Here is a 144179-nt window from a genome sequence, read left to right on the forward strand (position 1 = left end):
TTGGCACGTGATACATATGCCCATTTGCTTGTGTTGCTCATTTGCCTAACAATTTGCCTATTGCTTAATAATTTAAAATTTTGCTCATTTGATTATGTGATTTTGGTATCAGAGCAGAATTTTTGTTATCAGAGCAAAGCAGAATTTGCCTAAAAATTTTGAAAATTTGCTCTTTGATCATTTGAAAATATCTCATTTGCTCATTTGTTCATTTGATTATTTAATTTTGGTATCAAAGCATACCTAAGAATTTGAACATTTGATTATTTAATTTTGGTATTAGAACATGCCTAAGAGTTTGAAAATCTGCTCATTTGCTTAACATTTTGCTCAATTTGCTTTCTTTTGATTCTTTTATCAATTTGCTTTTGATTCTTTAATTTCTCCCCCTTTTTGACATCATCAACAAAAATTGTTTACTCCTCCTTTTCTGAATATATTTTCTCTATTTCTTTCTTTTGATGGAATTAATTTTACTAATGTTACTTTTGTTTACTCCCCCTTTTACTAATGTTACTTCTTTAGCTTCCTTCTTTATTGCTTGTTTCTTAGTTGCGAATTGTTTTACTCCTCCTGAATACAGCAAACATAAAAGATATACCAGATATCATGGATAGCATATTGCAATTCATAGTATTTTAAGCATGCACATAATTGAAAGTAACTCAATTTGAAGGTCATTCATTGAAAGTCAAAGAGTAGATATATATATAATCAAAAAGTGACTGATACCATATAGTTATTCCAATACAAATATCAAAATACAAAAGTCAATCAGTCAACATCATTACATGGCCCAAAAGATCGATCCTAGAAAGAGACAAAAGATAAGACTAACTACAAGGATCTAGTGGAGCTCATGACTGGATGGATCAGAGTCAGATGAATCGAAGATGGGGTGGGGAGATGAAGGATCATGACCAAGGGCTCGTCCTCTACCCTGTCTGCCTCTGCCACGAGTGGAGGTGCCGGCACGAGTGGGCGGACGAGATGATCCTGTAGGCTGAGAAGCAACAGACTGAACTATAAGAGAGAGTCTGATGGTATCTAGAAGGTTCAGAGCTCTCGAAACAGACTGTAGCAGTGCAGTGAACTGGGTAGATGCATGCTCGCTAGAGCCTCTGATCTCTCTCCTCAGGAAATCAAATCCACTCTCCAATACTCCTCTAAGTCTGGCTGCCTCCATAGATAGGTCTGAGACCTCAGTGATGCACTTCTGTGGCTGTGGATGTGCCAGAGCTAACACTTACCCCTACAAGTCAAGTACTCTCTCAGTCAGTCTCAATATATAACCCTCAAGCTGCTGAATGCGAACTGACTAATTTGAAATCATCTGGAAGACAGTGGAGATGTGAGGGATCAAAGTCTGATCAGATGCATCATGTGATGTGGATCCCTGTGCAAAAGCTGAAGTGCCCCACTATCGAGAAAGTAAGGAAGCCACACGCTGAGAGATCATCTCAATCTGGTCATCAGCCAATCTGATCTCTGAGGGAAGTACTCTGCTGTCTGACTGCTGGACTGGAGTGTGCCTCCTAGTAGACTCTGATGGGCCAGTCTCGGGATCTGAAACGAACTGAATGTCTGGAGATGCTGCCCTGATATCATAGAGAGGTGATGGAGGATTTTCTTCCTCAGCTCTGTCCTCAACTCTCTCTTCTACACCCTTAGTCCAACCACCATCAGTCCTAGAAAATTTCATGCGGTGCAAAGTATGTTGGTTGATGGTGTCAGAGTGAGAAAGCCTAGCTGCTGCCTCCCCCTCAAAACTAACTCCAAACCTCCTAAATACCAATGTGAGGGCCATACCGAAAGGCAGATGTGCCTTAGATCTATTCAGGGTTTTCCTCATGGCTTCTATCATTAATGCTGGGAGGTTTAGGGGGGTTTGGGTAATCACATGAATATGATGCAGATGTCTCGGCTTGAGAGGAGGTCATGTCTACCACTTCTAGAGAAGAAAAGCTTTGTTACCATTTGATGTAGTATCCTCATCTCAATGGAAAGGATCTTGGCCTCTAATTTGTTTAGACTTCCCGAGAAGGTTCCTCCTAAAATCATATTAATTCCTTCTTTCTTGATTGAGAGTTCCATGTTTGAGTATCCCTCACAGGGTAAATGAAGAATCTCTCCCAAAAGTATAGGATCTAAACAGATATCAATACCCTTAACAGTGGATGTTACTATTCCATTGCCATAGCTCAAGTTCAGATAAAATTTCTTAACCAAATCCACATAGGTAATTTCTTTAAGAGAGCAGTAAAATCTCCAACCTTAATCTTTGATCTTTGAACCAATGGAGAACTCCTCTTTTTCAAAAAATCTGAAATCTATATTTTTCTCAGGTTCTACCTTTCTAATAGATAAGAAAATTTTACTGGGGCTTAATGGAGACCGAGAAGAACTTGGAGTAGATGCCGAAATAGGAATGGAAGCAGATGAGGTCTGAGAAGCTTGTCTCTTCCTGCGCACGTCCTCTTCCAACTCACGGACCGACTTCCTTCTTTGTGGGAGCTTCATTTTTGGAGCCATTTCCACCACTAGAGCAAGCAAGGGTCTTGGGAGGTAAAATGTGAAGAGATAGAGGGATTTTAAGGGAAGAATAGGGATTTTTGGAAGAGTGAAACCCCGATTTGGAGGAGAAGGGTGGAAGCTAGGGCACGCTCCAACCGCTCCAATCAAGGGAGAAAAATGGGAAGAGCTCGGTTCCTAATGGACGATTTGAGGTGGAAGGGGTGATGGGAGAAGAATCTAGGGGGTAGGCCTTGGATTTGGAGAGGAAGAAGAAGAGGACCTAAGGTTTTGGAGGGAGGAAGAAGACGGTGAAATGAGTCGGCTCAAAGGAGTGGAATGTCAACAAAATAAGAAGAGCCCGTGGGATTTTGGCCAAAACTGCAAGTTTGCCATTGGGTCGACCCTAGGGGGTTGACTCATGGTTCACAAAATTCAAAAAAATTGATGAACAATTTTTGAAAAATTCGAAACTCTGGGAGAAGGATATTTGCTCAATGATCAATTATGAGAATGATAACTTTAAGCTTTTAAGCCCAAGAGAAATAATGAGAATTGACTTCAAAAAATTTTTGACATTGATCCCTTGGGATCAGAGAGATATTTAAGCAGATAGATCAAGGATTCCTAGTTCTCTCCTAATTTCACAGAATCTATCTTCACTTAGGGCTTTTGTAAAGATGTCGGCTAATTATTTTTCAGTATAAACATAGTCAAGAATTATGTCTTTGTTTTGAACATGTTCTCTTATAAAATGATGCCTGATTTCAATATGTTTAGACCTAGAATGCTGAAATAAATTAATGAGTCCTTAGAGTACCATAATCCTAGAGTTTGAGTACCATTCAAATATCTAAGGATTCTTTTAACAGCATTCAAGTGAGATTCTTTAGGATTAGATTGAAATCGAGCACAAAGACAAACACTAAACATAATATCAGGTCTACTTGCAGTTAAATATAGTAGAGAGTCAATCATACCTCTATAATATTTTAAGTCTACACTTTTACCTTCTTCATCCTTGTCAAGCTTACATGAAGGGCTCATGGGTGTGCCAATTGCTTTGGAGTTCTCCATTCCAAATCTTTTGAGTAATTCCCTTGTGTACTTGCTTTGGGTGATGGAGATTCCTTCCTTTGTTTGTTTGATTTGGAGTCCGAAGAAAAAAATAAGTTCTCCCATCATGCTCATCTCGAACTCCCCCTACATGAGCTTTGCAAAATCTTGACAAAGAGATTCATTAGTAGATCCAAAAATAATGTCATCAATATATATTTGTATAACTAATATATCATCTTGATTTCTTTTAATAAAAAGGGTTGTGTCTACATTGCCTCTTGAAAAATCATTATTAAGTAAAAATTTGCTTAGCCTTTCAGACCAAGCCCTGGGTGCTTGTTTCAAACCATATAGAGCTTTATTTAATTTAAAAATATGATTAGGAAAAGCATGATTTTCAAAGCCTGGGGGTTGTTCTACATAGACTTCTTCAACAATATATCCATTCAAAAAGGCACTTTTGACATCCATTTGAAATAATTTAAATTTTATAAAGCAAGCATATGCAAATAGAAGTCTAATTGCCTCTAATCTAGCAACAAGTACAAAAGTCTCATCAAAATCAATTCCTTCTTCTTGATTATAACCTTTAGCAACCAATCTTGCTTTATTTCTTATTACATTTTCATATTCATCTAATTTATTCCTAAAAACTCATTTTGTGTTAATTATTGAATAATTTTTAGGTCTTGAAACTAAAGTCCATACATTATTTCTTTCAAATTGATTAAGTTCCTCTTGCATTGCATTAATCCAGTTATAATCTTTTTCAGCTTCTTCAATGGTTTTAGGTTCAAGATGAGAGACAAAAGCACAATGATTGAATGCATCTTTAAGTGAAAAATGAGTTCTTACCCCATGCATAGGATCACCAATAATTAGCTCCTTAGGGTGATTGTGAACATACATCCATTCTTTGGGTAGGTCATTTGTACCATGAGGTAGTTCTTCACCTCCCTCATCTTGTTTGTCTTCATGTTCCTCATCATCTTGAATTGTTGAATCTTTCAGAGTGATCTCCTTCATTCCTTCTATAAGAGGATCTGCATCATCAACACCTTCATTCTTCCTTGAAGAAAGATCGTTAGTTTCATCAAAGACAACATGTATTGACTCCTCTACTACTAAGGTTCTTTTGTTGAAAACTCTAAAAGCTTTACTAGATGAGGAGTAACCAAGAAAGATTGCTTCATCAGATTTTGCATCAAATTTTTCAAATTTTTCTTTACCATTATTTAACACAAAACATCGGCAACCAAAAATATGAAAATATGCAATATTATGTTTTCTTTCTTTCCAAAGCTCATAGGGGGTTTTCTTTAAAATTTGTCTAATCAAAGCACGATTTAAAATGTAACATGCTGTGTGTTGGGTATAAATTATCCGCAGCCGAAATCGACAGCAGAACGGCTCCGCCCGGACTCCTACGGGAGCTGGGCTCCTCCTTCAAACAGCAAAACGGCTCCGTCCGGACTCCTACGGGAGCCGGGCTCCTCCTTCGACAGCAGAACGGCTCCGCCCGGACTCCTACGGGAGCCGGGCTCCTCCTTCGACAGTAGAACGGCTCCGTCCGGACTCCTACGGGAGCCGGGCTCCTCCATCAACAGCAGAACGGCTCCGCCCGGACTCCTACGGAAGCCGGGCTCCTCCATCAACAGCAGAACGGCTCTGCCCAGACTCCTACGGGAGCCGGGCTCTGCCATCGACAGCAGGGTGGCTACATCCGGATCCCTATGGGAGCCAAGCTCCATCCTCAGTCTCCGACCTCAGTATCAGCTGCTGGAGCCGGACTCCACCCACGACCTCGTCCGAAAGGGGGACCCCTCCCGGACTCCTACAAAGGCCGAACTCCGACTACTGTCGAGCCATGATCAACAGATCCGTGTCCTTTGGCAGATAACAATAACTGCCATGATCCTGTTCCACTTCCTGTAGCGGATTCCACGCGGCTCCACCTCCCCCTGCGACAGGTGCTGCACGATCCCACTACCTTCTGACAGGCTGTGTCAACAGCTATGATGCTGCTCCGCTCCCTGCGGCAGGTGCTGCACGATCCCACTACCTTCTGACAGGCTGTGTCAACAGCTATGATGCTGCTCCGCTCCCTGCGGCAGGTGCTGCACGATCCCACTACTCGCTGACAACTAGTAGTAACGGACGCCACTCCACTACCTGCAATAGGCCCTATGTGGCGGGCCATGATGATGGCCACGTGTCTGCTCCATTATCTTTCGCAATCAATTCCCCTGACCATGGGCGGCCCACTACCAGGCGGTTACAAACGTCGCCATCAGTCCGTCGCCTCCCCCGCCTATAAAAGGGGGACTCAGATACGTTATTCTCTAAGCCCTTTCGCCTTATCTCAAAACTCTGCTAAACTCTCCGTTCGAGCACTCCATTCTTGTTGAGGCAGAGAACTGACTTGAGCGTCGGAGGGTCTTGCCGGAGCAACCCCACCTCCGGTTTAGACTTCCCTTGCAGGTCCCGGCGGCGACCGCGGCTTCCTCAACTCCAGCTTCTCCGGTGCAGGTGGATTTTTGCACCAACAGGATTGGCGCTAGAAGAAGGGCTGCGTGTCTTCGCAGCACCCTTGTTCTTGAAGGAGCGCTCAACGGACCCGCTTCCGGCCATCTTTTCCGGCACCCAATTCTCTTTTCCTCATCCAATGCCCTCCCGTGAGGTTTCCGCACAACTACCTCCGGCTATGGTTGATGATAAAGGGTGGCCGGATGACTAGCCTTCGTCGGATTTCGTCAACGTCATCTCGGGAGAATTCCGGCCGGAGGCAACCAGCACATCAGCTACACCCCTCAAGCGACAAAAAGTTGAAGAGCCCATAGCCTTCACTGAAGAAGACGCCCAGGGAGTCCAATTCCCTCATAACGATGCGGTCGTAATTTCCTTGAACATAGCAAATTATGATGTCCGTCGCATTCTCATCGACAACGGAAGTTCGGCCGACATCTTATTCTACAGCGTCTATTCGAGAATGGCCACTCTTGGCGGTCATCTAAGGCTGATGTGCTCTCCCCTGATAGGGTTTACTGGTGACGCCGTTCCGACGAAAGGAATGATAGCTCTAACTGTGACCGCTGGTCAGCATCCAAAGCAGTCCAGAGCCCTGGTGAATTTCCTGGTGGTAAAGGCGCCGTCTGCCTACAATGCAATTCTCGGCCGACCCGGCCTCAATGCCCTTAGGGCCGTTGTTTCAACCTACCATTTGAAGTTGAAGTTCCCCACTGACAAGGGGATTGGAGAAGTTTGGGGAGACCAAGCGCTGGCCAGGCACTGCTACAATATTGCCCTGCAAAGAAGTGATCAAGCGGACCTCTGTCCAGTCGACGGGTTGGATGCGCGCGACGACCTCACTGAAGAGAGGGGCGGCCCGATCGAGGACCTAATACCAATTCCTTTAAATGATGGGAATGCGGAGCATGTGGTGTTAATTGGCTCCAACCTGGAGGAGGAGGTGCGGACGCATCTCGTGGATTTTCTCCGAAGGAATGCGGACGTTTTCGCATGGGTCCCGACGGATATGCCGGGGATTGAGATAGAAGTCATGGAACATCATCTGGCGGTCGACCCTAAACATCGGCCAACAAAAGAGAAAATCCGGAGTCATGCCCCGGAGAGGCAGAAGGCGATAGCCGAGGAAGTGGATAAACTTCTCAAGGCCGGATTCATCAAGGAGGTCAATTATCCAGAGTGGATCTCCAACGTCGTCTTGGTCAAGAAAGCAAACGGCAAGTGGAGGATGTGTATCGACTTCAAAAAGCTGAATAAAGCTTGCCCAAAGGACAGCTACCCCCTTCCCAGGATCGACCAACTGGTGGACGCTACCTCGGGCCATGAGCTTCTCACTTTCATGGATGCATTCTCCGGCTATAACCAGATTAGAATGGCATCGAAAGATGAAGAAAAGACTGCTTTTATCACTAATCGCGGCCTTTACTGCTACAGGGTTATGCCATTCGGCCTCAAGAACGCGGGTGCAACCTATCAACGACTGGTGAACAAAATCTTCAAGGAGCAGATCGGCCGAAATATGGAAGTTTATGTGGACGATATGCTCGTGAAAAGCAGGTCTTCCAGGAATCACGTCACCGACCTCGAAGAAACCTTTGATGCTCTTCGAAAGTATAGAATGAAGCTGAACCCAACCAAATGCGCCTTTGGGGTAACCTCGGGGAAGTTCCTGGGCTTCATGGTATCAGGGCGCGGGATCGAGGCCAATCCGGAGAAAATCCGTGCCATCCAAAATATGATTGCCCCAAGATCGATCAAAGAGGTTCAGTGCCTCACAGGAAGAGTTGCGGCTCTCAATCGCTTTGTCGCAAGGTCGGCCGAGCGATGTCTGCCCTTCTTTCAAACTCTCAAGCAGCCGAAAAACTTCTGTTGGACCCCTGAATGCCAACAGGCATTCGAAGAGTTGAAAAGCTATCTTGGCTCACCCCCGCTGCTGGCAAAGCCCGAGCCCAAGGAGGAATTATTTTTGTACCTGGCAGTCTCTCCCACAGCCCTTGCAGCCGTCCTTGTTAAGGAGGAAATGAAAGTCCAGCGATCGGTCTACTACATTAGTCGCGTGTTGAGGGACGCCGAGACCAGGTATACTAAATTAGAAAAACTGACCTACGCCTTGTTGATTGCAGCTCGGAGACTTCGACCTTACTTTCAAGGGCACACGGTGACGTTACTCACCGATCAACCGATCAAGGCGGTTTTACACCGAGCTGATATCTCTGGAAGAATGGCGAAATGGGCCATCGAGCTCACAGAATTCGACATCAACTACAAGCCTAGACCGGCGATAAAAGCCCAAGTGTTGGCGGATTTCATAGTAGAATGCACCATCCCCGAGGAGGCCGAACCTGAGCAAAACAAGATCGACGACCTGAGGACTCAACCGAACTCCCCCGACGAAGAAGCCAGTTCGTCCGATAACTTTTGGACCCTCCATGTGGACGAATCGTCCAACATGGCAGGCGCGGGTGCAGGCCTGATCTTGACCAGCCCGGAGGGAGTCATTGTGGAGTACGCTCTGCGTTTCGAATTTCCCGCAACGAACAATGGAGCGGAGTATGAAGCTCTGATCGCAGGGTTGAGGATCGCTAAGGAGCTTGGAATAGGTCAACTCCGGGTACACAGCGATTCCCAACTTGTGGTAGGGCAGGTCAGCGGGAGCTTTGAAGCACGGGAGGACAGTATGGCCAAATATCTCGAAAAGGTGAAGGAGTTCATCCCTGCCTTTGGCAGTTTCGACATCAGGCAAATTTCAAGGTCGGAGAACATCAGAGCCGATCTTCTCTCCAAACTGGCGACATCGGTTCCGGCCGAATTGCCAAAGGGCGTCCTCTTTGAAGTTTTAAAACAACCGAGTACGGAAGAACCGCGACTCGTAATGGAGATCGACCACGAGCCCAGCTGGGTCGACCCGCTAATAACTTATCTTAGAGATGGAATTCTCCCCCAGGATGCGAAAGAAGCCCGGAAACTCCGAAATCAAGCCTCCCGGTACATCCTTTATGAAGGCAAATTATACAAAAGATCATACTCCTTGCCTCTCTTGAGATGCCTCCGACCCTCAGAAGCTGACTGCGCTTTATGGGAAGTGCACGAGGGAGCTTGCGAAAGCCATTTAGGTGCCAGGTCTCTATCCCACAAGCTACTCCGCCAAGGGTATTACTGACCAACAATGCACCATGATTCAATTGAATATGTCAAAAAGTGTGATCGATGCCAGAGGTACGCCAACATCCAGAGACAACCTGCTACCGAGCTTACACCCTTGAGCGCCCCATGGCCTTTTGCGCAATGGGGAATGGATATTCTTGACCCCTTTCCCATGGCGTCTGGTCAAAGAAAATTTCTCCTTGCAGCGATCGACTACTTCACCAAATGGGTCGAGGCCGAGCCACTAGCCAAAATCACAGAAGCGAAAGTGCAGGATTTCGTCTGGAAATCGATCGTGTGCAGGTTCGGTTTGCCTAGAACCCTCATCACTGATAATGGACGGCAATTCGCGGGAGCCAGATTTGCTGAATTCTGTGAAGACCTAAACATCTCCCACAAATTCACATCAGTGGCCCATCCCCAGGCGAACGGCGAAGCCGAGGTAACAAACAGAACCCTTTTGCAGGGGATTAAGACCAGGCTCGAAAGAGCAAAAGGGACTTGGGTGGACGAACTTTATCATGTACTATGGGCTTATCGGACCACCCAGAGGTTGCCTACAGGAGAGACTCCCTTTGCTCTAGCCTTTGGTACGGAAGCCGTCATCCCGATCGAGCTTAAACTCCCGTCGGCACGAGTCGTGGCATTCGACGAACCCCAAAACGCGCAAAGTCTCAGAGCCAACCTCGACCTACTGGAAGAAAGGCGGGAGATTGCTCAGGTTCGAATGGCAGCCTACAGACAGAAAGTTGCCCGATATTACAACGCCCGAGTGAAGAACAAGGCATTCAAAGCAGGGGATCTGGTGCTCCGACGAGCTGCTGTCTCACAACCTCAGGACCGGGGGAAGCTTGCCCCAAACTGGAAGGGACCTTATGAGGTCAAGGAAGTAGTCCGACCTGGAACTTATTATCTCAGGGAACTCGGAGGAGCTGACCTCCCGCGACCGTGGAGCTCAGAAAACTTGCGGATGTACTACCAGTGATTTCGTCCTAATCGAAAAATGCGTGCCCATTTGTCTTAGGACAATTCAAGCAGGCGGTATCAAAAACGAGAGGGCAACCTTATAAAAGTCGAAGGCCCGATTCTTTTAGACCGGATGGGGGGAGAGGCCTTACAACTCCCATATGTGCCCCCACAGCCCTGTTAGGGACAGGAGGAGAACCTCGCCCTAACTTGAGCAAAGTCGAAGGCCCGGTTCTTTTAGACCGGATGGGGGGAGAGGCCTTACAACGCCCATATGTGCCCCCACAGCCCTGTTAGGGACAGGAGGAGAACCTCGCCCTAACTTGAGCAAAGTCGAAGGCCCGATTCTTTTAGACCGGATGGGGGGAGAGGCCTTACAACGCCCATATGTGCCCCCACAGCCCTGTTAGGGACAGGAGGAGAACCTCGCCCTAACTTGAGCAAAGTCGAAGGCCCGGTTCTTTTAGACCGGATGGGGGGAGAGGCCTTGCAACGCCCATATGTGCCCCCGCAGCCCTGTCAGGAACAGGAGGAGAACCTCATCCTGACATGAGCAAAGTGGAAGACCCGGACTCCTACGGGAGCCGGGTCCCTACGCCAAGAAAACTCCGCCCGGACTCCTACGGGAGCCGGGTCCCTACGTCAAGAAAACTTCGCCCGGACTCCTACGGGAGTCGGGTCCCTACGCCAAGAAAACTTCGCCCGGACTCCTACGGGAGCCGGGTCCCTACGCCAAGAAAACTTTGCCCGGACTCCTACGGGAGCCGGGTTCCGCCGCAAAGAAGACTTCGCCCGGACTCCTACGGGAGCCGGGTTCCGCCGCAAAGAAGACTTCACCCGGACTCCTACGGGAGCCGGGTTCCGCCGCAAAGAAAACTTCACCCGGACTCCTATGGGAGCCGGGTTCCGCCGCAAAGAAGACTTCGCCCGGACTCCTACGGGAGCCGGGTTCCGCCGCAAAGAAGACTTCGCCCGAACTCCTACGGGAGCCGGGTTCCGCCGCCGGGTTCCGCCGCAAAGAAGACTTCGCCCGGACTCCTACGGGAGCCGGGTTCCGCCGCAAAGAAGACTTCACCCGGACTCCTACGGGAGCCGGGTTCCGCCGCAAAGAAAACTTCGCCCGGACTCCTACGGGAGCCGGGTTCCGCCGCAAAGACGGCTCCGCCCGGACTCCTACGGGAGCCAGATTCCGCCGCTAAGAAGGCTTCGCCCGGACTACAACGGGAGCCGGGCCCCGCCATCGACAGCAACAAAGGCTTCGCCCGGACTCCTACGGGAGCCGGGCTCCACCGCCAACGACAGCTACAGGACAACTCCGCCCGGACTTCTACGGAAGCCAGACTTTACTTATGACTTTGATTACAGAAAAACTTTGCCCTGGCTCTTACGAGAATTGAGCTACTCCAACTCCCGGAGGGCTTCTCCGTTCGGACTATCAAGGGAGCCGAACTTAGCCCCGACTTCAGCGGAGAAGAATCCGAGCGAACCTGACAAGTGGGTATCCCCGAACGGCACAAAAGCCGAAAAGGAGCTCGGCAAATGACGACCCCACTGAAAAAGTCGTCGACGACCTTGGAACAACGTAACACAGACAAAGAGAACGAAAGAAAAACGAAGAAGTCCGGCAGACAACTATTTAACACAAGATGCAAACAAGGTACTGAAATCACTTTTTCATTTAATAGAAGTATACATTACAGGACCCGGTGGGTCAGAAAAAAAGAAGATACACGTCATCGCAAGTATCGCGGGCACGGTTCGGGCAGGACGAACCGGAGACCGCTCCGAGCTACGAACTCCGTCTCTATCCTTCTCAATCGCATTCTCCAGTGCGTATAACAGCTCTCGCCCATCTCGCCTCATTCTGTTCCCGAGGTCCCAACCTTGGCAGAAAAGGGGTGGGGTAGATCCCCGGAGGTGGAGGGGGCAACGACGGCCGCCACCCGAGACGCTCCGGTAAGGTCGGCATGCGTTACTTCCACCGCCCCCGCAACAAGTTCTACTGCCCCACCGTCAACGCCGACCGCCTCTGGTCTCTCGGCCCCGACGGCGTCAAGGATCCCGTCATGGCTTGTGACGTCTATTCTGCCCTCTTGACCGGTATCACCCCGCCTTGCTGCCCCGAGATTCGCGGGCAGAATAGCTTCTCCGACAGCCCCCGTTATTAAACCTCTGTTGTTGAAGAAATTCTTCCTTGGTCTCCCTTTAGAGCGACGGAGATTCTCACCGGCCGCCATTCTCCTTCTCTCCTTCCTCCAAACCCTAAGAATTCCCTCAAGGACAGCCTCCCAAGTAGATAACATGGTTTAAGGGAAGGGGACAGGGACTGGGGCGAGAGAAGCAGGACTCTCAGATGAAAGAACAACGCCAGAATGAAGCTACGAAGGGGCCGAGGGGTTTAAATAGCCGACGGATCCTGGCGCAGTTATGGCGGCGGGTATTCCTGGGCCAACTAAGGTATGCCGCGTGGCGCGCTTATCCCCTCCACCGCCATCGAGGGTTGACCGCTCACAAATTCCCGCAAAGCGACGCTTGGGATCGCGTTTCAGCAGGGGTTCCGAAAAGACTTTTCAAGTCACCTTCACCAAAAAATGGATTCTGACGTGCGCGCATTAAATAGGGGCGGCAGTGCGCAGGATTCGAAGGGACGATTCCGACTGCGCACATCTCTCTCTCTGCATACTTCCTTCGCTTGAAATCCAAACTCGGAAGTAGGGGGACTGGTGTTGGGTATAAATTACCCGCAGCCGAAATCGACAGCAGAACGGCTCCGCCCGGACTCCTACGGGAGCCGGGCTCCTCCTTCAAACAGCAAAACGGCTCCGTCCGGACTCCTACGGGAGCCGGGCTCCTCCTTCGACAGCAGAACGGCTCCGCCCGGACTCCTACGGGAGCCGGGCTCCTCCTTCGACAGCAGAACGGCTCCGTTCGGACTCCTACGGGAGCCGGGCTCCTCCATCAACAGCAGAACGGCTCCGCCCGGACTCCTACAGAAGCCGGGCTCCTCCATCAACAGTAGAACGGCTCTGCCCGGACTCCTACGGGAGTCGGGCTCTGCCATCGACAGCAGGGTGGCTACATCCGGATCCCTATGGAAGCCAAGCTCCGTCCTCAGTCTCCGACCTCAGTATCAGCTGCTGGAGCCGGACTCCACCCACGACCTCATCCGAAAGGGGGATCCCTCCCGGACTCCTACAAAGGCCGAACTCCGACTACTGTCGAGCCATGATCAACAGATCCGTGTCCTTTGGCAGATAACAATAACTGCCATGATCCTGTTCCACTTCCTGTAACGGATTCCATGCGGCTCCACCTCCCCCTGCGACAGGTGCTGCACGATCCCACTACCTTCTGACAGGCTGTGTCAACAGCTATGATGCTGCTCCGCTCCCTGCGGCAGGTGCTGCACGATCCCACTACCTTCTGACAGGCTGTGTCAACAGCTATGATGCTGCTCCGCTCCCTGCGGCATGTGCTGCACGATCCCACTACTCGCTGACAACTAGTAGTAACGGACGCCGCTCCACTACCTGCAACAGGCCCTATGTGGCGGGCCATGATGATGGCCACGTGTCTGCTCCATTATCTTTCGCAATCAATTCTCCTGACCATGGGCGGCCCACTACCAGGCGGTTACAAACGTCGCCATCAGTCCGTCGCCTCCCCCGCCTATAAAAGGGGGACTCAGATACGTTATTCTCTAAGCCCTTTCGCCTTATCTCAAAACTCTGCTAAACTCTCCGTTCGAGCACTCCATTCTTGTTGAGGCAGAGAACTGACTTGAGCGTCGGAGGGTCTTGCCGGAGCAACCCCACCTCCGGTTTAGACTTCCCTTGCAGGTCCCGGCGGCGACCGCGGCTTTCTCAACTCCAGCTTCTCCGGTGCAGGCGGATTTTTGCACCAACACTGTGTTAATAGCTTCCGCCCAAAAGTATCTTGGAAGGTTGCTTTTACATAGCATGGTACGGACCATTTCTTCTAGGATTCTATTTTTTTTTTCTACTACCTCATTTTGTTGGGGTGTCCTAGGTGCAGAGAAATTATGGCCTATTCCTTTTTCATCACAAAATTTTTCAAAGTCTTGATTTTCAAATTCAGTTTCATGATCACTTCGAATATTTTGAATTGAAAATCCTTTCTCATTAGTGACTTTTCGATAAAATTTAGTGAAAACTTGAAAAATTTCATCCTTGTGTGCCAAAAAAAAAATCCATGTAAAATGAGAGAAATCATCAATAATTACAAAACCATATCGTTTTCCTCCTAGACTAGTAGTTCTAGTAGGTCCAAATAAATCCATGTGCAATAGCTCTAAAGGTCTAGAGGTTGAAACAATATTTTTAGATTTAAATGAAACTCTTGTTTGTTTACCTAGTTGGCATGCATCACAAATTCTATCCTTTTCAAAATTCAATTTTGACAAACCAAGAACCAATTCTTTCTTAATTAATTTTGAAATTGAATGCATGCTAATATGTGCAAGCCTACGATGCCAAAGCCAACTAGTCTCATTAATCTTGGCATTCAAGGATACTAGGCATTGCATGTTTATCTTGGATAGATCATTCAAATCTACCATATAAACATTACCATGTCTATGTCCAACAAATTTAATGCCTTCATTAATAGGACTAGTTACAATGAAAACAGAAGATTCAAAAATAACTTTATATCCTTTATCACAGAATTGACTAATACTTAGTAAATTATGCTTTAAACCATCTACTAACAAAATATTTTCAATGTATTTGGAGGGAGTGATACCAATGTTACCTATACCGATGATCTTTCCTTTGCCATTATCTCCAAAGATGACCATCCCTCCATTCTTAGCATCAAGTGTGATGAATTGGGATTCATCACCAGTCATGTGTCTCGAGCATCTGCTATCAAGATATCATTTTCTGTTTCCTCCTTGGGATGCTAGACACACCTGCAGGTAAAAGTCAAATTTTTGTTTTAGGTACCCAAGCTTTCTTGGGTCCTTTTTGGTTAGTCATAATGGTTCTTTTTGGAACCCATATTTTCTTTACATTTGAGTTTACAGATTTGTTAGAGAAGCAAGTATATGACTTGTGTCCTACTCTACCACATTTGAAGCAAGTAATATTAGAAAACTTGTTACTTGAAGAGTTTACATAGATATTTTTCAGATACTTTTGTTTCTTCAAGGGTTTATAGCCAAGTCCAGCCTTATCATACACGGTCTTTTGATTTTCAAGAATCATATTAAGTTTATTAGAACTCAAGGTGAATTTTTCAACTATTGGTTTTAGCTTGGCGATTTCATTCTTTAAATTTTGATTTTCTTGAATCAGGGTAGACTTTTCAATTGAAATGCTCTTATTTTGTTTCAGTAAAGATTGATTTTTTGATTTTAGATCTTTGTTCTTTATCCCTAGTTTCTTTAGTTCATTAATTAAATCATAAAAAGCTTCATGCAGTTCTTCAAATGTAAAGTCACTAGGAGTTTCGAAATTTACCTCATTCTCATATGCCATAAGGCACAAGTTGGCTTGTTCAGTTGAGTCTTCCTCTTCGGAGCTTGAGTCATCACTCCCACTCTAAGTGGCCATCATGGCCTTCTTCTTGTACTTCTTGGGATCCTTCTTCAGTTGTGGGCATTCGGACTTGAAGTGTCCTGGTTTCTTGCATTCATAGCAGATAAGGGGTTGGTCTTTATCCTTTTCTTTGCTCTGTTCTCCTTTTGTGAATGGCCTCTTCCTCATTCCTTATTTTTTTTCTCAAAAACTTCTTGAACCTTCGGATAATGAGTGCCATCTCTTCATCCTACTCTTCATTTTTGGTGTCATCAGTTTCTTCATCTGGTGGAGCTGTGGATTTGAGGGCGATTGTTCTCTTCTTTTTGACTTCTTCCTCTTGATGTGTTTCATGCTCAGCTCATGTGTCATCAATGATCCAAGAAGCTCTTCCAAGGGTAGAATGTTCAAATCTTTGGCTTCTTGGATAGCGGTCACTTTGGCTTCCCAAGTTCTTGGTAAGGACCTGAGAATCTTTCTTACAAGCTCACTGTTAGAATAGGACTTATCAAGACTCTTTAAACCATTTATAATATCAGTAAAGCAAGTAAATATTTCAGTTATGGACTCATCATGCTCCATTTTAAATAATTCATATTTATGCACGAGCATGTTAATTTTGGACTCCTTTACTTGATTGGTTCCTTCGTGGGTTACTTCTAACCTATCCCATATTTCTTTAGCAGACAAGTAAGTTGAAATGTGATTAAATTCATTAGCATCAAGAGCACAATACAAGACATTCATAGCTTTATCATTTAGTTGTGCTATTTTTTTATCAACCTCATCCCACTCTTTTTCGGGTTTGGCTGATTCCACACCATCAATAATTTTAGTGGGTGTGTGAGGACCGTTTACTATGATACTCCACATATCATAGTCGAGTGCTTGAATGAAGATTTTCATCCGAGCTTTTCAATATGTATAGTTGGACCCATTGAAAAGTGGAGGTCGGTTAGTGGACTGCCCCTCTGCTAGAGAAGTGCCAACTTGAGTTGCCATAGATCTTTAGCTCTTTGATTGGTTAGATCAAAGTAGGGCTAGAGCACCGGGCTCTGATACCACTTATTGCCCAGCTATGCAACCCAAGAGGGGGGTGAATTGGGTTTCTAAAAATTTTAAACTTAACTTATGACTTACAACAAATATTTAACAATAGCTAAATAAATGAGGAGAGTATAGTTGATTCAAGGCTAATGGTTGAATGCAAGAATGCAAGAGAATAAAAAAATTCTAAAGAAGAGCAATTAGGCACAACACAAACAAAAAGATTTATAGTGGTTCGGTGCCAATCTTGCACCTACATCCACTCTCCAAGCTCCTACTTGGAAATTTCAATCCACTAACTTGTATTCAACCTGAATACAAACATCAAAAACTCCGACTCTAACTATCCCAAGCTAGTCCACTTGTTTTCCAGGTACAAGCCAACCCAATACACTCCGATTCAAGGTTCGGATCAACCTTCTCTTGTTTTGAAATCTTTCCAAAATAAAAACAACAACTCAAACAGAGTATAACAATCAATAGCACAGTAAATACAAAAGAAGCTCCTTTAATGAGCGAATGAGACTTTAAATACACTTTACTCAAGGAGAAGAAGGCTCTTTTTGATTTTCTCAAGATGGTTGGAGACTTGAATGTGCACTTGAGGAGTTGGTGAGCTTGAATTAAAGGCTTCTTGAATGCTTTGAGTGAGCTCTTGCTTAGGACTGAAAAGTTTGCTTGAAATCCTCTTTTCAAAAATCTCTCCTCTTGATTCTCCTTCATGATTCCTACCTTTTTGTCCCTTTTATAGCTTTAAGAAATGGTGGAGAACAATCTGGGCTGAAATAGAGCCGTTAGACCACATTAAATGAGCATTAAAAGTACTTAAAATGGGTTAAAAACTAACCGTTACGGAACATTTCCGTCACAGGGGTCGACTCATGCTCATGGGTCGACTCATGGGTCGACCTCTGTGGAAAAATAGCAGAAAACAAGGTTCTGTAATTTTTGACCTAAAAATAGTAGGGGTCGGCTCATATGGTCAACTCATGCGACTCACAGACTATGCCAAGACTGTGCCACCTAAAAAAATCTGCGTGCCAATCAGCTCATTGTGCCATGAGTCGACTCATGGGGTCGACTCAAATTTTCAAACATGGATATCTTTCAAAATACATGTCCAAAAATAATAAAATTTTCACCAATGAATCACAAATCTTTTGTTCTATCACTTGATACTTTCAAATCAGGGTTTGATAAAATTATGATTTTGCCCCTGAAAAGCAATAAGTCTTTTTTAAGCGAAAATCATTAGTACCCCTTCAAATACTTTGTAATCATCAAAATCAATCCAAGGAGCAACAAGATTTGTATTCTGTTTATTAATACACTGTTACTTCTACTTGCAGGGGTACTATCGATTCGAGACTCCTGAGGATGAGAAGGCTGACCGTCGGATTTTTGAAGAGGTAGCCACATGAAGATTTTGGGATGGACTGTACAACCTTTGACAGTCCGTCATAGAGCACTCTAGTTTCGAGTCACCTCAGACTGAAATTTTTACACAGATCACTGGATGTGGATGGACATATGAAGGCCCTCTGCAACCAGTAGAGTACTGAAGAGTATTCTAATAGGTGGCAGAGGATACGGTAGAATCAGTCTATCCAGTAGCATTCGATCAAGCACACCGGTGGCTCGATTAGCACACATGTTGTGGCTGATAGATTGAAAAAAATTTTATCCTTAAATTAATTTCATATTAAATTAATCATATATATTTTAATTAATTTAATTTTATTATTTATTTATTATAAATATGGCAGCTAGATCGTGCATCAGAACAGCTACAGATATGAGAGACCACACACCAGTCTAGAAAAATTGGTGATTACTTAAAATATTATTTATTAAATTTTTATATATACTGATATATATAGATTAATAAATTTCTAAACTGTATAGGTGGATTATACGAAGTATCTCATATCGCGACACAGCGAGGACCCATCTTCCCAGTCCCTTTTTGACCTCGAGGAATGGCTCAGAGCCACCAGAGAGGTGAGTAGGAGGTAGGTCATAGGATTCGACTATAGCTTCGACTCTCTACCAGCTCGAGGATCTTCATCGACATCCTTCCTCAGGACTCGATGATCCAGATATAGGCTGACGCACATGTGGAGGAGGTCGTATAGAGACTTTGAAGCCAGCGACCTCAGAGCTTCTAAGATGCCATCCACGATACGATTGTTGAGATTCTTCAAAATCTGCATATGCATGATCAGCTGGACTTGTTATCACAGGTATCACAGTAGATAAGTCTATTAATAATTTTTTTTTTTATTTTAAATTTTTATATTTAAAAGTTTTACATATTTAGGCTTAAGTTTGAAAAGAAGATATAAGAGATAAAAATTCAATTTAACCATCCAAACGATAGATCGGAGGTATCTATAGCTTCGTATCATTGAATAGAACATGTAGGAATAATCTGTTCAAGAATCAGAGTAGTATATCAAAATATACGTCTCCATATCGATATATATACTTTCATATCGAAACTTACTAATAATATTTTATTTTTCTTCGTTACAAGATGCTGGAACTTCCGGCTCTCATCCATCAGCTGCTGAAAATGATATATGGGAGTAGGAGGAGGATGAGGAAGATCATACATGATTTTTTTTAGATGTATGCAATTTTGATACTTGTAAAGCAGTATCTGTATGTAAAATTATATAATTTATATTTTTAATATAATATAATTAATTATATATTTATGATTATGTTACATAATTATTATCTTATTTATAATATATTTTAAAAAATATTATTGTTTGTTACTATGATTAAAGCATGTTTTAAAATATCTAATTATAATTTTTTTAAAAAAATTTAAAACTATTAGCGATGGCATTAGCGATGCAAACTGCCATCGCTAATAATTTTTTAAATTTTAATTAAAAAAATTAAAAAATTATTAACGATGACAGTAGTGATGAAATCGTCGTTGCTAATTATTTTTTAACAGTTTAATTAAAAAAATTAGAGTTATTAGCAATGAAATTTTATCGCTAATATCATCACTAAATATCTTTATTAGCAATGACGGATTTACCATCGCTAATAATGATAATTAATGATGAGATTATTTTCATCAGATTTTTAGTGACGGTAAACTAACTATTAGCGACGGTAATTAGCCGTCAATAATATTTTTTTTTGTAGTGATATACATCAATCATCAGATGATTCAATATGTACCTAACTCTAAGTAAATTGATACATAATTTGTAAAACATGGAACTCATCGACATACAATATATGATTAGATAATACATATTTAGTGAATTAATCATCTAATAATTCAATATACACTTTCAAAAGAATTGATATATAGTTTTCAGAATATCATATTTATTAATACATACTACATAATTAGATAATCATATTTATCAATTTTTTGATATATACTACAAGTTTTTTTGATATACACCTAGTAATGATCCAATACATATCTTCATATAAAAAATATATTTTAAAAATTATATATCAATTTATCTAAAAATATATATTGAATAATTATTGGATGTATAACAAAAAAAGCTTATCATATGTATCAAGAAATCAATAAATATCTATCACATGATCATGCAGCATAAACTGGTGAACATCATGTTTTATAAACTGTGTATCAATTCGCTTGAGAGTGTATAATAGATTGTTGAATAACTAATTTGATAAATATATATCATCCGATCATGTATCTTATACAGACGAATACTATATTCTACAAACTGTGTGGATTTATCTAGATATATGTTGGTTCGCTAGATAACTATTTTGCTTAGTATATATTATTTGGTCATATGGTAGCTATTGAAGAAAATTATATTTTAGAAAGAAAGAGAAAGACTATGTCATGTTTATTTTTTTTATTTATTTTACAATAGGATATATTATGGAGGAAACCTACCAACCGAAACCAACTCTCTTTTTGGGCATACCTAGAGCGACTCGACGAAATTGTGCCAGACCAGGGCCCGTGATCTAGACCCCACATCCATTTTAGACCGCCAACACAACTATTCATGTGGGTGAAGCCTATAATAGCATTCACGACTAACAATCTTGATTCGAAAATTGGTGGACGAATTTCCTCCCCAATGAATGGTCAGAATATAGTCCAATGGTCTAAAAAATCAGGCCTACCTACATATTCCAACTACTAATCGATAATTGAACTTCCTTATAAAAAAGATATAAAGGAGATCCTAAGATAAAAAAATATTTTTTAAAAAAAGAATTTTCAGAAAAAAATAATCTCTCTCATCATTTTTTTCTTCTCCTCTACTATTTTCGAACTCTAACTAACTTAAACATCAAAGAAATCCCCATCGAAATATCTCCAACGAATTCAAACTTTCTTTGAATATTTTCTCCGACATTTCAATCTTGAATGATATTCTATTCTAACTATATCAGCATCTGTTCGGAATCTTGCAGCAGCATTCTTAGTTAACAGAAGAAGTTTTTGGTTTCCCGACTTCTACTCTAAGACGAGCATAAGCAAAAACGTGGCAAAATAAACAGGAAGCACGTTCCATACGCCTATGTGATCTTTGTGATGAAGGTTGCGTCTCGTACTGAAAAATAGTCTGTCGCCTGATTAAAGGTGTATTTACAGAGGAAACCGGAGACTATGTCCTCATTAGAGCCCACCTTAGCTTCTGTCCGAAAAAAAGTAAAAAAAGGGAGTACAGGGACCCGCCATGGCATGGCGCGAAAAGCGTGGCCTGCATCCAGCCGCAGTCGCCCATCAGGCGGATCCCGTCACCCCCTGCCACCACGCGCCCCCGCCCTCTGCCATGCCTCACGTGGTGGGGCCGTCGCCTCAAGGTTATTAAATCAAGGTCCTTTCAGGTCGACCGATCTATCCAAGGAACCGACACGTAATCAAATGCACCTATGGTTAGTCCAATCAACGATGTGACCTGGCGCCTTCGCCTGCCACGTTGCTGTTGTCACGTGATCTTTCCCTCGCCCGTCTTAAATCCATTTCGCGCTCGGGAAGTCCGCCTTGGCGGCGACATCCAATTTAATGGACGTTCTAGATCTTTTAAATTTTGCTTTGTCCTGCGATCTTGTTGTCTACCTTTAACGCCAGTTTTTTTGAAGAGAGAAAAAAAAAAAAAGAAAAAGAAAAATAGGGGTCGGGACTCGGGATCCACGTTATAAAAGCCTAATTTCTGCGTCGCCCAACCCGGAAAACCCTGCACATTGGCTTGGTTTAGGCCTAACAAGAAAGCGATAGTGAGGGAGAGAGGGGGGAAAGGCGGTGGGATTTTTGGGGATGGATTTAAGCGTAGTGCCGTACGGTGAAATGGGAAGAAGTAAAGTGGATCGGGGAAGAGAGCCGAGGGCGGCGGATGGCGGTGGCGGTGGCGCGGAGAAGTATAGAGAGTGTATGAAGAACCACGCTGCGGCGATCGGCGGCCAGGTGTATGACGGGTGCGGGGAGTTCATGCCGGGAGGGAAGGAGGGGAGTCTAGAGGCGCTAAAGTGCGCCGCGTGTGGCTGCCACCGGAATTTCCACCGGCGTGCTGGCTTCTTCTGTGGTGACCGCTGCCGCCCGCTCCTCCTCAAGGCGGCTCCGTCGCCGTCCGGCTTCCCTGTCTTCCTCACGCCACCGCCGCACCCGATGCCGCTGCCCTTCCACGCGATCCGCCCTCCCCCGCCGCCGCCGCCGCCGCCAGCGGCCTATCAAGAAGATCGGAGCAGAGTCGGGTCGGAGACGCCGCCCCAGCGGGAGGAGCCGGCGGCGGCGGAGGGGCCGCGCGGAGCTGTTCGGAAGCGGTATCGGACCAAATTCACCCAAGAACAGAAGGAGAAGATGCAAGCGTTCGCGGAGAAGCTGGGTTGGCGGATCCAGAAGCACGACGTCGTTGCACTCGAGGAGTTCTGCGTCGAGGTTGGCGTAAAGCGTCACGTGCTCAAAGTGTGGATGCACAACAACAAGAACCACCTCTCCTCCTCTTCATCCTCCGCCGCCACCGCCGCCCCCGCCGCCACCGCCGCTCCCAAACCCGACGCCACGTCCGCCCCTCCCATCCGCGTCTAATCCCACTCTCACCCGACGATAATTATAATAATGTCGTATTTGTCAAACAATAATAACAACTCTTATTTCATATTCCTTCCATTTTCTCTTGTTTTTCTTCTTCCAAAAAAGGAGCCGGAGAGATTAGGGGGATTTATTTTATTATTAGGCGAGCATAAAGGCTGACAACCTCCGGGAGGAGCTGTATATTTTGTGCCATTCCGTCCGGATTTTCTTATAATATTAATCACCAGAATCCCTTCCTCCATTTCTTTTTATAATTTAAGTTAGTTCTCCCAAGTCCGGTGATTAATATTTGTGAGATTGTTATGATATTTATTTGTTTGTGACGTAGATGTTAAAATCAAAATTATTTCAAGTGATTTGGGGAATGTATTGGAGTTAGATAGCGACTAACATAGGGACCATGTTACCCTGTCCGTAGGTATCGGCGTTTTTTGTGCATTTGTTCATGCCTGTCGCCTGCTACCCGACCGGTTTACGGTACAAGATATCGCCGGATATTTGCACCAAGTTACTGTAGCTAGAGTAGGGTCTGACGGCGACGGGGAAGGGGCATGGACGGGGAAACGGGTTTCTTTGGTTGGCCGTCGGTTGTCGTGGTCTGGGTCTCACTTGTTTGACGGGGTTGATGGGTCGGTTTGGGCCCTTGGGCTCAGTCGTGCGGTCGTGGCAAGGTGGTAATCTTACACCATGAAGCGGTTGTGGAGCCTGACAAGGACGCAGGCTACGAGTATTGCACCAAATTTAGAATGAGGCGGTCATGTATTGCTTGGGTAAGAGGTCTCTTAAACGCAGTTTTTTCATTTATCTCACCCATTTTCGTTTACCAATATTGATTTTTGATAAAAAAAATTATCTATCGTTATTGTCCTTTAAATCTGATTGAGTAGGTTTTATTTTCATATTGTAAACCTGTTCTCCTTGGTTTTGTTTGGTTTGAGAGAGGAATTTTGGGTGTCCTCCGTATGATGATGGTGGGGGGAAGCAGAATATGCGATGCAGTGGAGGAAGCGATAGCCATGTGCACAACTACATACAGCATGATTTAGAATCGGAGGACTTGGCCCCATTATGCGATGCAGACATAGCCTGACAGTAGAAGTGGCAATAGCATGGATATTATTCAATAGTTCTATTTTTACATCTAAATTAATTCGGATATGAAAAAAATTCAAAAACCCAATTAATATCCACGTCTATATCTATTAAAAAAATAAATATGAATAGATAATTATATAATCCATATCCAAATATTCTAATCTACATGTAATCTAATATAATTTTATATAATATTAATTAATTTTTAAAAAAAATTATAATCATATAAACATGTCATTAACTTATAGTAATATTTTTTATTCTATAATCATAAAGTTAAATTATCTAAATTATATCCGTAATTATATTCATACTTTCACTATCCGAATAATAGCTATCTCCGTTTAAAATAAATATGTATATAAATTTTTGTATTCAAATAATATCTGTATCTATATTTACATTAGTCAGACAAAATAAATATGAATATAGATATATTTACACCAGATCCATATCCAATCTAATTTCAACCCTACCTGCCAATATCCAATCTAATTTCAACCCTACCTGCCAAATGATTAGATGCTAGAAGAAAATAGAATGGTAGAGATCTTTGGGTACCAGACTCTAATTGTTGTAACAGATGTGATACTGTCTGACAGAATTTTGTATCGATTACCAGATCCTTAGAACCATGGTCGTTGACACTCTTAACTCGTACCGCCAACGCACAGCATCTCAGATGTGACCAAGATGGATTGGGAACAAGTAGAGCAGTTGCATGGACGTGAGCTGCCTAACTAAACGACTCTCCATGATTAGAATACCATTGATGAGCCACCCAGGTTAGACAAGCTCGCATTTCTAACCAATCCATGGTCTGCAAGACTGCAACCACTAATCAAAAGATAGCTATGAGCTTCCGCCACCATGAAAAAAGACTCTTTAACATTTTTAACGCAGTAATCAGATGATAGTAAATACAAATTCCAAAGCATTTCTCAAATGGAAAGCTTCTGCCCTCAAACTTCCCCCATCTGATCAAAATACATACAAATGCTTGGTAAAGAGAAATGCAACAACCACGCTGATGCAGGAGACGCAGTCTGACGTGTTAAAACACCTTCATAGCAGGAACAAGGATATCACGAAAGTAACCTACAACAAATTCAAGGGAATAAAGGACTAGAGCAGCTTATAGCGCCGTTGGCCATGCTAATGGGTCAAATTTTCATCCAGACCTAACCCCCTCCTTGCACCCATGCATCTCATCCCTTCATGTTCCTGAATAAAAATCCTCAACTCCTATGAATCCATAAAACTGCTGCCATACCTGAGATGCCGGCAGCAAATTCTCCATAGGAGTACAATCAAAATCAAATAGAACCATTTTTGGGAAACAAAAGCATAGAGCGAGATACCAGCCGGAGCTTCATATGCAAAAAAAGACGTTAGATGTTATTCCAGAGCTCCACCGACTGATGCAATAAAATCTAGTAATCTCTGATGTGTTTATACAAAAAGAATAAAAAGTAAGTGCAAAAACCAACCGTCATAATTCAAAGCCCCATATCCATACCGTTATGGAAGTGAAAGGACTCAGAATATGAGTCTTCACGCACTGGTTCTGCACTGCACGAGCTTCGGAACTAGGCAAGGCAAATATTGACACATCCTTCAGTTGATCTGAAATAATGTCATTTTCTTTTTAGATGTATTAGATTAATGGATTGGACTGTACAATAAAATTCCTCGCTATACAGTTCTATTACCATATCCCATTCTTATTGGTCAAACTATGGGGCCTGAGCCCCTTTTTTTTTGTTTTTACCATCTATGATCTATACCTATAGTAAGTATCCACCTTTCTTCTGGCTCAAAAATCTCGCGTAAAAGAATAAAAGTTTCCCATGAGGACAAAAGGTCCGAACATGTGCAGAAGTCCCATCTTACCGTAGAATCTGCACTTACTTATACATCTGGCTTCACCTGTGTTGGCGTATTCTTTAAATCTCTAGCTGCATCATGGCGCTGTTGGCTTTGTCGTAACTAGCAATTCTGATTGATTCCATAGGCGTAAATGCCAACAGAATATGTTGACAAAATTCACTGGTTGATCGCACATAACTCCCACTTGCCCTCACCATCAACAAGTTTCAACTCCATGGAATGGAATGGTATGAGGGCAGGACGCTAATAGAAAAGTAGACAAAATAGTTAAAACAAACAAATGAGGTAAGGATGATTTAAGCTAAGCTAAAAAATGAATCTTTGCTTACTTGGGAAGATGTAATAACTGTTATACCCATTTCATTTGCAAGTCTGTATAGGTGTTCTTCAACGTCGACACTAGTGGCACTGTAACAAGTAAAAAGAGTATAAAAACCTGATTGGAAATTATGATTTAAACCACTCAACAAATACATCCACCTGGAACTTAATAGATTGCATACTTTGTGCACTCATCAAGGATGCCAAATTTTGGTTGGTGGAAAAACAACCGGGCCTGGAATTTATATAATTAGCTACAAATCAACTGCATGAACTCAAGTATTTGGAAAAGACAACTAAAATGATGATGATTCATCAATTATAAGAGTAAAAGTTGACGATTGGACTAACCATGCCCAGCCTCTGTTGTTCCCCTAGTGAAAGAACATCTTCCCAGTTTGAAGCAGCATCCCAACCTTCTCTTTCAAGAAGATAGACTAATCGAACGTTCTCAAGAATAGTCTTCAGGTGAGCATCCAGAAGACTAGTAGCATCAGGCTTGCCGCCTACACATCAAGGATATTGTAAATGTGAAGTATTCTAACATATATTAAATAAGACAAGAAAAGGAATTATTAATCTCTCTCATGTAACATATTCACTATACAGCACATGAATTTTTTTTTTTTTTTAAAAATACTGCAGGTATTTATCTTAAGAGGGGCCATTTATTGTTATGTATTTTTTCAAATGCAATATATATAACTCTAACATAGCCGCCAATGGGTTTATATTATTGACAAGTACAGTGGCGTAACATAAATAGGCAATTCATACATGTTAAACTAGACCAATAACATACATCTGTAAGAACATTTCTCCTCCCTAGCATTTGATCAATGTCATCTAGTGGTTTGAAGTTGCTAACCAGAGTACTCTTTCAGAAGCTTCTGGAAAATACATAAACAAATCCAAAAGTACTGTCATGTTGAGAGATGTATTTCTAATGTGTCTGTGAAATTCCTGACTGCAAAAACTTTGGAAATGGTTTGTGTATACTAGAATTTAAAAATAAAATAAAATAAAATGCATAACTTAGGCATATCTTTCACCAGCTCCTAATCCTTTCTGCAACAGTGTTCCACATTACAATATATTTAGTTCATTGGATCAAGTGTTGTTTAGAATAAGATATTGCAGAATTGTTGAACCAGCTGATGGATACAACGGGGTTAAAAGAAGACATGGGAATTTATGCTGCAGTCCATTAGCATGGTTTCATCAAAAAGGCTCTCTTATGTGCAAAGATCTAAAAGGAATTTAAGTACGATTGGCAATCTAAAGTCAGAGAATTTGGGGCCCATCTGTTAATGGTAAAGCTTTCCCATGAGAGTGATGTAGGATTTGAACTGAGAAACTACAGAACAATGTCTTTTTGAATGTAATACATAAATAATTTCAGTTTGAGAATCAAGCTTGAGAACTTCCTGCATCAGATGCACATGAGCTATGCCACATTTAAATCCTTGACACCCACATAGCAACAGCACGGCATTAGGCATGTGGCCACTTGAAATATTGACTGCACAAGTCCACAAAGATGGCACAGATACAAAAATATATTACAGGCACATTTATGCATGCAAAAGCATAGCTATATTCTAGGTTTGGTATACTAGATCCTACGTTGGCACATGTTTCAGGTCTGCACCCTGCCCATTACCAGAACTCACAAGTGGCCTGTAGGATTTCCTAATTCCCCTCTTTCCTCAGTAGTAATGCAGAATAAAAACAGCTGAATGACACATATTTTAATCACTCCCACATAACTTCGGCCATGTCAATCAAAAACTTAATCACTCCTTTATTATACTGTAAATCTTCAATTAAATCAACCACTTATCAAAATAGGCCTTTGCTGACTTACCTATTGTGAGCATCCTCATCTCTGCTTCCTCACGAGAGAGAGGGTATATGATTTGATCCCTCAGAGTCCCCAGACTTGTATATGGTCGCTGGGGAACATAGAACATGCCTTGGCAGCACTTGACAAGTTTTCCAGTTACAATCGGCCACAAACCTCGAAGGACTCTGAATACAGAACTCTTCCCACTCCCGTTGGGTCCTTCAACAGATCATAAAAAACAATAAGACCAAGATTGATCAAGTTCCTGATAGATAGATTCAAAATTAAACGATTATACCATTTACCAGTAACAAGCAGGCTTTTTCCTTGTAAAATATCACACGTTAGTTGCCTAGCCAATAGCTTCTGTGATGGGGTGATAATATCCACCTTAGAGAAAGAAATAATATCTTGAGCAGGTGAGTCATTTACTTCAGAGGAGATGGAAGCATCAGGTAGAGAAATCTCTGCACAGAGTGAGGATTATTCATTTTCCATCAGGAATCGCATAATAAAAAACCACAAAGAATCAAATTAACGGCACCACCATCCATGATTTTTTTTTTTTTTCCGTAAATAAATACAAAGGAAAATTGCACATCTCAACATCTGCAGAAGGTATTTTAATGATGAATTCAATAAAGCAAGTCATCAACACACTAAGCAATTAAAAAACTGAAATGAAAAATTGAAAGAAGAAGCAGAATAATATACGCATACGTTATATATGTACGGTTAGAATTCATGAAAAATTATGTACTAAAAGTAGGATTCCATTTGATTTTGCTATACAGTTGCTGATATCATCCCAAAGACACCACATGCAAAGAATCCTGTACCTACATTCAATACATTCAATGAAACAGTATGTCTAACAGAATAATACAATTCCTTGCAAAATTAAGCATGTAAAACTCAAATGTCGACACCCTCCTACTCATTTAGCACCTACATGGCTATGTTGGCAAGGGAAAACTGAAGAAGAAAAAGAACAACATGACATTAGAAAACTATCAACTGCAACTTGGAAGACATTCTTTATAAAAGAAAGTTTTGGAATAAGGGTGAGAAGGGGAAATACATACTGATATGATGATCAAAAAGAGACTTACCGCTCTGGGCAGCATCAAGAAGCTCCTCCAGCTCAAAGATCCGGTTTATACCACCAGAAAGTTCAAGGAATTTTTTATGCAACTCAAGTACGTCCCCAAATGCCAGAAAGCTTTGTGACACTACAGACGCTAGGAAGCGCAATGCATGTGCCAGCTCCCCTGAAAGAATTATATTACTTTAAATATCCAATGACCTATAATTAATGAATACATTGACATGACCATCATAATTTGTTCAACCTTGTGTAGAAGTCAAAGCACGGTCTCCTTTATGCTCCATAGCATATAACAAACTAAGTCCCCATGTCACATTGTGAGGAAGTTGTTTCGTGACAAAGTCATCTAAGACACCATACAGCCATTTTTTTCTCAATAGGGTCTTCGAGTGATGAAGCATGTCCCTAAATCTTGAATCAATCATCTGTTTAAGGTAGAAAACATGTTTAAAGGATCAAGAGTGGCAAAACTTTTCTGCATCAAATATATTCTATGACAGAATGTAGGAGAAGTACAATGTCAAAATACTTAAAATTAGGCAACTAAGTGAAGACTGGTTGTTCAATTTATCATATATCCTTGACAAGGCAAATCCAGAGAATATGGACTGGTAGTGATAGTCAAATGGCTCAAATACCAAAAACTGCACCTAATTTTGTTTCAACTCGTGGGATTAGGTAGATAAAATGCCTCTAAAATGTGTGGAAATACTTTCCACTTGGCTATACGCATACACATTAAACTGAGATTTTAGAAATGTTCTAACGTACAAGATATTCATTCAGGCTAATCTCAACATGACAGCAGAGGCCTCACGAAGATCAAATTGGACAAACAGATATAATTTTTTAATATCGAGCTCTTGAACAATTATAACTACTGTCACAAACACACAGATGTATATAAAGACAAAAAAGATCACAGTGCGAACCCAGGCCAACCCAGCAGAGCAGTCCTGGAAGGTTCTTTCTGCCAATTTGTTGAGCATACAGGAGCTTCCCTAAGAAAATTATACGCTTGGCATGCCTAATTAAATGGAGGTGTCTTATGTTATTGTAAGCTTGAAAAAATGATATTAGGTAAAACAAATAAATATGGTACGATAATTAGAAAAAATGCCACCACTGAAAACATTAGTATCTTGATATAAGTGGTCTGACATGGCATTTACAAGAAACTTACGGCTTTTTCCCGAGAACCACCACCAAAGAAAGCAATGGATTCAGCATGTGTACGGAGTCTTGAGTGCATAAACCTAGCAAAATGAATAAAGCACGGGAAGTAAACTATGAATATAAATAGGAACAAACATGGGCAGGGAACAAAACAGAAAAAACAACAACATGCATGGAGCAAGGAAGCAATGATGGTTACCTAAATGCTCCCTCAAGCTGTTGTTCCCTACTTGCCAGATCACCAAAATCCGGGGTGACACTTCTCAAGAAGCCCAAGCCTAGTAACATGTAAAGGTACAATATACCAACTCCTCTTTGCCCGGTTAAGAGTTTCATTCTCCAAGTGAACCTTCAGCGTTTAAGCAACATCATAGACATGTCAACATTTATACAAAGGCTTCACAATGACCTAATCTTAGAAGCCCGACAAAAGTTGCATAGCGCATGTAACCCCAGAAAGTACTCACCAAATAATGTCCACAGAAGGTTTTACCATTCCAGTGACCAATTTTGAGAGATCATGGGTTAACTTTTCCACATCATGTGTTATTCGCTGGTCTGCATCAATATTTTTACCTGGCATGTGGAACACCTGGAACACAGAATATTATATTATGCTTAGATTCAGAAAACACCGCTATTGCAGCATATCATAAAGATTAAGCAACAATAGCGGTCCAAAGAAAAAAAGGTTCAGCATAACTTATCATATAATATGATCAGTTCAATGGAATTTAATGTTGATAACTGATGCTTATATGACTTAACACTTAAAGTGCAAAGAAGACAGCACGAAGGCTTATGGGAAGGAAGAAAAGGTCTAGTTCCCATGCTCCTCTCTGGTCACTTAAAGTTCTCCTAGTTGGACTACAATCAAGGAAAACAAGAGAGGGAACTTGAAAGGAAAGAGTCACATATGAAGTTCAGGCATTTAGAGGAGTTCCTGGTGGTAGGACTCCTCATTTGTAGATAGGATAAGGCCAGTTGTTCAGGGTGGATTTTCTTTCCTTTCTTTTCTTTTACTTTGTATGATGAGAGTCCTCACCAAGCTCGGCTCCATTTTATGAAATGATATAAGCTGTACACCCTTTTGTAATTTTTAATCTATATCTATTTTCTGTTGAGAATCCTAAAAAATACTCCATTGTAAACAAGCATCCATCTAGTGACAACCTAACCGTCAAGTTTTCTCAAGTGACCGAACCAAGTTCTTCTTGTCCCACATATTTTGCTCTATGACAACTAGAAAAATCTTTCAAGTGACTGACCCTTCATAGATTTATGATAAGGGGCCAACCTTGTCCATGAAAGACACAAGTTCCTAAGTTTTTAAAAATATGCTGAACTAAAAAGTTTAGAAGGAACTAAAATCATAGATAGGTCCAAATTCAGCACTGAACTAAAAAGTTTAGCAGGCTATAATTTCAATTCCTGGTATATTTAAATCCTATGTTGTTTAAAGATTCTCTCGGCTAGCCTTCCTGCATAACATAATTAACACTTTAATCACTCCCCACCACCACCACAGAAAAGAAAAAAAAAATGTCTTGTGAAGTCATGCAATCCTTATTGAGAAAGGAAATCCTGCTTTAAGTTATCTAAGGCATCCTCTAAGTTACAACAAGACTGAAATAATATTTACTGTGTCTTAATTTCATGGAGAAAATATTACCTTGTAAAAAGCATTTCTTTTTAAATAATATTTCAGTATATGTTGAGTCAAACGAATTCGCCATCCAAGGGCAAGCTTGGCTGTGAGGTACCTGTAAACCACAAAAGCATATTTTACAAAGGGATAAATTATTATGTACTTGACACTTCCTTACTCAGAAAAGCTAGGTAAATTCAGATCAGAAGTGAAACAAGTTTTGATTCTAAAACATTGTTGACAAGAAAAAGAAGTCTGAAACCCAAAACTCATATATATCATCATTTGCTATAGTATTGGAAGTTTGGAACTAGCCCCAAAGAGTTGCACAACAGTAAACACTGAGAGCATTTTAGATGCACAAATGATATTTTACCATGTGAAAATGTACAGCAATCTAGAAACAGTATATAACAGCAAAGGTCACATGCGCAGGGAATATTCAAAAATCAAATGACTGGTGCATGAAACGTGCATGCTGGAAGCAATATGGACTCCATGCTTTATGGACATTTCATGGCCATTCCACTAGACTACAGAAACAAATAGACATGAACAATTATATATATAAAACCATGAACAGCCTGAAGCCAGTCTCTTATAAAAGCACTTGTTTGTTTAGCAATCTCTCAATCAATCAAACTGAATTTACTTAGTCATTCAGTAGGTCGCTACAGATAAATCATCAAATGCATTCAAGTGTTATCTATCATCAAATCTCTTGGTGTTGTGGTATACTGACAAATGGCATACGGAAACATACCTAAATTCATAACTGCCAACAAAATAGGGCCAGAATAGCACTATATTTCTTGCAAAATCATGTTCGTTCGTTCGTTCGTACGTACGTACATACATATATATATATATATATATATATATATATATATAATTTTTAAGAAGATTCTTGTACCTTTTCCTTTCTGAAATGCTATGATATTAGCAAGTAATTTTTAAGAAGCAATAGCAAGTCGTCTTTTTATTTTTAACAACAAATGAATTAAGGCTTTGAAACATAGGCATGTTTTACAGGCCATTGTTACTTTATTGACTGTGTGAGGCATCCAAGACTAGGAAAAGCCTGAAAGGCTTGGCCCAAAGTTTAAGGCTTTCCCCTGAAAGGCTAAGCACAAATTTTCTCGCATGCATGTATCTTGGTGGCGAGTGTTTATTCATAAGCATCATAATCATGCAAGGAAAAATATATAATTTGTCATAGAAATACAACCAATTTTTCCATAGAAGCAAAATTTCATCAGATGGGCTCATACGATTGGTCATTCACCGATTAATTTGGGATTTTCGAAAAATAGATGATGTTTAAATCCTACATGCAGGCAAAGTCAAATCTCAACAAAACAAAAAATGAGATACATACCTTAGTGACGGGGCAACAATAGAGGATGCAGCACTTTGAAGAATGCTTATACCAGTTAATCTAATAAAGGCTGCTTTGTCCTGCTCCAAGACATACTTCACACTAGTCCCTGTAAAAGTTAAAATATACAATCAAGGAGAAAGTTCACCAGTTGTTTTCTGTAACATTTATGATCAAATTTCACGCACCATTCAAAGAAGCAATGCGATCCGAAATCCATGTTCTAGACACAACAAGTAAAGCAACTGCAAACAACTGTGAACCCTGTCCATCAAGCAGAGTGGGAACCTGGAAATGAAACCATCGAAACAAAGAACACATAAATACCAAATTTATGCTAGCTCATATATCCCATGTACCTTCAAATATCAATGTTCAAAGTAATGGTGATTGAATTGCTTCAGCAGCATTTTTGACATTTGATTTAGTTTTCTCTGAATTATTATGATCAATCAACATAACAATTCTAGAAAACATGCATACCCGCAGACATGCAGGCAAAAAAGGTGGGGAAAAGACAAAATATACCCTTACCAGATTCTAAACCAAGCCAAACAAAAATGATTCAATTGGCACTTCTGGAAGATGATGCTTACCAGTATTTTAAACATTGCAGCTATTCTAAGCGGCAATGTTCTTCGGGCCCTTTGCAATTGTGGAACCACAGGCAACGGAACATTGTACTCTATTTCAGGAGATGATGTTATCACCTCTGTTGAATAAGAATGCCCCTTGGATTTTGGTGATGTATTATCCTGCCAAATGCAGGGCATGAACAAATCACCCTGCACATAATCCAGAAATTGGAAGAAAAATTCTAATATGTCAAAACCTTTCTGCTGGCAGTAAAAGATCTTTGAACAGCCAGCGCATCATTTTGACGATCAGATTCAGAACATTTTAGCAGAGCAGGACCAGCTTCATTAGAAAATGATGGACCATCCCTGCATCACTCAAGAAAATATAGATTCAGACTGTTCAAAATCTGTCATTAGATAGAACAAAAAGAAAATTCATTGGCTATGACCTCTTGTACTGAACATTCCACCCTCCTTCCCCATCCAAGGACAAAACTATGTCATGAAATGCAACTAATGCAGGGCGGTGAGATATAGTAATACATGACGTCCCCATTGCTCGAACCTTAGCACAGAAACGTTCCTCCATATCAGTTGTGACAGCACTTGTACACTCATCAAGAATGGCAAACTTAGGCTTATGGTAGAACAACCTGGCCATTCCCAGTCTCTGTTGCTCACCAAGGGATAGTTCATCACCCCAGTTAACTACCTTGTCAAAGGGATAACGTTCCAGCAAGTACTCAAGGTCCACCTGCCAATTGGACAATGGCTAAGATAACTTTTGCCTAACAATTTGTGACTTATGGAACCATTAGAATTATGCAGAAAAATTACAATTGAAAACAGATGGAGAAATTGAGAGGATGGGAAAGAGTTTGGATTGATTTTACATTTTTCAACAGCTCAACCATTCCATCAAGTGTAAGTGGTTCACTCTCCTGATCTGCCGTAAGAGGATAGATTAATTGGTCACGAAGTGTTCCAACAGCCGTATATGGTCGTTGTGGGACATAGAAGATCTCCTTATTGAGATCAGAACCAAACCCAGGCTTTACAATGTGACCAGATAGTAGCGGCCAGAGGCCTCCAAGAACCCGGAAAAGGGAGCTTTTCCCACTTCCATTTGGACCTGAATGAAAAATAGGAGAAATGGATAGGCTTTTGATAACCAAAAAGAGGCTGCATTTATTTGCATGTGTTGGTGGACATTTATACAAATAAATGTCACTTACAGCATAGATCTCAAGCATATTATAGAAAATAATCATTACAGAACAGGCACATGCAGTAATGAAGGGCTAGTTTAAGGTTCAAAGCCTGCAGTAAGTTGAACAAAACTGACCATGAAGACCCAGCAAGACAAGCAAATGGTGCCTGATAGTGGATACTTCAAATAGAAACAGTGATGACTAATTACCTATACGATTAGGTAACTTAGATGCTCCCAAGTTAAAAGTTGCAGACAGTTCAGCAAATTTAAGATGTTATTTACATGTAGTTGAATGTTTTGAGAGATCCAACCAATACATCAAGTTATCAACAATATCTGGTATTAGCTTTTAAATATGCATACCAATTATCCTGTATTTTAAAACAAAAAATTTAAGTTAGTAAGGGAAAGAGCGAATTGGTTTTACCAAGAAATAGGAGAATTTCAATCATGGTTAGCCAAACCATCCCAAACTGAGAAATACACCCCATACCAGGCAGGAACCAAGAGAAACCGGTCCTCAATTTCCAAAAAGGGGCAGAACTGAGCAAAACCAGGTGAAACGGATCAGTCCCACTAAATTTCAGGTAGTACTGACCAGTATTGGACTATCTGAGGTCCAACCAATTTAGGGTGATCTAAGGTCCAACCAGTTTTTTAATATAAATTCCCCCACCCCAATCCTCTCGGTTCAGGCCCATTAGGGTCGCTTACCAATCCAAATAGCCATTTCACCCAGTTCCGCACCGGTTTGGGTTGGTACATCCTGAACCAGATGGTTCAGGTTGGATTGGCAGACCTTTAGCGAGGCTGCATTGAAAAAAAGGGAAACCTGTCCCAGTGTCCATAAATACATATAGAGTAACATGCAGACATAATAATTACCAAATGCAATATGGCAACACCATAAAACTAATACACCTTTGGGAAAAAAGCAGCAAACTACTATCTTTCGTTGATGTGAACACTTCTTAAAACAGGGCTTTTGAATGTTAGTTTCATAAATGGAGCTGTACTCTAGGCAGAAAATTCAGTGTGCAAAACATGACAGCAACAAAGTAACATTCTTCATGCCTAATTATTAAAACATAAAGTTTCTTTGCAACCCTTCTAATCAGGAGATGATATTTCTCATTCCACCTATCTTATAGCTTCTCAACCAATATAGAATCACCTAGCATGCTATCCCAAATGTCATCCATTTTGAGTCTGTTTGGTTGTTCAGAAACCTTTGGGAAAGGAAAAGGAAAAAGAAAAAGAAAAGGTTTCCCGAGTAAAGTTTCAACTAGCCTCAACTAACTTCTATATTCTTTTTCCACACCATCCAAACAGCTGAAAAAATCAATTTTCTGAAAAACTTCAGTTTTACAAAGTGTTTCTCCATCAACCATATAGAACCTAAAAACTAAACCTCAAAAATTACCCACAAGAAATAATTAAAGATATTGGAATCTCATGTTACAAAATAGTGATAAATTTAAAATTAATTTCTAGACTCTGGTATAGAATCTGAGTAGCGAGAAAAGTCTGGAAAAAACACAGTAGGTATCCTGATTCATTATAATAATCTTCATGACATTGGCCAAGCCTGGACATTGTAATAGAAGAATATAATTTAGAAAAATACCTGTGATCAGAAGATTAGAACCTGATTCAACCTTAAGATTCAGATTGTCCACCAATACGTTTCCTTTTGGTGTAACAACCTGAAAAATTTGTTATTAACCAAACGACAAGAGATAAATATTATAAACATGATTGGAAAGTGGTTTGTAATGTTTCAGTAAATTTGAGCTACCTTGACATCTGAGAATTCAATATGACTTGCTTCACTAATATAATTCTCACTTGAGCTATTTCGAATTGATGATGTGCCCTGAATAGAAGATAGCTCTCTAGAGACAACCATCAGCTCGTGAATGCGGTCCGCATAACCACTGTCACAAGAAACTCAGTTGGAAAGATTCTCCATGAAATGGCACATGGGAGTTTTCAAAAGTTTCATGTCAAAATTTATGCTTTGACGAACCTCTAAACCAGAATTTGAAGGACATAGAGTAAACTGTTAACTACGACAAGCTACATCAACTCTTCAACAGAAAATATATGGACAGCATAAAAACTATGACATGTTTACAAATAATGATGTGTATGACAATACAAAAACCACATTATTAAAAGCAAGATGCATATTACCGAAGAAATGAAGATTACAAACTAAAATAAGCATAAACATAAATCAAAACTTGAAGATCACATTTTGGGTATTACAGAACTGACTAGTCACTACACTTGTCTCTAAATGTAAAGCATATATGTAATAAGCAGAGTTATAAAGTGAGCCCATTGAGATTGCTATCTTAATTCTTAGAGAACCTTCAGCCACCAACAAGATAAATGTTTCCTGGAAGGAAAAATTATTTGAAATGTTTTATTACTATATAGATAAGCAACATTCATGAAAAGTGGCATCATCCTGTCTCCAGAGTCCAGATTTAGATTAGTGGATTGAGCAATAACCTGAGACGATTCAACCGCCGAGAACTGATAGAGAGAGTCCCAAAGGATTGAAATAGTGAAATTATCACACTGGTATGATAACGAAGTTTGCTCAACATATCTGCTCTTCCCAATGTTGAGGCATCAGGTCGAAGATTGCCGGCGAAAAAGGGTTCAATAATCAGGACAACTCCTACTGTAGCACCAAGGTATTTTAAGAGAAAATCTTGAGTCATTCCAAACCACCAATTGTCATGAAGAACAAGATTCAAATGCTTAACAAGAGTCTTGAACTGTTGTCTAATATGGGATGCTTCTCTGTTCTCTCCCCCATAAAATGCAACACTTTCAGCATGGGTCCTCAACCGTGAGTGAAGCTGCCTATAATCCCCTTCCAATTGCTGCTCCTTGGACATCAGTTTCCCAAATGCAGGCGAGAAGTTTCTAATCATAGATCCTGCCCCTAATACATATGCCTGAGAATCAACAACTAATTAGTACTGTTAAGCTACTTAGTAGATAACACATAATTAATTATGGTCTTATGATATTTGAAGAGATGCATATAAGCTTTCAGCATATCTTAGAGGGATAGAACTACCTATGAGAAAGAAAATGAAGACCAACAAGTTACAAGAGACTTGTGAAGAAAGCCAATTTATTTGATATAAAGAAGATGTAGAAATTTTACCAGTATCCAGAGCACATATTTTGGACTTGCATAGGAACAGAGGCGCCACGTATATATTAGACCATCAGTAACTGATGTGAGATCATCCCATATAAGGTCACTCAGTTCTGAACAGAATTTTGGTATATCGCTGGCAATTCGTTGCTCTGGGTTGGTAACTCGGTCATCAACATGAGAGATTTTGTAGTATACCATATTCTGCATATCAGAAATGGATCATATGGGGAAATGTTTGGAAATACATAAAAAGACAGTTTGATGAAAGAACCACAGACAAATATGCATCTCAATCATTTATAAAAGATAAATAATTAAGGGATAATTATGCAAAAGACAAAAAGGGTCAGTTAGAAAGCAAACTCTGTATTATTATCATATTTATATGGACTTATCATGGATAGTGGTAGCACAGAAATGTTGTTTCTTCTGAACTTGTGAAGAAGTTGAATCTGAAAATGGAGCGAAAGGCATAACTCCTATCAGTTCATGGCTGAATGACTATGATCAACTTGTCATGAAGCATCAATATCTGCTTGGATTTTCATTAGGCATGATTACATTGAAGAAGTCTTATGTGATGCAGTTCTCATGTCTGCAGCCCATATCCTTCTGGGACATCCTTGGTTGTTTGATAGGAAGGTCAAGCATGACACATACCATAACATTTACTCCTTCCTAGACAATAGTAAGCAGCTGGTTATGCATTCTATGAAGCCTAAAGCACCACCAATGAATTTGAAGCAATCATAACTTTCATGAAGGATGAGCAAAGGTGCTGAAATATTAGGGCCGTATCCTGGTGGAAGTCAACTAAGCCAAAGCAATCAAGCTTGAGGGTGAGCCAACACAAAGTGGAAGTGATTGATGCAAACAAATTTCTAAAGTTTCCACTTGCTGGAACTTTATTTTTAGTCATTATTTTCCATTCTAGTTGGTTGATAAATTGTAGGATATCGTTCATAGGCACAACTTATACTACACTATCGTGAACAGTAACATGAGTTGATTTGGGGTGTTTTAGTCAGTATTCACTCTCATTTACTTGGTTAGGAAGCTTAATGGGAGTCAAGTTTGCCTATGTTTAGAAGGTTGTTAGGAGTTATTTATTTCTTTTCAAAATGGGGACCGGCGGTTGGCTGAGGTTCTTATAAAGCGCTATGTATGCTACTAGGAAAAACAAAGGTTGATTTATCTATGTAATGGTGGCCTGAAACCTTCTTCTTTCTCCCCTACATCTTCTATTCTTCTTTTCACTCCTATTTCCAACCTTGATAATTCTGTTTCCACTATCTTTTATGCTAACCTGCAGTTAAACAGCAGATATCTGATTGATAATCAGATCTGTAATCAGATTTGAAGCCATTTCATACCAACAATCAAAAACCAGGCTCCAATCTGTGTGTGGAATTCAGATCTGAATCTATCCCTTTGCTGTGAAATTACATATGATCTCCAATTCCAATTGGGCTTACATCACTCAGCAAATTCTCTCAAAATAAGCAAATATAACAACTAGTGGAACCAAGATGTATACCTCGGCATGGCTGAAAATACCATATATCTTCCATGAGACATTTATGGATGATGCAATTGAGATTTCTTTCTCAAAGTGGGTTTAATGATAAGATGATATATTTCAAGGTCTTATCACCCAGTAATCATGCCACACTTTTCAAATCCGAGCTTCTTTCTTACTGTTCTTGGCAATATCATGTCCTTTTCCCTTTCTGAATGCACTGAGGAATTTCTTGCTACTTCATTACTTCTTATCATATTAAATAACCCAAATATTTAGGCTGTTATTCAGCTTAAATTTTTTATTCATATATAAGTAGTAGCCAGCATGATTTTTAGGCTCATGTTCGATGATATACCACTATTTCTTTCATAATGCTGCTTATAGTCCTCTAGCATACACCATCTGCACATATTAATGTCCGAGGTCGCTTCTCCTGGACCTGGTCTAAGGATCGCATAACCATAACCACTAGCAACAACAAGCTTTATAGTTTATACTGTTTGAAAGGGTTCATCTTATTGTCCCTTCCACTCCTTGAACCCCCTTTTAATAACTTATCTTTTTTAAATATTTACAGAAACATTAAGAATATTTTAAATTTTAATTCATACGATTCCTGATGCTTCCAGAGGAAACCTTAATAATCAAATCATGTCCACCATACACTTTCCTTGAACTGGCTATCTTTGTCATTTCTTCTAGAATTGCTCTTCTACTGGCCATCAAACCTGCCCATGGACCATGGCATATAATTACCATGATAAAAGTAGCCTCTTACCCATTACTCCCAAGTTTATTTCCCCTGCATACTTAATATGTGCATATTTAAGATGGGAATTCATAAGTCTGTCAAAGGCAATGCATTACATGAAAATATAAGATATCAAAAGAAAGAAATCATGTGTTCTAAGAGCCAGATTAATCCACAAAACCATAGTCACCTCAAAATAATCAGCATGTATGAGCTCTGTTAGTATTTTCCTCAACCGTAAACTTAAGGCCCCTGTCAAGTACTTTGAAGTAGAAAACAAGGTAGACTGGAGAAAACATAAGAGAATATTTTCAGCAATCAGGCGCAAAAAGGTTGGTACACGCTGAAGAAAAGCAGCTCGAAACAAGAATCCTTGAACTTTTGCCAATCGATTGCTCAAGGCAGTTCTCAACACCTGCAATAAAGTTTGATTTTAACATTCTCCCACAGATCGGGCAATAAGTCAATATAGTAATAGCAATAGGAAAAAAATTTGATTCCATCTAGGAGCACACTGATGTACTGGATATATGCAAGCAAATTTGAGTAAAGGTGGATTGCACCAAACATCAAACAGCTGAAGCTGAACCAAATACATGTACTGTAACCACAATATTCCAAAATACGAATAATAACAGAAAAATCCTGCATGTGGATCTTCTTCTTCTTTTGAGAGCACAAGCATGTGGAGCAAGGTTCGCGGACTCGGTATCGAAATCCATGCCGGTTGCTGTCCGATACGATATGGTACCGTACCGTACTAGACCATACCAACAATAAAAAAAAAAATCACAAAAATCCCACCCAACATCCAAAAAAAACAAAGAAAGAAAACCAAGCCAAATCGGTACCATACTGAGCCAGACCAAACCGTCCGATATCGAGCGGTTCGGACCGATACTATACCGAACTGACCGATTCGGTTCGATTTAGGCCATTTTTCAAAAAATCGGTCTGAACCGAACTGGTTCCCCATCAGTACGGTATAGGGTGTACCGATCGGTTCGGACCGGTACGGAATACCATAATGCGGAGTTTACCAAATATCGATCTTTCTATACAACTAAGCCAGGATGAGAAAGAAGAACGCATATCTTAGTTTTAAAGATAACAAAAACCTAAAACATTAGGATTCTAGGGTTCATAAATGTGGGACCTCTTCTCCTATATGACTAGAGCTTGGTAGTTTTCTACAAAGTTCCAAAGATTTGCAGCTTCAATTTAGTGCAGATTTTGAATGAGGACATCAATCCTAAACTTGCAGGTGGATAGAAACTTAAGAATTCAAACAATGTCGCTGATATAATTAGGTGGCAGAAAATTATAACTAGTACAAGCATCATAGGAGCATAATGAATTGACAGATGTTGAAGCCATGGAAGAAATGAAGGTTGGATGTGATTAAGAGAATTTTTTTACTGGGAGATGCTAGCTTTTACCATCTTACAGAATAATGCCGGAATATACCTAAAACAAAGGCATTCTTACCAAGCCATAACACTTCACATCCAGCATAGATCTCAAAAGGGCATAATCAACGTTAGTGGCTGCCACTTATGGCCATTCTTTCCAAAGTCACTATAGAAGCTTCCAAGTTAGTGAAGGAGCACAACTGGTCCAAAAGTGAATGAGAATATACACCTGTCCATTGGGTTCACATTTGATAACAATGTGCATTCCCTTATATGACATAGTTCAACATCAATCAATCATCAATACAATGAGCAACTTGTGGAAGACAATAAACTCTTGCCAATGCCGCTTCTTTATTGAGTGGACAAGATGACAAGCAGGATGCATCAACAAGAATCTGACATTCTGCCATCTCTGATTCTTTACTACCCTGCAGACAAGTAGAGGCTGTAGATATCTAATGATTCTGGGTTTGTTCTGCACCATAGTTGAATGAGACCAATCAACTTGTCATTATCAGAGAAAGACAAATATATGGGCTTGAGGATGGATAAAAATTTGTAGTATTTCATCAGAATCATGGACTACTCATCTGGTCTTTTTGGTCCAGCATTATTTTGCCATTGCTATAGGCTATGCTATCTTCAACTTATCCACTCTATAATATGGGGATCTTAGATGACTTGCAGATTACATGTAGAAATTAGGAAATTTCTGCAGCAAATAACTCTGCAGTTTAACATGACGATTGCGATGTTAAATTTTAAGTGAGCCATCTTGCTAAGAAGAGTGCCTGTCAGCCTAGTTCAACAGTGAAACTCTGGGGCGCACCTTCACAGACTAGGTGTCTATCTGTTGCTTAGATTTTACTAAGCCTTGGACTTGTTAGTTCTTCACGTGACAGCAATTACACTTCCATTGAGATTTTTTATCTCTGATAAACATTTATTTACCATTAAGAAAGAGATAGAGCCAAGGAGCCTGAACAATCAGAGTTAAGGATATGTGGATCATATCCAGCAATTGGCTTCACAAAGACCAAAGACTACTAGATCATGAAAAAGTACAAACAAAAATATAGACACTAATAAAGCCATGGAAGAATGGAAAAGCACCAAGGAGGAAGAATATCGAAATTAATAAAGGTCCAACAAAGAACAAGTCAAATGCCACTTGATATCAACAGTGATCCAAAGTACTGCCATGTGATGGCTATCACTATTGTGACTAGCATGAAATAACTGTTATCATTGTAACTGGCATGTGATCATTGTAGTGATTAATCACATGCTACAAAATATATGTTCGACATAGCCTTCCAAGAATTAAATGGCATGACGTCTACAGTCCAAAAATGTGAAAACAAAAAAGCTCACCACCGTGGCTACTAATGCCATAAGATTGCGCATTCCCATTGGGCCCATCTGTGAGAGCAAGATTGCAGCTAGAACATGGAGAGATCTTAATCCCCTTTTATTTTGCCTTGATGTCCTAATTGACTTATCAACTGCACCATTCTGGCTCGAGCTCTCCTTATTCTTACCAGATGTACAGATGTTAGAAGAAGATTCTTGTCTGAGGGAGCTGCTATGCCATCGTGACTGCATATATGCAAGAGTTCCACCAGCCACTAGAACACCTGAGACTAATGCAACTGTTCTCCTGTTTGATAGCATAAAACTTTAGATGCCCAAATAACACTGAGGACATAGAGGACATGTGTTTCATTGTTCTTTGTGACAATAGACATTGAGTACTACCAAAAAAAATATACAATCTTATTATTTGAATTTTAAGTACATGATAATGATGCCATTTATAGCAAAACAGGTTTCATAATAAATAATGAAATGGAAAGGATAAAAGGCCTATAGAAGATTCAAATGCTAAAAGAAGATTCGAAGGTCAAAATTATAGGGACAAATTTTTAATACATGTAAAAAGGTCTGCTGATTCAACAAAAAAAAAATGTAAATAAATGTTATTGACACTCCAGACGTCAGCTATGTGCAGAGAGCGTGTCATGTAGCAAATAAAAAGGAAAAGGAATTGGATACAAGTTTATTCAAATTGTTTCTCACTGCTTCCTTTTAAGCTTGTTTAGAGGTTGTTACAGTTCTAACTCTCCAGCACAACACAGGCCAACAATCTTCGCTAACATTGTCATACCTTCTTCTGAGTATGCATTCCATTAATTTATAAATTTAACCAATGTGGTCCTCTTCGGTTATCAGTTCAAAGGCATGTAAATAAGACAGCTGTCACATTTTAACCATTTTTTTCTTATAAACATTTTGGTTTTTCTCATATGACCTTCTAGCGCTGAAGTATCGAATAGTTCAAAACACTAGAGTGTGCTATCACAAAGGACAAAATAATATAATCCCTGATGCAAAGTTAACAACATAGGTCACCATGGGCAGAGCCAAGTAGAAGATAGGGTCGGCTATGGCCCTCCTAATACTCTCTTCTACTAGTTTATAGGTTTGGCCCCTCAAAATCCACACTTGGCACATAATTTTAAGAAGTCTAATTGTTAATGCAATCAAATAAACAGAAAAAAGAAAAAAGGAAGTCGCATGCTCAAAAATTCCCCCTCCAATCCCAACAAGCCCAGCTCTTAAAATGACATGTCCTCTCTTGCTTCACATATCCAATAATCCATAATCTTAAACACAATGGAGATAAGTTCTAAAAAATTTTCTAATTGTGTGCGATTAGAACAATGTGTGTATAAAGCATGAAAAATAATAATTTATTCACCCACTTCAGGAAAAACCTCAGACTTCATATCACTAAGATAAATGGTCCACTCATTGATCCCAGTATGCAAGATACTAGTCGGTTGGGGTGCTCAAGAAAAGGAAAAAAAAAAGCATAGGGATATAAATTATTGTATTTTTTTCTCAAATAGTGTCCACATTTTCCCATGAAATACAAAATAAAGAAAATTTTCCATTCAGAATTGCTAACATAAGTGTCATAACAAAATCACCTTCCTCCTTCCTGACACAATAACAGACAATGTTTTTATTATTTATATGAATGTAATTATCTATATATTATTTATATGAATGTAATTATCTATATGAATTAACTAATACTCGTAATGCAGAACTGCTGAGCATGATAAAGGTCATTAGAAACTTAAACTTGGATTGCACATGTCAAGTGTCTGGTTAGGACTTAAATAGATGCCCTCATTCTGGTTTAAGACTACACCCACATAGCCCTGCTCGCCTATATCATGTAAATAATCAGGTCCCTATGCCTATTTTTGATCTTCAGTTTAGTCTTTGCTGACATTAGTCTCATTACGAGCTGACATAGCTCTATGCACTCCAATTTTGTGGAGCAACTTTATCTTGATAATATATATAAGGGGACTAATCAATGCTAGTATAGGTTTTATCTTGGTTTTATCTTGATTAACATCTCTTGCCAAGGATACTTTATAATTTATTGTTACTATAGTACACCTGATCTGAGAAGTGTACATAATTATCTAAATTCTAATGCTTTGACAGGTTATATAGTGATGCTGATAGATATTAACCTTCATCCCTTTGTTTATTAAATGTTGTGGAGAAAGTATTTCATCCATACATTACAAATCTTGTTCGCATGGCGAGCCAGTTTGTCAGTTAACCTCACTTTATTGCGGCTCTTTTGGCATCCTTTGATACTTCTATGGCATTTTCTCCAATGAACAAAGTACAAACCCAGTCCAAGCTCATGAATAATTCCACCAAAAGTTGGTTGGAAGACCCTGAACAATCCATAAGTCCGTCATATCTAAGCAATTTTCAGCCCCTAAGTTTTCATGCCAGCATACTTGCAACTCATTAGCACACTCTAAGCCAATGAAGACATTCTCCCCAGCTTTCAGCATTTGCATAAATGTCAATTTTATAAGTTATATGGAAACCATGGAAACCTAAAGATGTTTTATTCTTCTTATAGTTCTCAATGCAGTCAGTGTTAAAGAATCCAGAGAAATATTGCTAGTCAAGAGAAGCTTGAATAAAGTTCATAAATCTATTGTCTATTTTGAATAAACATCCTGTTTTAACATTATTGTATTCTCTTTTTCTTGGACAGTTATTGTAGTTCTTGTTTAAGACAATATATTTATGGAAGTCCATCACAGCATAATCTAAGTGCAGGCCTTGACAAAACAGTAAGGTTGCTCCATTATGACTTAGTTGTCATGGGCTTCAAAACATTAAAACAGCCTTTCAACACATAATGGTCAAGCTATGTACACCTGACCCTCCCCAGTTCCTGCAATGGCAGGAGCCTCATGCACTTGGATGCCTTTTTCATCACTGCATGATTTAGTCACTCTCTTCTTAACAAAAAGGAACATTTTAAGAAAAGTTATAAATTACAAGTACTTGTTGCTGCTGCTACTGTGGTTGTTTTCTTTCTTTCTTCCTTCCTTCCCTTCTTCCTTTCTTTTTTAATGTGTGTGTGAGGGTTGGGGGGTTAGCTTAAGTATAGTCATATTTACTGAGGTGAGAATGAGGCAATGAAGCATTCTTAAAGAGCCAAACTCAGGGTATTGCACAAATGCAAGTAGAATAGTCAATAGATCCACAAACCTCCTACAAGCCAAAAGGCTGCGCCCATGGTCAGTTAACAGCAATAATTGCAGAGACGGCATGTTTAAAAATAATTTCTCCAAATAATTTATCAATCAGTCAAAAAATTCACTTCCAGAGGACACAGGCTGAATGTAAGAAGGAAGAAACACTGCTGTGGCTGCCCAATGTTTGACCCTGTCTCAGCAGAAAGAGAAAAAGAAATCAATGTCAAGTTTTTCTATGTCAGTAAAGTGCACCTAAACAATGAAAAAAGTGTCATGAAGAGCATTAAATGATACGGTGATAAAACGGAAAATAACAAAAGCATCATTGCCAGTGTCCAGATTATAAGCCATCTTTTTGTATCAATCCTAAAGATAGCATAAAATGAATGAGACACTTTTACAATCAGTCATTACATACAACAAATTTGAAACAAAGATTCCTACATATGTAGGAGTGATTATGCTCATTAACTGGTTCATTTAGTTTGGCCAAGGAAGCACAATTTTCGAAAAAGGGGCATGAAAAATAGTGCATACTTTTGATAGTGATAATTTTTGTGCTGATTTTTTGTCGTCTCCCAAATGTTCCAGACTCAGGAGAGCTAAATTGAGATGGAAAAGAAAAGGAAATCTTGCTCAAAGTAAATAGGTGCTTCTTGCTTAAGGCTACATATATTTCCTAAGACACATGCTTCGTAGTTACATACTGCGTTTTGCTTATGTTTTTTAAGAAAAAAAAATGGCGAGAAAAAGTGTATAACCCTGATTCTGCATAGATCTGTGCCAGCCAAATTGATTTGATGTATCAATCTTCATACTTAGCGCATCTAGTCAGAAGCAGAAATTACTTAAGATGTACTACAATATTACTTATTGGTTTTCATTTAAAGCTTCATGCCATCACAGCTACAAGCTTAAATACTCCCATTTACCAAGTTATTCATGAGGGTTGGCAATTGCACAAGGCAATTCTTCCAAATAATTCATTATGGCCATTCCTAGCTCCGCAATGCAATCTCCAAGATGAATAATGTATATCATTTTTTTTTCAATGGACTATTTATGTTACTGAAAATCAACGTAAAGATTGGATATGATTGAGTTTTGAAATTTATTAAAAAAAATCAAAAAAGCTAATACAAGTGCCCTCTAGCCACTCTTTCTTCCTAATTCTTCTACAGATCCTAGCAATTTTAATGTAAAGCAGATACAAATTAAATAAAATTAACACAGAGAGCAAACACATGAGAGCTCTAGAAATATCTTAGACTGATCAATTTTTCTAAAGCAATACCAACTTGGCAGGGATACCAATACCTGGGCCAGCTTAAAAATTGAATATTGCTGCAAATAGATCTCTGATCCACCATAGCATGTGTCCCTGCATCATTTTTTGTCGTATTCATACAATTGTTTGTCATTTGCATTTTTTAGGTTATTCCACATCAGTTGTGTATCTCACTAGAAGAAACCTGCGCAGATGATTGAGAATCTGTAATGGTGACAAAAGAAAATCATGGAAATGCAGAAAAATATAAGAAGAAAAAAAGGCAAAAATGAAAGAGTTGCCAGGCAAACAAAGCATGAAGCACATATAACAAAATGAAATATTTGAGGTGTTATCAAACCAATGAAGGATGCCATAAAACTCTTAAGTTGAACCATTGCCACTTGAATAATCATAAACCACAGCTTCCAATGTCCATGACCGTGTCTGTCAAACTTACCCAAGACTAAAAGAATGCTAACCATATCGTATTGCAACCAGAAATTCAGTTATAATACCTGAACTTACTAGGAAGTCTTGACATCTAGAACTAGTTTTTATACCACAGTAACAAGACCATCTTTCAAGAATCGAACAGAATTATGGCCAATGAAATTAAACATAAGCATGAATAAGGTGGTAGTTAGGTTCCTGAGATAGATGCAAGATAATTGGCAACAAGAAGAGCTAGAAATAAGCAAAGTAGAGGTAGTTTGGTTCCTGAGATAGATGCAAGATAATTGGCAATAAGTAGAGATAGAAATATGCGAAGTAGAGGAAGTTTAGAGGACAGCTGTCATGAGACGCATAGGCATGTTTAAACCGTTGAGAGAGTGGAATCGTTGAACTTACGGATGACAACTTTTAGCAACAGTTCGGCACTAGACAGGACAAGATGGGCTGCATCAAATCTACTATTTTTTAAGTTGGATTACTCCCACAAAACGGTCATATTTCTTTTATAGGCAAACAAGAAGATGAAAGGGTCTCTCTCCTCCCTCTGCTCTTTAACTCTGAGATTCTGATCCGATCCTTTGCTTTATCAACAAACTAGGCAACAAGACGGGCTTGCACCACACGATAGTAATACTTTTTTTTTTTGATGGTGGGGAAGGCTGAGAACAGCCACCCAACATTTATTGAAAAAAAATAAGAAGCATGTACAAGCCAAATAAAAGAATGCAGAGGAGGATTACAGATGTTTTGAGTGAGAGGAGAACAGAGCAGAAGTCCTGTAACCAAGCACGGCAAAAGACGAAGAGTTCAGAAGACCTAAACACCATGAATAAAGGATAGAAAGTGCGCAGAGATAGTAGAGCCACTATCAGTTGTCAATAGCTGGTAACTGTCTGATCTTTCTCCAAATTTATCCGAACTCGCCAAGAGATGAAGACTTACAACTATTACGGTGTGTTGATGCTGTGAAAGACTTCTAGGTTGCCCACCATGAATAAAGGATTACTCTCACTACAAAACCAGGAAAACATCCCCATACTAGCTGATACCTCAAATCCCCATTCAATCCCAATCAACCCCTCTTCATCAAAAACTAACAACCTCGTTCTCTTCCAAAGAAATCAATAATGATTCACCTAATTGGAATCCAAAAACCAACTTTCTTTCAAGCGATAAACGATCCAAAATTCTGACAATCAAACCCCAAAACAGCAAAAAAGTAAAGGAAATCCACGCCACAGAAAGTGGCAACGAAAAAAAATCCAAGAAAAGAAATGTTAATCTTACTGAGACACCACAGTTGACGATCGACGCCTCCCAGAAAGGCTGCAAGAAGGCGAGGCCGATACGCTGGAAGACCTCCTTAGGGTTCCCAGAGGCCAGCCAAAGAGAAGAGAGAAGGGGGAAGAAGAATGAATGGGGAAGAGAGAAGGAAACAGGGCACCGGTCCGACTTGTGAGCTCGGACCATTTATATATATTTTTGGCAATGGGTATGGTACTCCGGCCGATGGATTTAGCTATCGTGAGACCGTGACGTCACGAAAGCTGATTCACGGTGTTTCGAGGGGGAGTTCTTTTGGTTGAACGCCACGTGGCGAAGTTATGGGGCACAGTGAACGAGTTGCAGCTTATCGGGAGGACCCACGGGGAGCACAAAACGGGTAAGCGGACGGTAGCCGCGCGCAAGCGGCACGAGACAGGAGTCGCATTTTTTTTAAGAGTATATCCGTTTGGAGAAATTATTGCCTGGACCCGCCCAAGTAGACCAGCGCAAATCTTGGTGCACGTGCACCGTGGATAACGCGCAATCGGGAATTCGTGATATACAAAGGTTAATGTGGTGTGTTATCTACCGTGGGATTTGACTGATCTATCTGGACCACGCCCAGACAATAATTTCTTATCCGTTTAGGTCTAGCCCGAGGGAATCGCGGTTCCGGTTTCCAGAATACCGATGCTCACCGCTTCTTTGGTCCCTGGGCCTTATTTTTTCCATGCAATTTTTAATGAGCGAGTTTTTTCTTCGTGCATCAGAGACTCACCGTAGAGATTCGGATTGATATTTTTTTTTTTTAAACAATAAACCGACGGACAGCGTTTAGTACAGTTTTTAAAATCCGACATTTGTCTTGGGTGGAAGGGAATAGTTAGACAACTTTAATCCATGCAAGGTATGATCTAAAGATGTACACCATAAAAAAAAAAAAAAAAACAACCATTCTTCCGTATAAAGGATACAATCTGAACCCATCATATTAGCACTAATGAATGTGATGTTCATTTGCTAGTTTTGCATGGCAAGGGCTATTTGTCTGTCTTGTTATATGTAGCAAAAAGTAACTCCCAGCAATGCTATATCTGATTTGTGAAAAAAAAAAGGTATTCTGATGTCAAAGAATATAAAAGATGTTTTAATGCTGAAGCTTAGGAGCATCCATATATTATATATATTTGGGTGGGAAAGTTTGGTTTTTTTGGGGTAAAGGAGAATGTTTGTTAGCATGAGTCCATGCTTAGCTATGTGTTGAAGTGATTCTTTATCAATTAAAGCCTGATTGGCCAGAACCGTGAGGACAGCTTGTGACAAGTATCGAGAAACTGAGAAACATACACTATGTTACAGCGAGTTACGTGGAAAATTTATATCCTCAATTCAAACTTGTACTTTATTCATATCAAGCACAAATATTATTACGGATCCCAATGAAGTACCTCACTTCCTCCGATTTATCTCGAGAGAAACACAGAGAGAGGGAGAGGGAGAGATACCCATGGCCTTTTGCGCTTTCATGGCACCCCTTTTAAGTGAGTGGTCCCCGAGAACCAGGTATATTTGCCCCAACAAAAAGTTTAACTCTTATATGAATATGTGCCACAATAAATTTTGATTTATTAATGTTGATAAGAGCTAGATTTTGGGCCTGTTTGATTGGAATATGTTACATTATAGAATAATGTAGTGATTTTTAAAAATTATTTATAAAAATAATAATAATTAAAAAATAATTTTTATTATATCTGATTGGTGAAAAAATTATTTTAAAAAATGATACTAAAAAAAAATTATTACGTTTAGTTAGAAGTAATTCTATATAAAAATATGATTAAATTTATAAATATGGCCATTAACATAAAATAATTCTAATATTAGGATCGTATTGCTTTCTCCAATTAATTTTTATATAATGACTATGCTTACATAGTCATTTGCATAATATTATCTTTTTTTTATAAAAATTATTTATTGAATGAATCTGAGAAGACATCAAAATAAATTCAATGATTACATACGTACTTTATTTTCTGAATTTTATCCTTCTTGATATTTTTATTATCATTAGAGCTGATCATGGGTCGGAACTTGGACCTAAATTTTATTCATTTTTAATTAGGCTTCAGGTTAGGCCAATATAAAATTTAATATTTTTTAGATGCAAACCCGACCCATGATCAGATCTGATTGTCATCATTGTCTCATTAAACATCTTATTTAAATATGCTGCATCTCTTTTATATATGCTATCTATTGACGGTATGTTTGTCAAGTATGAATTACTACCACTCAAAATTTTATTAAATATCAACCCCTATGATATTTATTTTATATTTTTTCTTTGAAAAATAATAGAGGGCCCGTTAATTCTTTTATCATCTCTTTTTTTTATTAATTTTTTATACCAAACATAATAATCTGATATGTGATTTATTTTTCCATACTAGATTAACTCTAAGCGAACATACCTATTTTTCTATCTTTTGCTTTTTCCCTTATGGATTAATTTTTGGATTAGCAATTGCTAACAAAAGGATGTCCTATTGCTTGACTAAGAATCTTGTAGGATTAAAAAAAAAAAAAAAAACATCAAGAAGTGGCATGGGGTTTATAGCACTTCATTATTGTTCATTTTTTGACATGCATTATGATATCATCAATCACAAGGTCCATGGGCATCTTTGAATTTGAATCTATGACTTATAGTTTAGGTAGATGGATTTATGTTCATGTATGAACGTCTTAATGCATTCATAACTCAAATTATGCACCCGATAAGTTAAATCTTTAAATTTTATTATAGTGCTTCTTAAAATTTATGTGTGATAATTTTCCAAATTTTTTTGCCATTCACTATAGAATGAATGTTCTTATTTTTCTCATAGAAATTGATTACAGCTAATGAAAAAGCCCAACTACATATGGCAAGTACTGTATTTTTGATAAAATTTGAAGGTTTTAACTGATATTCTGCAGCAATACCTGCTATGATGGTTCAATACATGGACCCTAATTTGATAATTTGGGTAAAAGTTGAGCACTATTATCTATATTATGTATTGAAGAGTTTTGCTACAGTACTTTTTTATAATATTTTATTATAAAAAATATTTAAAATATTATATATTATAATTTTTATTTATTTTATTTTTAAAAATAATATTTTTATATATTTTTCTCCTTCTTCCTTCTCCCCTAGCGGCTCCTTCGCCTCCCTCTGCTTATGGCTTCTCTATGCCCACTATCTCCCCAACCCCCCACCAACATCTGGGGGTCCTCCACCCTCTATCCATGCATGTTGCCCCCTCTCCCCCTTGACATCCGTAGCTCCTCCACCTTTGATGGCCCATGGAGAAGCTTTTTTGAAAAAAAAAATGAAGTTAAATTTAATTATAAAACTTACTGCTATCAATTTAATGTTGAAATAATCTTCATCTTTAAAATATTTAACGCACCAGCCATGCGCACTTCAATCAATTCAAATCCGAGTGGTCCATATTTAATCCGACGATCAAAAATACAGAAATAGTAAAAAGACTAAAATATCTTTTGGAGCACTGTAATAAAATAATAAAATATTATTTTTAAAAAATAATAAAATATATAAAAAGCTAATGTGTAATAACATCAGGATAATTTATAATAAAATATCATAAAAGAGTACCATAGTAAAATCCTATTATTTTTTCTTCTTTCTTCTGCATATGCCTGTGGCTTCACCGTGCCCAACCACCCCCCACCTCTCCGGCCTTCGATGCCATCTCGGCTCCTCCGCGCTCCACTCCCCAACCCCCCACACCTCCTTCGTGCCACGACCCAGCTCCTCGAGCCTCCTCTGCCCCTCTGTGCATGCCCCACCTCCCAGCTCATGCCTCCTCCACTCTTGGTTCTGCACCCCCGCTCCTCCGACGTTCGTTGCTACTTTGTGCCCCCTAACCCCCCCTCCCCCCACTCTCGATGGTCATAATTGCTCTTCGCCACCCCCCCCACATCCCACCCCTGGCGGCCATGTGCCCACCCCCAACCCTACGCGCCCCCCGCCCCCTAGTACCCCCGGTGTCTCCCATGGCCCGTGGCTTCTCCGCGCCACACCCCCCAACCCCTGCCCCTCTATGGCTTCTCTATGACGTTGTTGCTGCCGCCACCCCCCAACCCTTGGTGCCCGCAGCTCTTCCATGTTCACCCCCTTTCGATGGCCCACGAAGAAAAAGAGAAGATTTTTTGAAAAAAATAATTTAAATATGACATGAAATAATCTTAGTGTTTGAAATATTTATCGCATCAGTCATGTACATGGGTACTCTACCAAGCTGAAATATGAGTAATCCATATTTAATCCATCATTCAAAAAAAGATAAAAAGTAAAAATACTAAAATACCATTTGGAGTACTACAGCAAAATCCAAAATAATAATAATAATAATGAAATATTATTTTTTAAAAAATAAAAAAATATATAAAAAATTAATATGTAATATCATCAGTATTCTTTATAATAAAATATTATAAAGAAGTATCGTAGCAAAATTCATTGAAAGAGTATAGTTAATACCCCTTTAGCGAGACACCTCCCTCCCTCCCTCTTTCTCTCTCTCCCTCTCTTTCTCTCTCTCTCTCTCTATCTATCTATCTTTGCAGGTTTTATATTTTTCCTGCTCAGATTTACATGTAGTGTAATTCATAGTCTTTTGAGTCTGGTGGCGACTACTGGAATAGGGGACTTGAAGCCAAATATTGATGACATGGATTGAATCCTCCCTAGTGCATGCCCCTTTAAGCTTATTTTGGAGCATTCATACAAGTTTAGTTGGATGTGCTCACATTCCAGCTTTGCTATCTGCATGTTACGGATACTTGTGATGCTTTGGTTTGTAGGTATCGAGATTTTGTGAAATTTGTTACACTTTGGTCTGCGGCGAGGAGTTTTTAATGATAATGTGATCATGCTTATCTGATGGGATTTCAAGAAGATAAGTGATATAAATAGTTCATAACAATCTTCTCATTCTTCTGTTTTTCTGAGCAAAACATTGGACCGAGTCCGGTTAAACAATTGTGGATGTCATATTATTTTGGATGTTTATGTTTACACTTTACTGACGAGCCGGCCGAAGTGACAAAGTATTCTAGATTTTCCATATTATCTTACCATGTTTTCAGACACATATCCTTGTATTATGAAATCGTTGTGATTTACCTAAATGATCAATTACCAGATATTGGTATAATGCAAACATGATTTTTTTTTTTTTTTTTTTGAAAGGGAAGCAGCAGAGAACTACCACGTCCAATTTTTATTAGGAAGGATTACAAGAATATACAAGATGAAAGAGGGAATTAATGGAGAATAGGAAGAAAGAAATACAGCAAAGAGGTAGGTATCCAACTCTCCGTTATAGATTTATCTGCATTCTAATATTGATCTAGATAAAGCACCTGTTATAAGAAAACTCGTACAAACATGGATTAGTGCTGCTTCTTGTACTTTCTCCTTTAATTGTAACAGCAATGGAAATTTGAAGCTTAACATAAGACTTCAGCTCATTCTGTTGAAAATCCAAGCAAAACGCCTATATAGCTGTTGACTAGGTATACAACCAGAGATTATACTTGCTACGCTGATGGTGGATGTTCCAATCCTTTTATACAAAAATAAGCTGTAATCCATTAACACTGGCCTAAAAGAGCCAGCGATCGGCAACCTCCACCTGATCCCTTGCCCAAGATGACTTCCTGAAAGGTGACGAGAAGGAAGGTGAGCTCCGATTCGACATGGAACGATGCCGAGATGGCAAGTTCATCTCGATGCCTCCCCTGCCCATGCTTTTCTTGTCATCCTTGCGTCGGATTGGTGGAACTGGAAAGCAGCCCTGTGAAACCACAGCAACCTCATGAGAGAAAGCATGGATTTTAGACTGAAGAATCTGGTGACCACGGCGCTTGGATGGCGAAGCTGAAGCAGAGCGAGCAATGCTGGGGGACTGGAAAGGGGATGGAGGAGTGCTGTAAGGAAGGGGACTGAGCTTTGGCCTCAATGGGGAGGTGAAGATCCTGGGGGATTGGGATGGAGGTGTCATGGAAGGAGGGGGGCTGAGCTTGGTTGTCCATGGTGAGGAAGTGGTGGACTGGGTGTCAGGCTTGGGAATTCCTGGTTGGATCTCCCACTTGAATGGAATGGATCCTGGCCTCTTGAAGGATTCATCCATTCTCATCCCTATCTCCCAATCTCTCTCCTATGGTCTCTGGCCACCAAATGATCGTTATTTCCTTTATAGAGGTCTTTAGGAGTAATCATGGGAATTATTGTTGGCGAGATTGAAGGCAGATAATTGAACAAAATGAGTTGGTGGCAAAAATTTTCGGGTCTATCCTTGACTTGAGACATCTGATAGAGAAAGAGACAAGCCGTATCCGTGGCCGTTAGCATGGAGGATGCTTACGGGGACAGGAAAATTACATAGATATGCGGGTATCTACAGCTAAGTTTGCAGTTGACTTGGAACAATAGTGGGGCCAATGCCTGCCCAGTATAGGCGGCGGACTGAGCGGGAGTTCGATACGTAAACTAGTTTCTAAACTGGTTTAGGCGCAATCGGTTATAGGTTTGGCCAAATTAGCTTCAGCGTACTAAAACTTGGCACATTTATGATATATAAAAGAAGGGAAATTTGATGAATGGTTATGAAAAAAATTTGATGGAGAGAGGAGGTTGGGATGTCACTGTCTTGGAAAAGAAAACTGAGATGTGGATTATGATTTTTGATTTTCATTCAGAAGTTCTGTTACAAATTACGAATTAGAACAAACAGATGATTTAGATGATTAACTCAGTGAATCTTTTTTTTTTTTTTGCAAATATGTTTAAATGACTCCATAAAGAATGGTCCAATAGTGGATTAATTTTTGTAGGAGGCAGACTTGCTTTTAGCCCTTGTAAATCTCATTAGCTTTTATCTAGCACAACTCTTTTATCTGCAAATCATGTTACTTTTTCATTGATGGTGATTATAAATTTTATCATGCTACCATCAACGCACATAAGATAGCTTTGTATAAGATAGGAAAGCTTAATAGGTCATTTGGATCTAAGATGCATCGAACAAGACATAGTTAGATTCGGTGGCCATATATTATTTGACTATCTTATTTGGTTCCAGTGGCACAGTAGCAGGCTCAGGCATTTAAAAATTTTTTTCAAAATATTCTAGCATATCGAAATCCTAATATCCAGGAATCCTTAATAATAGCAATCAAAGCAAAAATTTAAATTAGCAGGATAAGAAGAATACCTGTAGCATTAATTTTAATTTTCACTAGACGTCCACATGATCCATACAAGAATCAAACCAAGGACAGCGCTCCTTCACCTGTCTTTAAGAGTTCTAACTATTAGAACTTGACCAGCCTCCAACAGATCAGACCTCCTCCAGACTTGAGTCTGGACATCTTAAAATCTCTTTTTGATCTTAACCTCTTTCTTTAGGATCTCTTAAACTCTTTGTCCTAATAGATATAGGTTTGTCTTAAAAGAACAAGCATTGTCCTAAAAGAACTAAAGTTGTAAGAAAGAAGGAAGAAGCTAGAGAAACAAACCTAGAAAGAATTCCAAATGCTTGGAATGCCCAATGCCAAGGCCTTTTCATAGGAGATATAGGGGCGCATGAGAAAGAGTCACAACTCTTCTTCATGCCCCTAAGATGTATGCATGTCCTGAGAAAGAGATCCTTCAAGCAGGACTCTTTCCAAGGGATGCAACACTTCATTCTCCCCACACACGTGTGTTGATCAAAGGGCATTTTGGCATCCGTCCTCCTTCAGATAAATCTGAAAAAATACCATACGAATTCTCATTTAAAAATTAAATTCAAAAGGCATGTTTATCTGATAGATGATGCACTGACGCCTCCTTCTGTACATCGCAGAAGGATTCTTTCATGCGAAGAGTCGCGTAACTTTTTTCTCGCACGTGCACCTCTCTTCCAGATAAGTTTCCACACCAATTCAAAGTTTTTTTCACATTTTGAAAAGTATGCCAAGGAAGTTAAGTGACTGATCTTCATACCATATGGGTCAGAGGCCCAAAGCAGAAGGACTTTAGTCCTTTTGCATGCCAAAAACAGAGAGCGCGTGTGCTCCTCTCAAAATTGCGCCAAGAGTCCTTCTACATCAAGAACTCTTATTTTTGGTGTGCCTCCAGATGGCTCGATCTAATCCAAATACTCATCAAATTGGATTAGCCAAATAGCAAGGTTTGAGATCAAATTTGATCTCCCAAGGGGCTAGGGTTAGCTACACGTGCTAGCATGCTTACAGGCTATCCGGTTGGATCCAAAATTTTAATTAACCATATCAAATGGATCCTTGGCCAATTCTCTAATATGTGTGACCTATTGGGTTTCATACATCTAGCCAGTATAGGTCCAAATACAAGTTGACCTAATTTGATTGGACTCTTTTTAATCGATTAAGGTCCAAATCGTACTAACCCGAGTTCAGTAATTAGAATTCTTTTTAATTAGCGATCGAATTAAACTCTTTAATTCGATCAAATCTATAAGTCAAGATTGATGTCTAGCAATATATCATGATTATCTAGAAGATATGAAATTTGATGAAAATATCAAATATACCCTTCAATGATAAGTTATCATGTAATTCAATCCTTCGATCATCCCGCATCCTGAATATATTCATGAGTATGAAATTATATCAAACTCAAACACATATTCTTATTGATTCTCCATTAATCAATGATGACTCTAATAAAGTATTAAAAAAAAATTTTAATCTTCATTCTACTTTGGCTAAAGAATTTCTGAGTCATTTAGAGATGAGAATGCATAAGATGTCATCTCTTCTTATTAGGAGTGATCGATTTCTTGTTGACCGACTCACAATCTCCATACACATTCCACCATATGCAGAACATCCTGTACATATTTTAATACCATATTTGGGTATGAACCAAAATATAGATTCATGTGCATAAGATTCTATGATCGTCTCAGATCTAAAGATCACTTGCACAACTCTCACTTAGAGAATCATCTTTTAATATGCAAGTATGACTCTATAAGATGTTCTCTATCAGTGAGTCAATTCAGTAAACTCATTTCTTAACAAACATCTACATCTTTGTATTAGTATCTCACACAAGTGACTTATGAAATCAGCCATCTTTTCCATCGAACATATATAGGATGTGTCAATTTATCCAGAATATTGATCTCCGACTCAACGTTCTTACGATTAGAAATATTTAAGATTAAAATTTTAAAATTTTAAATTTCACAGGCATAAACTCTTTATAGCCCTAAAACTATTGTTCTAAACCATGAGGTTCATCATAATCTTAAACACAATAAGATGCAACTATAATGATGAATCAATGCCTCATTTCATTAACAAATGAATAATGCCATTATATGAGTTAGAAGTTTACAAAAAAAAATTTCATCACATCACTCATGTAATTAGCTTATAAGACACTCTTCTTTCAATCTCTCACTTACACTAAAGTCAATTGCTTTTATATCTCAATCCCATACAATCGAGATAGCGATCAAACAACTGCTGTGGTATGGCCTTGGTGAATAGGTCCACTATATTATTCTTAGTATCATCTCATTCTAAGATAATATCTTATCTTTCAATAATTTTTCGAACGAGGTGGAAGCATCTAAGGATGTGCTTGCATGTTTAATAAGACCTAGATTCCTTGGCTTAAGCAACGACCTTAGTGTTATCACAATAAACTAGCATTGATCATTCTATCTCAGAAACCACATTCAAATCTATGATGAATTTCTTCTCCAGATAACTTTTTTAGTGGCTTCACTAATAGCAATGTACTCTAACTCTATGGTTGAGTCAGTTACAGTCTGCTGTTTGAAACTCTTCCAACTCACTGCTCCACTATTTAGGATAAACACATATCCTGATATTGACTTACTATTAGGATTGGCAAAATATAACCCAATCCGTCAATTTGACCCATGTTCGATCTGCCATAAACATGTTTGGATTTAGGCTAAACAGGTTGGGTCATAAATAGATCGACCTATTTAATCTATTTAATAATTGAATCGAATTTAGATTTTAGATATTCGACCCATTTAATCCATTTAATATTCAGGTTGGGTTGAGTCAGATAACTCATTTAGTATATTTAACCTTTTTCTGATCCATTTAATCCGACCTATTTAACCAGTTTAACCTATTTAACCCGACCTGTTTAACATGTTTCTGACTCATTTAATCTGACCTATTTAACCCGTTTAATATGTTTAATCCATTTAACATAATTTGACTTATTTAATAAATAGATTAAACAGATCGGGTTGGGTTACCTGTCTAATAAATAGATCGATTTCAGATTTAAATTTTTGATCTATTTAATAAATAGATCGGATTTAGATTGACGATTTTCTGATCAAACCCATATTGATCCGATCTGTTTATGATCCAATTCGATCCGATTGCCACCCCTACTTGCTATCATCTGAATCAGATTAAAAACTAGAATTTGTATATCCTTCTAGTTTTATCTTCGATCCTTCATAAATTAAAAAAATATCTTTAGTCTTTCTCAGATACTTAAAAATATTTTTCACAGCTTTTCAATGATCCTCCCCTGGATCAGTCTAAAACCTGCTAGCTATACCTAAAGCATAAGCAACATCAAGTCTGATACATAGCATGGCATATATGATCAATCCCATAGCTGAACCATAAGAGATCTCACTCATTCTCTTTCTCTCCTCAGGTGTCTGAGGATATATTTTCTTGAAAAGATGTATGCCATGTCTTACGGGCAGGTAACCTCTTTTACTTATCTCTATGTTGAACCTCATCGACATAAGATCTATGTACCGAGACTAAGATAAGCCTAACATCTTTTTATATTTATCTCTATAGATTTTAGTACCCAGTATATAGGATGCTTCACCTAAGTCTTTCATGAAAATTTTTTTTAATAGCCAAGTCTTGATCGATTGCAATATTGAGATATCATTCCTAATGAGTAGTATGTCATCGACATACAGAATCAAGAAGATAACAGCAATCTCACTTGTCTTCTTATACACACAAAACTCATTCATATTTTTGATAAAGCCAAACTTTTTGACTGTCATTTCAAAATGGATGCTCCAACTCTTCAAAGCTTGCTTCAATCCATAAATTGACTTTCTCAGCTTGCATACTTGATTTACTCTTCTACTTAAGACAAATTTCTCTATCTGAATCATATAGATATCTTCCTCAAGATTACCGTTAAGAAAAGTGGTCTTGACATCCATCTGTCAGATCTCATAATCATAGTATGCAGCTATAGTAAGCAAAATTTGAATGGACTTGAGCATAGCCATTGGTAATAAGGCTTTATCATGTCAATTTTTTATTTTTGTTTGAAACTCTTCACCACCAACCTAGCCTTTTAGGTTTTCACTTGACCATCTGCTCTAATCTTCTTCTTGAAGATCTATTTGTACCATATTGGGATCACACCCTCAGGAGCATCAACCAAAATCCACACTTGATTGGTATACATCGAGTCCATCTAGAATTTCATGGCATCCAGCTATTTGTTAGAGCTTCTACTTATGACAGCTTTCGAATAGGTCTGTGGATCATCATCCTCAATGATGTTGATCTCATTATCATTTTCAATGATAATCTATACCTCAGAGGTACTTGTCACACTCTATCTAACCTTCAAAGAGAAGGTGTGTATTGTAGATGTACCTTATCCTTGAATACCTCTGGTTAAGGATCAATCTGTGGATCATCCATAGGTATTTTCGGAATGGTTTGTAGGTTATGAACTTATTCGAGTTCAACATTTCTCCCACTTGCTCCTTCTTGGATAATTTTTTTTTAAGAAAGTGGCATACCTACTAACAAATATCTTTTATTTAATAGGATGGTACAAATAATATCCCATACTCCCTTTGGAATAATCTACAAACCTATACATGTCTGATCTAGTACTAAGCTTATATCCAAATTTTTTTTTAACATATGTCAGACAGTCTCATATCTTAAGATACTTAAGATTAGGCTTCTTTTTTCTTCATATCTTATATGAAGTGCTAGCGATAGATTTTGAAAGCATCCTATTCAATACATATGCAGTAATTTTTAGGACATATCTTTAGAAAGATATTAGAAGATTCGTGAAGCACATCATAGACCACACTATATCCAATAGAGTATGATTCATTCTTTCTGCTACACTATTTAACTATGGTGCATAAGAAGATATCCATTGAAAGAGAATACCTTTATTCTTAAGATGATCATGAAATTCACTGAATAAGTATTCTCTTTCTCGATCAGATCGAAGAATCTTGATACTTTTTTCAGTTTATTTCTCGATCATGCTTTGATACTTCTTGAACTTATCAAAGGCTTCGGATTTATGTTTCTTCAAGAACACATATCTGAATCTTGATAGATCATCTGTAAAAGTGATGAAGTAGAAGTATCCTCCTTCGACTTGAGTTATCATCAGTCCACATACATCTGAATGTACTAGGGCTAACATCTCCCTTGCTCTCTCTGCATGTCCAGAGAATAGAGTCTTGGTCATCTTACCCATAAGACAAGATTCATAAGTTTCCAATGATTCATAATCATAGAGGTCAAAGAACTCTTGTTTGTACAACTTATTTATCCTTAACTCACTAATATGATCAAGGCGGCAATGTCAGAGATATTCACATATTTTTTCTTTCTTTTCATATTTTTATCAATATGAAAGATATTTTTATGGAGTGCAATGATTAGAAGATTGTTATCAATATAACCACTGTCATTGATTTGAAAGAAACATGGAGCAACTATTATCCATTAATTTTATTTCATAATCTTATTTTAGTAACAAAGATACATAAATAATTTTTTTAATGACCTTAGGCATGTAATAATATTCTTCTAATTCTAAAGTCTTATCCAAAGACAACTTGAGCATACAAGTTTCCACAATTTTTACGCTAATGGATTTTTCACTTGATTCGAAAAGCTCGAGGTCACCTCTTTCAACCCTTTGATATTTTGTAGTCGCAGTAATGAATTGTAGATATACGAACCACAGGTGGTATCCAATATCCAAGTATCAGAGTTTGAGATATTCAATAAAAAATATGTCTGTCTTATATACACATCTTTTGGTACAATACTTGCATCCTACTTCAAACTTGCAAGATAATTCTTGTAATTATTCTTTCAATGTCCTAACTTACCATAAAAATAATAGGTAATGTTTGAAATAATATTATTTGCTTTCTTCCTTGTGAAGATGCTACCATTCTTGCTCTGTTTTCTATATCTCCTTAAGATTAAGGAGTATGGAATGAGGATTCAGATTATTATATTACCTCCGTTACTCTTTGCTCATAGAGGCTAACATAATACCTTTGACAGCCATGTTGTCAGACTACCATTTCTTATATATGGCCTGATCCTCCTCAGAAGCATCTTCACTGATCGGACCAGGATCAAAAATTTTCAAAACATAGGAGATGTTCTCTTATGCAAATCTAATTCACAAGCTCCTCAATCAATCCATATAATTCGGATTGATCAATTTATTTTCATCAATGACACCATGTAGTAAGAGTGAAGTTGTCATAATGTAGAATTAAATCTACATGAATTAAGAACAATAGTATAAGCAGACCACTTATGATGATATGCATAACTAGATGAGGTCTTCTGTCTAGTTATATCTTCTACTATTTTATCGGATACCATAGCCCTCACTTATGGTAAGTGAGAAATCTTAATCTGATTTCTTAGTAGGGTTGAGACCTTAATTCCTCAATGAAGCCTTGTGGATATCATAATAAACTATATTGAGTTTAAAGATAGAAAATTCTTTTCAATTGCATCTCATGTAATTCTCAACATATTCCTTGTCTTTAAAACACTCATAGTCTTGTAGATAAAACTATAATATTTCAATTAAGTCAGATCCTTTATTTTCATACAGTTATATCTGAAAAATATTGCTCTTGTGGATATCACAATAAAGTAACATATCCAAGATATGCTGTAAGCATCTAATATGCACCAAGATAATCTCATATTAATTTTCATAGTAAGCTTTATAGATATCACAACAAACCTACTATGATTTTTGACAGAGTATTGGCTTAGTATGAAGGATGGTTTATGTAGTGATTTTAACACCAAGCATCCCAAATTCGAATTGACTTGACCTAATTGGTCAGATAAATGTAAGATTGGTGGGAAGCTCCTTATACTTTCGCAACAGTCTTAATTAAATAACCATCGCTTCTGAACATTTGCTTTAGACATCAAACGATCTATCATTTTTGAACTCGAGCCACTTTTGGTTTTTCATCATTGCGACTTAATATAATTTTTTTGAGGGTTTTATGGTCTCATGCATATTCTATCTTAACTATTCATAGTGGTGCATAATTATATTTAAATTATGACAATATAATTTAAAGTAATGCATCTAAACATATCTCTAAGATAGATTAGGATTTGGATGTTCAATCAGACTCAACTCTTTGCTCGACTTGAACCAAACCAAAATTCTAACTTATCACAATCAACATCACATTCTAACCTTTGATTGTATTCATCAAGGTAGGCTCTGATATCACTGTTGGATTTTGGTGGTGCAATGGAAGGTCCAGACGTTTAAAATTTTCTTTCAAGATAGCCTAGCGCACCAAAATCCTAATGCACAGGAATCCTTGATAATAGTAATCAAAGTAAGAATTTTAATTAGCAGGATAAGAAGAATATCTGTAGTACTAATTTTAATTTTTACTAGATATCCAAGTATTCATTCTTCAATGATGATCCACATAGGAATCGAACCAAAGATAGTGCTTCTCCTTTACTTTGCTTTAAGAGTTCTAACCCTTAGAACTCGACCTGCCTCCAACTGATCCGACCCTCCTCCAGATCTGAGTCTGAACCTCACAGAATCTTCTTTAGGCTTTGACCTCCTTCTTTAGGACCTCTTAAACTCTTTGTCATAATAGGTATAGGTTTGTCTTAAAAGAACAAATCTTATCCTAAAGGAACTAGAGTTGTAAGAAAGAAGGGAGAAGCTAGAGAAACAAATTTGGAAAGAATTTCGAATGCTTGGAATGCCCAACACCAAGGCCTTTTTATAGGAGATATAGGGGCATGAGAGGACGAGTTACAACTCTTCTTCACGCCCCTCATGTGTGCGTGTCTTGAGAAAGAGATCCTTCAAGTAGAAGGACTCTTTCCAAGGGACGCAACACTTCATTCTCTCCATGCGCGCATGTTGATCAAAGGGCATTTTGGTGTCCGTCCTCCTTCAGATAAATCTGAAAAAATACCATGTGAATTCTCATTTAAAAATGAATTCAAAAGGCATTATTATTTGATAGGTCATGCCTCTTTCTGCCCATGGTAGAAGGACTCTTTCACGCGAAGAGTCACGGAACTTTTTTTTCATGCACGAGCCTCTCTTCCAGATAAGTTTCCACACCAATTCAAAGCATTTTTCATACTTTGAAAAGTGTGCCAAGGAAGTTAAGAGACTGATCTTCGTGCCATATAGGTTAGAGACCCAAAGATAGAGCACGTGCGCTCCTCTCAAAATTGTGCCAAGAGTCCTTCTACATCAAGGACTCTTGTTTTTGACGTGGATGAGGCTTGAGATGCCCCACTCTGGGCTACCTCCAGGTGACTCTACCTAATCCAAATGCTCATCAAATTAAGTTAGCCAAATAACAAGATTTGAGATAAAATCTGATCTCCTAAGAAGCTAGGGTTAGCCACATGTGCTAACATGCTTACCGACTATTTGATTGGATCCAAAATTTTAATCAACCATATCAAATGGATCCTTGGCTAATTCTCTAATGTGTGTGACTCATTGGGTTCCACATCTAGCCAACAATAGATTCAGATGCAAGTTGACCTAATTTGATTAGACTTCTTCTAATTGATTAAGATCCAAATCATATTAATCGGAGTTCAGCAATTAGAATCTTTTTTAATTGACGGTCGAATTAAACTTTTTAATTCGATCAAACCTACAAATCAAGATTAATGTTTAGCAATGTATCATGACTATCCAAAAAATATAAAATTTGATAAAAATATCAAATATACTCTTTAGTAGCAAATTATCATGTAATTCAATCTTTCGATCATCCTACATTCCAAATATATTCATGAGTATAGAATCGTGTTAAACTCAAATACATATTCTTATTGATTTTTCATCAATTAATGATGATTCTAATGAAGTAATAAAATTTTTTTCTAATTTTTATTTTATTTTGGCCAAAGATTTCTTGAGTTATCTAGAGATGAGAATGCATAAGATGTCATATCTTCTTATTAGAAGTGATTGATTCTTTATTGATCGACTCACAATCTCCATACACATTTCATCATATCCAGAATATCTCATATATATTTTAATACCATGCTTGGGTATGAACCAAAAATATGAATTCATGTACATAAAATTTCATGGTGGTCTCAAGTTTAAGGATCACTTACAAACTTCCACTTAGAGAACTATCTTTTGATATACAAATAAGGCTCTATAAGATGTTCTCTATTGGTAAGTCAATTCAGTGAACTTAATCCCTAATGAGCATCCACATTTCGGTATTAGTGTCTCACATAAGTGACTTGTGAAATCAGCTATCTTTTCCATCAAGCATACATAGGATGTACCAGTCCATCTGGAATATTGATCCTTGATTCAATATTCCTACGATCAGGAATATTTAGGATTAGAATTTTTTAGGATTTTAGGTTTCATAGGCATGAACTCTTTATGACTCTAAAATCATTGTTCTAATTTATGAGATTCATCATAATCTTAAATATAATAAGATGCAGTTATAATGATGAATTAATACATCATTTTATTAACAAGTGAATAATGCCATTACATAAGTTGGAAGTTTATAAAAAAAATTCCATCGCATTACTTATGCGATTGGTTTGTAGGGCATATTTTTTTTTTATATCTAACATAATGTTGCATACATATCGTCTTCAGACATGGAGGATATTTGATTGTGCAGGAATTGACGCTAGCTTTTATGAGTTTTTTTCAATATCTTTTATATCTATAGGCATATTTGCATGACAAATGGGCAATGCATTGCCCGAAATGGTCTAATATGTAGACACGGTTACATAATGAGAGTATCGGATGAAACTTGATCCTATCTCTTTTATGTTTTTTGAATAGAAAATCAAACTTTTCTAATATATATATATATATATATATATATATATATATATATAAATCAGACATAGAATATCAATGGGCATGTGCACTCTTTATATTAAAAAACTAAGAATTATATCAACATAAGACCCCCCACAAAGTTATGAATTTATAGGTGGAGACATAAGATAGCATGTAGTCTAGAATTTAAATTATAACAATTTATAATTAACTTTTCAACTTGGATATATGCTGATACTGCATATGATCCATGAAATGTATGAAAAGAATCAAGAGTGGGAAGCTGGTCAATATAATGGAGTTATATTGACTACCTTCCACTCATCTTTTTATTCTCGTATCTTTCTTTGCCCATTGGCCCTTTTAAGGATGCATGCATCTCATTTGTTGAATACTAGTATTATATATAGATGTGAGAACAATAAAAAATAATAAGATCATTTGAGAATAAGAAAAAATACTAAATATCATTATCCTATTCAATGATGTTGATCAGATGGTCAAAGATATCGATATTTGCATTATTGGAATGGCTCGACCCTGGTTAGTAGGGGTGTTCTCCTTGTAAATTGCACTCTCCTACTTTGCAACATCCTACCAATAACTTCAATAGTGAATTTACCAAACAAAGAAAAAAAAAACTTCAATAGTGAATAGAGTGATCCTAAGTACTCACAAGAAAAATATGGTATGGTATACGGTATGATAAAGCTGAGCACTCTCCTAGATCTTTGATAAGGTTGCACTTTGAGAATGGTAATGCAGCCACAAATTAGCACTATATGATATGATACTAGTATTTAGCATGCAAAATACTTGTGCAGAAGGAGATGAGGGAAAGAGGATTACAAATTTTGGTGAAATGTTGTGCGTATTACAACGGTACAGAGAAAACGATGATGGAGAAGAACTTGCATAGGCTAAGAAATCATTGCAAAATCCCAGGGAAGGAAAAAAAAAAAGGAAGATTGGATGAACCGTCACCCATGTAGTTCCGCAGGAACACCACGGTCTGAAATATCTTCTCGCACGTGCGAGAGGTACGTTATCCCGCGGCTCTCTTTAATCCCGCCGCTCCGTCCTCGCCAGCCCCCTCGTGGCCCGGTCCTCCCTCTCTCCTGTGCCAAGAAAAACCTCTCCTCCTTCCTCTCGCGTCTGCGCCCATGTCCCCTGCTTCCCCTTCTCTCCCCTCCTCAGGTACTATCTCTCTCCTCCTCTCCTCTCCTCTCCATTTCCTCTCCTCGTCTCTTCTTGATTTCTTGCTAGGGTTTCCATTTCGATCCTCCGATCTCCCCTCTCCGAGCTCAATCCCCTTGGATCCATGGCAGATTCGCGCCTCAAATGGCGGAAGAGGAAGCGTGACAGCAACCCCAAGCGGCAGAAGCCCCACGACGACGACGAAGAGGACGACGACGAGGAGGAGGCCGCCGCCGCAGCCGCCGCCGAGGAGGCGGCGGAGGATGATGATCATGACTCTCAGGTCAACAATCCGGCCTCCGACCCTGTCCTCGACCTCCGAGAGACCGAGGTCCTCTCCGATGCGGGACAGCGTATCTCCGACTTCCCCCACGCCGTCCGCCGGGCCGTCAATCGCCCCCACCCCTCTGTCCTTTCCCTCGTCGCGGCCGAGCGCTCCCTTTCCTCCTCCTCTGCCGCCTTCGCCTTCTCTTCCGCCCTCCCGAGGCCTTGGGGCCTTCCGCTTCTTGAGAACATCTCCCATGGCCAGCTCCAGGCCCTCTCCTTCGTCCTCCAAGACAACCCGTCATTACTCCAGCCGCCCGACCTCGATAAGCCATCGGCCTACGTCTGCACTCCGCCGCCGCTCATGGAAGGCAAGGGCGTCGTCAAGCGGTTCGGGAGGGAACGTTACATAGTCCTTCCCATGCATGCTGGTCGGTACCTCTTTGCTCATTTTTTTCTTTCTTCTTTCATTCAAAACCGTTAATTGAATGCTTAAAGTTGATTTCTTGGAGGCATACAGATTGGTTCTCCCCGACGACCGTGCACCGGCTGGAGCGGCAGGTGGTGCCGCACTTCTTCTCTGGGAAGTCGAGCGACCACGCGCCAGAGAGGTACATGACGCTTCGAAACAAGATAGTGGCCAAGTACTTGGAGAATCCGGGAAAGAGACTATCTTTTGTTGATTGCCAAGGGCTTGTTGCCAATAATGAGCTTTATGATCTGAGCCGCATTGTGCGGTTCCTTGATCACTGGGGGATCATTAATTACCTCGCCACATCCTCAGTTCATCGAGGGCTCAGAATGGCTGGTTGTCTTCTAAATGAGGAAATTACTGGGGAGCTTCAGCTCAAGACTGGACCTCTGAGATCCATTGACAGTCTGGTGTTGTTTGATAGGCCTAAATGTAGTCTCAGAATGGAGGATATCGCTTTGCTGTCGTCTTCATCTTCTTCTGCATCAGTGGATTCTGAATCTGGACTTCGTGATTTGGATAATAGAATAAGGGAGCGGCTATCGGAGCATGCATGCAATTACTGCTTTCGGCCTCTGCCCAATTTGCACTATCAGTCACAGAAGGAGGTCTGTTTTACTCTACGGTTTGTAGATATACTACATAGAGTATTATGTTCATATAACCCTCTTTTCTAAATTTTAATTTGATTCTTTTTTTTTTTTGACCATATTCTGCGTGAAATATTGCTGACTAGTTAGAGTTCAGAAGACAATCCTGAATATGATTTCATGACTCTTTATAAAGTTCTTTTTGGTTGCTTTTGAGTATGCCTACAGGTGATATTTCTTGGATTATTTATTCATTGCCACAAATCATCTTAGTTCGGAGATGTAAACTACCCTCTTCCCCACCCAGATTCTAGGAACGGTATATGCCTTATTGCAGTATTTTGTAGCTCCATTTATCATCTCAAACATTTCCGGATAATGTTTCCGTATATTTTTTGATTCTTCTTTAGTCCTCAACCTTCCGATTGTACTCTACGACTGCCTCCTTACTTGAAATTGCCTCTCATCTTTGGTGCACTTATTTAAACCAAGCCAACATGACTTTGTCCTTATTTTATTATCTATTGTTTCTTACTGAACTTCTTTTATGTTCTTGCATTTAACTTTATCCTTCTAATCATTACCAGACATCTGCTTCACGTTCCTTAACGGTATGCTGCTGCCCATATTGTAGGCCCCATTCACAACATGACACCGTGATCAATTAAAAAAGAACCAGTGTTGCTAGGATTGCCTATCAAGTATGTGCTCTTTGAAGCTCACGTGGAAAGCTCAAGATGGCCTTTTACGCCACCTAATAGAAGAAAGTAGGGAAAAAACATATAGTGCATTAGTTCACTTATGAGGTTGATAGCTCGATATATGTTCATTGAACTTTGAAGCTTATGAGTTCTTTGAAGCTCACATGGAAAGCTTAGAATGGGCTTCTGTACCATGTGACAAGACAAAGTTCAGAGGAATTATGTAGCGCATTAATTCACTTATAGGGCAATTATTTGATATATTATTGCATGCAAGTGGTGTTAGTTAAGGACAATGTAAGGCATATGCTTGGATGCAAGTACATGGAACTCAATCTGTGTTTTTAGACATATCTAGATTTGACCTTCAATGTAGATAGCATTAAAAGCTTTCTTTCCCGGTGATGTGATTGGGAATTTAATAATCTAGATCGTCGAATCTGATATTGGCTTGAGCTTTAGTGCGTGCATTTTCATGCTATTCTTTTCATTTTTTTGGTTTTTTTTAATTTTTTTATCTAGAGTTTTTCTAAGGTCCTGTTTAGACTCAAATTTATCAGCTACCAGGTGTCCGGTTATGTTTATCAAAATAGATATTATTGGCATATCTATTCCCTGTTTACGAGTTTATAAAGGACTCATTACTGGCTATTAAAGATGGAGCTAGATATAGCTGGTTATTAGGCGGTTCCGGTGGCTGTTTGGGCTTGATCTATTCCCTGAACAAAAGAATTAGGGTACTTCGTATAGCCTATTAATAGGCTCTTTTGGGGGTGTTGAAGAATTGTACAAAGATTTTATTTTAGAGAAAAAGGTTTGCCACAGGCCCTACACAACAGATCTTCTGTTATCGGATCTAAAAATCGGATCTATACTGAACCCTTGCAGGGTTTTTTATAAAAACGAACCTGCTAGCAGGTTTGGAGCTGAATTTACATTATTTTGTCAGTAAACTGGCTGAAAACTCAATATATCTCGGATCAAAACTCAGATTTGAGTTGAAGTGAAGCAATATTATTCAAACGTCACCTCCAAACTTCTACTAGGACACATCGCCTGAGTAAATCTGCTGCAGAAATGCTGTTTGAGTTTTATCTTCTGATAAAAGCAAAGGAGAATCGGCATGAGGTAGCATAAGAGGAGGGAAAAATGGAAGAAAGAAGGTACAACTGTTCAGTTATCACATCTAACTAAACACCCTTTTGTGTAATCATGAAATTAGGACATGCACTAGGGGCTGGTGTGGAGTTTAGCAAAGCCGGTTATGAATGACATGTACGTGGCTGCAGCTAGTGATAGACATATTAAATAATCATGTAAAGATCCATGTATAGATACTGGCCGGTCTCCCCCTATATAATAAATCAAGTCCCCAATAAAATGCACTAAAGTATTCAATGTTCTCTCTTAAGTGGAGCTCTAGATTTCATCCATCCCCTGCTTGGAGCATATGGTCAGGAATCTATGTCACCCAAAGGCTTTGCTGAGATGAGCTCCTAAATTATTTGTGGACTTCAGATGGTGTACTAATCATCTTGTCTGTAATTGCTTGATCAAAACAATAGCCAACTTTGATATTCTCAGTCCGTTCATAAAAATTTTGGACAACTAGAAATAAAGATTGCTGCTTGATCATAGTCTAGCTCATAGTGAAGTCTAATTTCTAGCCTGAATTGACTAACTTGAATGATCCGCCACATTTAGATGCTCATGCTTTGTATGAGTCAATTGTCTCCAGAATAATGTTTTACCTGCGGATGGATTTAGCTTATTCAGATACATCATTATTTGATAGACCTATGCAATGACCAATGAAATTAGTTTCATGTGGTCAATTTTGCTTCAATATTCTATCTATCATTTACAAATGTTGGCAAGTGATAGGCTGCCCACTGTGAGCAATTCTGTTATGTTGCTTGATCCATGCTAGTATTGTTATATCCACTCAAGTATGGCTGATGCATGCAGTAACTATGCTTCATATCTGCTGTGAACAATCTTTATGCTAATTCAATGCCTTCATGATTAGTATTCATTGTTGATTGTAATTCTTGGAACAGGCTGATGTAATACTTTGCTCGGATTGCTTCCATGATGCAAAATTTGTTACGGGTCACTCAAGCTTAGATTTTCTGAGAGTGGACTCCAAGAAAGATATACCTGATCTTGATGGGGATAGCTGGACTGACCAGGAAACTTTGCTGCTGCTAGAGGCCTTGGAGAAATATAATGATAACTGGAATGAAATTGCAGAGCATGTCGGCACCAAGTCAAAAGCACAATGCATTCTTCATTTTATTCGTCTTCCAACGGAGGATGGTTTACTAGAAAATATTGAACTACCACGCATGGCTGTTTCATCTGATTCCTTGAGAGGGCAGAAGCCTGGATTGCCATTTTCAGATTCTAATGGCACTGCCCTAGGTAGTTCTACACTGTCCATGGCCGTCAATAAGGATTGGCATTTGTTTTACTATGCTGCCTTTTTATTTTGTTCTTTAGTTTCCTGTTTTAACTCTTTCTTCCTTTAGGCACTTGCCTTCAAGAATTAAATTCAGGAGACCAGATTCCATTTGCTAATTCTTCAAATCCAGTGATGTCGCTGGTAGGTAACTACATCAATCTGCATGGATTTGCTTTCACGTCTTTCAAATGAATGGACAATTAATTTAATAGCATATCTGACTGGTAATCTTGATTTAGTGGTTATTACTTTGGTTTACGGAAATAAAAGATTTATAGTTAAATATCTTCTGCTTATCTTAAAAACACAAACTGATTCCAAATATGACAGTTGCTTTAAATTCTGATGGTGGACTATGATTTTGGATTTTCATGGCACAATGGAAGTGTAACAGGCATTCAGTCTAGAGCAATGGTTATTATTGTTCAATGCTCATACAAGCATATATGCGTGTCTGTATATGTGCAGACTGTGGATGCATCCCATGCAGGCATATTGACATCTTAAAATAACAGGTCTGCCCATCTCCAATTTTGGTATATTCATAGAATACAGACTTGTCAATCAGCTTGTAGCTTTAAAGGGAAAAAAAGAAAAAGAAAGTGTAATCCTGTTAAAAGCATCTAACCTCAAGAAACCAAAGAAAACACTGTTGCATCTTAACCTATCTCCCTATGTGACAGTAAACGACTGAGATATCATCCTAATGTTTGATCAGTATAATTATACCAGTCATGGTTTTTAGGTGTATAGCAAGATGTAACATAGCCACCCAAAGCAAATAATCCACATAAACAAATAAGCACTGGGATTTGTGTCACTATGTAATTAGAATAGCCGAGATATATTAAAATGTTGGAGAAAAAGTACATTATGAATGATTTTTTTTTTTTTTCAATGATAATGAACATTGCAGATTTGAGCCAATAAATAGTCTCATCTTAAGATATAGCAATCTTCATCCTTGGCAGCCAGTGTATTTTGGAGTACTTTGCTGCTAATGCTGTTGCATGCCCTAATGCTCTTTGAGTTTGCGTTGATGTAGAATCAGATGTATTGATATTCTCTTAGGCCATTTACTGTAATATAAACAATATATTTTGTAAAGGTTCAGGATGGTTGATTCATTGTGACTAGAGTGGGGTTTTATGGGCACATGGAACAGTATTTTTTAACAGTGTGCATAACACAATTGTCTACGAAATACTCTCTCACAGTTTACAATTTCAGAATTGTATGCTGCTTAGTATCTTGACTGTTACCTATTGAATTGGTTCTAGTAGCTTTACTGGAGTTTTGCATTTATAGTAACTTTTGGTGAATAAGAATTCATAAAACATGTGTTCAATAGTTTGCTACTAGCTATGCATATTGTTCAGTCAATCTCCAGGAATTATGATTGTACATATGTTTGTAGTTTCTTTAGCTCTTTAGTAAATATCATCTTTGTGTCATTTAATTACTTTACTCTGTCTAACTGTTCGGAGAAGTTTCTAGGTTGCGTTTTTGACCTCTGCAATTGGACCAAGAGTTGCTGCAGCCTGTGCGAGTGCAGCATTATCTATCTTGACGAAGGAGGACCCCAGGTTAGAATATTGAGCTTTTACTAGTGATGGCTTAAGCATGTGATGACCAACTATTTTCCAACTATTTCCATAAAATCTATCTTTGCTACAGCATTTATGTTTAACTTGGTTATTTTTCTTGGGCTTAAAATTACCTTAGTTTCAAAGTCTTGCCAGTGCCATGTTTTGTGTATGAACCTGAAGTTATTTGTTGATTTCTGTAATACAAACTTCCATCAGCTTGAGTTGCAAACAAATAAACTTCTGCTTTGCATTTGAAGGTCGAGTTCTGGGAGCACACATTCTGAAGTTGGTGCTCATGGAGCACGTGCAAACTTAGGTTGCCAGAAGGGTAAAATACTAATTTTTTTCCTGTTTCTTCATTTCTACACTTGGTTATTGTTTCCCTAATGTTTCCATTTTTAATCCAGAGGAAACTCCGGAAGATCAAGTGCCCTATGCTAAAAAAGATGCCACTTCTCCTCTTTCTCCTGAACATGTAAAATTAGCAGCCAAGAGTGGTCTATCTGCAGCAGCCATGAAGGCAAAACTGTTTGCTGATCAAGAGGAGCGTGAAATTCAAAGACTAGCTGCCACTATCATAAATCACCAGGTCTTTGTATAAACTAATGTTGTTTACCATGTTGTGGGCTATTTTTGTTTTAAACTTATTGGACAGATATGCCGGATTTTATTAAGATTTCAGCTAATATCTGATAGGGCTGACTGAAATCTTAGGAGAGACTTTTGAACTAATCTTTTGAAAGATGAGGTGGCTGAAAATAGAACAAATAATTTTCTACATGCAATTGATTGATGACAACTCTTTGTGTTTTTGTTGTTGTTACTGAGTTCTGACTCCATGCAATGATGCTATGTGATAGAACCCCTTAAAGAAAGATCAGCTTGAATAGACTATTTTAAATGTAACTGACATTGATTGATATAAAGGTTAATGCAAAGATTAAACCTTACAGGCCATTGTGAAATGTATCAATGATTAGGCTTGTGTTTTGGTTTGTAAACTCAAATTTGTGAGTTCCTTCTTGCTCTTGTTCAACAAATTTCACATCTTGAACTAGTTCATTAGCCTTTTACATCCATCTTGTTCTTGCAATATGCTAATCACTTGTTTGACTTGGCAGTGAGACCAGTTCATGTCATTGTGGCCGTATGTTGAGTTGATGCTGATTTGATTTCTTCCTATTTGGTCAATTCAAGCATGATATCTACATATTTGCATCTATTTTAAGGATTTTGCACTTAAATTTAACATTGTCAACATTGATGTGCTTGAATTTTACTTCATTAAGGCGATAAAGTTTGTTGCTTCTTCCTTGACGGGGATTTTGTAAATGAATTGGTATGTCTTTTCTTCCATTAAACATTGAAGTCTTCACTTAAAATGCTAGGCATCATTGAATTCATTGACTGGTGTACGATTTCTTTGGATTTATGTTCTGATAGAGTCCATTATATTGATATCTTGAGGGTATGGGTGTAACTGGGCCAAGCTTGATTGAGCCTGGATCTGATCAAGCTAGGTTTGAAAATAATTTTAAGCCTGAAGATTATAGGTCAAATTCAGCTCAATTTTTGTGTCATTGAGCCTGAATTGAAACTGAGGCCAACACAGGCCTATTTGACCATCTTGATTGCCTTTATTGAACCAAAATTAATTCAAGTTTGAATTAAGATTGGCAAGAGGAGGGCTGGTAGTTGCTAGTGGTGATGGTGTAGAAGTGATGACAGTCAATCTCAAACTTGTATTGAGTACTAACTTTGAAGCATTCATGGTACTGGACTTGGTGCTTATTCCAATGCAAGGAACCTGCGAAAATAGAAAGCTTGTTGTTTCCAAGGAAATCGAGACTGAATGGGCCAGGCTGGTCCAAGTGGCCAAAAACCCACCTCAAAGAAGCTGAAGCACTGCTCAGGTTTTATACTCTGGGCCCAAAACATAGGACGCCCAAAATATTTTGGCCAGGGGCAAGCTCTGATTTTAGCCTAGAACAAATAATATCCGGATTTCAGCCCCAGCCTGAACCAGAGAAAATACCCCAAATCAGTTTGGGCTGGAACCTCATATCCTTGAATCTGGAGCAGGCCTGAGCTTTCAAGGTACCCTTTCTCATCTTGCAACACAAATACCTTGCATACTTTGGACACTCAGGGCTGGTATAATGCAATGACATAATGAGAAGAGATACAAATTCTGCAGATGGCTGGATGTTAGATGGTGAAGGTAATTTTTTCTGTTCTAAGCCTTGAGCTAGTTTAGGTGATGATAAACTTGAGCTATTGAGACTGCAACTGAACCAAACTGTTCCATGGCTCTTATGTGAGAAATGGTGCCTGGATGTTTTGATGTGGGGGTCCTTGCAATTCTTTGTTTGGTCACATAGATGAGTTGTTGGAGATATTTCAAACACAATTTCAAAACACATCTCTTTGGTGTGCTCTGACTTCCAAAGCCTGATCAGTTAAGTCATTTTTCTTGCCTTATAACTGCTTGCAACATCATCCATGAAATGCTTTCCTTGGAATATGATATGCTGCTTGTTCTGGATTATTTTGTGCTGTTCATAAGCTGTATTCAATTGCATGGCCTTGAAGTTAAGGGCAGCAAATTAGCATCTCCATGCACTGTATACTCACAGGCTTCTTTGATGTGGCATCATTGTGCATCATTCTAGGTTTGCACCCCCAGTTTCTATCTAATGCATTTATGAAGTTCTGCGATGGGATTGTTTATCTTTGGATGAATCTGAGGTTTTATTGTTGCCATGATGTTGTTCTTGTTTTCAAGCTGATGCGCCTCCCATTCATCTTTATGCAGTTAAAGAGGTTGGAGTTGAAGCTGAAACAGTTTGCAGAGGTGGAAACCACTTTGTTGAAGGACTGTGAGCAGGTGGAGAGGGCAAGACAGAGGCATTCAGCTGAGCGTGTTCGGATGATGTCAACCCGGTTTGCTCAAGCAGGAACTACTCTATCAGCTGCAGCAGGGCCAGCAGCAGCAGCTGCTGCTGCTATGAATACAAACACAAGACAACCAACCATGTCACCCCCGGTTGGGCAGGCAAACATGTCACCTGCCTTTGGCAACAACCTGCCAGGACATCCTCAGATGTCATTTATGCAACGACCACAAATGTTTGGTTTTGGACCCCGCTTGCCTCTCTCTGCAATCCACCCATCTCCCTCCGCCCCCTCTCCGAATGTTATGTTCAATTCTGGTATGGCAAGCACTTCTAATCATCATCCGTTGCTGAGATCCTCATCAGGAAATAATTCAAATATTGGTTAAAGCAGGTATTTTGGGGTGGGATGTGCATTATTGGCGGTATGGATTATGTTAATGCCCTTGCCTAGTGCAGCTGCATTCTCTCTTACTGTGATTTTAGAAATATTACAAGCTTTAGTCTTTCTTTCTCTCTCTTTTTTAACTTCCTTTGAACATGTAAATCCAAGAGTTGGAGCCTGACCTTGATTTTGCTGTCATGTTTTCACCTCAGAAGAGACACGGAACCATTACTCTGAAATGCAAATCATGCTTTCTTGGAAAAAATGGAGTGCTGTGGTGCAAAAGGCTATTTGGTAGTCCAATGGAGAGAAATTAAAAGAATGGTCTAAATTTGGTCAAGCTAGGTATATCCTTCCCCTGACCCAGGCATATTCAAGCACCGTGCTCCATGGCATTACTTTCCTATCATTCAAAAAGCTTTAATGCAATCTGGCGAGACTTCTAGGTAATGCTTGTGGCATCAGGACTTGGGGACTCGGTCATGTTGTGCAGTGGATTGTACGGCTATGTCAGATCCGCTGACAGCATCTTTTGCGGTGGATCAAAGAGCTTGCCGATGTAGCGCCAATGAAAGCCTTGTACCTGCTTAGGGTAAAAGTGGGTTGGGTTACATTTCTGTTGGAGTCGAGTTTGAAATTTTTTTGAGGGCTATGGCCGAGATTTGGGTTCAAAAGTTTTTGAAAAATTTAGAACCGAATTCGATCCGACCTTGAGCTTGAATCTAGTTCAAATCTGATTAGGCTAGTCCAATCGATTTTCAGTTACACCAGTCCTCTTTCTTTTTAAAATTAAAAAAAAAAAAAAAAAAAGAAGAAGAGGGTCTCTAAGCCCTAATCCTCCGACCATCTCGTTTCTCAAGGTAGCCATCGTTCCATTTTCTAACTCTTGCTTTGGTGCTTTTTCAATGGACAACTTTGCTTCGGCCTACTAGATCTTTGATGATGATGGTCATGATCGGTGGTGAAGTCGGAGGGTGGTGAGCTTAAAGCAATCATAGATTATTCTCTCTGATGGTTGATCTAACCATTATTGAAGGACTGTCAAAGTTGGTGGAGAAAATCAATGGCTGCTGTGGCATGATGAGGAAGGAAAATTTGGAAGGTGAGTTAATTTGGCGATAATATGGCGAGAGTTGAGATGGCTCAGGTGGAGACATTTCTATTATACTGGGATAATATGTAGATGAAATGAGATTGGACTAGGGTGTCTTTAGGCCTTTAATTAATTTTCAAGCCCATTTTGCCTACCAAAATTGGTAGATATTCTTCAAATTTTTAGCCCCTAAACTTCTTTCTTTTTTATCTCGACAAACACAATCCCAGTTGACTAGATGGTGAAATCTTCTAATAAGGATTCAAGAAGATCATTTTACTCCGATCCTTTTAATTATATTTTCTCTTGCTATTTCCCATAATTATTCGAAAGCCCTATTCCACTTGAGCGTTGGAGGAGGCCTAATTGGAGCCACTCTAGCAGGCCTTAATGCGTGCTAATTTACGACTCTCCACTACAAGTCGCGGCTTTGCCGTCCACTATTTTGGACCAAGCAGATTGAGCAGTGCGCTCCACGTCTCCAAACCATCAGAACGTGGTCAGACGAGTCGGCCATCAACAACACGCATCCCAAAGAGTGAGGATCTTCTACGCTCTAGTCGCTACAGAGGTCCAGTGCAGTCACCTCCGATTGGTGTTGCATGATTAAAGTTATTCGTAAGGCCCAATCTGGTCCCATTTGCTAGGCATGTTCTCAGCCTCTCTGTTCCAGCTATGGCTATAATTTACTATTTGGTTCTAGAAATGGACCTAGGCATGTGCTACATATATACATGGTTCATTTCAAGGCTATAGCTTTGATCTCGTGAATAATGGTTGTCTGGTGTGAGATGGGATAAATATACTATTTATTTCAGTTAACCGAAAAATGGTATGTTAATAGTTCAGCAAGTAATTAATAGAAGAACATGCAATTTGTTTATACAAGGAACATAAGATGTCAAGCGGATGGTGGGTGTCGAATTGCATGTAGTAAATGGGTCATTAATGAAAAACTTTGTTATAGCGTCGATGAAACTCTTTATTTTGATCTGATTTACTAAAGAAGAAACCTTTTGTAGAATAAGGACAGGTAAGACACATGCCACGAACACCAAGCCCACTGCATGGTTGGTGTAGGTATTAAAAATGTTAATACCTAAATAAATGGTTGGCCACGAACACCAAGACCATGGTTAGCGTCCAGTTAAATGCAGAATAGACACCATTTAAGAGCTGTCCTGACATAAATGGAACCCCTCACAGATATTCTTAAAGCCTGCCAAAAAAATTCTTACTTAGGATGCACGTAAATAGTTAGGTGCTAACAGTGTCAAAACTTTCTCATATCATCAGTGTCACCCACTGATGAGTGAATGTAGGAAAAGATTGAAAAATATAAGTCAATAGACGAAAGGATCATGTTCTTTTGCATCAGTTGTAATATTACGTATTTTGATTTCTTACTGTGATTTTCATTGACTGCAGAGGGTATGAGAGAAATAAAGTGGAGCCTTACAGAGACCAAGCAGCCCACGGTATCAAAACTGGTGTCAAGTTCTGTGATTTCCATGTCTGCAACAAGTTCTCTGCATGGAGTAAATGGAGCAGGGATGGAAAGGACGAAGGGTTTGGACTGTATAATTTTCATGCGAAAGAATTTAACCTTTTTTACGATATATACCATTGGATCGTGTAATAGCCGCTATGAGATCTGTGCAGATGGATAAAAAAGAGAATCCGGAGTGCTTTGAGAGTTGTATGAGGTATGATGATCCAATAGTTGATACCGTGAAAAAAGATCAATCATTCATTCGCATGAAAGATATAATCTGAACTCATGCTCAATTATTTTCTGCGGTTGAGGAATAGCTTGCAAACTTTTAGACCCTCTTCTAAAAGCCCATAACACTTCTCAACCAAAGCTCAGCACCAAGGCTAAGATTCTTTCTTGCGTTTACGCAGACTACAGTCTCATGACAAAACCTAGAGTAAACTAAAAATAGAAAAAATAGACCAATGCCCCCATGCATCCTATTTTTATCATATGGATATCCTGAAAATATATAATTCCAATTCTTATGCAATCTAAAAATATCAAACCTGGTATTCCCAGTGCATGTGATCACCTCGTCTATCACATTTCTTTTACACCAGCAGAGAACTGCCACCCAAAATCGACGATTTCTGCGTAAGAGAGAGAGAATTAATGAGCGACCACCTTACCTTTTTTCCAAATTAAGTTTAAGGGCAGTAAAATAGGCTTTAGCTTGGGTTTAAGAGATTAATTAATCTAATCCGCGAGTATAAATAAGCGGCCTTCGCCAGGGACCGAGCTGCAAGCAATCGTAGCTCGTAATATCGTCCTCCGTGAGAATGGGAGTTAAAGGAGCTGCGCTTCTGGTCGCGCTTCTCGTCGGAGCCTCCGTCCTCGCAGCGATCCGATCCTGCTCAGCCGACGCCAACACCACCACCCTCCCAATTAAACCGAAGGCGTCCCCGCCGTCGCCGGGCGACACCAGCCGCAAGGTCGCCGCCGTCTTCCCTCTCGAAGGCAACGTCTATCCCAGAGGGTAAGCTGGATAGCATGTAAAAATAGTTCATCGTTTGGGATCTTTTCGTGACCAAGTATCGGACTCATGGACTCTGACTCCATCAAATCTCGCAGGGGATTCGACGTTCAAATGAGCTTTGGAAATTCGCATAATTTATACTCCATGAACATCGACTCCGGCAGCGACGTCCCCTGGGTCCAATGCCAGGTCCGCTACGGAAGAAAACCCGGAAAAGAAAAGGATCTTTTTCTCTAACCTCGTCGTCCTCCTCCTCCTCTCGATCTTTCAATTCTATTTGTTTTCCAGATGCCGACTCAAGCGGTGTACCCCCAACCGGGGAGGGACAAGATCATCCCCTGCGATGACCCGCGGTGTAAAGCCGTGCTCGCCTCCACAGGTTCGAAGCAGTGCAAATCTAAGGGCCCGTGCAACTACCAAGTACAGTACCAAGACAGCTCCGCCAAGGGAGTCCTCATTGCCGATACCTTGACCCTGCACCTCACCAACGGCTCGACCGTCCGTCTTCTCGTTGCCTTCGGGTACCCACCCACTCATTCCCACGCTGGCAGTGTCTTTGTTATTCTAGCATTAACATCCGTAGCTCACAAATTAATTTATATATGGATTCTCACGAGCTAAACCACAGGTTCTACTCAAGAAAATTAAAGCAAACACTTACAGAGTATTTTAATTGTGTTTTTTTGCTCTTTTTTTTTTTTTTTTTTACTGTTATTTACCGTTTTATCGTCTCTCTGGTGTACTGTCTGCAGCTTTTTTCATCAAATTATCATTAAATAAATGTATGAGTTTGTAAATAATCTTACTTTTATTTATGTTTTGCTACTTATTTTTTAAATTTTCTGCATTTTTGGAGAACTGTCTGCGTTATTTATTTTTTTAAAAAATTTGAACTCTTTTATGTTTGGAATGATTTCTCGCAGACGAGTTTTTAATTTGTTGCAGGTGCGGCCAGTGGGTCAAGGTCACGGAAACGGGGGCACTCACAGATGGCATCCTGGGGATCGGCTTTGGGGAGATCAGCATCGTGTCCCAGCTGAGTAGCCAGGGGTTGTTCGGAAAAATTACGGGGCACTGTCTTAATAGTAATGGGGGAGGCTTTTTGTTCCTAGGGGATAATGGCCGGCTCCCCAGTGGGATCACCTGGGTGCCCATGATTCCAAGGTCAGCTCCACTTTTGCCCTTATTGAATTAAATTAGTTATGGTAGTAAAATTTGCTATCCCGATAATACCGAACTTTGTATCAATTTTATAATTTTATTATAGTATCGAAATACAATTTGATATATATGGTAGCATACTGATATGATATGGTACAGTATGTTTCGTACCCGAAGTTATGGGGCAGCATAACAAATCTTATACGATATTAATCAGATATAATGCTAATGTTTTGTATCAGCGACCACTATTCGCCGGGGCCGGCGAGTCTCTTCTGGGATAACCAGCCTCTAGGGTCCCAACTCATCACAGTGTGGCTGGACAGTGGAACCACCTTTACCTACTTTGGACTCCATCCATACAATAGTTTAATCTCTACGGTAAATAGAATTGGACATTTCTTTCTTTGCCTGGGTTGTTTAGAGCTAAAAGTTTCCTCTTGTCGCAGCTGAATGGCTATGTATCTACCCAGCCGCTAAAGAGGGCATACGATGACCCCTCGCTGCCTTATTGCTGGAGAGGCCCACAGAAGTTCAGGACTATTGCTGATGCTCAGCGCTACTTCAAGATTTTGGAGTTGAGATTTGCTAATGGGGCAGCACCCATGAAGCTACCTCCAGTGAATTATCTGATCATTTCGGTATCTCTTGCTGCTTTACTTTTTTTTATTGGATAGATAAGAAATTTGCAAAGATGACGGTATCTGTATTGCTTTTTGATGGTAGAGTAAAGGCAATGCATGCCTGGGTATTCTCAATGGCACACAAGTCGGACTGAAACCTGATGAAAATGTAATTGGAGGTAAAATTTTTCTAATTTGCCAACACTGGCAAGAAAAAAAATGGTGGGAAGGAGATGATTCTGAGATGAAGCGTGACTGACTGAATCCATTTGTTGGACGATTGCAGACATATCGTTGCTCGACCTCATGCTTATTTATGACAATGACAAGAAGCGGATCGGATGGGCCAGCACAAACTTCTGCAGGGTTTGAAAATAGAACGAAGACAGGAGCATCCATTGACTCCGACTCGATGTTTACATATATTCGTACTGAATTTAGAATGAAACCTGTCTCAATGATGCAATAAATACATCGAATTCTCATGATCAGTTGAAGTGTGGGTATTTTGTTCCTGTGCTATATTTATACTGCAACCTCTTTGAATGAGGGAATGACATCTTTTAAAGAATTATTAGAACTTACACCGAGAATGAGCAAAAGTGACGTTACTGACTGTATTGACTAATTCTGAGAATCGTAGATATTGAAGTTAGTTAGATCCTCTGGGATGTAACTTTTCTTTTTTTTTTTTTTTTGAAAGGAAAAAAGAATCAAGCCTAGAAGTTTTAAAGGTGCACGACGACCTTAATGCAAACTGATTGTGTTTGTGGATTGGAATCACCTACCAGTACAATATAACAATTGAACCAGCGAATTGCTCGCACCACCAGGTCATTCTTCAATGAGTAGCCATCTAGTTAAGTTGAAGGTTTATTTCAGCCAGATAGCAGACATGCGATATGGCCATGTTAAATTCCATTTACTCCCTCAACAGAAAGAGGTCCAAGTTTCGGCAGTCAGCTTCTATCAGAATTGAACATGATCCACATTGCTTATAATCTACTGTGGTGCTGAAGTACTGGTGATTATTTGCCAGTCTTCTAGATTCTTTACATGAAAAAAATCTAGTTTTTCAATGTAATCAATCCCATTATGTACAATAACAAAAATCAAAAAATAATAATCTTCCATGTATCCATCATTATCATTATATATAATTTTTAAGGAGAAAGAGGAAACACATCTGCAAGAATCGCTAAGAAAGTAGATATTAGAAAAATAGTTTTGACTTGTTTGCTTGAGTAGATCTATATTTTTATGGACCTACCATGACCAACAGGAGATGGATAAACATCATTATACATTAGTAGGAATTGCTCGAAGACACATGAAATTCAAAGAAGCATGCTTTTGGATCATGGGACCAACATAAGCTATTCTCTCAAGATGATGCAAGACATTGGAGATATGCAAGGAATGCAGTGTATTCTCTGAATAGAATGACCCAATATTAGAACCTGCATTTTTTCCCCCTTTCCCATTCTATTAAAATACGTGAACTTAATCTACAAGGTCTTGCTAAGTCTAATGTCAAAGGACAACAGGTTTGAGTCAGAAACAAATATATAGGAACAAAAATCATATAGAACAGGCACCAGAGAAGGAAAAATAAGCCGGGCTTCCTATTTTATCATGTTTCCTCTAATGTTTATTTTAAAGCAAAATGCTTTGAGATTTGTGTAGTGGGTGATCCAATGGTAGACTCGTGCGAAGGAAGGCAAATCCTCTTTCGCACGAAAGATACAACTCCAACCGAACCATTGTGTCAGTGTTGAGTAACATATGGTAGAGACAGAACTTGTGAAAAATTGTTGTAACATGAATGAAATTTCTTACAGGTATTTTCAAAGCCTGCCCACCCCACAAAAAAAAAAAAAAAAAAAAAAGAAAGAAAAAAATCTTATCCAACATGCGCATAACAACTCTACATATAAGTAAATGTAGGCCCATGATTGTAAGAGAGAAAGGGGACAAAAAGGAAATAGATGAATTGCACGTGCTTTGACACACCCATCCAGGAGATAGTGGAGACAAGGTTTAATGTTTATCTTGCCATATACAAAAAATCATGTTCTTATGCACCACTTTGTATACCGATTTCAATGTTATTACTGTGATTCTTGTTGGAAAAAATTAATGAATATACTAGAGGAAGTTTACTTCAGTCCCTAAATAATTGAGACAAAGTTTAATTCTGATAATTCTATATACAAAAGATAATGTTCTTCTGCACCGCGTGATAAAACTATTTTGATGTTCTTACTGTGATTCTCAGTATTATAAATAGCGCATATGACGATAAAACTGGAAACTTAAGATGCCATGCAAGCAGTAACCCAAAAAAAAAAAAAGCCACTATCCAATAATCTCTTTTTCTAAGAGATACAGATGACTTGCACGAAGGAACAGCGGCATACATTTGACGGGATAATTGAAAATTATAAAAATTTTGAGGGGAAGCACTGCTCGAGAAGATTGGTAGGAGAGCAGTCAAGAGTGCTTGATTCGCAACCGTAATCATAATCGGAATGATTTGAAATTAAAATTGAAACGATCAAACTTTTTGAAATGCTTAATTCATGATCGAAATCAAAATCAGAATCGGAATGAGAATCGGATTTGGAATAAAAATTTGAATCCATAGAGGAGAATAGGGATTGAATTCAATGTATATTGGGTCATTTCCATTCCACCACGAAATCGAAATTGAAATAGAATTGAAATGAAATTTTTTCCAACTAAATGGTTGGGACGAGGGACACTCACTTCTGTTTCGACTCCTAACCTCCACTCCCTCTAACCAAGCATCTGCTTAATGTATTTTTTTTTTTTAAATCATTCTCGAGGCCTGATCCGGTCCAATTAGTATGGCATGGCTTTCCTTTACTCTAACATGGTTTAGTGTTTTAAACCAACCTTGCATGTGCTACCTCCATGGTTCATTTCAAGGGATAGCTTTGATATCATGAATCATGATTGCCTGGTATATGAGATAGGGTAAATATTATACTATTTATTTTAGTTAACCAAAAAAAATGGTGTAGTTATAGTTTATCAAGTAAAAGAAGAATAATTTTGATATAGAAAGGAAGTCAAACACATGGTTTCACACACGATGGCAGGGAGATGCTGGATGATGAATTACATGTAGCAAATGGATCGTTTGTGGAAAAACTTTGTCCTGGCATCGATGAAACTCTTCTCTTTGTGGGGATAGATAGGGAAGGGAAGTAATTGGCGAATGGTTGTGGTCTCATCAATATGTTCTTAATTCTGATCTGATTTACCAGAGAGGAATCTAAAATATTCTATATGTAGAAGGACAGATGAGAGACATGCGACCAACACCAAGATCACCATGTCATTGGTATCAAGTGACATACGGTAGAGAGATCATTTGTGGAAAGGCAGTCCTGACATATATAAATTAAACCCCTCAAAGATACTCATAGAGCCTGCTGAAAAAAATTCTTATTAGCATCCTGGTAAATATGTAGTTGGACTAGATCCATCAACTCAGACCAATCCAACCATGTGAAGCAGCGCACATAAACATGACGGAAAAAAATATGGAGGAAAAATGGAGCAGTATAGGCATGGCTGCACGTGTTGCTCCATCGTTGGACTGGTCCACCGTTGAGTTGGTGGATTCGGTCCAACCAATATTTTTTTATAAATATATAGGTATTAACGATGTTCAACTTTATTAATAATAGCTGATCTTTTTTTTCATAATAATAATAATAATAATAATAATAATAATAATAATAATAATAATAATAATAATAATAATAATAATAATAATAATAATAATAATAAATAATATCAAATTTTTCTCATACCATCACTGTCACCTATAGATGGGTGAATGTAGGGAAAAATATTGAAGCAAATAAGTTGAGTGAGTTGTATTGGAAAAAATTTTGCATGGACCGATTACATAAAAAGGTCCAGAGCCCCAGATGATTGCATCCAGCAAATCCATCTTCTGGAACCCATTACTGACTCATATTCAGCCACAACTCTTGCCGAACTAGTCCTTTGCAACTATCTGATCGACACATCACACCCTGAGCAAACAGGTCATGGCCGATCATCGCTCAGCTTCCTCTGTGCGTATTTGTCGATGTCTCCTCATTGGCTGACTTTGTTTGGTCGGCCAGCTTAGCGCTTGTAAAAAGATTCTGGTCCTGGGCGATCCTATCCAATAGCGCCTTGAGGCGATCGACTCCTGATCATCGTCGATCAATCCCCATCTCAACAATATTCAGCTGGTAATTTCATTCGAATACAACACCCATCAAACGACAACTGTCTCTGAACTGATAAGGCAATCACAATTGCCGCATCCCGAAAATCTTAAGCGATAATCTCGCATCCCACGAATTATACCCTGATCATGCGGGATTGTGCCAACCACTTACCAACTGAAGCTCCAACTCTTCGCTATAAAGGAGACTCAAAGAGGACTTCTGAAAAAAGGTACATCATTATTCTGCCTCTCACGCCCCTCTTTTTATTGAACGAGAGTTCTGACTTGAGCATCAGAGGGTCCTTGCCAGAGTCATCTTCGGTTAGGACTTTTGTGCAGTTCACACCCCTAGGTGGCCCATCTTGCGGTCGACTCCAATATCCTGATGCTAGATAAATTCTCATACCAACAGATTGATGCTAGAGGAAAGATTCCTAACCCACTTGGAGGAGCGCTAATCGAGGGCAACAAAATATTATGCCATCAAAAAGAGTTTCATCCCAACACACCAACGCCACTGTCTCTCAACTGGCGGAGAGCCAAGTCAACAACCAGATGCAACCATCGGTGGCGGAGACTCCTTTGCCAGCCCAACTGGCATTGGTCACGATGGACCAATTCAACCTTCTCTTCCAGCAGGTTCAAACTCTGACAGCCATTGTCTAAGCGGTCCAAACTATCCTTGTGCCTCCACCGGTGGTGTTGCAGCTTGATCAGGTTGTCCTCGCACCTCCTTTGATGATGCCACCATCAAATCTGGCTTCACAGCCACCGCCACCATCAGAACAGCCATGGGCGCCTTCGCAAAATCTGGAGAGGAGGCAGATCCGATAGAGCCGCTTCAAAACTCAGGAAATGGGAAGGCGGCCCCCTCCGAGTCTTCGATCAGGGCATGATTCAACCCCTGGTCCCTGATCTCCCCAATATTCTGAAGCTTGTACCATCCGAGACCTTGCTATTGAGAGATGGTTTCAGGAGATCAATGAGCAGATCGATGCGATCTGCAATACCTCCTTGGCACCCTATGACGGGTTCAATAGTGACCCGCCCTTTGCTCTGAGGATTATACAGGAGCTACTCCCTCGGCATTTCAAGGCTCCATAGTTTGAGATCTACGATGGGACTGCCGACCTCATCGACCATCTCGAAACTTTTAGGGTGGCAGTGCTCCACCATAGAGCGACTGGACGTCATTCTTTATTGAGCTTTCCCTACTACTCTAAAGGAGGCGGCTAGGCACTGGTATTCTAGCTTGAAACCAGCTTCAATCAATTCTTTTGAAGAGTTGATCCGATCTTTCGTCGACCATTTCATTAATAGCCGATGGCAACAAAAGCGATCGAACTACCTCCATACCATCAAGCAAAAGAAGGGGGAGTCAATTGGATCTTTTATTAGATGCTTAAATGCAGCAACTTTGGAGGTCCGCGACTTAGATCAATCGGTCACAATATCTGCGATGATGGGCAGACTACTGAAGAACGACCTCAAGAAGTCATTAATAAAGATCTACTCTCGGGGTTATCCCAATACGCTAGTCCGAGCAGAGAAGTATGCTCGCATCGAAGAGATCTTCGCCGAAGATGATATCCCTGCCGGTTCTGTTGTGGCAGAGGGGCAAAGTAAGGAGCACTCTCCAAGATGGGAGGAGAGAGCCCATCAGCGTTCTAGGTCTCTATTCCAGAAGTAGAAAAATGGAGCCCCTCCTTGGAACCGCCGACCCCGGAGTGCTCAGAGAAGAGATCGGTGCACCTCACCACCGAGGAGATATACAAACTATACTCCGTTGAATACATCGAAGACTCAGGTGCCAATGAAAATAAGAGAACAGCTCCCGAAGCCGAGGAGGCTCCGGACATTCTCAAATAGGAGGGATCTAAATAAGTACTGTCTGTATCACTGCAACTATGATCACGATACAGAGGAATGCATCCAGCTTCAGGATAAGATTGAGGACTTCATCAGGCATGGCCGCCTCGATCGATTTATCCTTCGAAGGTGGAAACAGTGAGAAAGGTGGCGGAGATCCCCTCGGTTGGTGGAGCAACCACGACTAACAGGGCCGCAGGAAGACCAACCTCTAGCCGGCATGATCAACGCCATTATTGGGGGGCATAGAGCTGGAGGACTCAACGGAGATGAGGAAGCAGCGAAGAGGTAGAGGACTGGAGAGTTGATAACCTTCACTAAGGAGGATGCCCAAGGAATCCAATTCCCGCACACTAATGCCTTTGTTGTAATATTAAATATTATAAATTATGATGTACGTTGCACCATAATCGATCATGAATGCTTTGTCGATATCTTGTTTTATGATGCTGTCTCGAAGATAGAAATACCAGATGATCAGTTGGAGAGGATGGACTCTCCACTTGTCAAATTTACAGAAGATACTATCTCTGTCGAAGGAGTCATCACTTTGCCTGTAAAGGCCGGCCGATCTCCATCCAGTCTACTGTCCAGGTTGATTTTTTGTTTGCCCGAGCACCTTCGGCCTACAACGCCATCCTCGGCTGGCCTAGCCTAAATGTGCTCCGAGCTGTCGTGTCCACATATCACCTGAAGATGAAGTTTCTGATAGCAAATAGAGTCAGAGAAGATCATGAAGATCAAGACTTGGTGCATCATTGTTATAGCATCTCTCTCCAAGAAAGTCGCCCCACCGAGTCATACCCAGTCGAGGGACTGGATACCCACGATGAGTTGGCTAAGGAACGTGGAGAGCCCATTGAGGATCTCAATTCAATCCCATTGGTGGATGGAAACCCAAAGCATATGGTGCAGATCGGGTCAAATCTGGATCAGATAATGAAAGACTAGCTAACTTCCTTTTTGTAGGCAAACTTGAATATTTTCGCTTGGACATCAGTAGATATACTAGAAACTGATCCTTCAGTAATCATGCATCGACTGAACATGAGCCCAAACTACCGCCCCTTCAAGCAAAAGAAGAAGAATTTTACACTATAGCGACAAAAGGTGACAGTTGAAGAGGTGGACAAGCTACTTCGGATAGGTTTCATCAAATAGATGACCTACCCGGAGTGGATAGTCAATGTGGTCATGATGAAGAAGGTGAACAAAAAATGATGAGTTTGCATCGACTTCACTGACTTGAATAAGACCTATCCAAAAGATAGCTATCCCCTGCCAAGGATTGATCAACTGATCGATGCTACATCGGGATATGAACTTCTATCCTTCATGGATGCCTTCTTCAGCTATAACTAAATCTGGATGGTGCCTGAAGATGAGGATAAAACATCTTTTATTACAAACCGAAGTCTCTTTTATTATAGAATCATATTTTTGGTCTGAAAAATATGGTGCAACTTATTAGCACCTTGCGAATAAAGTTTTCAAGAACCAAATTGAGCGTAACATGGAGGTATATGTGGATGACATGCTCGTCAAAAATAAATCTATGAGGACCCATGTCGATAACCTCAGAGAAGCTTTTGTCACTTTGTGAAAGTACAAAATGAAACTAAATCCAGCTAAGTGTGCTTTTGGGATAACCTCCAGAAAGTTTTTAGGCTTCATAGTCTCCAGTCGAAAAATAGAGGTCAATCTAGAGAAGATCAAGGTTGTGCAAGAGATGACTTCCCCTAGGATAATCAATAAGGTACAGCATCTCACAGGGAGAGTTGCCACCTTGAACCGATTTGTTTCAAGATCAACTGAATGGTGCTTGCCCTTCTTTCAAGTTCTAAAGTAATCGAAGAATTTCTAGTGGACTGAGGAATGTCAGAAAGCTTTTGCTGACCTCAAGAGCTATCTTAGCTTTGCTCCACTGATTGGTAAGCCCTATCTTGATGAAGAACTATATTTATACCTTACAGTTTTGCCTATCCCTATGAGTGCAGTCTTGGTACAAAAACGGGACAAAATCTAAAAATTGATCTACTACATCTGCCGAATTCTAAGGAATGCAGAGATCAGATATTCAAAATTGAAAAAGCTGACTAATGCACTCCTCATTGCAACTCAAAATCTCCGACCATACTTCTAGACTTACACCATTATCTTTCTAACCTATCAGCCAATAAAAAGTATTCTCCATCGACATGACACATTCGGATGAATTGCGAAGTGGGCAGTCGAGCTATCGGAGTTTGACATTCAATACCTATCCTGACCATCCATCAAAGCTCAGATCATGACCAACTTTGTAGCCAAATACACCATTCCGGATGAACCAACTAAGCAAGAAGAGGTGGACCCGCATGTTCCGACTGACGAGGATCCTTCGAAAACTAATGATGACTCTTGGGTGATGTACATGGATGGTTCGTCCAATTCCTCGGGATCCAAAATGGGACTAATCTTTACAAGCCCAAAAGAAACAGTGGCTGAGTATGCCTTGCACTTCGAATTTTTAGCCACAAATAATGAGGCTGAATATGAGGCCTTGGCCGTTAGACTCCAGATAGCCAGAGAACTGGAAATACTGAGCTTGAAGGTTTGTAGTGACTCTCAGTTGGTCATCGGACACATTCAAGGCAATTATGAATTCGAGGAGACAACATGATTAAATACCTTCAAAAGATCAAAGACTTTACATCTGCGTTCGACAAGTTTGAAATTCAATAGGTACCAAGGGTGAAAATTTGAGGACCGACATGTTGTCAAAATTAGCGACGTCATCACCATCTGAGTTGCTTAGGATAACCTTTTTTGAGGTGATGAATCGATCAAGCATTGAGGAGCTGACGACTATGTTGCAGATTGATGAGGAGCCCTCTTGGATTGATCCGTTGGTCGGTTATCTTAAAGATAAAACATTGCCTACAGATCAAAAGAAAGCTCGAAAGATCAAGTATCAATCAGCTAAATATCTCCTTCATGAGAAAAAATTGTACAAGAGGTCTTACTCATTGTCTCTTCTAAAGTGTCTACGACCATCTGAAGTCGACTATGCACTCAGAAAAATACACAAAGATATTTGTGGGAGTCATATGGGCAAGAGAGCATTGACCCATAAACTCCTCAGATAGGGTTACTATTGGTCGACCATGTAGAAAGATTCTAAAGATTATGTACGGTGGTGTGATAAGTATCAAAAAAATTCCAACATACAGTGACTACTTATCGTGCCGATCACTCCTATCTATGCCCCTTGGCCATTTACACAATGGAGGAGGATATCCTTGGCCCCTTTCCACAAGCATCAGATCAGTGCAAATTTCTACTCGTTGCTGTGGATTACTTTACTAAATGGGTAGAAGCTGAATCCCTGATCTGTTTTACAGAAGCAAGGACAGTAGACTTCATCTAGAAGTCGATTATATATCAGTTTGGCCTACCTCGGGTACTGATCACTGACAATGGACGTTAGTTCATAGGGCCTAAATTTTAGGAGTTTTACGAGAAGCATGGGATATCGCATCATCTGACCTCCGTCGTCCATTCTCAAGCTAATGGTAAGGCCGAGGTAACAAATTCTACTATCCTGGAAGGACTAAAGATAAGGTTGGACAAAGCCAAAGGATCTTGAGCCTACAAACTTTATCATATACTTTGGGCATATGGGACGACACCAAGAGTTCCAACGGGAGAAACTTCCTTCAGCTTGGCCTTTGAAATGGAAGCAGTAATACCTGTCAAAGTTAGGGTCCCGATAGCGAGGATTGAGAATTTTGACAAGTAGACCAACTCAGAGAGGTTGCGTGCTAATCTGGATCTACTCGAAGAGGTCAAAGAGGGCACGCATATGAATGGCGGCTTATCAGTATAAGATCGCTCGATATTATAAAAACAAAGTATGAAATAAAGTCTTCAGGATCGGCAATATGATCCTATGCAAGGCAGAGATATCATAACTTAGAGAATGAGGCAAACTGGCCCCAAACTGGGAGGGCCCATACCAAGTGGATGAGATCATCAAATCAAAAACCTACTGACTGAAACAGCTTGATGGAATGATGCTCTCCCGATCATAAAATTTGAAGAATCTCTGAATTTATTATCAGTAACCTATCACAATCTCTTGTCTGCTCGTGAGCAAAAAAGATAGTTTTTGATTGGCTTAGTCATTGAAGACCTAAAGACAGTCTTTGATCGGCTTAGTTATTGAAGATCTAAAGACAGTCTTTGATCGGTTTAGTCATTGAAGATCTAAAGACGGTCTTTGATCAACTTAATCATCGTAAATACAAGATGATTTTTGATCGGCTTAGTCATTGCAAACATAGGATGGTCTTTAATCGGCTTAGTCATTGCAAACATAAGACGGTCTTTGATCAGTTTAGTCATCGCAAATATAAGATGATCTTTGATCGGCTTAGTTATTGCAAATATAAGATGATCTTTGATCGGCTTAATCATTGCAAATAAAAGACGGCCTTTGATCGGCCTAAGATCAACCCGTCAGTTGAAAAAACCTCCTATCAATCCTAAAGACTAAGGATGACCTCTAATTGGTCAGTCAACAAGGCAAGCTTTCGATTAGTTTCATGTTCAAACAAAATGGCCCCTATCGGCCTGATGGAAAAACAATCATCAGAAAATGCACATTCGAAACACATGGATAGAAGCGGAACACTTTTCACGAAAATATTTATAAAAAATGGCACTCTAGACACCACTTCACAAAAAAAAGGGAGAAAGGAAGGAAAAGGTAAAGGGAGCTCAATTCTTATTCGAGGAAAAAGTCCTCACCTCTTCATCATTGTTTCTAAGGAGGAGGTAGTGGAGGTCCAACTGTAGCATCATCCATCACAAGCGGATCTTACAATCCTCAAACTCAAAGATAAAGGCGGTGGCAATGATGTCGATGACATCCTTCTCGAACACCATTGAGGTCTTGTAATCCCTGATGCAACGCTCCCGAACTGCATAGGGAATCTGCTCGACCTGGGGGGTACCCTCACCCCCAGAGGACGATGGAGATTGCAAGGCCGACGGTGCCCTATGGGAAGAGGACTGTCCGAGCCACCTTGCCCTCCTTCAGGCCTTCCTCTCAGCGGTCCTCCTCTCCTTGACCCAATCCTTGATAGCTTTCTTGGACGGCATCATGGTGACAAGAGAAAAGGGGAGTTCTTGCAGAAACTACGGAATGAAGGTGGAGTGTGAAATTCAACCAGCCATTAACTTCTATTCATAGGCGAAAGCGCCCAACCCAACTGTCAATCAAATGTAGCCACCTTTCAAGCTATAAATGATGCATCTTTCCAACTTTGAAAGTCAATTCGAGCACTGCTTCATGAACTAGAATATCGTCACGTGGCATGCTCTCACAAGCTCGACATCCTTCTCCAAATATGGCTCCATTAGAAGAAGTGGTAGTCGTCATTCCCTATGATCATCATGCAGGTCAAATCCAACTTAAATGTGTTGGGAATCATGAAATGTCAGAGGATCATCCATAATTCATGCAAGAGAGACCTGATGGAAAAGGTACCGAAGAATTCTCATCTGAAATGAGAGGTCTCTCGAGTAAAGGTCGATGATGACATCAAACGACATCGCACAACAAAGGAAAGACAACACAAGATGAATATTTGCTATTGTGTTTACATAACTTATATGATTACAGAAGTAACATTATCTTAATAAGATGGCATCAGAGATTGCTACATTCAAATACGATAAGCCCCAGTCTCTGAAGCTTCATCGGAAACTTTCGCACAGATCTCCTTGCCATCGGGGCCAAGCTCATGAATCTTAACCCCCTGGACCTGCCCTAGAGAGCGGAAGGTTTGGCATCACCCTTGGGAGAGAAGTTAGAGAGGTCGAGCCCTGAGAAGGCCATCTTGATCTGGTTCCGACATGTCCAGAATCTAGCCATATAACCTGCATCGAACATGCACTAGATCATGTCATCTGGAGATGCGGGATCACCCAATCCATGTCCGACCAGACCTCGGGTTCTCATGACTGTCCGTTGATTTTTCCTCAATCTATATTCGATGATCATATTGCCCGAGTATTCAAGCTTAGAGATCTTTTTTTGGATGGCATGGAGATCCTTCTGAAGCTGTGCCACATGATCGGCAAAATATTTTCTCACCTCTTTGACAGCAGCCTCCATCGACTCTAGTTTCGAGATCTTGTCCCGAGACCAACAGAGTCAGAGTTGGGGGTCCTGCTGCCTGACATCGGCACACCAAGTGGCATCCTCTACGAGCTTGGATAGCCTTGCGAACTCAGCCATCAGTCGAGCTTTCTCAGCAGAATACATCACGACACTCCAACGGTTGATCATCCTCAACTGATCAATTTTTGTCGAGGCCTCATCTAGAGCTTTTCTGGTCTTCGATAGTTCCTTCTTCTGGACAACAGCCTTCTTATTTAATTTTTAACACTCCTTTCAAGGTTACCTATATGGGATCTGATCCTTACTGCAGATGATGTCGATAAAGTCTTGACAATAAAAACTGAAAGGGTACATTCAACAAGAGCACACGAACGTAACTAGATAAGTGAAAAAAAGGTGACACAAATTTAGGAAGATGAAATGTTGTTTCATTAATAACTGCTTCCTTACAAAGAAAAAGAGAGAAAAAAATACAGGTTTCACTTTTCGATCTCATCTCAAAGATCGAAGGAGTCAGACGCACCTCCTGAGGGACCCAGGGATGCTTCGAAGGGACCAGTAGTGGGCGGTAGAGAAACCTCGATTGCTACCTCTTTGATCCTTGCCTGCTCCTTGGTAGCCCCAGAACTAGGAGGAGCTGGCTCAACTGTAGCCTTCTCATCATCCTCGTCCTCATCCAAGGAGGAGAGGTCGACCTCAGGAAGTCAGGCAACGACCAGGCGATGGTGATCCCATGTCCCTCATTGAAAGAGTCTTGGTCGAATGCGACTAAGGTATCATAGTATTCCTCTGATGCCTTGAAGCTATCGACCGCCTTGGCCATCTTCTGCTTGAATTCTTCTGAGGCCTTGAAGGATTCCACGGGCTCAGCAACTTTCTTCTTAGTTTTTCACTTGGCCTTGGCAACCTGGTCCTTAGCCCGTTCCTTGGCCTCGACAACTCACTCCTCGACCTTCTGCTTGACCTCGGTGAGTTTTGTTTTGGCTGCCTTAAGCTCCTTCCCTTTTTGCATGAGCTCGACAAAAACTTTATCGAAAGATTTCCTCAGCTTATCAGCCTCCGCTTTGGCAATGTTAGCATGCACGCATGCCTCTGCAGTATGGGATTCAACCTTTTGGCATAAGGCTCTGTGGGTCTCCACCTTGTGCACACAGCTCAAGATGTCGACCAAAAAGTGGAGAACCTATAGAGAAGTTACGATCAGCAGAAAGGCAAGAGGAGAAGCCCAAGAATGAAGCTAGAGATAAAGATGGCACCTGATGCACGACATGTTAGATTTTCTACACGTGTTAGTGTATGTGGATTTCAATTTTTTTTTAAATTCAAATACAGCAAAAAAGATAGATTAAAATATTTTTAATCTAAGTATGCATTCATCATATGAAAGTACCTATGGATCTCATTCATATGCTGAAATTAACATAAACTGATTTTAGGATGAACAAATAAAAGTCTGTAATCAATTTACATACCTAAATTACTTTTTCTTTGCTTCAAACCTGTAACTGGGGTTGAATCTAATTCAATCCCTAGATCTAGGGTTGATTAAGCTATGGATCAATAGCATAAGCATCCTATCTCTATGGATATTCACAGGACTGACCTCAATTATTTTTTCTTAGATCATGCTTGCTTTTACTGAAAGTCTGAATAGGTTTGAACCAAGTTTGGATAGGGATGAATTCGTGAACCTTTTTGATTTTTTTATCTTGATTTTTGAAGAAACCAAGAACCTTTCTTGATCCTTCAACTAATCAAGAAGAGCAATAAATAAAAAGTAGTTATAACTAACTCCCAATAATTTGAGAGAAAGAGGATGAAACTACCTAGAACCTGACACCAACCAATTGACACCAAGTAGAAGGATGCCGCCCACTTCTCCCTAGCTCCAACAAGGGGATGCCTAGAGAAAGAGGGCATGGGCTAGAGAGAGAAAGAGAGGAGGGGGTGTGGGCACAGTAAGGATGGCAGTAAAGATGGGAGGAAGTGAGATAATGAGAGGAGTAAGGCTAAGGTCCTTCATATAGACAACATAAGAGTGTCCTAATCAAATTAGGATCCCTCATCCTAATCATATGAGAAGTCCTAGCTTAAATATATTTGGATCAAATAAATGAGGTACCAGTCATAACTCACCCACACTCACACCCAATGCTAGGCATCCCATCATATAGGATCAATAAAAAATCTCAAATCAGTTCATATAGTTTCATAAATTTACTTCAAGGATTCTTAATAAATAAAATCAATAATTTTTTTCTTGATTTAATCCAAGCCATAAATTAAGTATCCAACCATTGGAGGCCATTGAATCATATTCAATTAGGTTCAAATCAAGTATAGAAATTGGTTAATGCTTATCATATAAGCAAATTAGCTACAAGAAAAATTGGGTTCATCTAGGTACTAGCAAGGTTAATATGAATCCAATAAAATTTTTCTAAATCTATATTAATTGATGCTACATAAGTTCAATTATAACTAATTAAGATCTTCTCTCTTTATGTGTGACCCCATAGGTTCAATTCTATCTGATAGTGAGACATACCATGATCTTTATTATAGATATCACTGAAACCTCTTTTAGTAGATTATAATAGTTTCACTCTAACTAGACAAAGATCATTGATCCAAAATGATCCTATTGAGCTCTCACAATCCATCAATGATATCTAGCAATATGTAGTGGCAACTCAGTAGAATTGAAATAGAACTTCTAGGTGTAGTTGATGTATGATACAGTTTCTCTATCGTGAGTCCCGACTAGATGGCAGATCATAGATAAATTGTCAAACCTCATCATCAGTCATATAGTAGATTCGATCAGCTTAAGTCCAATAGTGATTCTAAATAATTTTTTTTTTCATCAATCATACTGCTATGGCCATAGACTTATGGATTCAGCTTCTCAAATTTCATAGAATCACTCATCTTTATTAAGGTCGATAGATCCCATATAAATGCACATGTTACTCGCATAGCTCAACCAATTGAAGCTAACATCCACTATAAAAATTTATAATCAAGTTAATATTTATGTGTAATCAAACTACAGCAGTCTTACTGTGAGCAACTGTGATACCACAGGTCAAAAGATCAATCACATAACCACAGCATCGAGATAATCACTGACGATCGAATAGAAATCTATATAATCTCTCGTATAGTCACGCTCAGTACAGGTTGTTCTCTAATAATTATCCATATTTTTCGCTCAGTGTCTTTACATTGTAGACTAGAGACTCATCTATCCTAAAAAAAGCGAACTATGCATCGATCTATCTAGATAGATTACCATCTCTTATGACTATCCTATGATCGGGAGCAATTTAAGAATCGATTATACATGCCTTTAATTCTCAGTACTTGAGAATATGTATCATAACATCAATTCTAAAAATAATTCAAGGACACATAACACTTGAATGAAAAATAAAAACTTGCCCTTTATTGATTAAATCAATAGTTTAAGTACAAATATGTGTCATAGAATAAAAAAATATCAGCTAATACTTGACTTTTAGGATATACATTTAGCACGATGGTCATGGAGTACCACTGTAGATTGTCGAAGCCCATATCAGCAATGCCCTTTAGCTCCATGGGAAGAACCGATCTCTCGGTTAACTCTTTGATAACTCTACAGTCATCAAAGATTGCATCCTTAGGAATAGAGTTAAGGTGGGCATCAGGATCCATTTCGCTGGAAGGAGGAGGCATGCTGCTTGAGCCTGCAGCAGTAGGAACCTGAGCAGAAGAGGACGGAGTCTCACAAGGAGGTGTCGGAGCAGCAGGCAAGAAAATCGCAGGCGGTGGAGATGACAGCATCGGAGCGACCCCAAAAATTGGACCCAGAGCCAATGGAGTCAGACTTGGAGGAGCGGGAGTCACCAAAATAATTGTGACCTCGATCATTGAGCCACACTCGTTTGTAGCTTTTCCTTGATCGTTCACCAGCCTCTTAGAGGCACCTTCAGGTGCGGGAGCCTTTCCCTTCTTCAAAAGGTTTCGCTTCATCTTGATGATGTCTTTCAGCCTCATCTCTGTAAATAGTCGAACTCGGTCAGCAACTTTAAAGAAAGAGATGAGTACGGGGACAACTGTAGTACTCATCTCTGGGGTTAGTTTGGCTAAGTCCAGCATTAAAGAGGGCATCATCGGATACCAACTCGTCGGTCGAGAAAGCCTTGAAGTCTTTGAGGGTTCTAAAGTGACCCTCTTCCTCAACCCCCAACTTTGGGACCTTGAATATTGAAGCTTTCAGTCGATCTCAGCTCGGCAAATTTTAATCCTCCACTGTAGGGCTGGACACGAACAAGAACCACTCCTTCTACTCATGAATGGAAGATGGAGCTCCTTTGATCAGAGGAGAAATCTCCCTCTGAGAAGAAAAGTACTACCAATCCTTAGAGTAAGAATGCCTCTTGATGGTGAAAAAAGAGTGGAAGAGATCAACAGACGGTTGGACACTAGCCATAATACAAAAGACTAAAAAACCTACTACAAACCTAAAAGAGTTCAGAATAATGGCATAAAAGGATAAACCATAGAAACAAAAGAGAACAAAAATGAAAGGATGAATAGGAAACCTTAAGCCTGCCTGGAGTGCCTCCTTATACACGGCAAGTTGACCGGGGGGCAGGTTATCTATATGTTTGTTTGTCTTAAGAAGCTTAATATCAAAATCTGGGAGAATCCCATACCAAACCCATATCCGACTCAGATCGTCTGGATTCAATATAGAGCTATAATCACTAGGATCTGGCTCGCTTTGCTCGATCATTTTCAAACAAAAGGGCTAAAAGGATATCTAAAGAAAGAAGGGAAGAACAGAAAAATAGATGGGCAAAGAAGAAAACCCACCTGAGAATGAAGGAAGGAGACAGAAGAAGTGAAGCAGTCACTAGGACCTTAAAAAACCCCTTTGAAGAGTGCACCGTGGAGAAAGATGGAAGGCCCCTTATTCTAAGAAGCTACGGTAATAGATAAGAGAAGAAAGAATCGAAGAGCTGGACAGCAATCAAAAAAGCCAAGGACAGGCACCTCTTCTATTTATAGCCATGAGAAGATAACGTCTGGATATCGAATCATGTCTTCCCCAACAAGTCGCAAGATGTAGTACACATGGTATCTTTCCATTCGATTGGCTACTGCCATCGGTTACGTAAATCGGCACCACAATTCAAAAAATAGATGTTGAAACAATATCTATTTAATTCTGCTATGATGACTCAAGTCGTGTCGTCTCACTTTCGCCCCAAAAGTTGCACACGGCCCATCAATTGAATGGCTTTTTTACATCCTCGACCTAAGAAAGACAACTATACTCCCTTCGTCTGACTAAAATTGGACTCGAGAGTAGGGGGCATGTGTTGGAAAAAAATTTGCATGGGTCAATTACATGAAAAGATCCAGAGCGCAAGATGACTACACCCAACAGATCCACCTTCTAGAGCCCATTGCCGACTCATATTCAGCCATGACTTTTGCTGAGCTAGTCCTCTACAATCACTGGTCGACACATCACATCCTGAGCAAACATATCATGGCCGACCATCGCTCGGCGTCCCCTGTGCATATTTGCTGATGTCTCCTCATTGGTCGACCCTGTTTGGTTGGCCAGCTTCGCATCTGTAAAAAGATTCTGGCCCTAGATGACTCTATCCAGTAGTACCTTAAGGCAACCGACCTCGGATTGTCGTCGACCAATCCTCATCTCGATAACCTTCAGTTGGTAATTTCATTCGAAATACAATACCCGCTAGGCAACAACTGTCTTTGGATTGATAAGATAACCACAACTGCCACATCCAAAAAATCTTGAGTGACAATCTCGTGCCCCATGAATTACGTTTGATCATGCAGGATCGTGCCAGCCATTTGCAAACTGAAGCTCCTACTCTCAGCTATAAAGGAGACTCAAAGAGAACTCCTCAAAAGAAGATACGTTATTATTCTGCCTCTCATGCTTCTCCTTCTGTGGAACGAGAGTTCTGATTTGAACATTGAAAGGTCATCACCGGAGCTATCTTTGGTTAGAACTTTTATGCAGGTCACGCCCCTAGGAGGCCCGTTTTGCAGCCAACTCTAGCATCTCGATGTCAGACGACTTCTTGCATCAATAAGTTGAGAAACGAATCATGCCCTGATACACATATTCGACCGATGGCATTTTTTATATACCTTTATAGATGAGATAAAGTTTAGTGCTTATATTTATATAGAAATGATCATGTTGGTTTACAGCACTTCATATACATATTTTGATTTCTTACCATAATTCTCATTGACAACAGAGCATAAGGCAAATAAAGTGGAGACTTGAAGAGACCAAGCAACCAACGATATCAAAATCGTTTTCAAGTTTTATAATTTTTGTCTGCAAGAAGCAAACTCAGCAGGATAAAAATTTATACCCTATATTGCATACACCGATATGGCCATACATAGCACCGACAAGCATGCCCCCTTCCTATGAGCCAATTGATGTGACACATATTTTGGGTACAATCCATAGGAAAGAGCCAATATAGTTGGCACTGTATACGGTCATATGATATATGCAGTGCATGATATAATTTTTTCAGTAGACATAGAGTGTATAGCTATCTTTTTGATTCAATTGGAAAGAAGAAAGATTTTTTTTAATCCACTTAATTCGAATCTCTCAAAAAAAATTTAAAAGAAGCCGGAAAGATTGCGAGAATAAGGTTGTCTCATTTTCCTTTCATTAATTAATTCTCTATCATAAATTGAGATATATAACCCCTATTTATAATAGTGCGGCCCACCTTCGCACTGTTTCAGTTAGATTATGCTTCCTAGCTTCTAAAAGAATGTCCACCTTTAAACAATTTGGATCAGATTTATCTTCTTAGTTCGAATAAGACTAATTCTCTAAAAAAATATGATTAATATAAAAATATAAAAAATATTAAAATTTTATAAAAATCAAATCTTGATTTTTATGTTATCTTTTTCTTTTATCATTTTATTTAATTCTTTATGAATTATAAGATAACCTCTAGTTAAAGTATTTTCTGAAAAAAAATTCGATTTGATCAGCCAGTTTTAAGGCCCAAATGGTAAAATTTTGATCCGATTTGGCCTTAGGAGCTTGTCCCAAATTATAAATCTCAAAAATATATCCAATTTTAAAAGAAAAATCATCTCAATCAGGCATTGTATTACTAAATTACGGTCTGTTGAAGTTTAGCATTCAATTTAGTTTCTTAATATGGTGGATCTTATTCCTAGATTTTATCTAGCTCTGTTCGTAATGACCAAAGTGATCTATATCGAGTTCGACAATTTTTCTGAATATCCATAACGATCATAGTGATCTACATCGAGTATGATGATCCTCTTAGATACTCATAGTAGTAAATATGGTCTATATGAATCTATTAATCCTTCTAAATACTTGTAGTGATCAAAATGATTTGCATCGAGTCTAGTGATCTTTCTGAATACTCGTAATGATCAAAGCGATCCACATTGAATCCTACTTATAGTGGTTAAAATAGTCTATATCGAGTCTCGTGATCTTTTTGGATTGCTTCTGCAGTTAGTATAAATCATAAACTCCTATACCTTCCTCTAAAAGCCCATGCTTGTAATATGGAATATTAGTAAGTAACACTGGTCTAGGGTAAACAACGAAAGCTCATCATCAAGACTAGGCTTCTTGCCTGCCATATCTTTACGTAAAGTTCAGTCTCATTACAAAGCTTAGAGTAAATGAAAAATGGAACAAAGCTGCCAGTAGGGATGGTAACCAGGTAGGTTATTTTTTTGGGTACCTGACCGTCTCGAGTCCTGACATGGCTCATTAGCAATATCTCATGGTAATATTTGGTAGCCAAAATAGTATTTCTTAAATAGAAATATAAATTTTCTAGAATATTTGCTCACTACCCGTATTCTAATTTTATGTTTGGTTAAAAATTTACAGAACCCATAAAAAATAAGGTGATGTTATTTCTTAATCTAAAATAAGATAAAATTTTTTATCATGATGGACCTAGAATAAGCTATTCCATGGTTCAACATAGAATAGCTTAAACCAGATAGAAAGAAATAAGATGCAATTATGCACTTTTGATTGGAATTGCTAAACTCATGAGTCCCACTGCCTTTTCATAGTATGTTTGGAAGAATAAGATGAAATATATATATATATATATATATATATATATATATATATATATATATATAATATTATTTTTTATTTATTATTTTGATAATTCATACTAAATTACTGCTTTTAGATTTTAACGTTGTATGATGTTTGAATTGATCAGATGGGTTCGGATATCGAATAATCTGATCTGAACAAAGGTTAATTAGGAAGATTCGGGCACTCAGTGGATGTATCATTTCCTCAACGGGACGCGTTTTGGTACTCTCAGTTCACGTAATCGCTTCCGTCAGCATACGTTTTTAGGCGGGTACGCTGATCCTTTATCTTTAATTAAGTTTAATATAAATATGCGCCGCGCCCAGCGCCAGACCCCGAGCAGCGGGCAATTCGGAGGCGTCCTCTTCGTCCACGAGAAGGCCAGAGCTCCCCCTTCGTGGGAATGGGAGGAAAAGGAGCTGCGCTTCTGGTCGCGCTTCTGGTCGCGGCCTCCATCCTCCCGGTGATCCCGTCCTGCTCAGCCGACGCCAACACCACCTCCCTCCCAGAGAAACTGTTGGGCATAAAATATCTTCGATTGAAGTTTTTGGTAGAGCCGACCCTCGCGAGTCTCTTCCGACTTTCAACAACTGTTGGTGAGCTCCCGTCGCTCCGCCCGGACTCCTACGGGAGCCAGGCTCCGTCCACGATTTCTGCAGCAAGGAAGACTCCGCCCGGACTCCTACGGGAGCCGGGCTCCGTCCACGACTTCTACAGCAAGAAAGACTCCGCCCGGACTCCTACGGGAGCCGAGCTCCGTCCACGACTTCTGCAGCAAGGAAGACTCCGCCCGGACTCCTACGGGAGCCGAGCTCCGTCCACGATTTCTGCAGCAAGGAAGACTCCGCCCGTACTCCTACGGGAGCCGGGCTCCGTCCACGACTTCTACAGCAAGGAAGACTCTGCCCGGACTCCTACGGGAGCCGGGCTCCGTCCATGACTTCTACAGCAAGGAAGACTCCGCCCGGACTGCTACGGGAGCCGGGCTCCGTCCACGACTTCTACAGCAAGGAAGACTCCGCTCGGACTCCTACGGGAGCCGGGCTCCGTCCACGACTTCTGCAGCAAGGAAGACTCCTACGGGAGCCGGGCTCCGTCCACGACTTCTGCAGCAAGGAAGACTCCGCCCGGACTCCTACGGGAGCCGGGCTCCGTCCACGACTTCTGCAGCAAGGAAGACTCCGTCCGGACTCCTACGGGAGCCGGGATCCGTCCACGACTTCTACAGCAAGGAAGATTCTGCCCGGACTCCTACGGGAGCCGGGCTCCATCCACGATTTCTGCAGCAAGGAAGACTCCGCCCGGACTCCTACGGGAGCCGGGCTCCGTCCACGACTTCTACAGCAAGGAAGACTCCGTCCGGACTCCTATGGGAGCTGGGCTCCGTCCACAATTTCTGCAGCAAGGAAGACTCCGCCCGGACTCCTACGGGAGCCGGGCTCCGTCCACGACTTCTACAGCAAGGAAGACTCTGCCCGGACTCCTACGGGAGCCGGGCTCCGTCCACGATTTCTGCAGCAAGGAAGACTCCGCCCGGACTCCTACGGGAGCCGGACTTCGCACCTGACTTCAATCGCAGGAAGACCCCACCCGGACTTCTACGGGAGTTGGGCTCCGTCCGCCACTCCAAGGAAGACTCCGTCCGGACCCCTACGGGAGCCGAGCCTCATCCCCGACTTCGGCTAAAGGAAGACTTCGTTCGGACTCTTACGGGAGCCGGACTCCGGGCTCCTCTCAAATGGACAGCTAACCACCCCTCTCCGCCAGACACTCCAGCCGAACTTCAGCCGATAGTTCTGCGCTCCCTGGCGCGACGCAGCAACGGCCACGATCCTGCTCCACTTCCTGCGACGGATTCCACGCGGCTCCATTATTCCCTGGCAGACCGCTATGATGCCCACGACCCTGCTCCACTTCCTGCGACGGATACCGCGCGATTCTTCCATCCTCTGGCAAGTCACGACAACGGACGCCGCTCCACTCCCTGCGGCAGACTCCACGTGGCGCGCTTCGATGATAGCCACGGGTCTACTCCACTACTCTTCGCAACAAATCCCTCCTGACTATGGGCGGCCCACTACCAGACAGTTACAGACACTGCTATCAGTCTGTTGCTCCCCCCGCCTATAAAAGGGGGACCCCAGATACGTTATTTTATGGGCTCTCATTTTTACCTAAAAACTCTGCTAAAATTTCCGTTCGAGCACTCCATTCTTGTTGAGGCAAAGAACTGACTTGAGCATCGGAGGGTCTTGCCGGAGCAACCCCACCTCTGGTTTAGACTTCTTTTGCAGGTCCCAGCGGCGACCGCGACTCCCTCATCTCCAGCTTCTCCGGCACAAGCGGATTTTTGCACCAACAGGATTGGCGCTAGAGGAAGGGCCTGTGTCTTCGCAGCATCCTTGTTCTTAAAGGAGCGCTCAACGGGACCGCCTCCGGTCATCTTCTCCGGCACCCACTCCTCCTTTCCCCCACTGGATCCTCGCCCGATGCCTTCTCGCGAAGCATCCGCGCAGCTACCCATGGCCTCCGCAACCATATCTCGGACCCCGATCTCGCCTCTGGTTTCCCAGGCCTCGCGCCCTCTGGCTATGGTCGCCGGCATGGAGTGGCCGGGCGATCGGCCTCCGACGGATTTCGCCAACACCATCTCGGGAGAATTCCGGCAGAAAACGACCAACATACCGGCCGTGTCCCCTAAGCGGCAAAAGACTGAAGAGCCCATAACCTTTACCGAAGAAGACACTCAGGGAGTCCAATTCCCTCATAACGACGCGGTCGTAGTTTCCTTGAATATAGCAAATTACGACATCCATCGCGTTCTTGTCGATAATGGAAGTTCGGCCGACATCTTGTTCTACGATGTCTTTTCAAGAATGTCCACTCTTGACAGCCATCTGAGGCCGATCAGCTCCCCTTTGGTAGGATTTACCGGCGACGCCGTTCCGACGGAAGGAATAATAACTTTGACTGTGGCCGCAGGTCAATATCCAAGGCAATCCAGGGCCCTGGTGAATTTCTTGGTGGTGAAGGCGCCATCCGCCTACAATGCAATCCTCGACCGACCTGGCCTCAATGCTCTCCGAGCCGTTGTATCGACCTACCATTTGAAGTTGAAGTTCCCCACCAACCAGGGGACCGGAGAGGTCCGGGGAGACCAAGCCCTGGCCAGACACTGCTACAATATAGCCTTGCGAAGAAGCGATCAATCTGACTCCTGCCCCGTCGATGGATTGGATGCTCGCGATGACCTCACCGAAGAGAGGGGCGCCCCAATCGAAGATCTGGTACCAATCCCTTTGAACGACGGGAATGCGGAGCATGTAGCGATGATCGGCTCCAACCTAGGGGAGGAGGTGCGGACGCGTCTCATTGATTTTCTACGAAGGAATGCGGACGTTTTCGCTTGGGTTCCAGCAGACATGCCGGAGATTGACACGGAAGTCATGGAGCATCATCTGGCCGTCGATCCGCAGCATCGACCGACGAAAGAAAAAATCCGAAGTCATGCTCCGGAGAGTCAGAAGGCGATAGCCGAAGAAGTGGATAAGCTCCTTAAGGTCGGATTCATTAAGGAAGTCAATTATCCTGATTGGATTTCCAACGTTGTCCTGGTCAAAAAAGCAAACGGCAAGTGGAGGATGTGCATAGACTTCAAAAAGCTGAATAAGGCCTGTCCGAAGGACAGCTACCCCCTTCCCAGAATCGATCAACTGGTGGACGCGACCTCGGGCCATGAGCTCCTCACCTTCATAGATGCGTTCTCCAGCTATAATCAAATTAGAATGGTACCGGAAGATGAGGAAAAGACAGCTTTCATCACTAATCGTGGCCTTTACTGTTACAGGATCATGCCTTTCGACCTCAAGAATGCGGGCGCGACCTACCAACGGTTGGTGAACAAAATCTTCAAGGAGCAGATCGATCGTAACATGGAGGTCTACGTAGACGATATGCTCGTAAAAAGCAAATCTTTCAGAGATCATGTCGCCGACCTCGAGGAGACCTTCGACGCCCTCCGAAAATATAGAATAAAGCTGAATCCAACTAAATGCGCTTTTGACGTAACCTCAGGAAAATTCCTGGGCTTCATGGTATCAGAGCGCAGGATCGAGGCCAATCCAGAGAAAATTCGTGCCATCCAGGAGATGGCCGCCCCAAAGTCGATAAAAGAGGTTCAGCACCTCATGGGGAGGATAGCGGCCCTTAATCGCTTCGTCGCAAGGTCGGTCGAACGGTGCTTGCCCTTCTTTCAAACCCTCAAGCCGCCGAAGAACTTCTGTTGGACCTCTGAGTACCAACAGGCGTTCAAAGAACTAAGGAGCTACCTCGGCTCACCCCCGCTGTTAGCAAAGCCTGAGCCTGGGGAGGAGCTATTTTTATACCTGGCGGTCTCTCCCATGGCTCTCGCGGCCGTCCTTGTCAAAGAAGAGGCGAAGGTCCAGCGGCCGATCTACTACGTCAGCCGCGCTTTGAGGGACGTCGAGATCAGGTACACCAAATTAAAAAAACTGACTGACGCCTTGTTGATCACAGCCCGGAGGCTCCGGTCCTATTTTCAAGGACACACCGTGACGCTGCTCATTGATCAACCGATCAAGGCAATCTTGCACCGGGCGGATGCCTCTGGGAGGATGGCAAAATGGGCGATCGAGCTCACAGAATTCGACATCAACTATCGACCCAGGCCAGCAGTGAAGGCCCAAATATTGGCAGATTTCATAGTAGAGTGTACCATCCTAGAGGAGGCTGAACTTGAACAAAGCAAAGTTGATGACCTGAAGTCCCAACCGAACTCCTCCGAAGAAGAGGCCGATCCCTCTGATCACTTTTGGGCCCTCTATGTGGACAGATCTTCCAACATGTCGGGCGCAGGTGCAGGCCTGATCTTGGTCAGTCCGGAGGGAGTCATCGCGGAATACGCCCTGCGTTTTGAGTTCCCCGCAATAAACAATGGAGCGAAATACAAAGCTCTGATCGTAGGACTAAGGATCGCCAAAGAGCTGGGAATAAGTCAGGTCCGGGTGCATAGTGACTCTCAACTAGTAGTGGGGCAAGTCAGCGGGAGTTACGAGGCGCGGGAGGACAGTATGGCCAAATACCTTGAGAAGGTAAAGGAGCTCACCCCCGCCTTTAGCAGCTTCAACATTAGACAGATCCCGAGATTGGAAAATACCAGGGCTGACCTTCTCTCCAAGCTGGCGACGTTGGCTCCGGCCGAATTGCCCAAAGGCGTCCTCTTTGAAGTTTTAAAACACCCGAGTACAGAAGAATCACGGCCCGTGATGAAGATTGACCACGAGCCCAGCTGGGTCGACCCACTGATAATCTATCTCAGAGATGGAGTTCTCTCCCAGGATGCAAAAGAAGCTCGGAAGCTCCGAAACCAAGCCTCCCGGTACATCCTTTATGAGGGCAAACTGTACAAGAGATCATACTCCTTGCCCCTCTTAAAATGCCTCCGACCTTCGGAGGCTGACTGCGCCTTGTGGGAAGTGCATGAAGGAATCTGCGAAAACCATTTGGGAGCTAGATCTTTATCCCACAAGTTGCTCCGCCAAGGGTATTACTGGCCGACAATGCATCATGATTCGATCGAATATGTCAAAAAGTGTGATCGATGCCAAAGATACGCCAACGTCCAGAGACAGCCCGCCACCGAACTCACACCCTTGAGTGCCCCATGGCCTTTTGCACAATGGGGGATGGACATCCTTGGCCCCTTTCCCATGGCGCCTGGGCAAAGGAAGTTCCTCCTTGTAGCGATCGACTACTTCACCAAATAGGTCGAAGCCGAACCACTAGCGAAAATCATAGAAGCAAAAGAACAAGATTTCGTCTGAAAGTCGATCGTGTGTAGGTTCGGTCTGCCTAGAACCCTAATCACTGATAATGGACGGTAATTTACGGAAGCAAAATTCATCGAATTCTGTGAAGATCTAAACATCTCCGACAACTTCACATCAGTAGCCCATCCCCAGGCGAATGGCGAAGCTGAGGTGACCAACATAATCCTTTTGCAAGGGATTAAGACAAGGCTCGAAAAAGCGAAGGGAACTTGGGCGGACGAACTTTATCATGTGTTGTGGGCGTATCGAACTACCCAGAGGCTACCTACGGGGGAGACCCCCTTTGCCTTAGCCTTCGGTACGGAAGCCGTCATCCCAATCGAGCTTAAACTCCCGTCGGCACGAGTCGTGGCGTTCGACGAACATCAAAATTCGCAAAGTCTTAGAGCCAACCTCGACCTGCTGGAAGAAAGACGGGAGATAGCTCAGGTTCGAATGGCAGCCTACAGACAGAAAGTCGCTCGATATTACAACGCTCGGGTCAAGAACAAAGCCTTTAGAGCGGGAGATCTAGTGCTTCGACGAGCCGCTGTCTCGCAACCTCAGGACCGGGGGAAACTCGCCCCAAACTGGGAAGGACCGTATGAAGTCAAAGAAGTAGTCTGGCCCAGAACTTATTATCTTAAGGAACTCGGAGGAGCCGACCTCCCACGACCGTGGAGCTCGAAAAACTTACGGATGTACTACCAATAACTTCATTTTAATTGAAAGTTGCATACATGTATGTCTTTGGACAATTCAAACAAACTGCATCAGAAACGAAAGGGAAACCTCATCCCGACAAAGTCGAAGGCCCGGTTCCATTTAGACCGGATGGGGGGAGAGGCCCTGCAACGCCCATATGCGCCCCCACAGTCCTGTTAGGGACAGGAGGAAAACCTCGCCCTAACTTGAGTAAAGTCGAAGGCCCGATTCCATTTAGACCGGATGGGGGGAGAGGCCCTGCAACGCCCATATGCGCCCCCACATCCCTGTTAGGGACAGGAGAAAAATCTCGCCCTAACTTGAGCAAAGTCGAAGGCCCGGTTTCATTTAGACCAGATGGAGGGAGAGGCCCTGCAACGCCCATATGCGCCCCCACAGCCCTGTTAGGGACAGGAGGAAAACCTCGTCCTAACTTGAGCAAAGTCGAAGGCCCGATTCCATTTAGACCGGATGGGGGGAGAGGCCCTGCAACGCCCATATGCACCCCCACAGCCCTGTTAGGGACAGGAGAAAAATCTCGCCCTAACTTGAGCAAAGTCGAAGGCCCGGTTCCATTTAGACCGGATTGGGAGAGAGACCCTGCAACGCCCATATGCGCCCCCACAGCCCTGTTAGGGACAGGAGGAAAACTTCGCCCTAACTTGAGCAAAGTCGAAGGCCCGGTTCCATTTAGACCAGATGGAGAGAGAGGCCCTGCAACGCCCATATGCGCCCCTATAGCCCTGTTGGGGACAGGAGAAAAACCTCGCCCTAACTTGAGCAAAGTCGAAGGTCCGGTTCCATTTAGATCGGATGGGGGGAGAGGCCCTGCAACGCCCATACGCACCCCTACAGTCCTGTTAAGGACAGGAAGAGAACCTCGCCCTAGATTGAGCGAAGTCGAAGGCCCGGACTCCTACGGGAGCCGAGCTCCGTCCGCAACTTCTACCGCGAGGAGGACTTCGCCCGGACTCCTACGGGAGCCGAGCTCCGTCACCAACTTCAACCGGTGGTAAGCTCCGACCGGACTCCTACGGGAGTCGGGCTCCGTCTGCAACTCCAATCACAGGGAGGACTCCGTCCGGACTCCTACGGAAGCCGGGCTTCATCACTAACTTCAACTGCTGGTGATCTTCGCCCAGACTCCCATGGGAGCCGAACTTTACCTCGACTTCACCTACGGGAGCCGAACTCCCGTGGCCTCGCTGAAAGTGGAGGAAAAATTTCAAGTGAAAAAGAAAAAGGAAGGCGATGGACCACATCAGCGACGATTGGAAAACAAACAGCGTCCAAGGTGCAGAGAACCCGCCACCGCAGGGATTGAGGCTCCCATCAGGAGTCCCAGCTTTCAAGGAAGCTTTCGACGCAAATCCAAGGTAGGACAACTTCCTCAGGGTGACGAAAGCTCGGACCTCCGAGCTCAAGCCCTGAGGGGGACACCAAGCCCGAATGGCCCCCAGGTGAGTCTGTGGCCACTGACGGAGAAGATGGGTCGATGCGATGGCAACCGGGTATCTTCGAACGATAAAAAAATTGAAAAAGAGCTCGGCAAACGATAATTCAACATGAATAAAAGGGCCACCGGTGGCCTTAGGATGACGTTAAAAAGAAAAAAAAGAGAGAAAAAAGAAGAAGAGAGAAGAAAGAAGAACAAAAGATGAGAAAAGGAAGGAAGTTCGACAGACAACAATTCGATGCAAAGTGCGGATGAGGTAACAAAATCTCCTTCTCATTTTTCTACTAACAAGATGTACGTTATAAGACCCGAAGGGCCAGAAAAGAATACATTATTACAAGGCCTGAGAACACGGCTTGAAAAGGATACACCGGAGGCCGCTTCAAGCTGCAAACTTCTCTTCCCGTTTCTGTCCTTCCCAGCTGCATTTTCCAGTGCGTGTGGCAGGCCTATCGGCTCTCGCCCCGCCTTGTTTCGCTCCACCTCCGAAGTCCCAACCCCTGGGGGAAAAGGATGGGATAGATTTCAGGGGGCAGTAAGGGCAATGGCAGCAGTGACACAGACCTGTTTCAAGAAGAACCGGAGTCACCCTGGAGGCAGCGGTGGCACCAGAGATATGCGCCATCACCGAATGCTCCGTGACAGCCACCGTCCAAAATGCTCCGGCAAGGTCGGCATGTGCTACTTCCACCATCCCCGCAACAAGTTTTACTGCCCCATCGTCGATGCCGACCGCTTCTGGTCCCTCGACCCCGACGACATCAAGGATCCCGCCACAGCTTGTGACAACAGCTCTGCCCTCCTGACCGGTATCACCCCGTCTTGCTACTCCGAAATTTTCGGGCAGAACGCCTTTACCGACGGTCCCCGTTATTAAACCCCTGTTGTTGAAGGAATTCTTCCTCGAACCCCCTTTGAAACGACGGAGACCTTCAGCGGCCGCTCGATGACCGGGGAACTCACAGACCGCAGTTCTCCTCCTTGCCTTCCTCCAAGCCCTTGACATCCCCTTGAGGATGGCCTCCGGAGTGGAGGACATGGCGGGGAAACCCCTTAGAGAGGAATTGGGGGGCTGAAGACGGCAAAGACCGACGCGGAGGACGCTCGGAGTTGACAGGGGCACCGAGGGAGTGGCTAAGTAGCTAGGCTCTCAGACGAAAGAAAGGCACCGTCCTTTTGACGGAGTAAAACCCCGAAGGAAGGGTAAGGGATTTAAATAGGCAGCGGATCTTAGCGCGATTATGATGGCGGGCGTCTCTAGACCAACCGGTGCTTACCATGTGTCCCGCGTGTCCCGCTCGCCGCTATCGAGGATTGACTGTTCGCAAATTTTCATGGCGCGATGCTTGGGATTGCATCTCGGTGGGAGTCCCGAAAAGACTCTTCGGGTCACCCTATCGGAAAAAGGGCTCTGGCATGCGCGCATTAAATGCCGACATATCCGAGGACGGTTGCTCCCGGACGTCATGGGGAGAACTTCGGCTGCGACAACCTCTCCGTACTTCCTTCATTCGAAATTCAAACTCGGAAGTGGGGGGACTGGTGTGGGGCATAAAATACCCTCGGCCGAAGTTCTTGGCAGGGCCGACCCTCGCGAGTCTCTTCCGACTTTCAACAACTGTTGGTGAGCTCCCGTCGCTCCGCCCGGACTCCTACGAGAGCCGGGCTCCGTCCACGACTTCTACAGCAAGGAAGACTCCGCCCGGACTCCTACGGGAGCCGGGCTCCGTCCACGATTTCTGCAGCAAGGAAGACTCCGCCCGGACTCCTACGGGAGCCGGGCTCCGTCCACGACTTCTACAGCAAGGAAGACTCCGCCCGGACTCCTACGGGAGCCGGGCTCCATCCACGATTTCTGCAGCAAGGAAGACTCCGCCCGGACTCCTACGGGAGTCGGGCTCCGTCCACGACTTCTACAGCAAGGAAGACTCCGCCCAGACTCCTACGGGAGCCGGGCTCCGTCCACGACTTCTACAGCAAGGAAGACTCTGCCCGGACTCCTACAGGAGCCGGGCTCCGTCCACGACTTCTACAGCAAGGAAGACTCTGCCCGGACACCTACGGGAGCCGGGCTCCGTCCACGACTTCTACAGCAAGGAAGACTCCGCCCGGACTCCTACGGGAGCCGGGCTCCGTCCACGACTTCTACAGCAAGGAAAACTCTGCCCGGACTCCTACGGGAGCCTGGCTCCGTCCACGACTTCTACAGCAAGGAAGACTCCGCCCGGACTCCTACGGGAGCCGGGCTCCGTCCATGATTTCTGCAGCAAGGAAGACTCCGCCCGGACTCCTACGGGAGCCGGGATCCGTCCACGACTTCTACAGCAAGGAAGACTCTGCTCGGACTCCTACGGGAGCCGGGCTCCGTCCATGATTTCTGCAGCAAGGAAGACTCCGCTCGGACTCCTACGGGAGCCGGGATCCGTCCACGACTTCTACAGCAAGGAAGACTCTGCTCGGACTCCTACGGGAGCCGGGCTCCGTCCACGACTTCTACAGCAAGGAAGACTCCGTCCGGACTCCTACGGGAGCCGGACTCCGTCCACGATTTCTGCAGCAAGGAAGACTCCATCCGGACTCCTACGGGAGCCGGGCTCCGTCCACGACTTCTACAGCAAGGAAGACTCCGCTCGGACTCCTACGGGAGCCGGGCTCCGTCCACGATTTCTGCAGCAAGGAAGACTCTGCCCGGACTCCTACGGGAGCCGGGCTCCGTCCACGACTTCTACAGCAAGGAAGACTCTGCCCGGACTCCTACGGGAGCCGGGCTCCGTCCACGATTTTTGCAGCAAGGAAGACTCCGCCCGGACTCCTACGGGAGCCGGGCTCCGTCCACGACTTCTACAGCAAGGAAGACTCCGCCCGGACTCCTACGAGAGCCGGGCTCCGTCCACGACTTCTACAGCAAGGAAGACTCCGCCCGGACTCCTACGGGAGCCGGGCTCCGTCCACGATTTCTGCAGCAAGGAAGACTCCGCCCGGACTCCTACGGGAGCCGGGCTCCGTCCACGACTTCTACAGCAAGGAAGACTCCGCCCGGACTCCTACGGGAGCCGGACTCCATCCACGACTTCTACAGTAAGGAAGACTCTGCCCGGACTCCTACGGGAGCCGGGCTCCGTCCACGACTTCTACAGCAAGGAAGACTCCGCCCGGACTCCTACGGGAGCCGGGCTCCGTCCAGGATTTCTGCAGCAAGGAAGACTTCGCTCGGACTCCTACGGGAGCCGGGCTCCGTCCACGACTTCTACAGCAAAGAAGACTCCGCCCGGACTCCTACGGGAGTCGGGCTCCGCCCACGATTTCTGCAGCAAGGAAGACCCCGCCCGGGCTCCTACGGGAGCCGGGCTCCGTCCACGACTTCTGCCGCTGGTAAGCCTCGTCCAGACTCCTACAGGAGCCGGACTTCATTTTTGATTTCGATTGTAGGAAGACTCCGCCCGGACTCATACGGGAGCCGGACTTCGCACCTGACTTTAACTGCAGGAGGACTCCGCCCGGACTCCTACGGGAGCCGGGCTCCGTCCACGACTTCAACCGCAAGGAGGACTCCGCCCGGACTCCTACGGGAGCCGGGCTCCGCCGCCAACTTCAACTGCCGGTAAGCCCCGTCCGGACTCCTACGGGAGCCAGACTTCGCACCTGACTTCAATCGCAGGAAGACTCCGCCCGGACTCTTACGGGAGCTGGGCTCCGTCCGCCACTCCAAGGAAGACTCCGCCCGGACCCCTACGGGAGCCGAGCCTCATCCCCGACTTCGGCTAAAGGAAGACTTCGTCCGGACTCTTACGGGAGCCGGACTCCGGGCTCCTCTCAAATGGACAGCTAACCACCCCTCTCCGCCAGACACTCCAGCCGAACTTCAGCCGACAGGTCTGCGCTCCCTAGCGCGACGCAGCAACGGCCACGATCCTGCTCCACTTCCTGCGACGGATTCCGCGCGGCTTCATTATTCTCTGGCAGACCGCTATGATGCCCACGATCCTGCTCCACTTCCTGCGACGGATACCGCGCGATTCTTCCATCCTCTGGCAAGTCGCGATAACGGACGCCGCTCCACTCCCTGCGGCAGACTCCATGTGACGCACTTCGGTGATAGCCGCAGGTCTACTCCACTACTCTTCGCAACAAATCTCTCCTGACTATTGGCGGCCCACTACCAGACAGTTACAGACACTGCTATCAGTCTGTTGCTCTCCCCGCCTATAAAAGGGGGACCCCAGATACGTTATTTTATGGACTCTCATTTTTACCTAAAAACTCTGCTAAAATTTCCGTTCGAGCACTCCATTCTTGTTGAGGCAGAGAACTGACTTGAGCGTCGGAGGGTCTTGCCGGAGCAACCCTACCTCCGGTTTAGACTTCTTTTGCAGGTCCCAGCGGCGACCGCGACTCCCTCATCTCCAGCTTCTCCGATGCAAGCGGATTTTTGCATCAACAGAAATTAAAGACTTCCCTGCTGTCGCCGCTCGACACCGACCGCAGGGTCGCCGCCGTCTTTCCTCTCCAGGGGAATGTCTATCCGAGCGAGTAAGCGGGATAGCATGTAAAAAGAGCTCATGATTTAATTTTTTTTCGTGATCCAGTATTGGACTGATGGTCTCTGACTCCATCTAATCTCGCAGGAAATTCTACGCGCAAATGAGCTTCGGGAAGTCGCAGAATTTATACTCCATGGATATCGACACGGGCAGCGACGTCGCCTGGCTCCCATGCCAGGTCCGCTGCCAAAGAAAACCGGAAAAAAGGAAAAAAAAAAATCTCTTTTTTCTCGATCGTTTCAAGAACCTCCTCCTCCTCTTCTCTCTGGATTTTATTTGTCTTTCTGATTCTTTCTTGGTGTGGGATTTGGGGGGTTTCCAGGTGCCGCCTCAAGCAGTGTACCCCCAGCCGTCGGCGGACAAGCTGATACGCTGCGACGACCCGCGGTGTAAAGCCGTGCACGCCTCCACCCATCAGAAGCACAAGTGCAAATCTCCGACGAGGTGCGACTTCAAAGTGGAGTACCACGACGGCTTCTCCGCCGAGGGAGTCCTCATTGCGGACACCGTGGTTCTCCACCTCACCGACGGCTCTGTCGTCCATCCTTCCGTCGCCTTCGGGTACCCAGTGTCGTTGTTATTGTAGCACGAACATCCGTAGCTAACAAATTTATGGACTGTTACGAACTAAAAACCACGGTTTTCACTCAAGAAAAAAAGCAAACAGTAACAGAGCATTTTGTGCGTTCTTGCCCTTAATTCTTTTTAACTATTATTTAGCCTCTCTAGCGTTCTGTTTTTAGTTTGCTTACATAAATTATTCATAAATATATGTATGAATTTGGCAAAAATCTTACTTTTTCTTTATGTTTTACCGTTTAATTTTTAAATTGATGACGAGTTGTTTCTGAATTTTTGGAGAATTCTTTGCATTATTTTTTCAAATTTTGAAACGCTTTTCCAAACATTTTATATATTCGGGATGATTTCGTTTTTGTTGCAGGTGCATGCATGCGCAGGGCAGCAATCCAAGCGGGATGCTGGGGCTTGGCTCCGGTGAGATCAGCATCGTGTCCCAGCTGAGCAGCCAGGGGGTGTTCGGGAGGGTAACAGGGCACTGTCTTTATGGCAAAGGGGGAGGCTTTTTCTTCTTGGGGGATGCCCGGCTCCCTCCCAGTGGGCTCACCTGGGCGCCCATGACTCGGAGGTCAGCCCAATTCCTGCCCTTCCTGAATTGAATTATGAGCACAGATCCTCTGCAGTATGCGCATGATATCATAAGATGCGGTGCACCTGTGGATGGCTGTTATTACAGGATGGCCATCAAACAATGCATACATCATGCATCGCATGATCTCCGCTCATGCGCGGCCGTCCATCCTATGATGGACGGCATCCATAGATGCACCACATCCTACGGTGTGCTGTGTGCAAGATGCACCATCCTTGCTCTTCATACGATACTAATCAAGTATGGTGCTAATGTTTTGGATCAGCAATTACTACTCGCCCGGGCCGGCAAGTCTCCTCTGGGGGACCCGGTCTCTAGGGTCCAGTCGCAGTGTGCTGCTGGACAGTGGAACCCCTTTCACCTACTTTGCACTCCAGCCGTACAACAATTTTATCTCTGCGGTAAATGGAATTGGACGTTAATTTCTTTCTTTGCTTACAGAGCATGGACTGTTTGGAGCTAAAGTTTTCTCGTCTTGCAGTTGACAAATAAAGTATCCAAACAGCCACTGAAAAGGGTAAAAGACAGCAAGCTGCCTTATTGCTGGACAGGCCCGAAACCATTCAAGTCTATGAGTGATGTCAAGCAATACTTGGAGACATCTTTGGAGCTGAGATTTGATAATGGGGGAGCATCGATGACAATACCTCCAGAGAATTATCTGATCATTTCGGTATCCCTTACTGTTTTACACTTTTATCGGAATGGTAAAAATTAATTTGCAAAAGTGACAGTATCTGTGTTGCTTTTTTATTGTAGAATAAAGGCAATGCATGCTTGGGTATTTTTAATGGCTCAGAAGCCGGACTGAATCGTGATGTTATTTTAATTGGAGGTAAAATTCTTCTAATTTGCCAACACTAAGAAAAAAGATGGTGGGAAGGAGATGATTCTCAGATGAAGTGTGACTAACTTCATCCATTTGTTGGACGATTGCAGATATATCGATGCTCGACCGCTTGGTTATTTATGACAATGACAAGCGGCGGATTGGATGGGGCAGCTGTGACGGGCTTCGCAAGTCTGTAACTTCCCTGCTGTGATGCTCTACTTCTTACAAGGGTTGAAAATGAAATGATGAAACATTACTCACTACTATTTGATGATATGATAAATAATTAAATACATCAAACTTCTCCTCGGTTGAAGGGTGAGTATTTTGTTGCTGTGGTATCTTTATAATATTGCGACTCTTTGAATAAGGTGATGAGAGCAATCCGCTTTGCATTGTGCTCTGAATATAAAGCATGGCCTCTTTTTGCACAAACTGTACATAGGAAGTTCTATCCGTGCAAATGTTCACCATCAGTTCTTCCCAAAACATTTATACTGTAACGTTATTATATATTTCCTAAATGTCAGGCGGCTTCCCAAGATGGCATGTACATGATATCATTCAACAAATTAAACTATATATGATATCATTCAGCATTACAGGTGACTTCCCAAGATGAACTTAATGATCGATAACCATTGTTGGACATTGCTTTCCATTCGGTTCTTTAATTTCCTAAATGTCCAAATGCACAAATAGTATGCAAGGAACAATTTGAAATCCAAAGAATAAATTTAGTATGATTACTTTTGTTAGTGTGGTCCCTCTTCATGTGAGACTCAGGCTTTTTTTAAATTAAAAAAAAAAAAAAAGAGGGGAGAGTCCGAGTCTTTGGTTGGGCCTATTTAATTTGGGCAACGAAGCTTCGGTGTTGTGGTTGAAAATCAATAACGGTGTGGAAAAATTGGTCTTCACGTAATCAAGAATTCTTTCGTTGGATGTACGGTGCGGAAACTGGCGAGAAAGAAAAAGTTTTCACGTAACTTTTTCTGCGAGACGCGGCGTGAAACAGAGGGGAGGGGGGGTTTGCAAAAAAAAAAAAAAAAACTGCTCCATTGGGTAACCAGTTGGAGATCGGAATGTTGTGCGAAATCGGATATACAAAAATAATTTTTTAAATATTATTATTATATTTTTAATTATTTAAATATTATATATATATATATATATAAATTTTTTTCATCTTTCATTTTTTTTTATATTTTTTTTCTTTCTTTTCGAACCAACGATATTTCTCTCCTCATTACCAAACATTTTTTTTTCTGATCTCCAATTCTTCTTCCTCCTTTCTTCTGCTGGTCTTCTCAGTCTCTCTTCCTCTACTGCTCTATCTAAACACTTCAATCTTCTGATAATATATACATATATAAAACAATAGGTATGAAACGAAAATAAAAAATGACTCAAATTTGACAACTACATTGTTCATCTCTGAATCATCTTTTCGAACAGCCATCTCTCTTCTTCATTCAAATTATGTAACTCTCTCTCCTAATAAGTAGATAAAGTTACAATCCTTTTCTCAAATATGTTCAGATATTTTTTCAAAGATTTACTCTTTTTTTATTAAAACTAAACTGTTCAAATTTTTTTTTCTAATAAAATAAAGTAAGACAACTCTTTCACGTGCTCTCCCCTCTCCTGTCCACTCTTTTCTTCTACCCATCCCGCATCACCCAAAAAAATATTTTTTTCTTCCTTCTCTTTCATTTCAAAACAGATTTTTAAAATAATAATAAATTATTAATTTTAAAAAATAATTTTTACAAAATATTTTTTTAAAAATAATTTTTAAAATAATTTTTTTCTTCCCCCTCCCCCTATCCAAATATTTTTTTTCTTTTTTTTCTTTTTTCCCTTCCCTTCCCTTCCCTTCCTCCCATCGCCTCCCCCCACCCCCACCGTGTGAGGCCGAGGTCGCGGTCGTCCGCGCTGCCCTTGCTGTGGCCTCGCCCCATCACCTTCTGTGCCGCACCCATCATCCGCACCGCATCTGGCTCCGTGCGACCACCAAACCTCCTCGCCTCTCCTTTCCCGGCTCCGATGCCACCAACCCCACTCCCTTCCCCTCTGCAGCCCCACCCCATCGCCGTCCCCTCTTGTTTCCTCCCCCGATCCTGATGAACCCAAGCTCCCGTGGCTCCGCACGAACACCGACGACCACCCCTCTCCTACTCCGGCTCCAATACCACCAATCCCCCTCCCCTCTCCTCCCCTTCTCGGGCTCCAGCACCACTAACCCTCCCTCGCCTCCCCTCCCCGATCTTGGGAAGAAAAGAGAGCACCTGAGGGAGATCTTGGACAGTGGGAGGCTTGGAGTGGCTGAATAGGGAAGCTTGGACGGTGGCTGCGATGGGAACTTGGAGCGGTCGAATAGGGAAGTTTGGACGGTGGCTAGGGTTTGTCGATGCTCGCATAGAGCCACGGGGGCTCGGATTCGTTAGGGCCCGCAGAAGGAACAGGTGGGGACGGCGACGGGATGGGGCTGCGGAGGGTGCGACGGCCGAATAGGGAAGCTTCGATGGTCGAAGGGAGGAAGAGGACTCCTTCGAGAGTCCTCCTTTTCCATTCTGAGTTGACACATGGCGCGTTGGGAGGATTTTGGCTTCCTAAGTTGGCAACACTACAACCTCCTCCATAGAGTATCATTTTATATATATATATATGATCGGATGATTGATCATATTTTAATTTTAATAAAATTTTAATATATTATTTTTGACATCGAGAGCTACAAATTGAATAATTTTTATCTTTTAAAATTTTGTCCAATAATTATTTCAAATATCCAAACATTTGGTGAGATCTATCCCTATTTTTTATTAAAATTTATTTTATTGATGATAATTATTTTTATTATGGAACCTAAGATTTATTCTTGATGACATATATTTTTGTAACTTGTAGTTGATCTAGAGAAAACCTGCAGTAATCCCATTATTCTAAATAGTGAAAGATTCATATCAAAATTATGGTATCTTTTTTATGGGTTACTTGATTATTTTTACTTATTAATTGCTTGAGTAGACTGTAGAGATTATTATTGCTTTATGATAATCTATTTAACTACATAAAAAAGAAAAAAGAAGTTTGATGTATTATTATCCATGATTGTAGTTTTTTCCAATAATTTTTGCTCCTCAAACTTGTCCTAACCTTGATGGCAAGCAAGCTGCTGGGTTAGAGAGCTTAGCAAATTATTCACTCCGGTCAGCAAGGTCAGTTGAGGGTCACTATCAGTATCCAAATTACTATGGAAGAGCTAGGTGATGATGGTCATGTTGGTTGGATGCTCCTACTCTCACTCGAACCTAAAAATAGAAAATATTATGATAGTATCCTGAATGCCTCGGATCTGGTATGTTGTCATTGATATCTCAGATCAGTAGGCTGTCCATGCAGTCGCTAGCCCAGATGCAGAATTGAGGTACATAGAGCAGAGCTATTTATCTTTGGTCTGTTGCACGGGCTATTTGCCTCGGCCAGCCTTCCATAACCACAGTCCATCAACTTCCGTGCACGTGCTACAGCTGTCCACCCCGAGTAGATAGGCTCAAGCATAACCAACTCCCCTGATTTTATGAGAGCGATTGAGAACTGAAATATCTCATCCATTATGGCATGTTGAACGACCTTGCAATCTCGAGATGGCACGATCTCACATCTGTTCAACCAGCTGCTCGACGATATTATTTATAAATCACTAAAACTCCGAGGATTGATGTAAGTTAAGGAATCCCTCTCAGAGAATCCATTGCTGCTACCTTTATTCTCTAAATCTGACTGAAGCATTGGAGGATCCTCGCAGGAGCAAAAACCTCCTGTCTGGACTTCTTTTGCAGGTCATTCTAGCACTTCCTGCATGAGGATCAGGCATCCACCTTCTGATTCAGCAGTAACAAGCAGCAACAAATAGAGAAAGGGCATACTTTTCGTATCTTTATGCCATCGAAATGAGTATCATTTCTCTCTCCAACGTCGCCGCCTCTCACCAAGCGGGGAGCCAGGCTGCCAGCCAAGTGCAACCACCAGCGATGGTGACTCCTTCGCTAGCCCAGCCAGCACTGGTCACGACAGACTAGTTCAATCTGCTCTTTCAGCAGGTTCAAAATCTGACGACTGTTTTTCAAGCGGTCCAGACTGTTCTGGCGCCTCTATTGATGGTGCCATAGCCTACTTAGACTGCTCCTGCACCTCCTCTAATGGTACAACCAATTCTTTCGATAGCACCACCCGCATCTCCTGCAGTGGTGTCCCTACTAAATCCGACCTCCTAACTACCACCACAACCAGAGCAACCGCGGGCACTTCATTGGAGCCCAGAGAGGAGGCAGACCTGTCAGAGCCGCCTGAAGGCAGAGCAACCAGCCAAGCGACGATCTCCTAGCCTGCAATCGGGGCATGACTCAACCTCTGATCGGCACTCACCTCAGCAATTTGAGGCCTGCACTATTCGGGATCGTGCTTTAGAGAAGCGGTTCCAAGCGCTCAAGGGAAAAATCAACCATGCTCTCAATAATGGTTCCCCAGTGTAACCCTATGATGGGTTCAACAGCAAGCCACCTTTTTCATCAAAGATAATGTGGAAGCCACTCCACCGGTACTTTAAAGTGCTCTAGTTTGAGGTCTACGATGGGACCGTCGACCCCATCGATCATTTGGAGACCTTCAAAGTGGCAATACTCCTTCAAGGAGCAGCAGATGTCATCCTCTGTTGAGCATTTCTTGCTACTCTTAAAGGGGCCGCACGATAGTGATATTCGAACCTGAAGCCGGCCTCCATCCACTCTTTCGAAGATCTGTGCCGATCATTTATCGGTCACTTTGTTTATAGCCGGCAACAGCAGAAGTAGTCTGATTACCTCCACACTATCAAACAGAGGGAGGGCGAGTCAATCTGCGCTTTGTCAACCATTACAATGCGGCAACTCTAGAGGTCTATGACTTGGACCAGTCAACCATGATGACCATGATGATGGACGGCCTACTGAAGAATGATTTGAAAAGTCATTAACTAGACTTATCCCCGGGACTTCTCAGACATGCTTGCCTGTGCGGAGCAGTGTGCCCACATGGAGGAGGCTCTTGCAAAAGAAACCCCTATCAATTTTGGTGTGGTAGGTCGGAACAAGGAGCGCTCTCCAAGACGGGAGGGGAGAACCTACCAACACTCCCGATCCCCGTTCCAGAGGCAAAAAAATGGGGGCCGAAGACATCGATCTCAGAGCCCTCTGTGACAGGGTCGACGACCCTCTCCTCCTCCTCCTAGGCATTACACTAACTACACGTCTTTGAATGTTTCCAGAGGAAGGTGTTGATGGATATTTGAGCTAAGCTGTCCGAGCCTCCAATGATGCAGACGAAGTCAGAGTACTGTCGTGATCCAAATAAATACTGCCTCTACTATCGCGACCATGGTCACGATATTAAAGACTGCATGCAGCTCTATGATGAGATTGAGAGGCTCATTAGGTAGGAGAGATTGAACCATTTCATCCGAAAGAGAGTGCCTCCATTAGGACCTCTTTCGAGAGCTCAGCAGCCACCTCCTCTATCTCAGCAGCCATTCCCTTTACCTCAGCCATAGCCAGCGCCAGTACAGCCGATGAGATAGGAAGCAGGGGGACCGATGGTAGTAGAAGACCGACCCATCCAAGGTGAAATCCATATGATAACTAGGGGGTCGACTAGACCGATGAAACTTTTGGAGGCAAAGAGACTGAGGCTCGAAGATGAGCATGAAGATGCCATTACCTTCACTGAGCATGTACTGGCCCTACACAATGATGCGGTGGTTGTAACAGCAAATATCACTGAATTTAATAGACACCGTATATTTATTGATAATGAAAGCTCGATAGATTTTTTATATTTCTCTGTCTTCACCCAAATGGGCTTTACACCAAATAAGCTAGGTAGATTTGATACCCTGATTCAAGATTTCTCCGAGGGTTTTGGGATCTTGGAAGGAATGATTAGGCTGCCCATTACAGTGGGTGCTATATCAAAACAGGCGGCAATCCAAGTCAATTTTCTGGTGGTCAAGGTCCTTTCAGTTTACAATGCAATACTTGGCTATCCAAGCTTATGGACTCTAAAGGTCGTGGTCTCGAGCTATCTCTTGATGGTGAAGTTTTCAATCCCGAATGGAGTTGGATAAATCAGAGGCAACCAGGCCATGGCTCGACAGTATTTTACTGCCAAACTTTAAACAGAAAGCCAGCCATTCTAGGCAGAGGTCCAACCTGAACTTTTTATTGGATTGGATGCCCGAGATGATTTGTCTGAGGAACGAGCCTAGCCATTTCAGGACCTCCTGAAGATTCTGCTAAGGAAATAGAATCTCCAACAAATAGTGAAGATCGGCTCACACCTAGATGCAGTAACAAAGGGCCGGCTAACTGCTCTTTTGCAGAAAAATATAGATCTCTTTACTTGGTCAGCTGTGGACATACCCGATATTGACTCAGAGATGATGTCCCATCACCTGAAGGTGGATCCAATCTATCGATCGGTGAAGCAGAAGAAGTGAAGCTTCACCACCCCAAAGAGCTAGAAGGTCATATCTGAGGAAGTGGACAAACTACTCAAAGCTGACTTCATTAGAGAAGCAATGTATCCGGATTGGCTGACGAATTTTGTCCTAATCAAAAAGGTGAACGAAAAGTGATGCATACACATCGACTTTATCGATCTGAACAAGACCTACCCCAAAGACAGCTATCAGTTGTCTCGGATAGATCAAATGATGGATGCTACTTCTGGGCATGAGTTTCTCAGCTTCATGGATGCCTTTTTCGACTATAATCAGATTTGGATGACGTCTGAAGATGAGGAGAAAATAGCTTTTATTACTGACCATGGGCTTTACTGTTATAGGATGATATCCTTTGGCTTAAACAATACAGGGGCTACCTATCAACAACTGATGGACAAGATCTTTAAAGATCAACTCGACCATAATATGGAAGAGTACACAGATGATATGCTAGTCAAGAGCCATGCAGTCTTAGACCATATTGCTGACCTCCAAGAGACTTTCGACACCCTTTATTGATTTCAGATGAGGCTGAATCCAGTGAAGTGTGCCTTTGGAGTTACCGCTGAAAAATTTTTTGGATTCATGATCTCGCGAAGAGGCATCGAGGCAAATCTTGAGAAGATCAGGATAATTTTTGAGAAGACTCTATCGAGAATGGTTGGGGAGGTGCAGCGTCTCACTGGCAAGATCACTTCACTCAATCGCTTCATCCCCAGATCGGTCAAGAGGTGTCTCCCATTCTTCCAGTCCCTCAGACAGCTAAAAGATTGGCTATTGAATGTCAAAAGGTGTTTAAGGACTTAAAGCAATATCTTAACTCTCCATTGTTGCTTGCGAAGTCTCAATCCGATGAGGAGCAGCTGCTACACCTCACTGTCTTTCCAGTGGCAATCAGTGCAATTCTCATTCGAAAAAAAAGATGGATTCAAAAGCCAATATATTATACCAGCAAAGTCCTTCATGATGTCGAGATCAGATATTCAAAGCTGAAAAGTTAATTTTTACATTGGTCATCACGGCAAGAAAACTTAGGCTTTATTTTCATGCCCTTACTGTTGTATTGCTTATTGAGCAGCCAATTAAGGCCATTCTCTACCGTCCAGATATCTCTGGATGAATTACAAAATGGGCTCTTGAGCTTGTTGAGTTGGACGTGTAGTACCATCCTAGGCCTTCCATCAAAACTCAAGTACTGACAGACATCATCCTAGAATGTACCATTCCAAACGGACAGAGTTCACAAGATGGAGAAAGCTCAAGAGTTGGCGAGGGCCCAGAAGCTGGTGAAAACTCAAGGAATAAAGAGGCATACATAGGATTTGATCCTAAGGAGTTATGGATGCTATATGTCGACGGCTCATTAAATGCTTCTGGAGCTAGGGTTGGACTGATCTTAACCGGTCCTAAAGGCGATGTTATGGGATCCACATTGCACTTTGAATTTTTGGCCACCAACAATGAGGCAGAATATAAAGCTCTACTTGCTGGACTCAAGATGGCAAGAGAAATGGGAGCCTAGCACCTAAAGGTCTTTAATGACTCCCAACTAGTGGTGGGGCATATAAAGGGTGAATACAAGGCACAAGAGGAGAATATGAAGAGATATCTCTGGAAAGTAAAGGATTTAACCTTAGCCTTTTTGCATTGTCATTCGATAGATCCTTAGAACAAAAAATGTCAGGGCAGATGCACTATTATAGTTAGCAACTTTACTACTGACCGATCTGAAAAAATGAACCTACTTCGAAGTATTGAAAATCTCGAGCCTTGAGGAGCCTCTTGTCATCCAACAAGTTGACAAAGAATCCTATTGGATCGATCCCTTGTTGAAGTATCTGCGATCAGGAGAACTACTATCTGATCGCAGGGCGGCTCCAAAGATAAGAAAGCAAGCCACTCGCTACATCCTATATAATGACAAGCTCTACAAGCAGTCATTTTTTCTGCCTCTGCTAAAGTGCTTACGCCCGTTCGAGGCTGATTATAGATTGTAGAAGGTCCACGAAAGAATCTGCAGAAGTCACTTGGGGATCGATCCCTATTCTATAAGATCCTTCGACAAGGATATTACTAGTTCACAATGCAACAAAATGTAGGTGCCTTTGTCAGCAAGTACGACCGATGTCAGAGAAGCTCCAATATCCAGCACCAGTCGGCAGCACTTCTGACTCTAATCAGCACCCTATGGTCATTTGCTCAGTGGAAAATGAATATTTTTTGCCCTTCCCTCTTGCGTTGGGTCGGCGCAAGTTCCTCTTGGTGGCCATCAACTATTTCACAAAATGAATCGAGATCGAGCCTCTTGCTCACATCATCGAGACAAGAATAAAAGACTTTGTTTGGAAGTCAATCATCTGCCGCTATGATCTTCCCAGAGTGCTGATTATAGATAATAGCAGATAGTTCAGTGGTGCTCAATTTCATGATTTTTGTAGAGAACATAGAATAAAGCACCACTTCACCTCGATAGATCATCCACAGGCAAACGAAGAGATGGAGGTGAGCAATAGAACTCTTCTATAGAACTTAAAGGCCATGATAGAGCGGATCGGGGGGTCTTGGATAGATAAGCTCTATCATGTATTATAGACTTACCGAACCACTCAGAGGCTTCCAACCAATGAGACTCCTTTCAATCTTGCATTTGGGACTGAGACAGTCATTCCTATAGAATTTGAGCTCCCATTCCTTAGAGTGGAGGAATATAATAAAGACATCAACTCAGTGTGGCTCTTGGCTAACCTCGACTTGATCGAAGAAAGCAGAGAGTACGTCGCTATGATGATGGTTGCCTATCACTAGAGAGTGGCCAAATACTATAATGCCTGAGTCAAGGCCATAGAGTTTCAAGTTGGTGACCTGGTGTTGCAACGAGCTGAGGTATCACAACCCACTGAGCAGGAGATGTTATCACTTAATTGAAAATGTCTCTATCAAGTGGATGAAGTAGTGCGCCTTGGGATCTATCGGCTGAAGCAGCTTGATGGCACTCCACTTCCTAGGCCATGAAATTTGGTTAACCTTTGTGTGTTTTATCAATGAAGATATTGTAACATCTCATTATTGTATACATAAAGTTTTAGATTTATTAATTCTTGGTTTCACATAAGAATGGCCTGAAAAATTGACCAATACGTCGGCGATTTAGAGGCAAGGCTAACTTATAAGATCCCTGCAGAGCCTAAGTCACGTGAGAAGCGGAGGGAGACCCAAAGAAACCTCTAGAGGGCTAACTTACAAGACCCTCAATCTATAATTACGAGCATGCATTACAAGTAGAGCACAAGCTGCAGCATAAGATGAGCAGAGCCCACACTGCCTCTCGCATTATGAGCAGAGCACAAGCTACACTCACAAAATGAGCAAAGCATACGCTATTTCTCATGTTACAAGCAGAGCACAAGCTGCCGCTCATGAGATGAGCAGAGCACACACTGTCGCTCACAAGATGAACAGAGCAAAGTTCCTCTGTTCGAATCCAACCTTATCTCCTATGCTTTCATGATGGAGTTGTCTCCTAAACCAGAGTGGATTCAACTAAAGCTCCTGGGATCAGAATTGAGTTAGGTTGGAGCAATTCGAAGTTCTTTAGATCAGAACAGATCTCTGCGATGCCTCTGTATGCTAAATAAAAATACATAAGCATAAATAAAGAAGATGCAGACATCATGAAGATGAGATAACTCCTTTTCATTTATTTTCATTCAAATATTTACAAGGAGATAGCGCTTGTAGCACCCCAAAAAAAAAAGGAAAAGAAAGAGGGAAAGAAGAGATGAGGAAGCTCAATCCTCGTCTGATGAAAAGGTCTCCTCCTCCTCATCACTGTTTTTGGGCTGGAGGAATTGAAGCTCCAGATATGGCATCATCTGCAGCAAGCGGGCCTTGTAGTCCTCAAAACTGTCGATAAAAGCAGTAGCAGCAATGTCAAGAGCCTCCTTCACGAACTCCATGGAGGCTTGAAACTCTTGAATGCAGCGAGCCCAAATATCAGGAGGAATCTACACAAACTGGGGGGTGTGTCAACCTTAGGAGCCAGTTGGGACTGTGTGACCGAGGCCGCCCTGTGAGAAGAGGATGAACTAGTACGCTTGGCTCTCGCTCGCTCTCAGGCTACTCTTATGAAGGCCCGCCTTTCCTTCACTCTGGCCTTAATTTGTGCTAAAGTTGGTGCCATGCGTAGGAGAGGAGAAAGATGAAAGTTGGGGGGTTTAACTGGCCTCTGGTCTCTATTTAAAGGCATCAGTGCCCACCTCAACCACCAGTTGATAAGCTCGAAGGAGCATAGTTATCCATCAAGCAATAAATGGCATATCTTCCCATAGCCAGAAAAAAATCCAAGCGAGGCCTTGAGAATCAGGGCATGACTACATAGCATTTTCCTACAGGCATGGCATACTTCTATAAGTCTTACATTTTTTTTTGGGTGTTCTTCGATTGGAGAAGTCAATAGCTATCATTTCTTCTGACTGCCCATGTTGAAAGTAGAGTGAGAATGCCGCTCGAACAATTATCTCAGATTGGTCTTCACGAATGATTGCCTCAGATCGACAAACATGAGTAACTACCTCAGATCAGTGTGTTGAATAAAAGTACACAATCACAAATAGAGAGAGGATATGAAGATAAGTGAATCTCATTCATTTCTTTCGAAAGTTTTTACAATGATTTAAATGGTCCTGGATACAAAAGAAAGAAGAGACAAAAAAACCTAAGCCTAAGAGGCAGCATCTGCAAGGGCATTCGCTGCAGGCACATCAGTTGCAGTGGGATCCCAGACTTCATCCAAAAAGTTCAGATTGAGCTCTGATTTCTTGACAGTGACTCTGTCCCAGATCGACTGCCTCCTAGTATCAGCTGATGCTCGAAAAATTCAACCTTCTCATCCTCATACTCAGCTGATGCTCGAAAGTCCGTAATGACCTTTGAAGCAGCCTTAGCTGCCTTGATCGCGGCCTTGCTCTCCTCCAAGAGAGTTTCAAGCTCTTTTATTTTCGCTGACAGAGCTTCTTGGATGCTTATTAGTTGGTGATTCTTCTCAAGGCCTTCTCAGTGTCCTCATCCCTCTTGATAGCCTCGTCAGCCCTCATAGCGGCCTCCCCAACTTCCCTTAAGGCCTGATCTTTTATCGTTTTGAACGTTTCGACAGTAATTTAGTATTTTTTGCCTCGATCGAATACTCATGGGCACTCTTCATGTATCCATTCAGGTAATGGATGAGTTGCTAAAAGATATCTCTTATCAGCAAGGCTTGAAGAGTACATGTTTAAACTGAATAAAACTACAGAAGTATTGGCTTACTCGGATGATGGTCTCTACGGCCGCATTCCTTATCTCCCTGTGCGGCACAGCTAGTAGCTTAGTCATATCAGCTTGGAGGAGCATTCCAGTAAGTAGCTTGTGCGCCAACTTGTAATCGTCTAGAACTAAAGCCTCTAGCTCCAATCCGACTGGCATGGTTCCAGAAACTCCAGCTGGTACTACCTTAGAAGTCTTAGTTGTCTTGACCAGCACTTCCTCAGGGGAAGAGTCAACGACTTAGGGGCTTGGCACGCCTGGCAGGCTCGGAGGGGCTGGCAGGCTCGAAGCTACCTCCTCGAAGCCACGGTCTGTGTGGCTTCCTCAGTCCCTGTTGGAAGCTGAGGCAGCCGGCGAGCCACTTCTCACAATTCTGAAGTCATCCACCCAAAGAGGCTCAGGATCTTCTGACTTAAAAGCTGGTGGTACGGAGGAACTTGCAACCCTATTGTGGATGCTCCGGCCACACACAGGGTCAGCCACCCTTTTTTGATGGGCTATCTTCTCCAACTTTTTGATCAGCTCTAACTTTTTGGGGTGGGGCTTAGCTCCAAAATTTTATCAACGAAGTGCAAACGGATGCTCGACACGTGGCAGCCCTTGATGGGATGTGACTCCTGCCGTCGATATGGCAATTAATGCTGGTAGCAGGTAAAGCATACTCTGCACCACTTTTAAAAAGACGTGTGTGGACATGCGGTGGTATCCACCACGTGGATACGGTTTGACTTCTAATTTCCTCCAGAACCTGCATAATAGATGCAAGTGGAATGGCTCGGATTGTATTTTATTATTATAGTTAAACTTAGTTTAGCTTGGAATATAGCTTATGTCGCTTGGAATATGGTTCATGCATCCATTCAAATACTGAGTGCCAATAACAAAGATAAACTTTATTCATTTGCATCCAAGATGATTACAAACTATTCAGGTTAAAAAAAAAAGAAAGGAAGAACACATCACTTCTTTGGAGCACCATCGGCACGATTCGCTCTGGAGCGACATATTTTGCTATTGGCAACCTCTTCAGTTTGGATGGTTGCATCGATTTTGCTCGGCTCAATAAGGTACCAGGATGCTCTCATAAATCTTCCAATACTGTCTGCTATTACGGCCTTCAAACTTTCATCCAGAAGGTTAGCCTTCAAAAGTTCTGCATGCGCGGTGAGAAGATGCTACTCAGCCATTGCTTTATATCTCTCGAAGCCAGCGAAGAATGCCGACTTGCAGGCTTGGTTTGTAACTTCAACTCCTCTCTTTGCTAACCAATCCACTTTTCACTGAGCCTTCTCGGTTAGAAGCTTCTAGTCTGCAAGTCGGTCAGGAAGAAGAGCCTCCATTTTTTTTATCCTTAACTTTCTTTTTTAGGTGCTCTATTTCTGAGAGAGCCATTTGAAGCTTGATCTGAGGTGTGGATGGCTCTGGAGACACTTGAGTATCTTTGGAGGCAGAGCCTCCATTCCTCTATGGTGTTTTCTCTCTATGGCTGGCCCTATCCAAGATTTTGGCTCTTTTGATTGGGCCTCTGTTGGGGCTCCCTTGAGAATGGGCCTCAGAGGAGGTGTAGTCGTGGCCTCTCTTTCTTCTGAATGTTCTCCTAAAGCACTCTACGTCGTCGCGAGTTCGGCATCAGTCCCTCTCGACCCTAGACCTCTGCCTCTCGAGATCTGCAATCCTCCTTTCAGCCCTTCTAATCTTGTCATCATGATGGATGATTGTTTCTTGGGCTTCTTGAAGGGCCTCCTCAGAAGAGTTGAGCACTCTGGTCAGCTCGGTGTAGATTCTTTCTACCTGCTCCAATTGGTACTTCAGTAAGACAATCTCTTCCCTCGCTGTTGTAAGCTCTAGTGTAGGCGCATCAGAAGTAGAGCCAACGAAGTTGGCCAGATGATGCCTATCTTGCATAAAAATAACATCAAGGCTATTAGATACCGCAAGTTGCAGGAGATAGGAAGGAGAGATTTGAAAAAATTTTTATCTGGGCAAGGGACCTGAGGGCGCTCGCCATCCATTGCTAAGCCCCTTGTTCTTCAAGGAACAATTTCTCAACAGGAGAAAGAAAAATTTTCAGAAACTTTATTGTAGATTTGAGATTCTCCACCACGGACAGAGCAGCAGGCACAGGCTGTGAGGGACTTGCTTGAGAAGCGGCCGGAAGAAGAAGATACGCAGTGGGCTTTGCTTGCTCCGAAGGATTTTCAGCTTCTATTACGTTCACTGGAGCCTCTCTCGGATGACCGACTGTCTCCTTCACTCGTGTGCCCTCTGCTGGAGCCTCCTTCATTGAGATCTCCTCTGCTGGAGTCTCCTCCATCAGGATCTCCCTCATCGAAATCTTCTCCAGTAAGGCTTCCGTCGCAACCTTCGAAGGGGGGACTATAGATTCAATGACTAAAGGGGGTTTCACATCTCCCACGATCGCAGAAGTCAATTCGATGGCCAGAGCCCTGACATCACCATCCGTTGGTGCCAGAGGACCAATCGGTGGAGCCTTGATTTGTCTTTTCTGGACCAATTCCAGTTCAAGCTTTTTTACAAACTCCAAAATCTTCATTCTATCGCTAGAAATCTGCTAGGAGTCTCGACAAAAATCTGGAGCAGAAAAAACTTGCAATTGTCTTTTGGCGCATCTATAGGTTAGATTTAAAAAGAGGACAGAAGAGAAGACAGAGAGCTGCCGTTTAAAGAATTAAACCTTCGAGAAAACCGCTAGCTAAGTGGTCCCATCAATCATGGTCGTTCGTGATAGTTCTTTGTCAGGCTGACGTCATCAAATGCAAATGCCGGGGGCACATGGAAGCATGAGCGTGCACATCCTCAGATCCAAGGAATCACTTGAAATACTTCTTTCGTCTGATTCTCAGACTCAAGAGTAGGAGGATAGTGTTACGATAGTATCCTGAATATCTCGGATCTGGTATGGTGTCATTGATATCTCAGATCAGTAGGCTGTCCACATAGTCACCGACCCAGATGCAGAATTGAGGTACATAGAGCAGAGCTATTTACCTCTGGTCTGTTGCACAGACTATTTGCCTCGGCCAGCCTTCCATAGCCTCAGCCGATTAGCTCCTGGGCACGTACTACAGCTGTCCACCCCAAATGGATAGACTTAAGCGTAACCAACTCTCCTGATTTTGCGGAAGCGATAGAGGACTGAAATATCTCGTCCGCTATGGCATGTTGAATGGTCCTGCAATCTCGGGATGGTACGACCTCACAGCTGTTCAACCAGTTGTTCGACAATATTTTTTATAAATCACCAAAGCCTCGAGAACCGAGATAAGTTAAGCAATTTCTCTCAGAGAATTTGTTACTGTTCTATTTATTCTCTAAATTTGACTTAAGCATTGGAGGGTCTTCGTAGGAGCGAAAACCTTCTGTCCGAATTTTTTTTGCAGATCACTCCAACACTCCCTGCATAAGGATCAGACATCTACCTTCTGATTCAACAGTAATAAACAGCAATAAAAAATATAAAAGTCTATCTACCGAAGGGTATCCAATAGGGCACCTTTCGATGTCTAAGTCAGGTGCTGACCTTAGGGAATAGAGAAATAGCAAAAAGGCAGCATGGTGGTAGTGGCAAAGAAAACTTACTAGGAAAAACCAAAGGTGTGCTTTACATAGGAGAGGTTTGGCATCCATCGTCAAGCAAATCGGCCCTGGACAGCTGTTATGGTAACGACCAGCACATCTCGCTCGAAGATCATGTCCGCGCGTTTTGCCTATGCGAATAATGTAGACATTGCATACATAAGAAAATTGTTTGCAATCATGGGCCAAACCATCACCAGCTGGAGGAGTGTATGGAAATCAAAAGGCTCTCCGCATGCCTTTTTGGTCGGCCATATGACAGGCTCTCAATGATAGGCCTATGGCAATATGGTAAGCAATTATTGGTTGGCCTGCCACATCAGCTGCGGTCGGTTCCAAGACATATTAGGTACTAATCTCAGGAGACTTATAAAAGAATCAAGTTACAGAACTTCACTTACTACTGGAGGACAATAGTAAGATTCAACATAAAACAATTAGATGCTTTAATGCCAATATTAGGATGTTTAACAAGGGCACAAGAGAATGCAATAATACCAACTAAATATTGCCCATCGTTTCAGCTGCAGTCGGTTCCAAGACATATTAGGTACTAATCTCAGGAGAGTTATAAAACAATCAAGTTACAGAACTTCACTTACTATTGGAGGACAATAGTAAGATTCAACATAAAACAATTAGATGCTTTAATGCCAACATTAGGATGTTTAACAAGGGCACAAGAGAATGCAATAATGCCAACTAAATATTGCCCTTCATTGGCATTTCTCTAATAGCTTCAACATGAAAATTCTACGGCTCTTCCAAGAGCTCTGAAATGTAAATTAGGAAGGTCCTGAAATAGAGATAAAAATAATATAGATATTATCCATTCGGATCTCTTTTTCTATCTGAATCAATTCAGATATGGACAAAAATTGGAGGATCCGACTGATATTCGTATCCGTACTCATATCCGTTAAAAAAAATAGATATAAATATCGACAGACAACTATCCCATTCATATCCGAATATCCGAATCTATATGTAAATTTATATAATTTATATAGTATTTATTAATTTTTAAGAAAAATATACAATCATATAAACATATTATTAACTTGATGTATCATCTATTTAATAATATCTTTTGTCCTATAGCCATAAAGTTTAATTATCTATGTTATATTTAAAATTATATCCATATTTTTAGTATTTAAATTATATATATATTTATTTAAAATAAATATAAATATAAATTTTTATTTCAAAATAAATTTTATACTTATATTTATATTTATTAAATAAAATAAATATAAATATAAATATATTGATATTCGATTTATATTCAATTCGATTTTAATTCTATCTTCGAACATCCAGCTATCCTGCTCACAACCAATAATTTTTTTGAAGATACTGCTGTATGCACTAATGTGGTTTGGATTAGTCACCCTGTGGTCGCTATCGACCAGAAGCAAATTAGAATGGCTGACTAGATCTAGAACGACCAACATTTAATAACGGGTCATGTTACTCATGTATCCTTGATTCAAAGTGCATTAAAGGCCATTAAAGCTTCCCAAGAAGGACGATTATGACCGCATATACCTATGCGGCATGTTGTGTGATGATTGCTGGTTGTCCCGCACATTTGGATAGTCTTCGCATATCCAACGGTCACGGCGTGCCCATTCTTTTCGAGCAACGGATACGGAGGCCTCCAGCTATAACTTTTTCCATGCTTATTTCTCTCTCCTCTCCATTTTACATCGCCCATATTTTCAGATTTCCCCTATTCCAAAAAAGTCGAATGCTGCGTGCATTTCTCTCTCTTCGTTCCCCTCCAAGGGCTCATCCAATGGTCTGAACCATCCATCTGCTGGATGGCCACTTGGAGCCATCCAATGGATGGACTCGCCCTCTCCAGTCTTCAACATGATTGGAGTGGATCCGAACCCTACATTCGCTGGGCCCCTTGATATTTTCTGAAAGAATGTAGGTGGTGGATAACAAAGCTGCAAGAAACAAATAAGCCGTTCACATCCATCACTCTGCTTGGGCAACAGAGAATTAAAACAAAACCTTTGTTAGATCCCGCATTGATGCAAGAAATTTTCCCCCACTCGTCTATAAAATTCAAGATCCGATTTTTAGAAGAACCTGTTCCCCTAAATCTAGAAACGAGCCCCTTCGAATTAAATATAAGTATATCTAGTGCACGCCCAGCCAGGTTTTACTTCCAAAGCCGTAATAAGAGAAAGAATCGACGTTTGCGCATACATCAAATCGAGTACTCCAGAAGAATCCAGCTCTTTCCCAATCAACAGTAAACCGCGTAGGATACAATCGAATGGGGCGGTCAGCCCGTTCACCCTTTCGGCGATGGTGATGGACGTGGACCCAAACCAAAACTTATTCATCCAAATCAACTTGCCTTTATAGGGATCGTCCATATCTACTCAATAAATGAAGGAAGAATATTGTACAACTCCAGCCTCCAGGTCACGCCCATGAGTCCATGGTGTCGCTTACAACCACAATTATAGAAAGACAATGGTCATAAACGCATACCCGTTGCCTCGTCATTGGATTGATCCATCAGTTGAGCAGCCCATCGGATGTTATTAGGAACGACAAAATCGATTTGATAGGATAAATATGCATCTTATCCAAATACGATTAAATTTAAAAAATAAAATTTGATTAAATTTAAATTTAAATTTAAATAAAATTTAAAAATTATAGCACAGATATAAATAAGATATAGATAATATTATTTTCTATCCAAATCTGAATCTGAATCCGATCTGAATTTACGGATATAGATAATATCCGAACCAATACTCGAATATATATATTTATAATTCTATTTTAATAATTCTATTTTGATTGATAATATGTATAAAATTATTTTGGTTATCTATATATTCTCTATTGAATTGTAATTTTATTTCTATATTTGATTTCTATAAATCCGGATTTATAAATTATGTTTTATGTTGAATTGATAATTTTATTTTGATTGATAATATATATAAAATTATTTTAATTATTTATTTTTTTAGATATGAGATAAATATTGGATGGATATGCATTGGATATGAAAAAATAGATTATTCGTAGATATCTCCGAATCTATTGGGTATAGGAATAAATATCTCTTTTTTTTTTCTATATTTCTATACCGAATAGGATTTGGATATAGAGTATTAAATTTGAATTTAAAGATGGATAGTATAATATCTGATCCAAATTCTATTCATTGCCATCTCTAGATCTAACCAACAACTTCTTTTACCATTTACCCACTAAATTTAATTTATCAAGAATTTATCATACCAAATTCCACGTTTCAGACAGAATCATGTGACTGGCTGCATTACATTAATTCTCTTCCTAAAACTAGTAGCATACGTTCCAAATACCAGTTTATTCCCCAGACCCTGCGGTACAAAGTTTAGCAAATATATATGGACACCACAGTCCCTTTGTCTGACATGACATCCCAACCGTACACGTACAACTCATGGCCACACGATCTCATTGCCACCTGATCATCTCATTCCATCTCTTGATCGGACGGTCCATAAACCTCTGGACATCCTCATGTCGGGCCCACCATACGATCTCCACGGTGACTCACCAGTGCAGCCTGAGTCAGATGGTGGTCAACCTTTCCGGCGCATGTTAGCGAGTATCCCTTGTAGATATCGGCAACAAGCGTGCTCCTTCTCACGTGCGGAACCCTCTAGAAGGGCTTCTGGAGGTACATGAACATGTCTTGGAGTGGGTCCCGGGCACCGCCAGGGGACGAGAGCGGCGGGAGCACGCCGGTGGCAACCTCGTTGTTAATGCCAACTCCGAGGGCTTTCTCCCACCCTCCCCAGCTCGGCCGGCTCTGGACCTCCCGCTCGCACGTGAACTCCGGCGACAGCACGTGCTCGGAGCAGCTGGAGTCCGGGTGCAACCTCGGCAGGGACTCCGTCGCGTCGAAGTAGAACTGGTCCATCGAGGGCGCCGGCGCCGACGCCGGCGCCGAGAAAACCAGAGGCGGCACGTGCGGGACGATCACCGGCTTTTGCTCGGGCGAGCCGGGGGCCGGCCCGAGGTTCCTCGAATCGGACGAGTACCGATCTGGGCCGGTATGCTTCTCGACCACCCCTTTCTTGTTGTAGATCCGGCACAGTACCCAGTCATCCAACTGCAAGCACATAAGACACGTAGCAACATTACCATTAGTTAATCTTGTAATCTACAAGATATCGATCAATGCATGGAATTGAAAAAAGCTCTTTGTTTCAACCGTCTTAAGATAAGAACTCTGTCATTATCTTGGACTTTTTTAAAACCCGATAAGTACAAAAGAAATGACGGCATCAGATGCCTTTCACACCCAGATAACAACTCGCCACGAAAAAATAATAATTAACAACTTGAACATAAGTGATGCCACACCTAGACAACAACTCGTCACGAAAAAATAATAATTAACAACTTGAACATAAGTGGGGATGGGCCATGCTCATATTACGGCGAAAGCGCAGTACGGCGGACGGCATAGAAAATCAGATACTGGGCACATCATCTATTATTATTTTTTTAATATATATAAATTAATTTTTTATTTAAAAATTTTATATAAAAAAATTATTTTTATTTTTAAAAAAATTATGATATTCCATATTTATATTACGATATCATGCATACCTATTACATAATATTATAATTTTTTTAAAAATAAAAATATTTTTTTATTTAAAAATTTTAAACAAAAAAAATTAAATTATAAATATTAAATATGTATTAAAAAATAATTTGATAAAAATATATGTTCGTATTATGATATTTTGAACCATGATATCTTGAATTATATTATATCAAAAAATATTATATATTTTTTAAAAAAAATAAAATATTTTTATATAAAATTTTTAAATAAAAAATTTAATTTATAAATATTAAATATTTATTAAAAATAATAATTATATAAATTAATCGGATAAAACGATGTATTATACGTTGGATTTTCTACGGCAGTGCACAAAGAATTTCTCTGCGGGAAAAGCGTAAGTGGGCCGTGCCCACATTACGGCGAAAGCGGTTGGAGTCCAAGTTCGTTCGTACGCCGAACGCTGCGACCAAACTAATCGTGCAACATGTTGCTTCAAACTAGTCCAACCGGATTGGCAATTAGGGATGTGGAGGCAAGCGATATCACGCAGCACGTGCGAGCGAAAAGACTCGTAATCTTTTTTAGGTACGTGTCAAATATTTAATGGAAGCTTAGGGTGTAAGGAAGTAGGATACTTACACGCAGGCTGTTCTTCTTGCGGACGGACCGGTCGACGTCTGCGAGCCGGTACTCGTGCATGATCCAGTTGGTCTTCAACCCCTTGGACGCTTTGCCGGCGTAGAACACCAGCGCCTTCTTGATCGCCACCGTCTTGGGCGAACCGATCGGCTTATCGGCCCCGGTCGCCTTCCAGTACCCCGACCCAGCCGCCCGGTTCGGCCTCGAACCGTTCGGGTACTTCCGATCCCTCGGCGAAAAGAAGTACCACTCCTTCTCCCCGTACAACGCCATCCCTGTTAATCTAGTGTTATTTATACCATCAAAAAAGGAAAATTCTCCACAGTTCGATGCGAATCGGACGGATAAGAGATGGAGAGCATACCTGGGAGTTGCCACGGATCGAACTTGTAGAGATCGATCTCGGCGATGACGGGCACGGAAATCGGCTGCCCGGTGCACTTCCGGCAGAGGTAGTGCATCACAAGCTCTTCGTCCGTCGGATGGAATCGGAACCCTGGGGGCAGCTGCAAATCTCCGACGCTCATCTTGCTCTTCCTTTGATCAGAACCACAAACCTATCTCTAGCTCGGTGCTCCTCTCTCTGTCTCAAGGAGAGGTTTGGAACCTTGGAAGCCAAAGGCCGCCCGCTACATATATAGTCCTCGAGGAGACACGTGTCGCCGAACCAAGGTAGATTCTGGATGTTGCACGTGGGCATTACCGCAGGCCGACGCAAGTTTGACGTTGGGCCCCTACCACGTTGCCGTGATCGAGCGGATGCCCGGACACGTTTGGACGGAGGATCGAGGTACCGGATTCTGTCACCGCTTACGTCACGGTTTTTGGACGGGCTCGGGCGTCGCCGCCAGGACGGCACTTGGGTAGCGCCGATTCTGGTAAGAGTCCGAGCACGACCTTGGACGAGCGTGAAGGGGCCGTGGCGGTCGGCGTGGGTACGGGCGTCAGGCGCTGGCATCATCTACAGTGGCTCGTGCGCGGTTTCGGCGATAGGGCGCCGAGAGGTTGACGCGTAGCCCCGCGAATTAAGACGCGGCGAGTGGCTTGCACGAAAGAAGAGGGACGCCATGGCTTTTTCTTTGCGTCGATAGGGACCAAATATGTTATAAAAGCCTAGGTCGCACGGCTGGAATTGCAGCACCCCACGTCTTCCGTCCGACGTGGCACAATGATAGCTTGCTGCCAAGTCGGATGGGTTTTGCGGGAACGATGGGTACGATGGACCGGGGCAAATATCGGAGCATATGCGCGGTGGCTAACGCGCAATCCACCGTGGTGATGTGGCGTGTTATCCACCGTGGTGATGTGGCGTGGTCCAGTGGACCTGGTTCATGTAATTATTAAATGGTGAGGGCGAAAGGGGAAATCCTGTGGCACGTGATGTGGCAATCGAAATGCGAGAAAAAGGTTAGGTGTTGGAAAGGAAAAGGTCATCACACGTGGAAGCTCGAGTTTTAAACGTCGGCGGAGAATCGGAAAAGCAAGTTCACGCGAGGCCGAAAGGTGGCACGGCGAACGCGGTTGGCATACAAGTTGGTGAGGTTTTAGCTGCGAATAATAGATATGTCAACGTTAACTAGGGTTAGCCCAACAACTATGTCTCAACAGAATAGCCGGCCCATAAACATCTGTGACAAACTTTCGTAAGATATTTCGTGCATGAGCAACGAATTTAGAAAAATTCTTATTCAATTTTGGTAACGATGACGTCCAGAAAGACTCATTTGCATGGGCAGTGGGTTGGTCCCACTGGTTGCCGAAGCCGCCCAGCTTTTTGCGTTTTGGACGTGCACTCCCTGCCTCATGGTGCGTGTCGTCCACGTTAAAAGAGGAAGGGGCAATTGGCACGCTCTTAGAGGGACTTTGTGGGGATTGTCGAAGCTTGCATTTTGCCATCACATCCAGCCCGCTTTCACATGATATGCAATAAAAATTCTGAAGGTGTCCCACAAAATAATGAGACTCACTAACGGTTGTTACATGACCGTGTGAGTTCAGAGATCAGTATTAAAATTGGCAATCGGACCGATTGAATCATAAATAAATCAAACTAAACAATCTAAATTTAATTTATTTATTAAATAAATTAAAAAATTAAATTTAAATTCGATTTATTTATCGAATAGATAATTCGATTCGATCTATTTAATTTATTTATTAAATAAATCAAATTAAATTAAATGAGTTAAACAGATTAAGCAGATTAAATGGATTAAACAGATTAATCAGGTCAAATTAAATAGGTCAGAAATATATTAAATGAATCTTAAATGGATTAAACAGATCGGATTAAATGAGTCAGAAATATGTTAAACAGATTAAATAGGTTATCTGACTCAATCCGACTTAAATATTAAATAGATTAAATAAATCAGATATCCAAAATTCAAATCCGATCCAATTATTAAGCGGGTTAAATGGAACGATTCCTTTATGATCTGAATCTATTTAGTCTAAACTCAAATTTATTTATGATGGATCGGATTGACGGATCAGATCATATTTTGTCAGTCCTAATCACTACTCTTCTTCTCAAACAAAATTGCTAGAGAGTGGAGATAATTTGTAGATTTTTAAAATCAAAAATATCTACAAAGAAACTAATAGTATTATAGATTGAAGGTGATCAGTGATCACATTGCATCTATTTTGTAGACTGCAACAGAGATTCCTTCTAAGCTTTTAAATATTTTATTTTATGATTCTCATGAATATATTTATTTTAAATTAGTTTAATAAATTTGATTTATAAAAAAATTCAATGGGATCTTTAGGTTAGCATAGCAAGACAATGTGATCCGCTATTGAGTTGCTTGGGGTGGAAAAGAAAATTGAGAAGCTAAGAAGCAAATAATAGTGTTCTCGGTAGGCATGAAGGCCAAGGAGATTCGATGGATCTTCAAGGGGCTCGACATGATAGGGTTTAAATCAAGAAGACATGAAGGCACTAGTCATCTTCAATCAGCGGCAAAGTCAGAAAATTAAATTATAGAGAGATTAAAATAATATATATATAGAATATAATTTAAATATTTTATTATTAAAATTTAAAATTAAAATTATAAATAATATTTTTTTAAAGATATAAATTCATCAAGAATAAAATTTAAACTAAAAATTTTTATAATTTTTTTTTCAACATAAATGATTAAACTATCGGTAAGAAATTTATTTTTTATTTTAAAAATAATAAAAAAAAAGACTACGTGCGGGTGCAACGGGTGGGAGGGGAGGTGGGATGGGGTCCGGATGAAATGGCGATCATTTTGTTTACCCTATTAAAAAAATTAAAAAAAATTACGCACAACGCGGCATCGGGGGTGGGTGTGGGCCCCTACAAGGTGGATGGGATTTGGACGAAACATATGAAACAAAATAAAAGTGATGGCGTGGGCGCATCAGGGGGTGGCGTGTGGGGGCCCTTAGGTCAATATAATAACACACCCGGGGGGGAGACAGGTATGAGTCATCCTTGATTGGTAAAAGAATTTCCATGACAGGTGCAGGATAAGATATTCTGATTCTCTGTGGTTTTATTTTACAATAGGACAACTAGTACAGTTATTGTTATTTTGTGGTCGCTTTTTGGTTAAAAAGAAAAGGTACTTCAATCGCCTCACAGAAATGGGATGGAGGAGAACGACAACCCTAACCCGGCCCAACTTCATGGCACTAAGGTATCCTCGATCATTTGACTAAACCATCTCTGCCAGCACCAAGGTATCCTTCGACGCAGGCCCCTCCCATCGTGCTTTCAAATATGCTCGCATCTGAAAATGGTTATAAGACGTGATTGAACATTAGTAAAATATAAAGAGTTTCAATAAAATTATCACGTCTCAATTTCAGACACATGATAGCCGTATACTATTTAAGACAACGTCCTAAAAAATATATAAAATCTATTTTTTTATCGATACACAATCCTATACTTCTCACTAATCAATCCCAAATCTTATAGTATCTTTTGGATTTAAAAAAAAAAAAAAAAAGAAGATAAGCTTTATGGGCTCAGCAAATTACCAATATCTCTGAGGGATCAAACATAATTACTTTTCAAAATATATCAATTTAACAGTAATATATAACAATATAAATTTTTTTCAAAATATATCATACACATCAGTAAAACCAAAAATCTTCTTTCAATTTTTACTGACTACAGCCACGATCAATTTCGTGATAAAGTTCGAAAGTGACTAACCCCAGAATAATAAACACATGATGCATCAATATGTGCCAGCGATCAGTCCCGATTAGCTAGATCCGAAAGAAACCAGCTCTGATTCATATGGCCATGATTATTAGCCCCATAACAAGGCAAAAAGACTAATTCTAAAACACATACACGTGACTCATCAGTGTATGCCAGTGATCAGCCCCAACTGGTTAGATCCGGAAGAAACGTGTTTCTAATGTATGGCCAACAATCAGTCCTATTGGCTAAATCCAAATCATAGTCTAACTATTTTTTTTTCATTATTTCACCAGAACCAATTAATCACACTTTTTTCACAACAATATTGAATCAAGTGTTTCACAACTTATTTCCAGAAATAAGAGAATAATTTTTATTTAAAATTCATGCGAAGATAAATATGAATAATTTTGTAAAAATCATGCAATATTAATTAAAATAAGAAATCTTCTCATTTCAAATTTTGTATCATGTTGAAGTGACATCATACTTGATCTAATATTTTAAATTACTTTTTATGCATAAATACATAATTTCAAAACTTTATAATTTTTAAATATTTAAATAATTTTTATTTATAAAATCTAATTTTAAACATATGAATATGTATAAAAAAACTCAGAGATAAAAGAAAACTTACAGATGATTGAATTCAAAATTTACAATCTTCGGCATGCTACCTGATCCTTAGATCGGTGCTTCTCCTGATTTAGATCAAAACTCTAGATCAAATCTATATCATTAATTAAAGATAAAATTAGACTAATTGGGCACGATCTTGATAATCAAAAGAGGTAAAAGAAAAGGACAATTAAGGTCTGATCTATTTGATCTGACTCAACTAACCTAGAAAGGAAAGAGATGTGCTCAGTCTAGATCATGATTTGAGGTGAATCTAACCGTCTCAGATTGATCTAGATCTAGTCAGATTAGGTTCCAATCAACGAGGTGATTTTAAAAAGGTAGACTTTCCCTTTGATCTCTCTTCTTTTTTTTTTCTTCATTCATTTTTTTGTACTTCTTTTTTTTTTCTTTTTCCTTTCCTCTCTTGTTTCTTCTCTCCCTCTCTTTCTCTCTCTCTCTCTCCTCTCTCTTTCCCTCTTTTCTTTATTTCTCTCTTCTCAATCCGAAAGGGTTTTCACTAGGGGCAGAGGAGAAAAGGAGGAGATGAGGTCGATGGCGGTGATGATGCGGCGACGATCAGAGGCGGCGGTTTGGCCAAAGTACCAGCAGAGGAAAAATCTCAACAACTATAACACCTGGCATAGAGAAGATGTAAGGATTAGGGAGGAAAGGAGGTTTCCTCGGGTGACGACAATTTATTTGTGAAGTTCGGCGGTTGCCAAAGGTGATGATGAAGGGAGAGGGAGAGGAATTTTGATGAGGGATCAATTAGAACGGAGGTTTAAATAGAGAAGGCAAAAAGAAGGGATAAGCTCGGTTTAAGGTGGATAAGTCCAGTTATTCACTGACATAATCATCTCAAACAATCTCTGACCGTCCCTCCTTGGCCCATGACTTCTATC

At 41.4% G+C, this 144179-nt stretch overlaps 8 protein-coding genes across 10 annotated transcripts; 5 read left to right on the forward strand and 3 right to left on the reverse strand.

The window, feature by feature from the left end:
• The first annotated feature begins 22003 nt into the window (after positions 1–22003).
• On the forward strand, positions 22004–22935 carry LOC105038423 (zinc-finger homeodomain protein 2-like). The gene has a single exon (XM_029262566.2). The coding sequence runs from the start codon at positions 22087–22089 to the stop codon at positions 22852–22854; it is 768 nt and encodes a 255-aa protein (XP_029118399.2). The 5' UTR covers positions 22004–22086; the 3' UTR covers positions 22855–22935.
• Positions 22936–25582: 2647 nt separating this feature from the next.
• On the reverse strand, positions 25583–49745 carry LOC105038424 (ABC transporter D family member 1). Of its 2 annotated transcripts, none has more exons than XM_010914235.3 (27): positions 49588–49745; positions 47895–48049; positions 46591–46767; positions 43363–43648; positions 40764–40988; positions 38304–38501; positions 37634–38088; positions 36912–37050; positions 36741–36819; positions 34794–35032; positions 34350–34654; positions 34155–34266; positions 33919–34077; positions 33511–33610; positions 33323–33431; positions 31969–32059; positions 30764–30888; positions 30496–30645; positions 30304–30376; positions 29365–29545; positions 29125–29283; positions 28318–28479; positions 28034–28231; positions 26518–26672; positions 26349–26401; positions 26175–26253; positions 25583–26088 (listed from the first exon to the last, which is right to left on the reverse strand). In XM_010914235.3, exons 3-27 carry the CDS (start codon positions 46650–46652, stop codon positions 26002–26004), a joined length of 3981 nt encoding a protein of 1326 aa, XP_010912537.1. In that variant the 5' UTR covers positions 46653–46767; positions 47895–48049; positions 49588–49745; the 3' UTR covers positions 25583–26001. The 2 variants fall into 2 exon arrangements, 1 of the variants encoding a protein (XP_010912537.1); XR_002164042.3 differs by having other exon boundaries at positions 26029–26088; positions 26326–26401.
• Positions 49746–54849: 5104 nt separating this feature from the next.
• LOC105038425 (uncharacterized) lies at positions 54850–55813 on the reverse strand. The gene has a single exon (XM_010914236.3). The coding sequence runs from the start codon at positions 55785–55787 to the stop codon at positions 55254–55256; it is 534 nt and encodes a 177-aa protein (XP_010912538.1). The 5' UTR covers positions 55788–55813; the 3' UTR covers positions 54850–55253.
• A 12035-nt stretch (positions 55814–67848) lies between these two features.
• On the forward strand, positions 67849–77496 carry LOC105038426 (SWI/SNF complex subunit SWI3C homolog). Its single transcript, XM_010914237.4, has 9 exons — positions 67849–68008; positions 68140–68703; positions 68793–69352; positions 72096–72459; positions 72567–72640; positions 73997–74085; positions 74346–74416; positions 74496–74677; positions 76904–77496. The coding sequence occupies exons 1-9, from the start codon at positions 67975–67977 to the stop codon at positions 77369–77371; spliced, it is 2406 nt and encodes an 801-aa protein (XP_010912539.1). The 5' UTR covers positions 67849–67974; the 3' UTR covers positions 77372–77496.
• A 3257-nt stretch (positions 77497–80753) lies between these two features.
• Positions 80754–83232, forward strand: LOC105038461 (aspartic proteinase Asp1-like). Its single transcript, XM_010914270.4, has 8 exons — positions 80754–80973; positions 81069–81162; positions 81262–81494; positions 81919–82137; positions 82377–82515; positions 82584–82775; positions 82861–82936; positions 83044–83232. Exons 1-8 carry the CDS (start codon positions 80777–80779, stop codon positions 83127–83129), a joined length of 1236 nt encoding a protein of 411 aa, XP_010912572.1. The 5' UTR covers positions 80754–80776; the 3' UTR covers positions 83130–83232.
• A 20400-nt stretch (positions 83233–103632) lies between these two features.
• LOC105038427 (aspartic proteinase Asp1) lies at positions 103633–118132 on the forward strand. The gene is made up of 9 exons (XM_073253881.1): positions 103633–103798; positions 115592–115748; positions 115844–115937; positions 116082–116320; positions 116703–116906; positions 117196–117331; positions 117412–117603; positions 117690–117765; positions 117870–118132. Exons 1-9 carry the CDS (start codon positions 103633–103635, stop codon positions 117971–117973), a joined length of 1368 nt encoding a protein of 455 aa, XP_073109982.1. The 3' UTR covers positions 117974–118132.
• Positions 118133–123460: 5328 nt separating this feature from the next.
• Positions 123461–123925, forward strand: LOC140856487 (uncharacterized). The gene has a single exon (XM_073253884.1). It carries the CDS (start codon positions 123461–123463, stop codon positions 123923–123925), a length of 465 nt encoding a protein of 154 aa, XP_073109985.1.
• A 12532-nt stretch (positions 123926–136457) lies between these two features.
• LOC105038428 (NAC domain-containing protein 48) lies at positions 136458–139170 on the reverse strand. Of its 2 annotated transcripts, none has more exons than XM_010914239.4 (3): positions 138820–139170; positions 138456–138730; positions 136458–137345 (listed from the first exon to the last, which is right to left on the reverse strand). In XM_010914239.4, the coding sequence occupies exons 1-3, from the start codon at positions 138980–138982 to the stop codon at positions 136893–136895; spliced, it is 891 nt and encodes a 296-aa protein (XP_010912541.1). In that variant the 5' UTR covers positions 138983–139170; the 3' UTR covers positions 136458–136892. The 2 variants fall into 2 exon arrangements, with proteins under 2 accessions (XP_010912541.1, XP_010912542.1); XM_010914240.4 differs by having other exon boundaries at positions 136676–137345; positions 138456–138738; positions 138820–139033.
• Positions 139171–144179: the final 5009 nt, after the last annotated feature.

This window comes from Elaeis guineensis, chromosome 1 (genome assembly GCF_000442705.2).
Source record: "Elaeis guineensis isolate ETL-2024a chromosome 1, EG11, whole genome shotgun sequence".
Taxonomy (NCBI): Eukaryota; Viridiplantae; Streptophyta; class Magnoliopsida; order Arecales; family Arecaceae; genus Elaeis; species Elaeis guineensis.

Coding starts and splice junctions, on each gene's coding strand:
- LOC105038423 (XM_029262566.2), top strand. CDS start 22,087: ATGGATTTAAGCGTAGTGCCGTACGGTGAAATGGGAAGAAGTAAAGTG.
- LOC105038426 (XM_010914237.4), top strand. CDS start 67,975: ATGTCCCCTGCTTCCCCTTCTCTCCCCTCCTCAG. Junction 68,704..68,792: donor AGTCCTTCCCATGCATGCTG/GTCGGTACCTCT, acceptor GGAGGCATACAG/ATTGGTTCTCCCCGACGACC. Junction 74,417..74,495: donor AAACTTAGGTTGCCAGAAGG/GTAAAATACTAA, acceptor TTTTTAATCCAG/AGGAAACTCCGGAAGATCAA.
- LOC105038427 (XM_073253881.1), top strand. CDS start 103,633: ATGGGAGGAAAAGGAGCTGCGCTTCTGGTCGCGCTTCTGGTCGCGGCC. Junction 115,749..115,843: donor GGGAATGTCTATCCGAGCGA/GTAAGCGGGATA, acceptor CTAATCTCGCAG/GAAATTCTACGCGCAAATGA. Junction 116,321..116,702: donor CATCCTTCCGTCGCCTTCGG/GTACCCAGTGTC, acceptor TTTTTGTTGCAG/GTGCATGCATGCGCAGGGCA.
- LOC105038461 (XM_010914270.4), top strand. CDS start 80,777: ATGGGAGTTAAAGGAGCTGCGCTTCTGGTCGCGCTTCTCGTCGGAGCC. Junction 82,776..82,860: donor TGAATTATCTGATCATTTCG/GTATCTCTTGCT, acceptor TTTTGATGGTAG/AGTAAAGGCAATGCATGCCT. Junction 82,937..83,043: donor TGATGAAAATGTAATTGGAG/GTAAAATTTTTC, acceptor GGACGATTGCAG/ACATATCGTTGCTCGACCTC.
- LOC105038428 (XM_010914239.4), bottom strand. CDS start 138,982: ATGAGCGTCGGAGATTTGCAGCTGCCCCCAGGGTTCCGATTCCATCCG. Junction 138,731..138,819: donor CGATCCGTGGCAACTCCCAG/GTATGCTCTCCA, acceptor CTAGATTAACAG/GGATGGCGTTGTACGGGGAG. Junction 137,346..138,455: donor GCAAGAAGAACAGCCTGCGT/GTAAGTATCCTA, acceptor ATGTGCTTGCAG/TTGGATGACTGGGTACTGTG.
- LOC140856487 (XM_073253884.1), top strand. CDS start 123,461: ATGAAACTTTTGGAGGCAAAGAGACTGAGGCTCGAAGATGAGCATGAA.
- LOC105038424 (XM_010914235.3), bottom strand. CDS start 46,652: ATGCCGTCTCTGCAATTATTGCTGTTAACTGACCATGGGCGCAGCCTT. Junction 33,611..33,918: donor CTGCAATGTTTAAAATACTG/GTAAGCATCATC, acceptor TTTCATTTCCAG/GTTCCCACTCTGCTTGATGG. Junction 30,646..30,763: donor CCTTCTGTGGACATTATTTG/GTGAGTACTTTC, acceptor TAAACGCTGAAG/GTTCACTTGGAGAATGAAAC.
- LOC105038425 (XM_010914236.3), bottom strand. CDS start 55,787: ATGAGAATGGATGAATCCTTCAAGAGGCCAGGATCCATTCCATTCAAG.